The 121,797-nt window shown below is 31.8% G+C and overlaps 6 protein-coding genes and 3 long non-coding RNA genes across 25 annotated transcripts; 5 read left to right on the top strand and 4 right to left on the bottom strand.

Moving 5' to 3' along the window:
• Nucleotides 1-2,441: 2,441 nt before the first annotated feature.
• On the bottom strand, nucleotides 2,442-6,229 carry LOC8289575. Of its 11 annotated transcripts, none has more exons than XR_007217232.1 (7): nucleotides 5,450-5,807; nucleotides 5,255-5,321; nucleotides 4,535-5,124; nucleotides 4,323-4,440; nucleotides 4,192-4,247; nucleotides 4,047-4,082; nucleotides 2,442-3,168 (listed from the first exon to the last, which is right to left on the bottom strand). It is a non-coding gene; the product is annotated as an uncharacterized LOC8289575 (long non-coding RNA). The 11 variants fall into 11 exon arrangements; XR_007217231.1 differs by having other exon boundaries at nucleotides 2,443-3,923; XR_007217227.1 differs by having other exon boundaries at nucleotides 2,445-3,923; nucleotides 4,047-4,103; nucleotides 5,450-5,806.
• Nucleotides 6,230-16,772: 10,543 nt separating this feature from the next.
• Nucleotides 16,773-22,266, bottom strand: LOC125371044. 5 transcript variants are annotated; one of them, XR_007217218.1, is made up of 7 exons: nucleotides 22,182-22,266; nucleotides 21,987-22,053; nucleotides 21,700-21,827; nucleotides 21,357-21,537; nucleotides 21,045-21,162; nucleotides 19,705-20,944; nucleotides 16,773-19,432 (listed from the first exon to the last, which is right to left on the bottom strand). It is a non-coding gene; the product is annotated as an uncharacterized LOC125371044 (long non-coding RNA). The 5 variants fall into 5 exon arrangements; XR_007217220.1 differs by having other exon boundaries at nucleotides 16,774-19,432; nucleotides 21,357-21,827; nucleotides 21,969-22,053; XR_007217219.1 differs by having other exon boundaries at nucleotides 16,774-19,432; nucleotides 21,045-21,148; nucleotides 21,357-21,827.
• A 20,782-nt stretch (nucleotides 22,267-43,048) lies between these two features.
• On the top strand, nucleotides 43,049-44,952 carry LOC8289576 (E3 ubiquitin-protein ligase RMA3). Its single transcript, XM_002527553.4, has 2 exons — nucleotides 43,049-43,237; nucleotides 43,925-44,952. The coding sequence occupies exon 2, from the start codon at nucleotides 43,936-43,938 to the stop codon at nucleotides 44,731-44,733; it is 798 nt and encodes a 265-aa protein (XP_002527599.1). The 5' UTR covers nucleotides 43,049-43,237; nucleotides 43,925-43,935; the 3' UTR covers nucleotides 44,734-44,952.
• Nucleotides 44,953-54,835: 9,883 nt separating this feature from the next.
• Nucleotides 54,836-56,809, top strand: LOC8289577 (expansin-A12). The gene is made up of 3 exons (XM_025158863.2): nucleotides 54,836-55,132; nucleotides 55,781-56,090; nucleotides 56,186-56,809. The coding sequence occupies exons 1-3, from the start codon at nucleotides 54,973-54,975 to the stop codon at nucleotides 56,496-56,498; spliced, it is 783 nt and encodes a 260-aa protein (XP_025014631.2). The 5' UTR covers nucleotides 54,836-54,972; the 3' UTR covers nucleotides 56,499-56,809.
• A 1,676-nt stretch (nucleotides 56,810-58,485) lies between these two features.
• On the top strand, nucleotides 58,486-61,606 carry LOC8289578 (pentatricopeptide repeat-containing protein At4g21705, mitochondrial). 2 transcript variants are annotated; one of them, XM_002527555.4, is made up of 2 exons: nucleotides 58,486-58,860; nucleotides 59,919-61,606. In XM_002527555.4, the coding sequence occupies exons 1-2, from the start codon at nucleotides 58,597-58,599 to the stop codon at nucleotides 61,161-61,163; spliced, it is 1,509 nt and encodes a 502-aa protein (XP_002527601.2). In that variant the 5' UTR covers nucleotides 58,486-58,596; the 3' UTR covers nucleotides 61,164-61,606. The 2 variants fall into 2 exon arrangements, with proteins under 2 accessions (XP_002527601.2, XP_015579915.2); XM_015724429.3 differs by having other exon boundaries at nucleotides 58,722-58,860; nucleotides 59,914-61,606.
• Nucleotides 61,607-62,327: 721 nt separating this feature from the next.
• Nucleotides 62,328-65,252, top strand: LOC8289579 (RNA-binding protein 25). Of its 2 annotated transcripts, XM_048379570.1 has the most exons (9): nucleotides 62,328-62,545; nucleotides 62,663-63,011; nucleotides 63,222-63,267; nucleotides 63,438-63,487; nucleotides 63,635-63,676; nucleotides 63,881-63,994; nucleotides 64,586-64,664; nucleotides 64,770-64,841; nucleotides 64,931-65,252. In XM_048379570.1, the coding sequence occupies exons 1-9, from the start codon at nucleotides 62,479-62,481 to the stop codon at nucleotides 64,976-64,978; spliced, it is 867 nt and encodes a 288-aa protein (XP_048235527.1). In that variant the 5' UTR covers nucleotides 62,328-62,478; the 3' UTR covers nucleotides 64,979-65,252. The 2 variants fall into 2 exon arrangements, with proteins under 2 accessions (XP_048235527.1, XP_002527602.1); XM_002527556.4 differs by having other exon boundaries at nucleotides 62,334-63,011.
• Nucleotides 65,253-78,588: 13,336 nt separating this feature from the next.
• LOC125371063 lies at nucleotides 78,589-83,848 on the bottom strand. Its single transcript, XR_007217268.1, has 3 exons — nucleotides 83,174-83,848; nucleotides 82,119-82,535; nucleotides 78,589-80,180 (listed from the first exon to the last, which is right to left on the bottom strand). It is a non-coding gene; the product is annotated as an uncharacterized LOC125371063 (long non-coding RNA).
• A 1,466-nt stretch (nucleotides 83,849-85,314) lies between these two features.
• LOC8289583 (gibberellin 20 oxidase 2) lies at nucleotides 85,315-87,128 on the top strand. The gene is made up of 3 exons (XM_002527560.3): nucleotides 85,315-85,910; nucleotides 86,138-86,462; nucleotides 86,694-87,128. Exons 1-3 carry the CDS (start codon nucleotides 85,369-85,371, stop codon nucleotides 86,967-86,969), a joined length of 1,143 nt encoding a protein of 380 aa, XP_002527606.2. The 5' UTR covers nucleotides 85,315-85,368; the 3' UTR covers nucleotides 86,970-87,128.
• Nucleotides 87,129-90,611: 3,483 nt separating this feature from the next.
• On the bottom strand, nucleotides 90,612-115,261 carry LOC8289584 (putative disease resistance protein RGA4). The gene is made up of 4 exons (XM_048379727.1): nucleotides 115,068-115,261; nucleotides 91,614-92,143; nucleotides 91,188-91,541; nucleotides 90,612-91,102 (listed from the first exon to the last, which is right to left on the bottom strand). Exons 1-4 carry the CDS (start codon nucleotides 115,259-115,261, stop codon nucleotides 90,612-90,614), a joined length of 1,569 nt encoding a protein of 522 aa, XP_048235684.1.
• Between the last annotated feature and the right edge of the window lie 6,536 nt (nucleotides 115,262-121,797).

Raw genomic sequence — 121,797 nt, 5'->3', positions numbered from 1 at the left:
CAAACTGATTTTAGGACAGTAATTGTAATGGTAGTAAGTATTGGAATTAGCTCTGCATTAAAAGAATAAGAATAAATTAATAGTTGAGATATTTTAAAATGTTCAAGATAAAAAATAACAAAATATTAATTATTCTCATTAGAATTTAAATAGGTTGGAGATTATTATTCTTAGTTATAAAACAAAAAAGTTAAGAAAAAAATCAAATACTGCATAAAAATTAAAGGGAAAAAGTTTATTTTTTCTTAATTACCAATAAACAAATTTATTTTTTTTGTATTTTTGTTAAGAAATGGAAACAATTAAAAAATACTAATTTATATATTTTTGACAAATTTAATTCTTACTAATAAGTTTAGTGGTTAAATTGAACTTCTTATTAGATCAAATTAAACTTTAAATAAGTATAAGGATCAAATTGAACTTTCATTTAATCAATTAAGCTCTTTGACTGGTAAACTGGTGAAAAGAATGATGGAAGGGGTCGATGGTTAATTGAACCAAATATAAAAGCGTATTAGTTCATTTCTGAAAAAATAAAATTGGATTTGTACATTTATCCAAATCTAAAGAGGTATTAGTAATTAACCCTAACTATTTTATGATAATCAGCAATGACATTTCTATTCATATTCCGATTACCTGTGAGACCCAACTCTATACGAATAGATAGGTACTAAAGGACTAACTCTGTGAATTTAATATTATAAAAGACGATACTAAACTCACTGCTAAAAAATAATGACAACCATAACATGAATATATTTACTGAATCATGACATTAAAAAATTATCATAAGGAATCTAATATTTCAATATTACTTAGGGGTATACACAGCCGGAGATGACAAAAATAATAATAAAGTTTATTGGCGAAACTTCCACTAAAGCTGAAGTTGAAGAAGGAGAAATAAGGATAATGCTCTATAGGGATCTACTAACAGAACATCAAGATAGATATGACGGAGAGATTTGTAGTATAGAGCACTGAACTGGAAGTGAGTACTTGGTACTGGGAAGACATAAGGAAACTATCCAATGAGACTATCTCTGATTTTGAGACTTCGTATAAAGTGGCGAAGATGACCACTAAACCAACAGAGGGACTAGATGCACTAAGGAGGCTAGGCAGCTTAGGCCAGGGCACTTTATAAACCTTCCTTATTCGTACCTAATTTTCGAAACCTATTACTTGACCCGGCATCTTGGGTGGCGATTCCACTTTTTCGATTATCAAATAAATATTGTGGTCTTTTTAGGTCCCTCGACCGAATGACTCATTTCGAAACGAGCCTAGAAATTCTTTGACAACATGACGAGGATGCCAATCACTTGGGGCTGGGCCTGAAAACCTACTAATGCTCATAAACTATATCATAGTATGATAAAGCAATTCATCAATTTCTTATATATATGAAATTAAATTATGTAATATTAAATTCATCAATTGGATGAATCACTAATTAAATTAATGTAGTGATACTCATCAATCTTTATAGGACTAGAATTGCATATGAAATTATAATAAAGTTAGGATTGAATTAAGATTAAAAATTATATTCAATTAAATAATTAAATTAACTAAAGGTATTTTAGTTCTTTTAAAAAAAAATTCTTCTCTTTTACTATATATGTGTGAGCACAATAGGTTTTTAGGCTCGGCCCTAGTTGATTTACGACCTCATCGTTTTGTCGAGGAACAGTTCTTAGTACTAGGTCCATTTTGAAATAAGTCATATGGTTAAGAGACCTAAAGGACCACAATGATCATGTGAATTGGAGTCGACACCCTAAACATCGAGACAAATTGGAGAGTAAGAATGGCAGCTTTATACCCCTTGCGGAGAACCTAAAATTCTCCCTCCCCAATGTCAAAGATTGTGGGGGCTCAGGGTATGAATAAGGAATGCATGAGGCATATGCCTAGGCATCCGCTAGAGTAAATGAATGTTTGCTAGCCTAACAAAATTACCTTAATCTAGTCACTTCTACTTATTTAAGCACGAACCTTTTTATCTTATATAATATGTGAGGTCAACAAACAATTCTAACTTGGAAAAAGGTACATTGGTACCCGAAACGAGTCATAGAATGAGGTACTTTAGTACTTTAGATACTATCTAGGTGTGGGATTCATAATCTTAGCATTTTAAAGTGAATACATATATAAGGCGTGGGAAGCTTTCATTGGTAAGCTTTCATTGGTAAGCTTTGTTCATTTTATGTTTGGCATTGTGGGGTGATTGAAAAATCCTAAGCTAATTTTATTATTCTCTTAGACATGTATAGTGTAAATCTAAAAGCAATAAAATAAAACGTTTATAGAAAGGAGAGGAGAAAAGAGAATTCTAGAAAGGGATTAAGGAGACCGGAGCAATCAAGGGGAATTAATTACAACCACCGCCAAAACAATCAAATAAAGAATTAACTAATAAATTAACTAAACTAATCCTAAAAGTCCAAAGCTATAGAAGGAGGTATATTAGCACTCAAAACTAGTCCTGACGGAAGGTACTTTGATAACTCAGATTTTTTATCTTTCACATGCAAGGTGGCCAAATTTGAATCCAATTTTATTACATAAATTTCGTGGTAAATTAGCATTTTAAAGTGAGTGTAGATATGAACTGCGAGAAGCTTACTTTGGTAAGTTTTATTCATTTTATGTTAGGCATGCTAAATGATCGCTCATAAATCCTAAGTTGATTTCAGTCCCTTAAATGTGGTGAAAATCTAAAAACAATAAAATAAAACATACATAGAAAGGGGGAGGAGAAAAGAGAAATCCAAAAAGGGATTAAGGAGATCGGGGCAATTAAGGGGGAATTAATTACAACCATAGCTTAAAAGCCTCAAAAAGTCAAATAAGAAATTAACTGATTAATTAACTAAATTAATCCTAAAAGTCCAATAAAGACCACTTAGGATATCAAAACTGGGTAATTAGAACCTGTCACTATGAAAAGAATTAGATTAGTAAACAAAATTAGCAAATAAAAGTGCAAATAAACAAATATACTATAGAATAAAGAGAGATTAAAAGCAAATTAAGAATAATATTAAATATATAAAACAATAGTAAAACTTCGAAATATGAGATAATAGAAAATAAACTTATCTTTAGAGGAAACACGACCTGTTAAATTAGAACTTGCACTGCCATAGAAAGCTAAACCAACACAAAAAATAAAGTGTTTCATTCGGTGACCATTAAAAAATCAAGTAATATACTTTAATATCTTGATCATTATATTAATTGCCATCTTCGGTTCAATAATGCCCTCCTCATCCTCAAGATTATATCCAGCTGAATAAAATGAAAATGAATTTCCTAATATTACAGAGAACCAAATGAACTGCAAATATTATACTGTAAAGGAAGTGCTGATTCCCGTGTAGGTGATGGATGACAGGCAGCCCAATAATTGGGGTACTGATATTTGTGGAGGTCTAACAAAGGAACCAGTGTAAACATGACCCGCATTTTGATCCTATTTGATTATAGTACTATCTGAAGTATTGGAGTACTGAAATACCCATGAAGAAAGAGAAGCCAAGTATGAACTTTTGTCCTGAAACTGTTCAGGAGGTTACAGAACATAAAGAGAAACCAAGGCCAGCAGAAGCTGTCTAAATATGGTCTAGATGAAATAGATAGCTGCAACAATTGGTAGATAGATATATAGAGGCAAGTACCGCAAAAACCATAAAAAGGAAGATAAAACTTTGACCTCATCTGATCTTTGTGGAGGAATAAAGGAAGCAAAGCGCTCTATTCTTAAAATTTGAAACTTGGATCAGCAAATTCTTAAAATTCGAAACTCCTTCAGTTCTGTAACCTGAACTTTTACCAATCACATCATTATCCTTCTAAGAACTCGGAAAAACACCAGAAGAATCTCTAGAGGCAAGCACGATCTCAATCTGTGGAAACATATACCACTTCTAGACTTCTTAATGACAGAAGATCAACCCAAGTGACAGTAATACCATAGCAAGTAACAAAGCAAACAACAAGATCTAAGATTGAAATTACACTAGCCATACCTCTTCAGAATGCTCAGGGGTGAAAAGAGAAGGAACCTATTTACCAGAGAAAGAAGTCTACAATATGTAACAGAAGGGATTATTCCACATTGGTGATGTAAAAAATTTCACTATAGAAAAGAATAAGTATTACAAAAATTGACACCTTGAAAAGCTGTCCCTGTTATGTTCTCTTACTATATGGTTCATCGAGGAGAAAACCTGTAAATGACAATAATCAGCATTGCAATTAGCCAAGAAATAAAATCAGGATAAACCTAGTAGAACACAACTCACAGAATTAATCACTCGAACAGCAGTGAATGACAATTGAATAAGATCATCTTTATTGGAAATGCTATTTCCCAGAACAACTTCCTGCAAGCCCTCCAATGTACAAACTGCATGAAATGGTCTACAACAAACCAAAACAAAAATCACTTGTAGAACAACTTATCCCACAACCCACAAGTTTATCAAGAAGTTCAACATGAGCAAATTTTGCTTACTTTTTACAGTTACACTCCCCAAAGCATCATTTTCTTTTTACAGTTAAACTCTCCAAAGCAACTTCATAAAAAACCCATCAATGTTCATATTGAAAACATCCCCCATACGTTCTCACCTGGTTCCATATCCAAATCAATCTCACCTCCTCTAACTCCCCTTCTTCCTTCTCAACAACATCAACAATCTTTTTTGAATAGATTGCATTTCCCTTGCAGCTTGGCAATGGACTCCGCTGCATCTCGGTCACCTAGACTATATGACTTTCCTTTTGCAATACTTCTAGAGCTCCAAGTTGCTCCTGAGATGTTCGAGTTTACGGATTTCATGCATTAGAGTAACAGGTGCAGTTGATGATGTATTGCCTTAACATAGTTTTCCTTGCTCTGTCGCAGCGGTTTATCTCCTTGTTCTCAAGTTTTCATAATAATGCATCAGCGTAGGAGAGAGAGACAGTTCTTTACCGATGGACGTGGTGTTGATTCCAATGTGCTAGAAGCCGTTGGTCCTCTTGCAGTTTTTTCTGCAACTCATCCACTTGAGATTGTGCAAAATCTCTCTGGCGCCTCAGTTCTTTAATTTCTCTCTTTATCTACACCCAACAAAATGATGAGGCAACTAAGCTGCTGAAAACTTAACATAACAGCACGAGAAAGAATAGGGAAAGAAAAAGAAAAAAAGGAAAACTAAAATCAAGTATCTACAATTTCGATAAGCAGTACCAGGTCCAGATTAAGCAATCGTCTCAAATAAAGAAATCAACCAACCATAATTCAATCGCAAGGAAATCTAAGAAGGGAAAGGAAGAAACAGAAGATAAATCACTTGGTAAGTTTAATCCTTTCCAGTATACATAAGGAAAGATCATGAGCTTCGATATTAAGGAAATAAATTCAATAAACAACAACAATACTCACAGAAATCTCAGGATAAGAACAATGCAGTATCCGAGAGAGAGAGAGAGAGGAGTTTTGAAAGAGAGAGAATGGCTTCTACTGATTTTGCAGGTATTTTCGAGGACGAAGAAGAAGAGATTTGTTTCTCTTCCTCTTTAATGAAAAAACAAACGGGCAACTTAGTGTTGTGCATTTGAATTTGTGAGCCGTAACGGCTAGTTTCTTTTTGTTTGCGTTTTTATTTGAATTACTTTTATTACCGATTCGCATATTCAGATCGACGGTCACAGTGGAATGGATTCCTTTGTCAAAGTTTTGAAAAAAACGGCAGTTTTGGTTTCTGGTAAGTTAATTAATTTCTGCAACCATAATAAAGGAGGAAGGTTAAAAAAGGAATTTTGCACATATGCCCTCTACGTACGACGTATCGTTTCTTCAACGGTTGCTCATATTTGGTAATTCTTGTGCTAAACTGCTCATCAAATGTGGCTTTGTTGAATAATTTGTAGGATAATTTATGTGCACAGCCAATCCTCCCCACTTAGAAAAGGAAAAGTTAAAAAAGCTAAGCACAGAAAACAAACAAATAGGTAAAATTTCAACGTTCAAGCTTAAAATTTGAGAACATGAACTTACAAGGCGTTCTGAAATTACTTTTTCAGCATCAGACTGCACATCCATCTCAACAGCAACAATTGCTGTGCAATCATCAGCATCATCATGCCCAGTAGACCCGCACCGAAGTTGTATATCACGACACTCCTTGAGAAGAACTGTGACCTGCAAAATCATAGTCAGCATTAAAAGAATAGTACTGGCAAGCAAAATAAAGAATGAACTATAATGATAGTTTTATCAAAAGGAAATATGTACACATGCCTTGACACACAGCCAACATCTAAGATGGTTATAGAGCTTTTAGAATAATAAATGCACACGCTAGCATATATGTAGAATAATAAAATTTAAGAAAGAAGTATATTTCATGTAATACTTCAAATCGACAATTTTGGTGATTTCTTTTTCTTTTCCTAGTCACAATAATTTTTCCAAGTCAACACATCAATGTTATATAAAATTAGTCTCATGCTGGTGTCCTCAAGGGGCGGTACGGGGTGGGCTGAAGGATAATGAAAAAAAAAAAAATTAGTTCAACTGTGACTTTGTTGAACTCTGAAGCTATTTTATTTATTGTATCATTTTTCTTTTATATAGTAAATATCCGAATTGAAAAAAAAATCAATCAAGTTTCAATTTTTTTTTTTGCAAACTAATTCTATATTTCTTTTAGAAGCAATGGGAACAGCTAGGATAAGAATAGCAAACTCGAGTTCGATTAAAAATTATCTGAAAATTTCTTTTAAAATTTTTAAAAAAATTATCTTTGTTATATAAATTCATTCTATATCCAAACAGGAATCAACATATATATTATTCGAATTTAATAAAAATATATAACAATTAAAAAAATTATATAGATATTTCAATAGGTAGCAGTTACCTTACCCGTTAAATATCCATTTATATAAATATTCGAATAAATGGGTACTTTATATTATCCTTAATACTCTAATTTATGTTATATTTTTAAAATATATCTTCTACTAATTAATACAATTGCATTGCTTAATCTTATTAATTTTTTATTAATTATTAGAAGATTATCTAAATCTTAATACATTTGTATATAAATACAAGTTAATTACTCTTACTCAGATTTTGACAAATTTACAATTTTAATCTTGTTCTCTAAAAGTAAACTAATTGTTTGATAGAGTCTCTTATCCCTTAGAGTTCTCTCATCTCTTATATCTCTTATCTCTTTTCCTTTTTAATATTTATCATCTTCATATATAGATAAGTCTTATATCTCTTAGCTTGTAGCTATATAGCTATTGACTCTGTAATCCTATAAATATTCTGATGTGTAACTTAATTCATATCACTCCAATAGAACTATTTTCAAGTCTAAACATGGTATTAAATCCTTACAACTAAAGATTATTGATGCTTCTTCCACTCCACAATAAACTTTAGCTTTGCCATTAAATTTTCATCCTGAAATTACTTTGCTTTGAAGACACAATTTCTTCCACTCATCAATTATCTTGATATAAATTCTCTTAATGATGGTTCACACAGCCCTACCACAACAATTCCTTCAACTACAAATCCTAATGCACCTACTGTTAGTCCAACCTATATTCGATGGTTTAAAAGAGATCAATTAACTCTAGTACCTCTTTAATGTTTGCTTTGATTAATTTTAAATCTTTTGTCAATCTCTTCTTATGAGTCAATCTGTCAAAGAGCTGCTTTATTTGGTCCTTATATTGTAAATTTAATTTGATATAATAAAAAAGTTTAATTCAGCCCTTAAATTTATTGTAACTATTAAACTGTTTCAAGATAATTAAATTAATATTTTTAAATTGCTCTATTTTCTAGCATATTCATTTTAAAAAAACCATAGAGAGGTCTTTGTTATTTATTATTATTAGAAAAACATCATAAATAAGTCATAATGTTTACTTTTTCAATAACTAATACACATGATCAAAACAATTTATGCAACTAAATTCAATGATAAGAATTAGTTCAAACTTGATTTAATATTATTAGATAATTTAAATAATTTATCCAAATTAATGAATTTAATACCAAAATAATCTTTTCAACATATCGGGGTTCTTTAAACTGATTTTAGGACGGTAATGGTAATGGTAGTAAGTATTGGAATTAGCTCTGCATTAAAAGAATAAGAATAAATTGATAGTTGAGATATTTTAAAATGTTCAAGATAAAAAAATAACAAAAAATTAATTATTCTCATTAGAATTTAAATAGGTTGGAGATTATTATTCTTAGTTATAAAAAGTTAAGAAAAAATTAAATACTGCATAGAAATTTTAAAGGGAAAAAGTTTATTTTTTCTTAATTACCAATAAACAAAATTATTTTTTTGTATAAAAAAGTCATGCTAAGAAAATGGGAACAATTAAAAAATACTAATTTACATATTTTCGACAAATTTAATTCTTACTAATATGTTTAGCGGCTAAATTGAACTTCTTAATTAGATCAAATTAAACTTATAATAAGTATAAAGACTAAATTGAACTTTCATTTTATCAATTAAGCTCTTTGAGTGGTAGACTGGTGAGAAAAATGATGGAATGGGTCGATGGTTAATAGAACCAAATATAAAAGGAGTATTAGTTCATTTCCGAAAAATAAAATTGGACATGTAAATTTATTCAAATCTAAAGAGGTATTAGTAATTAACCCTAACTATTTTATGATAATCGTGAATGACATTCCTATTCATATTCAGATTACCTGTGGACCCAACCCTATACGGATAGATAGGTACTAAAGGACTAACTCTGTGAATTTAATATTATAAAAGACGATACTAAACTTACTACTAAAACATAATGACAACCATACACTAATAAATAACATGAAAATATTTACTGAATCGTGACATTCAAAAATTATCATAAGGAATCTAATATTTAAATATTACTTAGGGGTATAAATGGAGCATGAAATAATAATAAAGTTTGTTGGAGTAACTTTGAAGAAGGAGAAATGAGGATAATGCTTTGTAGGGATCTACTAATGTGAACAACAAGATATATCTTAAAAATGTTAAAAATAAAGGGGTGAGTACAAAACTTAATGAGATGATAAAGGGCAATATATAAGGAAGTTAATATCATATCTCGTACTATAAATACGGTCTGAAAACTCTAACCAACTAGATAAATGTTAGTGATACAGTTGATAATTCTTACCTAGCAACCCAAAGCACAAATCTCATCATGCGGTAATGCCCTCGAAGGGGCGCGGTATACACCCAATGCGTGCATACTAAAATATCATCTGTTTCTATTCTGAATCAATACTTTACACCAAGTGTGATTCTACAGTGCGTAAATGCGTGTACACCACTCATCCAAGCTGTATAAACTCTAATTTATATAAATACAAAATCCAAATTACCATTTATCTGTTCTTGAGTTCTTAGAAAATATTCCAATTGTTTTAATCGAATTATATGTTGTTATAGCTTATCCACTCACTTGAATTGTAACGGAGAAAAAACTCCTAGCAGACTAGTGGATCACTAGGATCCACAACAGACTCTGAATCTTTACCTAAAATAAGATAATATTCCAAATAAGGACTTGAATTGAAGTACAAACGATTCAAAAAATGAGAAAATATAAGATGCAAATGCAAATGACTTCCTATAATTTCTACAGAAAATCGGGTAGCATCTTCCATAAAATCGGATTAATTCCCTAATAAAACGAGTCCAAAACCTGCAAATAATATGTTTATATCCATCCAAAAACCACTCAGACCTCCAAACTACATAATACACCAATTAAACCATATCCCTATACAATCAACATATGCCCCACCGAGTTTTGCACATAAATTATAATAATATCTAGATTTAAATAAATTAATACAACACCTCAATTCCAAATAATTAAATTCTTGATATCCAAGTAATCTTTCACCACACTATACAAAAATCTTAGCATTTAAATAATTTAATACGCTTATAAACACATTGATAATCCAAAAATATTCAATAATTCAACAACAATCTCAATTTAATTCCAATATCAAATTGAAGTTAGGAGCAAAGTTTAATGGTGGTTTGGTGAGGACTCATTATTCCATGTTTTTAAGGATTGTCCATGGTCTCGTGCAGTTTGGTATGCTATGCTTTGGTAATGCCAAAAATCGCTTTGTTAATGGAAAGGGAGATCATGGAGATTTCATCAAATTTAATCTTCCTCAAACAGGGCGAACTAGTGTTCATTGGAAAGCACCGATCCAAGGACATTACAAGATCAACATTGATGCTTTGGTGAAGCAGGAATTAAAGTTAACCAGATTGGATGTAATCATCTGAGATTATGTTTGGAAATGTTATTGCCTTGTTCAAAAAAAATAATGAAGTTTTGGATGTTGAGATGGCGGGAGGCTATGGCAATTCTGTATGGTTGATCCACCGCTTGGGAATGTGACATTAGAAGTATGATCGCTCAAAGTGACTCTGCTGCTATTATTTTGATGTAATAAAATAATTTTTATCATAATGAAAAAATACAAATTTTAAGGTAATTAATCAAAGTGGATGTCTTTAATTGAAATAATCTAACTAACTCTATGTAACAAAATTTAAAATAATAGATTATTTCAGTTAGTAGATTATTTTAAATTTTGTTACATGGAGTTAGTTATCCACATGATTAACATCATTCCACGTATTAGTAGCTATAGTAGTCCTCCATTCATTGGCAGTATTTCTTTATTGCTTTTAAGCCTCAATGAAATTCTCTTATTCATTAACTGGTATAGCTGGAAATCATAAAATTTCACTATCTGCTTCAACTGGAAATTCATCCGAATGAAACTTTTGTCGGAGAAAGTTGTCCAATCCTGCACATGCCAACACTAGCTCTGCTTGCCCGCTATATATGGAAATGGAGGAACTGTTTTAAAAATTTTAAAGCGTGATTTAAAAATACCAAATGATCTCTCTACTCTATTTCTCAAAGAAGCATGAAAATGCATTTTCAGGATGACGACGACCTTGACTTTGGAAATCTTGAAGATGATGATAGCGAACACCTCGAAAAGGAGCTAAAAACTGAAGTCGATTTGGGAATCCACAATACACCAAAACATTATTTACCTAACATAAATATAATAAAAAAAAATATGATAAGAAAACAAAAAATATATATAAAAAATGAAAATAAATTGAAATTGCAATAAGTAGATTAAAAGTACATTGTGGTACTTTAAATCTATTACTCCTTGATAGACATCATTTAACACTTTTGAATCATATGCAAATCCTTTCCACCCACTAAGCACATATTTGAATTCCAAATAAAAAATACAAGCTGCTAAAATATTTTGCAAAGTTATTCCATAACGATTGCGATAGCTACTAATCCTCGACTCAAAGACATTATTAAACAAATGGACATATGCAAAAGTTGCTCAATAATGGGAAGTCATCCAAAGTGGATCTTCTTGACCTGTAGAAATTCGATGGTTCTGATGATCCTTAGGCTTTCTTGAATGCTTACTAATTTGGTACCTGCACTAATATGACCAAGCAGCAGATAATCCAATACTTTTTAGTGTCTACTTGATCGGCATTGTTGCCTGTTGGTACTAGCAGTTGAATGAAAAACTAAGAGACAATTGGAAAGATATGACTGAGAGATTTGTAGGCCAATATGGGTACAGAGCACTACTAAAGTGGAAGTGAGTACTTGGGACTGGGCAGCCACAAGGAAACTATCCAATGAGACCATCTCTGATTTTGAGATTTTGCATAAAGTGGCGAAGATGACCACTAAACCAATAAAGGGACCAGATGCACTAAGGAGGCTAGGTAGCCTAGGCCAGGGCACTTCATAAACCTTCCTTATTCGTACTTAATTTTCAAAACCTATTACTTGACCCCACATCTTAGGTGGCGATTCCACTTCTTCGATTGTCAAATGAATATTGTGGTCTTCTAGTTTCCTTGACCGAACAACTTATTTCAAAACGAGCCTAAAAATTCTCTAACAACGTGACGAGGATGCGAATCACTTGGGGTTGGCCCTAAAAACCTACTAATGCTCATAAACTCATAGGTCTATGATAAACTAATTCATCAATTTCTTATATATATGAAATTAAATTCATCAATTGGATGAATCACTAATTAAATTAATATAGTGATACTCATCAATCTTTTGTAGGACTAGAATTGCATATGAAATTATAATAAAATTAGGATTGAATTAAGATTAAAAATTATATTCAAATAAATAATTAGATTAACTAAAGGTATTTTAGTTCTTTTAAAAAAAATTTCTTCTCTTTTACTATATAAGAATGTGTGAGCACAATAGGTTTTTAGGCTCGGCCCTAGTTGATTTACGACCTCATCGTTGTGTCGAGGAACCATTCTTAGTACTAGGTCCATTTTGAAATAAGTCATATGGTTAAGAGACCTAAAGGACCACAATGATCATGTGAAGTGGAGTCACCACCCTAAACATCGAGACAAATTGAAGAGTAAGAATGGTAGCTTTATACCCCTCGCGGAGAGCCTAAAATTCTCCCTCCCCAATATCAAAGATTATGGGGGCTCAGGGTATGATAAGGAATGCATGAGGCACATGCCTAGGCATCCGCTAGAGTAAATGAATGTTTGCTAGCCTAACAAGATTACCTTAATCTAGTCACTTCTACTTATTTAAGCACAAACTTTTTATCTTATATAATATGTGAGGTCAACAAACAATTCTAACTTGGAAAAAGGTACATTAGTACCCGAAACGAGTCATAGAATAAGGTACTTTAGTACTTTAGATACTATCTAGGTGTGGGATTCATAATCTTAGCATTTTAAAGTGAATACATATATAAGGCGCAGGAAGCTTTCATTGGTAAGCTTTGTTCATTTTATGTTTGGCATTGTGGGGTGATTGAAAAATCCTAAGCTAATTTTATTATTCTCTTAGACATGTGTAGTGTAAATCTAAAAGCAATAAAATAAAACATTTATAGAAAGGAGAGGAGAAAAGAGAATTCTAGAAAGGGATTAAGGAGACTGGAGCGATCAAGGGGAATTAATTACAACCACCGCCAAAACAATCAAATAAAGAATTAACTAATAAATTAACTAAACTAATCCTAAAAGTCCAAAGCTATAGAAGGAGGTATATTAGCACTCAAAACTAGTCCTGACGGAAGGTACTTTGGTAACTCAGATTTTTTATCTTTCACATGCAAGGTGGCCAAACTTGAATCCAATTTTATTACCTAAATTTAAGTAGTAAATTAGCATTTTAAAGTGAATGCAGATATGAGGTGCCAGAAGCTTACTTTGATAAGCTTTATTCATTTTATGTTAGGCATGCTGAATGATCGCTCATAAATCCTAAATTGATTTTACTCCCGTAAATATATGTTGTGAAAATCTAAAAACAATAAAATAAAACATACATAGAAGGGGGGAGGAGAAAAGAGAAATCCAGAAAGGGATTAAGGAGATCGGAGCAATTAAGGGGGAATTAATTACAACCATAGCTTAAAAGCCTCAAAAAATCAAATAAGGAATTAACTAATTAATTAACTAAATTAATCCTAAAAGTCCATAAAAGACCGCTTAGGATATCAAAACTGGGTAATTAGAACCTGTCACTATGAAAAGAATTAGATTAATAAACAAAATTAACAAATAAAAATGCAAATAAACAAATAAACTATAGAATAAACAGAAATTAAAAGCAAATTAAGAATAATATTAAATATATAAAACAATAGTAAAACTACGGAAGATGCTAACAGAAAATAAACTTATCTTGGGAGGCAACACGAAATGTTAATTTAGTACTTGCACTCTGACATAGAAAGCTAAACCAACACAAAAATAAAGTGTTTCACTTGGTAACCATTAAAAAACCAAGTAATGTACTTTGATTGCCATCTATTCACTTTTCACACAATCTTTTTTTTTTAAAAAGAGCCTCTTTTTTCTTTGTCTAATTATCATAATAATTTACTATTTTGATTAAGCAATTGATAGACTCGTCTCAAATAAAGAGATGTATATATCCATTTATATAAATATTTGAATAATTAAATAGGTACTTGATAACTCGGTCAAGGATTGAGCTATCAATAAGATCTTTAAAGGTTGATTCAATCTCCAGAGTACCTATAAAGATGGTTAGAAAGCGACAGACGGGATTGTCCACCCACTTACTCCGATAATTAAGTCAGTAATTTGTGAAAGGGTGGCTTAAGTATATTAAAGGTGTAAAGTAGCATGTATATGAAAATATGGTTCTTTATATAGATGTTTGATAGTCTATTTGAGTAAAAAACTCTGCAGATATAGGTCGGCTTAGATATAATAAGATTTATTCTCTTTGTTGTCTCAAGAGTTTTAGATTGGGTTAGACTCTCTAACTAGAGTCCGTCCATGACACGATCTCTTAGACTTTCTGTTGTTGTGGATACAAACTTGGTCAACTTCGTCTTTCTCGGGCATAACAGGTTGGCCTATAATGCTCTGATATACTCGTTTATAATAATTAAATTTTAAAATATACTAACAGAAAAACTAAATCTAAACTACATAATTTTAAATGGGATCGAGTACTAGATTCAAGTAAGCTATACTTATATTCATTTAAATAATTATGGTAGGGAGCAGGTATACGAGGGCTCATATCCAAAATCGACACGAGTATATTAGAATCCAATTTCAAACTCTTCCCAAATTCTTTTCAATTACCTAAACTCGTTCTATTAGAGTTCGGTCGAATCGGATATACAAAAATATCCACCCAACTAATATTGCTAAATAAGATTTGATATTTAATACCGTTTTTAAAAATGGTACAAGTTTCATCATATATTTATTGGAACTTAGATTTTTTTTTTGCAATTACCTTTAGAATGCATCCAAAAGAAAATGCAAGATACCAATTGTTACATATAATTGTTGGCATGTGATTCTATTTAAGTTCTTACATTAATAATCAAAATATAACAACCTAGCATATATCAACTTAATTAAAGTTTTCAGTGCGAGTGTTCTTTCTCTATTTGTAACTCAAAAAGAACCTAGCATTTTTAGCATAATGTAGGCCTATTTTCTAAAATTTGGTAAAATGATTTATATTATCCTTAATACTCTAATTTATATTGTACTTTTAAAATATATTTTCTACTAATTAATACAATTGTATTGCTTAATCTTATTAATTTTATATTAATTATTAATAACAAATTCTTCTGTCAGAAGTTTATCTAAATCTTAATATATTTGTATATAAATACAAGTTAATTACTCTTACTCATATTTGGACAAATTTACAATTCTAATCTTGTCCCTTATCTCTTAGAGTTCTCTCATCTCTTATATCTCTTATCTCTTATCCTTTTTAATATTTATCATCTTCATACATAGATAAGTCTTATATCTCTTAGCTTGTAGCTGTATAGCTATTGGCTCTGTAATCCTATAAATATTCTGATTTGTAACTTAATTCATATCACTCCAATAGAACATTCAAGTCTAAACATGGTATCAAAGCCAACTAAAGATTATTGATGCTTCTTCCACTCCACAATAAACTTTAGCTTTGCCATTAAATTTTCATCCTGAAATTACTTTGCTTTGAAGACACAATTTCTTCCACTCATTAATCATCATGATATGAATCCTCTTAATGATGGTTCACATGCTCCTACCATATCAATTCCTTCAACTTCAAATCCCAATGCACCTGCTTAATCTAGTCTATATTCGATGGTTTAAAAGAGATCAATTAACTCTAGTACCTCTTTAATGTTTGCTTTGGTTAATTTTAAATCTTTTGTCAATCTCTTTTTATCAGTCAATCTATCAAAGAGATGCTTTATTTGGTCCTTATATTATAAATTTAATTTGATACAATAAAAAAGGTTCATTCAGCCCTTAAATTTATTAAAACTATTAAACTCTTCTTTCAAGATAATTAAATTAATATTTTTAAATTGCTCTAATTTCTAGCATATTCTTTTTAAAAAGAACCATAGAGATGTCTTTTTTATTTCTTATTTTTAGAAAAAATCATAAATAAGTCATAATGTTTTAGATTTTTAATAACTAATATAATCAGAATAATTTATGCAACTAAATTCAAAGATAAGAATTAGTTCAAACTTGATTTAATATTGGATAATGAAAATAATTTATCCAAAATAATCTTTTCATATCATAATGGGGGTTTTTCAAACTGATTTTAGGACGATAATTGTAATGGTAGTAAGTATTGGAATTAGCTCTGCATGAAAAGAATAAGAATAAATTGATAGTTGAGATATTTTAAAATGTTCAAGATAAAAAATAACAAAATATTAATTATTCTCATTAGAATTTAAATAGGTTGGAGATTATTATTCTTAGTTATAAAACAAAAAGTTAAGAAAAAAAATCAAATACTGCATAAAAATTAAAGGGAAAAAGTTTATTTTTTTCTTAATTACCAATAAACAAATTTATTTTTTTGTATAAAAAAGTCATGTTAAGAAATGGAAACAATTAAAAAATACTAATTTACATATTTTCGACAAATTTAATTCTTACTAATAAGTTTAGTGGTTAAATTGAACTTCTTACTAGATCAAATTAAACTTATAATAAGTATAAGGACCAAATTGAACTTTCATTTAATCAATTAAGCTCTTTGACTGGTAAACTAGTGAAAAAAATGATGGAAGGGGTCGATGGTTAATTGAACCAAATATAAAAGCGTATTAGTTCATTTCTGAAAAAATAAAATTGGATTTGTACATTTATCCAAATCTAAAGAGGTATTAGTAATTAACCCTAACTATTTTATGATAATCAGCAATGACATTCCTATTCATATTCCGATTACCTGTGAGACCCAACTCTATACGAATAGATAGGTACTAAAGGACTAACTCTGTGAATTTAATATTATAAAAGACGATACTAAACTCACTGCTAAAAAATAATGACAACCATAACATGAATATATTTACTGAATCATGACATTCAAAAATTATCATAAGGAATCTAATATTTCAATATTACTTAGGGGTATACACAGTCGGAGATGACAAAAATAATAATAAAGTTTGTTGGCGAAACTTCCACTAAAGCTGAAGTTGAAGAAGGAGAAATAAGGATAATGCTCTATAGGGATCTACTAACAGAACATCAAGATAGATATGACGGAGAGATTTGTAGTATAGAGCACTGAACTGGAAGTGAGTACTTGGTACTGGGAAGCCACAAGGAAACTATCCAGTGAGACCATCTCTGATTTTGAGATTTCGTATAAAGTGGCGAAGATGACCACTAAACCAATAGAGGGACTAGATGCACTAAGGAGGCTAGGCAGCCTAGGCCAGGGCACTTCATAAACCTCCTTATTCGTACCTAATTTTCGAAACCTATTACTTGACCCGGCATCTTGGGTGGCGATTCCACTTTTTCGATTATCAAATAAATATTGTGGTCTTTTTAGGTTCTTCGACTGAATGACTCATTTCGAAACGAGCCTAGAAATTCTTTGACAATATGACGAGGATGCCAATCACTTGGGGCTGGGCCTGAAAACCTACTAATGCTCATAAACTATATCATAGTATGATAAAGTAATTCATCAATTTCTTATATATATGAAATTAAATTATGTAATATTAATTTCATCAATTGGATGAATCACTAATTAAATTAATGTAGTGATACTCATCAATCTTTATAGGACTAGAATTGCATATTAAATTATAATAAAATTAGAATTGAATTAAGATTAAAAATTATATTCAATTAAATAATTAGATTAACTAAAGGTATTTTAGTTCTTTTAAAAAAAATTTCTTCTCTTTTACTATATAAGAATGTGTGAGCACAATAGGTTTTTAGGCTCGGCCCTAGTTGATTTACAACCTCATCATTGTGTCGAGGAATTGTTCTTAGTACTAGTCCATTTTGAAATAAGTCATATGATTAAGAGACCTAAAGGACCACAATGATCATGTGAATTGGAGTCGACACCCTAAACATCGAGACAAATTGGAGAGTAAGAATGGCAGCTTTATACCCCTTGCAGAGAACCTAAAAATTCTCCCTCCCCAATATCAAAGATTGTGAGGGCTCAGGGTATGAATAAGGAATGCATGAGGCACATGCCTAGGCATCCGCTAGAGTAAATGAATGTTTGCTAGCCTAACAAAATTACCTTAATCTAGTCACTTCTACTTATTTAAGCACGAACCTTTTTATCTTATATAATATGTGAGGACAACAAACGATTCTAACTTGGAAAAAGGTACATTTGGTACCCGAAACCAGTCCTAGAATGAGGTACTTTGGTACTTTAGATACTATCTAGGTGTAGGATTCAGAATCTTAGCATTTTAAAGTGAATACATAAGGCGTGGGAAGCTTACATTGGTAAGCTTTGTTCATTTTATGTTGGGCATGTGGGGTGATTGAAAAATCCTAAGTTGATTTTATTCTATTAGACATGTGTAGTGTAAATCTAAAAGCAATAAAATAAAACATTTATACAAAGGGGGAGCAGAAAAGAGAATTCTAGAAAGGGATTAAGGAGACCGGAGCGATCAAGAGAAATTAATTACAACTGCGACCAAAACAATCGAATAAAGAATTAACTAATTAATTAACTAAACTAATCCTAAAAGTCCAAAGAAGAGTGCTATAGATGGAGGTATATTAGCACTCAAAACTAGTCCTGACGGAAGGTACTTTAGTAACTCAGATTTTTTATCTTTCACATGCAAGGTGGCCAAATTTGAATCCAATTTTATTACATAAATTTAATTGGTAAATTAGCATTTTAAAGTGAGTGTAGATATGAAATGCCAGAAGCTTACTTTGGTAAGTTTTATTTATTTTATGTTAGGCATGCTAAATGATCGCTCATAAATCCTAAATTGATTTTAGTCCCTTAAACATGTGTGGTGAAAATCTAAAAACAATAAAATAAAACATACATAGAAAGGGGGGAGGAGAAAAGAGAAATCCAGAAAGGGATTAAGGAGATCGGGGCAATTAAGGGGGAATTAATTACAACCATAGCTTAAAAGCCTCAAAAAGTCAAATAAGAAATTAACTAATTAATTAACTAAATTAATCCTAAAAGTCCATAAAAGACCGCTTAGGATATCAAAACTGGGTAATTAGAACCTGTCACTATGAAAAGAATTAGATTAGTAAACAAAATTAGCAAATAAAAGTTCAAATAAACAAATAAACAAATATACAATAGAATAAAGAGAAATTAAAAGCAAATTAAGAATAATATTAAATATATAAAACAATAGTAAAACTACGAAATATGAGATAACAGAAAATAAACTTATCTTTGGAGGAAACACGACTTGTTAATTTAGTACTTGCACTGCCGTAGAAAGCTAAACCAACACAAAAATAAAGTGTTTCATTCAGTGACCATTAAAAAATCAAGTAATATACTTTAATATCTTGATCATTATATTAATTGCCATCTATTCACTTTTCACACAATCCTTTTTAAAAAAAGAGCCTCTCTTTTTTTTTCTAATTATCATAATAATTTACTGTTTTGATTAAGCAATTGATAGACTCGTCTCAAATAAAGAGATGTATATAAGGAATGCGTACATTCATTAGATGACTGGACAACAATTAAGCTGTTGAAACTCACCTGCTGAACTTTTTAAGTCTTTCTCCTTTGAAGGGTCAGGAGGCTGTGGTTCTGCTCAGTTCGTGCATTCCTGCCGAGAGAGTGCTGCAATATATGAGTGAGCTTGGAGTCCCGATAGGGTATATTTAATTTAAGCATTCATTGGATATTAACAACTGCAAGCAATGTGTCAGTTCGTGTAAGTTCGCAGGCTAAAAAGAGAGAAGAAAACATTCAGGATAGAGAAATTGCAGGCTCATCTCCAAGATGCATTGCCAAATGCTGCTGTAACCAATTCAAGCGCCTAAGCTCAGCTTATTATGTGAATAACAAATAAAACTGCGTCCTACTGATGACGGATACAAAGCATACATCCCATAGTTCATTAATCTGCTATCTTTGCTCTCTAAAAGTTTTCTGCCAGGAAACTTGTTGCCCTCCTCATCCTCAAGATTATATCCAGCTGAAGAAAATGAAAAGGAATTTCCTAATATTACAGAGAACCAAATGAACCGCAAATATTATACTGTAAAGGAAGTGCTGATTCCCGTGTAGGTGATGGATGACAGGCAGCCTAATAATTGGGGGTACTGATATTTGTGGAGGTCTAACAAAGGAACCAGTGTAAACATGACCCGCATTTTGATCCTATTTGATTATAGTACTATCTGAAGTATTGGAGTACTGAAATGCCCATGAAGAAAGAGAAGCCAAGTATGAACTTTATCCTGAAACTGTTCAGGAGGTTACAGAACATAAAGAGAAACCAAGGACAGCAGAAGCTGTCTAAATATGGTCTAGATGAAATAGATAGCTGCTACAATTGGTAGAGGTATAGATGCAATAAAGGAAGCAAAGCCGATCTATTCTTAAAATTTGAAATTGGATCAGCATATTCTTAAAATCCGAAACTCCTTCAGTTCTGTAACCTGAACTTTTACCAATCACATCATTATCCTTCTAAGAACTCAAAAAAAACACCAGAAGAATCTCTAGAGGCAAGCACGATCTCAATCTGTGGAAACATATACCACTTCTAGACTTCTTAATGACAGAAAATCAACCCAAGTGACAGTAATACCATAGCAAGTAACAAAGCAAACAACAAGATCTAAGATTGAAATTACACTAGCCATACCTCTTCAGAATGCTCAGGGGTGAAAAGAGAAGGAACCTATTTACCAGAGAAAGAAGTCTACAATATGTAACAGAAGGGATGACGAGTGAAACCTTGAAAAGCTGTCCCTGTTATGTTCTCGTACTATATGGTTCATCGAGGAGAAAACGTGTAAATGACAATAATCAGCATTGCAATTAACCAAGAAATAAAATCAGGATAAACCTCGTAGAACACAACTCACAGAATTAATCACTCGAACTGCAGTGAATGACAATTGAATAAGATCATCTTTATTGGAAATGCTATTTCCCAGAACAACATCCTGCAAGCCCTCCAATTTACAAACTGCATCAAATGATCTATAACAAATCAAAACAAAAATCACTTGTAGAACAACTTATCCCACAACCCACAACTTCATCAAGAAGTTCAACATGAGCAAATTTTGCTTACTTTCTACAGTTACACTCTCCAAAGCATCATTTTCTTTTTTTACAGTTACACTATCCAAAGCAACTTCATAAAAAACCCATCAATGTTCATATATTCTCACCTGGTTCCATATCCAAATCAATCTCACCTCCTCTAACTCCCCTTCTTCCTTCTCAACAACATCAACAATCTTTTTTGAATAGGTTGCATTTCCCTTGCAGCTTGGCAATGGACTCCGCTGCATCTCGATCACCTAGACTATGACTTTCCTTTTGCAATACTTCTAGAGCTCCAAGTTGCTCCTGAGATGTTCGAGTTTACGGATTTCATGCATCAGAGTAAAAGGTGCAGTTGATGATAATAGCCTTAACATAGTTTTCCTTGCTCTGTCGCAGCGGTTTATCTCCTTGTTCTCAAGTTTTCATAATAATGCATCAGCGTAGGAGAGAGAGACAGTTCTTTACCGATGGACGTGGTGTTGATTCCAATGTGCTTGAAGCCGTTGGTCCTCTTGAAGTTTTTTCTGCAACTCATCCACTTGAGATTGTGCAAAATCTCTCTGGCGCCTGAGTTCTTTAATTTCTCTCTTCATCTACACCCAACAAAATGATGAGGTACACATTCATTAGATGACTGTAAAATTCAACTAAGCTGCTGAAAACTTAACAAAACAGCACGAGAAAGAATAGGGAAAGAAAAAGAGAAAAAGGAAAACTAAAAATCAAGTATCTACAATTTCGATAAGCAGTACCAGGTCCAGATTAAGCAATCGTCTCAAATAAAGAAATCAACCAACCATAATTCAATCGCAAGGAAATCTAAGAAGGGAAAGGAAGAAACAGAAGATAAATCACTTGGTAAGTTTAATCTTTTCCAGTATACATAAGGAAAGATCATGAGCTTCGATATTAAGGAAATAAATTCAATAAACAACAACAATACTCACAGAAATCTCAGGATAAGAACAATGCAGTATTCGAGAGAGAGAGAGAGGAGTGTTGAAAGAGAGAGAATGGCTTCGACTGATTTTGCAGGTATTTTCGAGGACGAAGAAGAAGAGATTTGTTTCTCTTCCTCTTTAATGAAAAAACAAACGGGCAACTTAGTGTTGTGCATTTGAATTTGTGAGCCGTAACGGCTAGTTTCTTTTTGTTTGCGTTTTTATTTGAATTACTTTTATTACCGATTCGCATATTCAGATCGACGGTCACAGTGGAATGGATTCCTTTGTCAAAGTTTTGAAAAAAACGGCAGTTTTGGTTTCTGGTAAGTTAATTAATTTCTGCAACCATAATAAAGGAGGAAGGTTAAAAAAGGAATTTTGCACATATGCCCTCTACGTACGACGTATCGTTTCTTCAACGGTTGCTCATATTTGGTAATTCTTGTGCTAAACTGCTCATCAAATGTGGCTTTGTTGAATAATTTGTAGGATAATTTATGTGCACAGCCAATCCTCCCCACTTAGAAATGGAAAAGATAAAAAGCTAAGCACAGAAAACAAACAAATAGGTAAAATTTCAATGTCCAAGCTTAAAATTTGAGAACGTAAACTTACAAGGCGTTCTGAAATTACTTTTTCAGCATCAGACTGCACATCCATCTCAACAGCAACAGTTGCTGTGCAATCATCAGCATCATCATGCCCAGTAGACCCGCACCGAAGTTGTATATCACGACACTCCTTGAGAAGAACTGTGACCTGCAAAATCATAGTCAGCATTAAAAGAATGGTACTGGCAGGCAAAATAAAGAATGAACTATAACGATAGTTTAACAAAAGGAAATATGTACAAATGCCTTGACACACAGCCAACATCTAATGCACACGCTAGCATATATGTAGAATAATAAAATTTAAGAAAGAGAGATCTTTTTTATAAAAAAAAAGAAAAGAAGATGAGCAGTTAATAATTTCTTTTTTTTTTTGAATCGACAAGGACATAATCGTAAGAAAAAAGTAATGGGGCTTTTAGAGAAATCAAAGCAATTTAGCATAAACGCTTAATAGCAACAAGAAAAATACTATACTTATAATTAGTGTCATAAATAAGGGCACGTATATTTCATGTAATACTTCAAATCGACAATTTTGGTGATTTCTTTTTCTTTTCCTAGTCACAATAATTTTTCCAAGTCAACAAATCAATGTTATATAAAATTAGTCTCATGCTGGTGTCCTCAAGGGGCGGTAGGGGGTGGGCTGAAGGATAATGAAAACCAAAAATCATATCAAGGAAATTGGAAGTGATTAAGCAAGATAAGCCACTAAAATTGAATAAACAAAATGAAAGAAAAAGGCCCCTAATATCCATGCCTGTTTCTGAAGATCCACAATCTCCTTCTGAGCCATAGAGTTCTCACGTTCACTCCTCAAATTCGCCTAGAAACCAAAACATGCAAGTTAACATCAGCAAGGAATAACTATAAGACATGAAGATGTATAACCGACTGGAATTGACATAAACCTTTAGTTCTTGGATTGCTTTCTGTAGATTTTCCTGTTCAGATATTGAATGCTGCAACTTTTGGTTGATGACAGAGTGTGATTCTGCCATTCTACTATATTCCGCTATATAGTCAACAAGTTTGTCAGTATAAATACACATCCCACAGAAGAACCACATACATTCAGTACAATAATAGTTTTTCAACATTAAAACTTGCATGCGACTATATGATGTACACAGCAGATACAAAAAGTGGACTAGGTTTATTCATGTAAATGAAAAAGGAGCAAATACAAACATTATATCTTGTTGCTTTTATCATTTCCTCCATTATTGCGGATGAGGAATAATAGACAAACACTACATGGAAAAAGGGAATGAAAAAAAAAAAACGCACACGCACACATATATATATGTGGAGAGAGAGAGAGAGAGAGAGATGATAAGTCATCTACAGTAGAAGTAACAACATCTTTAAGATAAATTCGCCACCGTAGCAAAACAGGCTTACATCTTTAAGAATGTAAGATCACTTGATCGACTCCATATCTTTCACTAACCAACGCAAGATAGAATGCTGAACAATTAAAAGAATTGTCCCTCCTAGGCCTCTCCAAAGCAATCCACTGCCATTTGCATCTATATCAATGACTTAGAGAATTAAAACCCTGCAAAAGTCCCAATGATGATAACCACTTGCCAATAGCAAGTTTTAAGCTACGCTATCATATCAAAACTCGAGATTTAACCAAGGCATCTATGAATCTTTATCCCGGCAAAAAAAACAGCAGTCTTCTAAGATGATCCCTATCTACAATGAACCAAAGCCAAAGTTCTTTAACTGTAATTTCAGATTTTTCTGTTAAGGAGGCCCCAAGATTTCTGCCAGCAATGATGCTTTTAAGCTCCTTTTTGGGCAACTTCAAAAACAGCAGAATCCCCACTCTACTGCCATCTCACCATCCCTTCACAAGTTCATCAGTTCTCCACCTTCGCCACAACATAAGTTGTCACCATCCCTTCACAAGTTCACCAGATGTCCATCTTAAGCCACAAAACAAGTTATCAAAAGAAGCACCAGTTCTAATGAAGACCATATATACCAGGGAAACAAGAAGATCATTGATGCAGTCCTTTCCACAGCCAACCTTTAAGAATAGTCAAACCTTCATATGGTAGAATTCTCTCGAAACACTAAAAGCACGCAACAATAACCTTCAAATGGAGAAACATACACTAACAATTAAAAACTTGAACAATTATCTTATATAATACTCCCTACCATATTCCTTCACCTGGATTTGCAGAAAATTAACCATATCGATATTCCTACCAAGAATTGTTGGAGGCCTATTTATCTTCGGACAGAGGGTCAATTTGCCTCCAAAACTTATGTCCAATGGTCAAACAGACTCAATTTAAACTTTTTTAGCAAATAGCCTCTTAAATTTATGTCTAAGGGTCAAATATATCCAATTTAAACTTTTATACCAAATAGTCCCCAGAACTTGTGTTCAAGAGTCAAATACACACAATTTAATTTTTTTTAAAAGCAAAATAATATTAGATTAATGTTTTAATTGAATTATAAAAATTAAAAATAATATTTATTTCATTCATTTACTGATACAATATACAATAACGCACTATACAAGAGTGTGTTTGATAAAATTTAAAATTCAAATTTAATTGACCCAAAAATAATGAGTTATGGGGCCATTTATTAAGAAAGTTGAAATTGAACGTATTTAATTCTTAGAAAATTGAATTTTAAAAATTTGACTTATTTAATACTTGTCATTTTGGATAAATTAAATCCAAAATCTAAAATATTTCAAATACACTCTTGTATAGCACGTCACCAGATATTATACCAGTAAATAAATAAAATAAATATTATTTTTAATTTTTATAATTTAATTAAAACCTAAATTTTAAAAAGAATTGAATTGGATATATTTAACTCTTGGACACAAGTTCATGGGACTATTTGCTGAAAAAGTTTAGATTGGTATATTTGATCATTGGACTTAAATTCAGGGGGCTATTTGCTGAAAAAGTTTAAATTTGATATATTTGAACCTTGGACATAAGTTCAAGGGCAAATTGACCCTTTGTCCATTTAACTTTTGAATAATTCAATCCATGAAAAGGCCCTTATATAAGCATCATAAGGTAACCCCCCCTCGAACAACTCTGAAGCAAACATTTAGCATTTCAAAAAACACAGCCCATCTAACCCATTATTCGTACATTATTGGCCTGATAAATAAGTATGAGATATTCAAATTCCCCTCATGGAGACACCCATCGCCTCAAATACTAAACATCTTGTTGGTCATCTTCTTTCCCTTATTATTTATTTAACCTTGGAATCCCCCAAGACAAATAGTATGCAGAGAAGCCCACCTTCTTTGAGACTATCCCGGTACCCGGACCATCATTAACATAAGAAACATAACTGGACCCATGGCGTGGTTAAAGAAGTGCCACCCATATTCCTAATTAATGAAAACAACTCATGATCACTTGATTAGCCAAAAAAAACCCTAGCGATCAGAAGCTAAGCAAGGAATTTCAACTACATTCTAATGAGAATGCAAAGAAACCCTGGCACAAGGATGATACTACACATATTATTAGAGGCATACAATACAAAAACTAATGAGCGTAAGCTACCAAGTTTAGACAAGAAAGAAGCATGATTCAAAAAATTAATTTAAATTTCCAACTAGGTGAACTCTCATAACTGCTTCAGCTTCCGCTGCTTTTATCATGTTAAGGTCCCCTCATTGGATATAGTCATTTCTAAGGAACAATCCAATTTCCATGTTATGTTCTCACACTTTTAAAGATGATGATGCATAGTCAATGTATATTTCAGACATTCAAAAAGAGAAATGAATTGATAGAGGACCAATTAATATTTACAAAAAAGTATATAAACAAATAAACAAGTGTAGATATTCAAATTTAAAACAATAAGTACCTCTTTCATCCATAATAATGCCAGCTTTCTCCTCTAGTTCATACAAAACCTAAGACAAAGAGATCCAGCGTGTTTAAGATCTCAAGTCTATACGTGCAGGTAATTCTAGTCACTTAGAACCAACTAAAAGGGACATCAAAGCAATCAATTGTCATTTTTTATTTGCAAGCTAATTCTATATTTCTTTTAGAAGCAATGGGAACAGCTAGGATAAGAATACCACACTCAAGCTCAATTAAAATTATCTGAATTTTTTTCAAATTTGTTTAAAAACTTATCTTTGTTATATGAATTCATTCTATATCCAAACAGGAATCAACATATATATTATTCGAACTTGATAAAAATATATAACAATTAAATAAATTATATGGATATTTAAATAGGTAGCAGTTACTTTACACGTTAAATATCCAATTATATAAATATTCGAATAATTAAATATGTACTTGATAACTCGGTCAATGATTGAGCTATCAATAAGATCTTTAAAGGTTGATTCAATCTCCAGAGTACCTGTAAAGATGGTTAAAAAGCGACGGACGGAATTGTCCAGCCACTTACTCCGATAATTAAATCAGTAATTTGTGAAAGGGTGGCTTAAGTATATTAAAGGTGTAAAGTAGCATGTATATGAAATTATGGTTCCTTATATAGATGTTCGATAGTCTATTTGAGTAAAAAACTCCAGAGATATAGGTCGGCTTAGATATAATAAGATTTATTCTCTTTGTTGTCTCAAGAGTTTTAGATTGGGTCAGACTCTCTAACTAGAGTCCGTCCATGACACGATCTCTTAGACTTTCTGCAGACTTTCTGTTGTTGTGGATACAAACTTAGTCAACTTCGTCTTTCTCGGGCATAACATGTTGGCCTATAATGCTCTGATATACTCGCTTATAATAATTAAATTTTAAAATATACTAACAAAAAAATAAATCTAAACTACATAATTTTAAATGGGATCGAGTACCAGATTCAAGTAAGCTATACTTATATTCATTTAAATAATTGTGGTAGGGAGCGGGTATACGAAGGTTCACATCCAAAATCGACACGAGTATATTAGAATTCAATTTCAAACTCATCCCAAATTCTTTTACAATTACCTAAACTCGTTCTATTAGAGTTCGGTCGAATCGGATATACAAAAATATCCACCCAACTAATATTGCTAAATAAGATTTGATATTTAATACCGTTTTTAAAAATGGTACAAGTTTCATCATTTATTTATTGGAACTTAGGTTTTTTTTTTTTACAATTACCTTTCAACCAACCCAAACTAGGGGAATCAAATGTTTTAAGTGTTTGGGTCATAGGCACATTGCTAGGGAATGTCCAAATAAAAAAGCTATGATTCTAAAGGATGGTGATATTGAGTCGAAGAGTGAGGGGGATAGTGATGATGATATGCCTTTTTTAGAAGATTGTAGTGATGTTGAATGTGCTAAGGGAGATAATCTTGTTGTTCAAAGAACATTGAGTTTGCAAAATAAACATGATGTCCATAGGGAGCAAAGGAGAAATTTGTTTCATACTCATTGTTTGATTTCTAACAAGTTGTGCAATATGATTGTCGATAGTGGAAGTTGTACCAATGTAGCAAGCACTTTGCTAGTGGAGAAATTGAAGTTGCCTACTACCAAGCATCCAAGACCATACAAGTTGCAATGGCTTAATGAAAGTGGAGTTGTAAAGGTAAATAAACAAGTTTTAGTTTCTTTTCAAATTGGTAGATATAAGGATGAGGTGTTGTGTGATATGTTGCCAATGTTGGCCAGACATATGTTGTTTGAGAGACCTTGGCAATATGATAGAAGGGCTAGTCATTGATGGATTAAAAAAATGTATACTTTAACAATGGATGGAAAAAAGTTTAACCTAGGACCATTAACTCCAAAACAGATTTTTGAAGACCAAATGCGCATCAAGCAGCAATATGAAGAAATGGGTTCTTCATTGGGAAATTCTTTGGGAAGGGAAACCTTTGAGAGTAAAGAAAAAGGTGAGATGAATGAACCTATAAATTCCAATTCTCTTAACCAAAATGGGAAACACATGGTGAGAGAAAACAAGGAAGGTTCAAATGGAAGAAAAATGAGTGTTTATGCAAAAATGAGTGATGTGAAGGAAGCTATGCTTTTGAGGCAACACATGCTTGTACTTATGTACAAGGAGATTTTGCATATTTCTAACTAAATAACCAATTGTTTGCCTAGTGTTGTTATTGATCTTTTGCAGGTTTATGAAGATTTATTTCCGGAAGAAATTCCAAATGGTTTGCCACCTAAAAGAGGCATTGAGCACCAAATTGATTTCATACCCGGAGAAAGCATTCCAAATAGACCAGCATATAGATGTAATCCGGAGGAGACCAAGGAAATCGAAAAGCAAGTGAGTGAGCTTATGGAGAAGGGTTATGTTCGTGAAAGCATGAGTCCATGTGCCGTACTCATCTTATTAGTGCCTAAGAAAGATGGAAATTGGAGGATGTGCGTTGATTATCGTGCCATCAACAAAATCACGGTGAAGTATAGACATCCCATTCCTAGGCTAGATGACATATTGGATGAATTGCATGGATCATATTTGTTTTCAAAAATTGATTTGAAATCTAGTTATCATCAAATTAGAATGAGAGAAGGTGATGAATGGAAAACAGGTTTTAAAACTAAACATATTTTATATGAGTGGTTAGTAATGCCTTTTGGTTTAACTAATGCACCAAGCACTTTCATGGGATTGATGAATCATGTTTTAAGAGCATTCATAGGCAAATTTTTTATTGTCTAATTTGATGATATCTTGGTTTATAGCAAAAATTTAGATGAGCATGTACAACATTTGACTTGTGTTTTTTATGTGCTTAGAGAAGAGAAGTTGTATGCTAATCTAAAGAAATGTTGTTTTTGTACTAATGAAATTCCTTTTCTTGGATATATTGTCAATGACAAGGGCATTCATGTTGATCAAGAAAAGGTAAAAGTAATTAGAGAATGGCCAACACCCACAAGTGTAAGTGATGTAAGAAGCTTTCATGGTTTAGCTAGCTTTTATAGAAGGTTCATTAAAAAAATTTCTACCATAGCTGCACCTTTAACTGAATGCATAAAAAAGAATGTTGGTTTTAAGTGGGGAATTGAACAAGATGAGGCTTTTAACTTGCTAAAAGACAAATTAAGTTATGCGCCCTTGTTATCTTTGCCAAATTTTACTAAACCTTTTGAGATTGAGTGTGATGCAAGTGGCATAGGTATTGGAGGAGTTTTGATATAAGAAGGCAAGCCTATAGCATTCTTTAGCGAAAAGCTAAGTAAAGCAAATCTAAACTACCCTACATATGACAAGGAATTCTATGCATTGGTGAGGGTTCTAAAAACATGGCAGCGTTACCTTGGTTACAAAGAATTCATAATTCACACTGATCATGAGTCCTTGAAGTATCTCAAAGGACAAGAAAAGCTCAACAAGAGACATGCAAAATGGGTGGAATTCATTGAATTCTTTCTGTACATCATTAAGTACAAGCAAAGGAAAGAAAATGTGGTGGCCGATGCATTGTCAAGAAGGTATGCCTTGATCTCTAAACTTGATGCAAAATTATTAGGATTTGAATACATCAAAGGTCTTTATTCTAATGATCCTGATTTTGCTAATGTTTATGGGGTATGTGAGAAAGGGGGTTTTGATAAGTTCTATAAGTTTGATGGTTTTCTTTTTAGGGAAAATAAATTGTGTGTGCCACAAAGTTCTTTGAGAGAGTTACTTGTGAGAGAGGCACATAGTGGAGGTTTAATGGGGCATTTTGAAATTAAGAAAACTTTGGATGTGTTGGGTGACTATTTCTTTTGGCCACACATGAAAAGGGATGTTAAGAGAATTTGTGAGAAATGCATTACTTGCAAACAAGCCAAATCCAAAGCAATGCCTCATGGTTTGTATATACCTCTTCCCATACCAAATGAACCTTAGGTAGACATTTCTATGGACTTTGTTTTAGGATTACCTAGGTCCAAGGGAGGGAAGATTCTATTTTTGTTGTTGTGGACAGGTTTAGCAAAATGGCACATTTCATTCCATGTCACAAAACGGATGATGCAACCCATATTGGCAATCTATTCTTCAAGAAGATTGTAAGGCTACATGGAGTGCCAAGGACCATTGTGAGTGATAGGGATGTTAAATTCCTAAGTCACTTTTGGAAGACTCTTTGGGAAAAATGGGGACAAAGCTTTTGTATTCTACAACTTGTCATCCGCAAACAGATGGACAAATGGAGGTGGTTAATAGGATACTTTCAACACTTTTGAGGGCTGTCATCCAAAGAAATCTGAAGAATTGGGAAGAATATTTGCCACATGTGGAATTTGCTTACAATAGGAGTGTGCATGGTTTAACAAATTGCTCACCCTTTGAAGTTGTGTATGGATTCAATCCATTGACTCCACTAGATTTGCTACTATTGCCATTGGACAAAGCTAATTTAGAGGGGAAACAAAAAGCTGAGTTCACCAAGAATTTGTATGAGAAGGTGCATGCAAACATTGAGAAAAAGACACTCCAATATGAAAAACAACACAATAAAGGGAGGAAGCAAGTCATTTTTGAGTCCGGATATTGGGTGTGTGTGCACTTGAGGAAGGAAAGATTTCCTAACCAAAGGAAATCAAAGCTTATGCCAAGAGGAGATGGTCCTTTTAGAGTGCTTCAACGCATCAACAACAATTCCTACAAGCTAGAACTTCCAAGTGAGTATGGCAATGTTAGTGCTACTTTCAATGTTAGTGACTTGTCTTTGTTCGATGTAGGTGATGAAGATGAAGAAGCTGATTTGCGGACAAATCCTTTTGAAGAAAGGGGGAATGATGTGAATCCAAGTTCAAAGCTTAAAGAGATCCAAGATCCATTAATAGTACAAGAAGGCTCAATCACAAGGTCCAAATCCAAGAAGATTCAAGAAGCCATATTGGGTTTAATTAGGGACATTTGGAAAGCCCAAGAATTTCAATCCAATAAGGCATTCATGGAGACCCAATGAATAATATTTTAACTTGTTTTTTTGTTAATAACAACCATATATAAGTTGATGGGATAATTAATACCAAGTAATGGCTACTAATGTGGGTAGTGGTTACTAAGGCCATTTAAGAGTAAAAGTAATCCTATGTGTTTGAGTCTATTTTAGTAGTGTGTGCATGGACTTGTACTCTATATGGGTAGTGGTTATTAAGAGCCACCATATACAAGTGAATGGGGTAATTAATACCAAGTAATGGCTACTGATGTGGGTAGTGGTTACTAAGGCCATTTAAGAGTAAAAGTAATTCTATGTGTGTGAGTCTATTTAGTAGTGTGTGCATAGACTTGCACTCTATATAAACAAGTCTTTTTCTTTCTTTGGAGGAGATTGAATTTGATATATGAATTATAACTTTGTTTGAGTTTTATTATGAGGAATTTTATCTTTAATTTCTTGCTTGGACTTTGTGACTTATCAAGCTTTATTATAGCTTGTGGTGTCAAAATCTAAATCTTTGTTTTTTTGTTATTTATCAAACTTTCTTGTTTGTGGCATAAGAGAAAATTCAAAGTCTATCTTAGTATCTTTATCCTTGTTGGTAAAGGGGTTAAGTAGCATCCATCTTCTTACTTCGATCTTTGAACGATCCAAATTTGTGGATTAAATTGGTAATTTCTAGTTTTCTTCTAATTCAACTTATCATGGTATTTTTGCTATTGGAGAGTTAATTGATGAAACCTACAATTCCTATCATAATGCCCATCTTTTCAACATGGCCTGTAAAAGCTATGGGTGCCAATCCCTTAGTTAACGGATCGGCTATCATTAGGTCAGTACCTATATGCTCAAATGACACTATGTATTTTTGCACCTCCTCTTTAACTAATAGATATTTCAAAACCATGTGCTTAGCACTCTTACAATATCTATCGTTCCTTGCAAAAAAAATAGCTACGGAATTATCACAAAATATTCTCAGCGGTCTTTCTATACTGTCGATAATACCTAACCCTGAGATAAAGTTCCGCAACCACAATGCTTGAACCGTGGCCTCAAAACATGCCACAAATTCTGCCTCCATAGTGGAAGTAGCAATGACAGACTGCTTCCCACTTCTCCATGAAATTGTTCCTCCTGCTAGTTGGGACAAATACCTAAATGTAGACTTTCTAGTGTCTACACAACCAGCATAATCTGAATCCGAATATCCAATCACTTCTAAGTAATTTGATCGCCTAAATGTGAGCATGTGATCCATAGTGCCTTGTAAATATCTAAGTACTTTCTTTGCAGCTTTCCAATGATCCAAACCAGGATTACTTTGATAACGGCCTAATATTCCAACAGCAAAACTAATGTCTGGTCTAGTGCATGTCTGAGCATACATAAGACTACCGACCACTAAAGCATAAGGAATGTTATCCATTTCTTTTCTTTCCAAATCATTCTTTGGACATTGCATTTCGCTAAATTTGTCCCCCTTCTGAATTGAAACCTTACTTGATGAGCAACTTTCCATTCTGAATCTCTCTAAAATTTTCATTATGTATCCTTTCTGAGACAATCCCAACAATCCTTGTGATCTATCATGAAATATTTCTATTCCAATCACATAGGATGTATCACCCATATCTTTCATTTTAAAATTACTAGAGAGATATTTCTATTACATCATGTAACATACCTAAGTCATTTGCTGCTAAGAGTATATCGTCAACATATAGTACTAACATCATGAACTTGCTCCCACTAACTTTGATATAGATACACCGATCAACAGTGTTCTCTATAAAACCGTATGACATAATAGTATCATTAAACTTAATGTATCATTGTCTAGAAGCTTGTTTCAAACCATATATTGACTTCTTTAACTTACACACCATACCTTCACTACCCGAAGAGATAAAACCCTCAGGTTGATCCATATACACTTCTTCTTCTAAGTCACCATTAAGAAAGGCGGTTTTCCCATCCATTTGATGAAGCTCTAGGATATAATGAGCCACCAAAGCCATAACAATTCTTAAAGAGTCTTTCTTTGATACCGGAGAGAAAATCTCTTTATAGTCAATGCCATTTTTCTAAGTATAACCTTTGGTGACAAGTCTGGCTTTATATCTTTCAATGTTGCCTTTAGGATCCCTTTTGGTCTTAAAGACCCATTTACATCCAACTTGCTTGGATCCTTTAGGTAACTGAATCAAATCCCAGACTTTATTGTCATCCATCGATTTTAACTCTTCTTTCATAGCACTTAACCACTTTTCAGAATTTTCACATTTTATGGCTTCCTTAAATGAAACTGGATCTTTATCAATGCTTAAGTCACATTCATGTTCAAGTGAATATACCACATAGTCATCCGAAATTGCCGGTCTTTTATCCCTTACAGACCTATGCAATACCCGTTCTTGTGGTATATTCTCCTCATTTATGACTTCAACATTTTCTATTGGTTCATTGAGAACATTCTCTACTGGTGAGTTTGGAATATTCCCTTGTTGTTCTTGTATGTTGTGTGACCATGACACAGCATAAGGAACGACAATTCTAGAAGAGATATCAAGTGTTGGAATCTTTTCTATTTGAATCTCTTGAATATTCACATTTTATGGTTTCTCACTCCCACTATTCTCCCCATTCTCAATGAACCTTGCATTACCATATTCAACTGTTCTTGTTGTATGGTTAGGATAATAAAATATGTAGCCTGTAGACTTTTCCGGGTATCCTATGAAACAACCACTAATGGTTCTTTCGTCAAGTTTCTTTTCATGAGGATTGTAAATCCTCACTTCTGCTTAACAACCCCATACATGCAAATGCCTTAAGCTAGGTTTCCTTCCTGTCCATATTTCATAAGGTGTTACGGGAACTGTCTTACTAGGAACCCTATTAAGCATATATACTGCCGTCTTTAATGCATGCATCCATAAAGATAAAGGTATATTACTATAACTCATCATGCTCCTAACCATATCCATAAGAGTACGGTTCCGCCTTTCACTTACACCATTTTGTTGTGGTGTACTGGGCATTGTATACTATGCATAAATACCCTGAATTTCAAGAAATTTTGCAAATGGACCAGAACATTGTCCACTTTCATCATGTTTTCTATAATACTCGCCACCCCTATCCGACCTCACAACTTTCACTTTTCTATCTAATTGCCTTTCAACCTCATCATTAAACACTTTTAACATGTCTAATGATTGAGAATTTTCATGCAATAAATAGAGATAACAATAACATGAATAATCGTCAATAAAAGTAATAAAATACTTTTCACAGCCCCAAGACGGAATATGAAATGGACCACAAATGTCAGTGTGTATTAACTCTAGCAATTTAGTATTTCTTGTGGCTAGATTCTTTAAGTATATGTTTGGTTTGTTTACCTTTGATACAATCCACACACACATCCCAATCACTAAAATCTAGTTGAGGTAAAATTTCACTTTTCATTAACCTCGCTAACCTTTCTCTAGATATGTGATATAATCTTTGATGCCATAAGAAAGCAGAATATTCATTATGTGCACTACGTTTACTACCAATATTATAATCAATATAAAACAAAGATTCAGTAAAATTAATATCAAGATTGACACGATATAAACCATCCATTAATGTACCACAACCATAATAGTATTGATGTTTATACATTGAAAAACAACCATTACCAATCTTAAAATGAAAATTACAATCATCCAACTTTGAAACAGAAATCAAATTTCCAGCACATCCAGGAACATAGAGACGCTTTTCAAGATCTAGACAACAACCGGTATATAGAATCAATATATACGTCCCTATTCCTTTTATTCGTGCCTTTATTTTGTTGCCTATATAAAGGAACTTTTCAGTTCCTTTTAAAGTCTGGATTGAAAGGAATCCCTGCATTATATGTGACACATGAGTAGTGGCACCAAAATCTAACCACCAAGTATTATTGGGCACTTCAATTAAATTTGATTCAAAGCATACAGAAATAAAATATTTACCTTTCTTTTCAAACCATGCCTTTCGTTTATGGCAATCCTTTTTGAAGTGTTCAGGTTTCTTGTAAAAGAAACAAATCTTCTCCTTCTGGATTTGACCTTCATTCACCTTTAGAGGAGTCTTACCCTTGCCTTTCTATTTTTTTCCTGGCTTCCCTTTGCTGCTGCTAGCCTCATTATGAACAGAAAGATGGATGGTGTGATCCTTCAACTTCCTTAATCTCCCTTCTTCCTGAATTAGCATAGCCTTGATTTCCTGTAAGTTCCACTTCTTCTTAAGTGTGTTGTAGTTTACTTAGAACTGTCCAAATTCAGGAGGAGGAGAGTTGATGATGAATTGTACGAGGAAGGACTCACTCACATCCATTTCCATTCCCTTAAGCTTGGCGGCTAAGTTAGTCACCGAGGTTACATGATCATGAATTAGTTTCGACCAATCGAATTTCTTTGTTGTCAACTCACTCATCAGAGTTTCCACAATAGACTTATCAGCAATGTCTGATTGTGAATACTCCTTGATTTTCTTTATAAAATCCTTAGCACAGTCTGTCTTGGGAATTGACGGCTTAACATTTTCTGCCATCGTCATTCTCGTCAAGTTCAATGCCAACCGGTTTGATCTTTCCCAAGCCTCATAAAGAGACTTTTCACTTTCAGAACTAGCCTCAGTAATTTCAGCAGGCTTTTCATCAGTAACCAGAGCTAGGTCTAAATCCATTATGCCTAGTTGGAACTGAATCTGCTCGTTCCAGTCGGCAAAGTTCAATCCATTGAACTTGATCAATCCATTCCCCAAGGCAAACATGTTGGTCATAGCTGCAAACAATAATACATTCTCACTTATTTAATATTTTGAGTTCTTTATATCGGATTCAAACATATAACAATAATCTACATATTTAAGTTCACCTTTGGGTGATTCTTAAATATATAACATTAAACTATAATAATTTAAACAGGAATAACTTTAACAAATAATCAAGCATATTCAAATAAACATGTATGTTATCTTTGGATATACACCCACATTTACCAAATATGTTAATAAATTCCTTTCATTTTTATTAATTATAATCAATGGTTCATCTTTGGATAACTTCCTAGATTTATAATTAATAATTTCAATTATTTCAATCATAAACTTTTATGTCATTATTTGATTATAAATAATTGAAATATATTTAAATTATTTAAGTAGTCTTTAAAAGTTAAGTCACTTTAGTGACTATAACTATTACTTAAACACAATATCATATTTTAAGAATCTTCATAAGTTTAATCACTTTAGTGATTATAACTTATCTTAAATTAATCAGATCGGTCATTTATATTTGATTAAACAATAATTTTTTATTAACGACAATTAAACCCAAAAACATATAAATTATCAAAATTTCTATAATTTAATTAAATTTTAATTAAATTGAATTTGAATAAAATTTAAACAATTATGTGGAAATTTGAATATTTTAATCTCATTCAAAATACTTTAAGATAATTTTTATTTTCTTTTATGAACTCTAATCTTAATGTAATTTAATTATAATTGATTAGGCTCTGATACCAATTGTTAGATTAAATTATACACTTATACACTTAATCTAATCCTTAACATGTTTCTAAAATTATAAGAAACATCTATAATTAGCCACAATATCACAATTACAAATTAAATCAACACAATTCTATTAGGATTCTAAATTCAGTAAAACAAACATAATATATCAAACATACTTTGATCCATGGCTTGTTTGATGTTAATTTCTTAAGCGTAATTGTTCTTCTCTCTAACCTTCTTGCTTTAAATAAGCCTATTTTCAATGGTGCAAAGCTTATCTTTTCTTTTATGGTGATTTCTTTCCTTTTTTTTTTTTTAAGCAATTCACAAAGAAAAAAAATATGCTGAGCCAAAAAAAATAGGAGAGAAATCACCATAAAAGAAAAGCTAAGCTTTGCATCATTGAAAAGAGATTTATTTAAAGCAAGAAGGTTAGAGAGAAGAACAATTACGCTTAAGGAATTAACATCAAGCAAGCCATGGATCAAGGTATATTTCATATATTATATTTGTGTTACTGAATCTAGAATCCTAATAAAATTGTGTTGATTTAATTCGTAATTGTGATATTGTGGCTAATTATAGATATTTCTTATAATTTTAAAAACATGTTAAGGATTAGATTAAGGGTATAATTTAATCTAACACAAACTGCACACCTTGGCAGATGATGGAGCAATTATCGTGGATCCAAAAGCGATCCTGGATACAAGATGGGTCAAGAAAGGATCAAGCTTTGTAGAGGAAAATCTTGTCAAATAGAAGAGACTAGCTGCAGAAGACGTCACTTAGGAAAATGCACGAGAATTTAAGCACAATTTTTTTAATGTGAACCTTCAAGAAAAAGGGGGAGGTATTGATAAGCCAAGAAGATGTACCCATCAAGAATCCCAAGTTCATTGATTAATCTTGCTTAAGCCATAAATGAACACAGTCCATGTGAACAGTAATCTTGTTTGAGCCACATGAACAATTGTTGTTGTTTTTTTCAATAATAATAGGTCAAGTTGTTAGCTAGTAATTTGCATTCTGCTATTTGAATAATTGTTGGCTAATTTGTTGCCACTAGTTGTTGAGGTCCTTCAGTTAAGAGTTATCCGCTCCAAAATAGGAAAAGTTGTTGAGTTATTTTTTGTATTTAAACTCGGTCAATTGACCATAGCAAATTATTAAATTAATTAAAAAAAGATATCAAAGTTTATTCTCACCTAAAGCAGAACTTTATCGTCAAGAAAACTGTAAAGCTATGACTGGGATTTATCAGATGCAGAGCAAGAAAAAGTGAAAAGAAATGATGGTTAAACATTTGTGTGTGTCGTGCAACTTACTGACACATATTGGATTTGGACTTATTATAATTGTATAAGACAAGCATCAATCAATTTATTAAAATTAATTAATCATAACATCTGCTGTATATATTCCAGCTTTAAAAACATATATTATATTACTAATTGAATTAGAAACCACATGAAAGAAAAAGAATATTTGTGCTAAAGAAATTTAAGAGCATACCATTGCAGCAGGATTCGAGGGTGCTTCAATTCCTGCACACAGGTAAATGTACAATACATATTAATTAGTCCAATAAATTAAAAGTTCTTTTATGAATATCACACAAAATAATACAATCATATAATAATTTTGTAATTGTTTAAATAGTATTGTGCAATAGTGAGATTAAAAAAAAAAACCATATTGTTGCTGTTTTACTTTCTTTTTTTTTTTTCAACGAGGGACGATATATTTAAAAAAAAATCTGTTGAATTCATTTATTAATTATTTAAAAATTTTGATTGGATACTTTTTAATTTTTATAATTTAAGTTTATAAAAAATTATGATTAAATACAATCTAACTTTTAAAGAGTTTTTAAAAATTAAAATTAAATATTCATAATTTTTAAAATTTATCAAAATATTTAAAAGTTCTAATTAAATCCATCTCTAGACAAAAATGTAAAAATAATTTCAAAACCGAATGAGTGGAAGTATAATTATCCTGCCAATTACTTAGCAGAAGAAATTCTCGTAAAGCTGCTGGAACCAGTCCTGTTCAATTCCAGGACCGATATTTGAAGCTTCTACTTGCCTGACATGTCTTCCAAAAGAGTTGGGCATATCAAAATGAGAGTGCCTTCGTTGTTGCCGAATAAAAATTAATTTTTGGTAGGAAATATGTAAAAAGATATTTGATTAATTAAAAAAATTAGCCCATTGCCCATTGCTTTTAAGTGATACTGATATATTCTGTGGAGGTCGTTATTTAGCCCATTGCCTGCTTCTTTATTGGTTCTAGGCTTCTAGCCATCTTTTGCATTAGGTTTCTTGATACAGCATTATGGTTTAGGACAAAAGGGTTAATCCACCTCTCAAACTTATCTTTAAGTCGAAGAGTCAAAATATATTTAATTGAGATTTTTAATAAATAATTTTTAAATTTATTAAATATATTTAATTTAAATTCTTTCAGTAAATAGCTCATTAAATTTGTATTCAATGATCAAATACACCAAATTTAAATTTTTTTAAAAATAAAATAAAATAACATTAACTTTTAAAATTTTAAAAAATTATAAAAATTAAAAATAAAATCTATTTTATTAATTTACTGATACAATATCTGGTTACGCGCTATATAAAAACGCATTTGAAAATTTAAAAATTTAAATTTAATTGACCTAAAAATAATAAGTATCAAATAAGTCATATTTCAACTTTCTAAGAATTAAATAAGTTAAATTTTAACTTTTTAAATAAATAGGCCATAATTTGTCATTTTAAGTTAATTAAATCTGAATTTTAAATTTTACTAAACACGCACTTATACAGCACTTCACTAGATATTGTATCAATAAATTAATGAACTAAATATTATTTTTAAATTAGATGTATTTCACTATTGAACACTAGTTCGATAGGTTATTTGCTGAAAAATAATTAAATTAGTTATATTTAACCATTGTGCATAAATTTAGAAATTATTTATTAAAAAATTTAAATTGGATGTATTTAACTATTATACATAAGTTTAGAGAGCAAACCAACCCCTTTATCCTTATAGTTTCTCTAATAGCTTCTTTTAGATATAACATCGAGTCATTGGGTCAGTCTAGTTCTTTATTGCTATCAGACTTGTAGTTACAGTAGATTTAATGTTCAAACTGTAAATTAATTTGAAATCGGATTAGTCAAATTCTAATATTAACATAAATTATTTTGAAACTAGACTAATCAAATCTAGTATTAGCTTTTAATTAAATTTAATTTACGAATCAATTTAGAATTTTAATAGATAATAATCAGTTAAGGTCCAACCCTATATTAAGCTTAAATTGATTTTCAACCAGTAATTTAATATGAATCATTTTAATTTTTTTAAGAAATTAAATAAAAAAATAATTTTAAAAAATAAATTTTAGATTTATTTTTAAATTTAATTGACATATATAGAAAATATGAAATACACAATATACAATAATTTTTAATTTTTTAATATTCATTCCCCTTCATGATTTCTTCTTCTTCCTAGTTTCTTCCAAAACAACCTTATAATAATAAATAATATTTATCAATAAAGAAAATATTACAAATTATTAGATGATTATTTAAATGCACCCAGGTCTCACGTTTCCTACTATGATTCCGAACGTTCTTGGAAGGCTAATTGCAGTTGGCGACGCTTCTAGAATCACAAAGAATTGCTGCGGGACCCATCTGACTATCAATCGCAACCGTTAGAAGTCAACCTTGGCTTTCTCATCACGGCCTTATCTTATGCCACGTTGAACGTGAACGTGAGTGTCGGTTCATTGCTTCTTTTGGGGTGCTCACGTGGCAAAAAAGGAGTATAATATTATATTTAAAAAATGTTAATTTCTTAATCTTTTCTTGAACAATTCTTTTTAAATTTCTCTTAATTAATTTACTTAATCCTAATCGTCTAGTCAGCAGATGCAAAAATATAAAATCCAGCAGCCCTATTCTTATTCTTCATCGCCAAGTTACTTCCTTAGTTTATGTCAAGTAATAATCTTCTGGATGGTCACACTGAGTCTATTTTTTATTTTAAATCTTTGTATATATTATATAATAGAATATAGTTTTATTAAAATGTCTATAATATATATTAATATTATTATAGCCCAAACTCTTACTTGATTAGCGGATTCATTTCTTATATGTCAAGTGATAATCTTCTGGATGGTCATCCTAAATTTCTATATAATAATAATAATGAAATAGATTATAATATGTCAAATATAGAATGAGAGAAGCAATTTTTTCTTTTTAGGAAGAGAAGCAAAGAATTATACATATATTTATTTATTTATTTTTTATTTTTAAAACTAATTTCAATTATTATAATTCTCAAACTCATTATTTATATTTATTTTAAACCATTTAAATAATTATTTATTTTTAGTAATATGCCAAGTTTTATGTAATTTGCCAGTCATACTTGTTTGGGGAATGTCATGTTGTAAACTCTTAATTAGAAAAAATATATAAATAATTAATTCATTATTAACAATATGGTATGAAATTGAAAGAATATTTTATTTTGGAAAGTATGATGTATTTATTTTCTTTCTGAAATTAATTAAACAACAACTGGGTCTGAATTCACTATAACTAAGACACATCTCATTCTTTTAAATCTACAGCACATTATTACTTTCTTAGTCATGGAGTGACTAAGAACTTATACTACATACTGCATTTGGATGCTCTGGTAGATCATATTATAATTATGTTTTTCCTTCCTTTTTATTTTAGGAGAAATCTTTATTTAATTTAAGTTATATTTTTATTTATATACTAATTTAATAAAATAATTGATATATATATATTTATTTTTATAATATATATATATATATCTGACAGGTTCAATCAATTATTACATAAAACATAATTATTACATAAAACATCATTCTAATTTTTTTGACATGTGTACTTAACTTTTAACATATAGAATTTTTATTTTGATATGCGTACTTATTTTGACATATATAATTCAAATTTATACGTAATTTTATAAATTTTCTATTAATTTATTAATTAATAAGTTATATTCTTAATTGAATACTTATTTTAATCTTAAGAAATAACATATTAATAATAAGTTAATTTTCTAGTTAGATAATGATTATTCTAAAAAATTAGCATTATTTATTATATTTTAATATTATATTAACTAATAATTTACTTTTCTAATGAGAGAATAATTCTAATTATAGAAATTAATATTTTCATTTTATGTTTACTAATAACTTATATAATAATTATTAATTATAGAAAATAACAATATCAATTATATTGACAATATTAATTCATATAATATTAAGATTAATAAATAAATATTTTAAAATATTTAGAGATAATAATTAATTTTTATTATTTTTTAAAATATTATAAATTAATGTTAAATAGTAAAATAATATATTAAATTATATTTATAAATTTAATTTTATAATTAAAATAAAATAATAATAATAATTATTGAACGCATGAATAAACTAGTTGATTATAATTTTAAATACCAAACTAAATTAGATTTATTCTAAATTTCTAATGAAGAAATCTGTGCCCTCTAGAAGAAAATCCCTAAATAAAAATGTAAAATTTTTAGTTAAAATGACGCGTCATCACTTTTAGTAATAAAATTGATAACAATAATCTCTCCAATCCAAGACGTTAAAATTAGCAAACGCGGATCAATCGATTTTCTATGGGCCGCCCCACCGATTTATTATATAAACAGTAAACTGTTTGCTTTTTGTGCTATTTTTCATTTAATTTATTTATCTTCTTTTCTCTAATCTCTAAGTTCTCTCTCTTCCCCCCAAAAAAAGAAACCTTTCAAACCCCCCACCGAATTCAAGAAATTTAAGAACTGGGTTTTCAGTTAGATTCCCCATTGATAAACACATACCCTCTTTTTCTCTTGATCTGATTCAATCTTATTATTTACAGGTACAACTCTTTTCTTTGTGTTTCTAATATTAGACAACGTCTTTTTCTTGGGCGTTCTATTTTTAATTTAATTAATAGGATCAATTTTAAATTTTGGGTTTTGATTTGTATGATAATATTGATTGATATTAAGCTGTAGTGGATTTCTTGAATCATTCTTTTCTTACGTGATTTCGTTTGTGCATTTTGTAAATTTGTTTTGTTGCGCCTTGGGAAGCAAAGGAGAAATCTTTGGGATCATCTCTATATAGATGATGATATATTAAAAAAATCAGTGAAGATGGATTTTAGTGCTGATTGTTCATTGTTTCTTTGAAAGTTGTGATTTTTGTTAGTCTCGTCTATTATTGGTGGGTGCAGGAATCTGCGCCTTAACCTATCTATTTGATTAGCTTGAAGTGAATCTGTGTGTATAATCTTAATGCTATTTTATTATGATTATTTGTGCTTATTTAGATGCTTTGTGCTTAGCATATGATACCTGTCTCTTGTGGATATTGAACATTTGAAGTTTGTTTGATGGAAATGTATCTTCCTCATTAGGAAAATAAAAGAGGCACAGACAAAGATAGAACAGAAACTAAGAAATATATGTTTCTATGCTTTGTGCTTAACATCTTTAATATGGTTTGTGGTTGTATTCTTTATTTCCAACCAAATACTGAGTAATTTTAAAATTTGGTACAGAACTAATAGCTATGGAGCCACGATTCTTTGAGCATGACATGCACTTTGATGCTGAAGAAGATTTGACAGTCAAGCAGAAATGGAAATCTGTCTCGGCGGCAACAGGCCTTTCAGAGGATGATGATGACTGTTTTAGCTGCAACATATGCTTAGACTCAGCAAATGACCCTGTTGTTACTCTCTGTGGTCACTTGTACTGCTGGCCGTGTATTTATAAGTGGCTGCAGGTCAAACGAACTTCTTCAGATGTTGATGAACAGCAGCAGCAGCCTAGCTGCCCTGTTTGCAAGGCTAACATTTCTTCTAATTCCATGGTTCCCCTTTATGGTCGTGGTACATCCCAAAGTAATTCAGAAACAAAGAAGGGCTCGGTAGATGCAGCCATACCTCGGAGGCCTCCTCCCGCAATGAATACATCAATCACTAATACTTCTCAGCTAAGTCAGCAGCTTCATCCAAACTTCTTTCAGTCACATTCACAGTCACAACCGCAGTCCTTTCATCACCAACGATATTTCACTGATCGTTATGGAGGTTATGGGGCGTTGGCCTCGACCAATCTTGGCGCTGCAGCAATGACACAAATTTTCAGTCCTATGATCGGGATGTTCGGGGAGCTGATATTTTCGAGAACTTTTGGGACTTCGAACACAAGTTTGTTTGCTTACTCTTACCCAAATTCTAACTCTCTTATGGGAAGTTATAATAGTCCTAGGATGAGAAGGCAGGAGATGCAGCTTGAACAGTCTTTAAATAGGGTGACCATCTTTCTTCTTTGTTGCATCATTCTGTGCCTTCTCTTGTTTTAATAACATTAATTTTCAGCTTCTGTATATTTGTAAAAAGTGAGAAAATTAAGCACCGGACATACCCACAGGGACATAGACATTGTTAGAGGTTTTGCTGGAAACTCATCTCATTTGTGAGATTTCCGTTTGGTATCTCTATGTGTAAATAATAAACTCATTCATTAGTGGGAATTACCCCTTATTTCTATTGCAATAATAAAAAAAATGAATCGAATTAAATTATCGGTTTTTAATTTTTTTATAAATTCAGTTTATGTTCCTAGAAACTGAAAGTATATTAGTTTAGTTTGGTTTTAGATTTTAAAAATTCAGTTTAACTGAATAAATTGAAATGATATGCTTTTTATTATTTTATTAGTAAAAATATAAAATATATTATGAAACTTATAATGGATTTATATAACTTGATTTAGTTCAGTTTGTTATTCAGTTTGGTTTGATATATGTTTTGTATAGGATTTGACTAATTTAGTTGGAAGTTCATTTTGGTATGGATTCAGTTGGATTGATTTATATAAAATTTGGTATATTCACTAATTATAGGTCGCTACTGACCGAATGCATCTCCTCCACTTTTAAAACTTATTCAAGATTTTAGAGTGTTTTTTTAGCCATATTTTGAGTCCAATATTTGGTGGTCGAATTCTGTTTGGGTGCAAAGCTATGTTCGTAATCTACTGGTTGCATCTGTAGTTTTCAATTGTATTGGTCTGCTTGGGTCTTCATATAATATAAAACCTGGAATGGAAGCACGCAGGTTTGACGCCTTAGCGTCACCCTTGGTTTAGGCTCATGGTTTGTGGGTTGTTATCTTCTAGCTGCAGACAAGCCTTAACTACTTCCAGTGACGCCTATTCTTTAGTGTCTCCGAAAATTCAACTTTCAATAAAGGCCTGCAAGCGGATTACTCTTACCATTGACAATTCTTGGTCAAAACTTGAGGTAGTCCATTTTATTTATTTTTTAAATTATTCACTATCTTTTTATATTTAAAAATTATTTTTAGAATATTTAATATTCTTATTTCTTATTATTTTTTAGGTGAAAAAATATGTTTTATTTTTATTTCTGAGGTGAATGCACAAAATTAAAGAATAGGTAAATGATATTTAATTTTTTTTTTAATTTTTGTTTGAATGAATGAAAAAAATAAAATAATTTTTTTTAAAATATTTTGAGAAACAAATAAAATTATAAAAAGTAGTGTTGCAAATGGAGAAAAATAAGAAAAAGATAAATATAATATTATTTTTAAGGAAGATATTTAAGTCAATTTACTATTCAGTAACTTATAAAACTGGCTAGAGATATTATATTGAATATTTTTTAGCAGGTTCAAATACTTAATTGAATAAAAGAAATAGTTTAGACACCAAAATAGAAAAAACAGAAAAGTTAAGAAACTAAATTTATAATTTCTTCTATACTTAATTATATTAACCGACAAAATCACATATGTTGATCTATAAAAAAAATCAAATACTTAAAGTTTTTTTTTTAAGAGTCAAACTACATGCATATTTTATATATTTTTTTAGAAAAATTTCATATTAATTGAAAGCTTAATGCATCATGAATTATATGATAATGAGAATAATTATTTATCTAAATATTCTGTCACTATAAAGGTATAATACTCCATTCCAGAGGAACTATGGATAGAAAGAGTAGAATTTGAGATCTCCGTAGTTTCATATAAAGAAAAATAAAAGAAGCTTATTCTCTTATACAAAACAATTTTATGATGAAAAACAAGTATTAAAACTATTAAAATTGATTGCGCCGATCTAAATCATAACGATTGTACGAAAAGATTTAAGGAACCTAAAGTTTTATGGGTTCTTTACTTTACTCCTAAAAGTTTTGTTAAATTTAAGTGAAATGACTGCTTTAAGATAAAGGATTGCTACTAAAAGCTGAAGAAATAAGACTAATAAAATTAAAAGCTAAAGACACTTAACTGAGAAAATAATATTTATGAATACTAAAATAAATCTAAGTTAAGGGAATTAAAAAACTGAAAGAGAACATGAATACGTAAAAAGCTACAGTCTACAGAGAAAATATTACTAAATATTGTTGATTTGTCGATTTTATTTTTTGTCGAAATGATTGTTGGTCTTGATTCCGAAGTGAGTTCCTCAATTTATAAACTTCCACAACTTAGTGATCACGTCTTTGATAACTGCTTTAACCCACATTCTTAATGAAGCAATTTGTTGAGGCAATTAAGTACGTAAAACTATCTTTAGGAAAATGGTGCCATCAAAATTCTTACTTTTCCAAAAGTTAAACGTGAAGTTGTTATATAGAATGTGGTGCAATTGAATTTTCTAACTCTCTGCTGCATGACAATTCTTTCCTATATTTTCTCTTCTCTCTTCACTACCTTCAGCTTCTCAAACCAATTGACTCCTTATTCTCCATATTTTATACTTATTGATTCAATAAAGTCCTTAGATCAAGGTTCTTCATTGCACCGCTTTAGGTATTTAAAAATATTACTACACTGCATCAAATAATTGAGTCATTGCAATACATATTATAGACTCAACAACATCCTTGTATAATAACTCTTCACTGCACCACCTTGGATATTTGAGTCAGCAAAATAATTACTGCATCGTCTCAAGTTTCTAAGTTAGTAAAATGATTATTAGACTGTACTGCCTCAGCTAATTAAGTTAGTGCAATAAATAATGTTGACTCAACTATATTCATGCATAATGACTCTTCATTGCACCATTTTGGATATTTGAGTTAGCAAAATAATTATTGCACCGCCTCAAGTGTCTAAGTTAGTGCAATAATTATTATGTTATACTGCCTCCACTAGCTAAGTCAGTAAAATAATTATTGCACCACCTTAAGTATTTGAGTCAATAAAATAATCATTATACTGCACTGTCTCAACTATTTGAGTGTAATATGATTCCTTTATCATACAAATTGTAGAATCTTTAATTGAGATTTTCTCAATATTTTTAATTTTTCTTTTTTACAAATATTTATTAAAATTTTCTTTTCCTCATTAGAAATTCTCATAATAAATACAATGGGTTTTCATTAAAAATATATGCAATTCTGAAAATCTGCTTGAAATAATAAGTTTGGTCCAATAAAAAAAGAGTTAAAGAGTCAATTAGGCTAGCAAACATACATATATTTAATTCATTATATCAATATAATGTAAATAGATGTACTTAATGATGTTGGCCATTGATTGCTTAATCCAAATAGTCTTCTGCACATTCTACGCATCCTCATTAAGTAAATAATAACCAATATCGACATCTTGCTTACACATTCTACTACTTTGCTTCCTTTAAAAGAAAACGAAATATTTTATAATTATAAGAAGATTTTCTCACATGAGATATCATTTATTTCCTGCTATTCTGTGCATTCTATATGGGTGCCAATTTTTTTTTCTTTTTTTTCAAATTTATCATAATACGATTTTAATATAAATTCTTTGTCGGTGTTATTGTATTTCTTAAGTTTCTTTTTGTTATTAATTATGTTTAAGTAGCACTACAAATTTGATTAGGATAATTTGTTAAATTTTCTCTATCTTATTTAGTTAAGGTTGAATTCTTATACTTTAAATTGAAAAATAAAATAAAACATCACTAAATGTGTTCTGATTCATAAAAAAAAAAAAAAATTAAGGAGGAGAAGCGAATGTACGAAATTATTACAGTGAAAATTTACGATATAAATATAAGAAAACTAGTGGAATAAAAAGGAATGAAGAATATTTTTGAAAAAAGTAATTATAAAAATTTGGCTAGAATAAATTATTATTCCCTGCATTTAAAGAAAAAGAAATGGATTTTCTTTTCTAGAAATGTAAGGGTTAATTAATATTGATCTTGATACAAAGATATTTTGAGTTATCTTCTCCACAAATATATATAGATATCCTAATTTGATTATTTGAAGAGGTTTTCTAGAGACATAATATAACAAAATCATATTTGATTGGATTGCTACAATAAAATTATAGGACAAAGCAGATATTATCTTTGCATAAATCTTCAACTCTAGATTATATGATAAAAGAGTCTAATCTAATACAAACTTTATTTTGGAAAATTAACAAATCTATTTTCACACTATTTTAGAATTGATATTGGAGGAATAAAATTATTGTTGCAAATTTTTAGTTTAGAAGGATACTCATTTCATATGGAAGAATCATTTTTGCATTATCATTTTGGTACTACTATTATTTTCCTTGTTCTTCCAAATAAGGATAAGATTTGAACATATTGAAAAGGAATTAAATTTAAGAAAATAATGAAGTTGACAAGAAAAGGATAGGTTTGAACCCATGTTACTTGGTGTCATCTTCATTGTGCTGCGCTGTCTTTTTCCTCCCATACTTTTTTTAGCAAATGGGCTTAATTGTATGACGGCATTGCTTATGCACAGAAGCTAAGCAGCCTTTTTGACTATTGCAAGGATATGCCATATCTTGTAACTACTTATATGCTATACCTTTTATCCATATCCGGCAATCAAATTTAACCGGATAAATCTCGATCTTATCCACGTTTAAAATGATCCGATCTTGAAATTATTTAATCTTATATCGATACTAGAATTAGACTAACCGAAAGTCTTGCTAAAACTGATCCAAGATCAAAATAGTTAAAAGAATGAAATAGCTTAAATCAATAATAATTCCACGCATTCATTCTCAAACACTATCTGAATTAATCAACGCAAATATTTTATATTTTAAAATCAACATGATACAAAATATAATTATTTATTATAATAACAAATATTCTTTTGGCAATTAAGTATTATATAATTAAATAACTTTTATTGCTGATTTTTCTTAAAAATTAAATATTTTGATTTCACCTCCAAGTCTCCAACCTCTTAAAAAAAATAGGAAATTATACTTGGAGTAAAGCATTATTATTAAAGTCTACCCCATTTTTATAGTTATAATCTCTTAAAGCATCAACAATTATGATTACAATAATAAATAAGTCTCATTATTTTGAGATTATGAATAATAATTGCTTTTAAATATTTTAAAGTCACGCCTAAATCCTATATCACGTGATGGAAAGAAAGAAACTTATTCTTCTTTATTTTTGCACAATTAGTATCTATAAATCATCATTTACAAAAAAGAGTAGTAATTTTTTTTCTCACCTGAAATGACAGCAAAATTTTCGTTTTTTTTATCATGTTCATTTGTAAGCAGAGGGTGAGTGTAAGTTGTTGAATTAAATTACATCATTCTACCTCCAATATAAATTTTTATAATAAAACTACAAAGATGTCCACTTTATTGGAGGAAGACCAATCATAGAATGAGATTCTATGGTTGTAGCAGTTATGATGTAAATTAAAAAAAAAAGTGACTTTCTCTATCTCATGTGATATAAGTGTGATTTTAAAATATTTAAAGCGATTATTATTTGCGCTCTTAAAATAATGAGATTCTTACATTTAAGATTTTGAATGTTATTAGTATTATGGATTAATTGGACATTTTATAAAAATTGATGGGTTTAATCAGCCAAAATAAAATAAAAATTTAATTGGACTTTTTATAAAAGTTAATAAGTTTAATTGAGTTAAAAAAATAATAAAAATCTAATTAGACTTTTATAATAAATTTGAAAATATTTTTCTACCTTTTACCTTGTTTAGCACTCTATCTCCCGATTTTATAAGGCTACCACAGTAATATATCTCTCTTGTAGTTTAGCACGATGAATTATACATATTTTAACTAAAGTATTAACAATTTGGATAATTTGTTATGCAATATTATGTTTATTTATTATACTTCAGTAATAATATAATTAATAATAAAAAAGGATTTATTATAAACAAAAGTGTTAACCATCTTATTATTTATTTAGAGAATATGAACTAATGAGATTTTGATAAAAGTATTTGGGTTTTGGAATTGACCATTTTTTATCTATTTTTCTTACCGCAGTTGGTACTGATAATATTTTAAGATATTTAGATATAACAAGATAAATAGAGATGGTAAATTTTACTTTTATCCTTTTACCAATCTTAATCTATTTTTACTATATACGTATGAGTAATAAATAAGTAATAAATAGGTAATATATAAAAATAAATAGATTGTAAAAGAGTAGTAAGAAAATGATTCTTATTTATATCGGTTGGGTTAGATTGGATGTAGATATCTACTAATGAATCATCTTATCATTTTTTTTTAAATTATTTACAAAATCCTTCTTTTTAAAGTTTCAATAACACTTTTACCTTCAAACTGAATAAGTTAACAAAATATAATTTTCATTTGCAAAAAAAATACCTTTTTTCTAAAACATGAATAAATTTATAAAAAATAGTATTTTTTTTTCCAAAAAATGACACAACCATTTATTGGAAAATAAAAAATAGAAATTTGTTTATGCTCTTTTTTCTTTACTCATTTTTAAATTTAAAAAATATATCCTATATTATCAATATAATTACATTTTTTTAGATAGTCTATATTTTTTTTGTTAATTAAAAAAATACACTTAAGATCTTGAAGCTTTAAAATTGCCACGGTAATATGTTTTAACCACTATTTGTCTTGGATGATTTTTATATTTCACTTATTTATTGAATTAAAATTATAAATAAATATCTTTTTAAATTAAAATATTAAAATGTAAAGCAATCGTGACACATATTTCAAAAAAAAGAAAAGAAAAAGAGAATGAATGAATCAATGAATGTTTGAACCATCATGCTTACTCTTTTTTGTCTCTCAATATTCATTATTTGAATTTTATTTATTTATTTTCCTTTTTAATAGAATCATTTGTTTGATTGATTAATAAATTTAGGGAGGGTTTGATTGATTATAAGTGATCTTCATCTTTCAATTCAAAAGCTTAAATTTTTCTTTTACTTTTAAAACTATGTTCATTTATAAAATTATAAACATCATTATTCTAAAAAAATTATATATTGTTAGTGATTAAATGTGTTTTCCTTTTATTAAGTATTACTTAAATTTGAAATTTTAGAGTTTTGAAATTAGTTTTAGTATTAATAAGACAAAACTCATTGGTGTTTACCACTTTTTTTTTCTTTTTTTTTTCTACTTTTGTTCTTACTATAATTTCAGTGCACTGTTGATTATCTTTTAAATTAACGATTCTTTTACTTGTTGCATAACTTTTAAAGAACAAAATTATAGTTATAGTAGCTTTTGAAAAGCCTATATCATACACTATAAAAAAAATAACAATTTAGAGATCATTTTTACCTACCACACTAAAGTGGTCACTATTAGCTACCACATAGCGACTATTTTGCTTCCACTTGGAGACCAAATTTTTTTTTCTAAAATTTGCAATCACATTGTAACCATATAATGATTACACTACTAGCGACCACCAGATGTGGTATGTAAGTTCTCTAAACTAGACCACATAGTGTGGCTTCTAATCTGGGCGCCAATCAATAGTGGAGAAAATAACGACCATTTTAGAGACCACGAAGTTAGAGACGATAAATTGTGATTGCTAAATTGGACGCCAATCAATAACGTGAGTTTTTATCTACCACATAGAGACCAACTTTGTGGTCTCCGAATTAGAGACCAACAATGTGCTCTCTATTTTAATTTTTAGAATTATATTTTAATAATAATAATGTAATAGACTAACTAAATTGAGAATAATAATAATTTAATAATTTAATAATAATAACATAGTAAATAATATAATTTATAATCATATTATTTAGATTAACTCTAATATATTTTATATTTTATTTATTATTATTATTATTTTTAAATTATTAATAAATTTTATTATTCATTAAGTATATTATTTATGTTTATTGATTTAATTTTTATTTATATTATTTGATTTTTATAATTATTTATATGAAATATTATATATAATTATAAAATTAATAAATTTAAATAATGAAAATTAAAAATAATATATAAATAATAAATAAATATTTAAATTAAAATAATAATACACTTAAAGTAATAATGTAAATTAAAATAATAATTAAATAATATCATTAATCATGTGATAGCCTAGCCTAGAGAAGCAGTACGATGAGGGTGGGAAGTGGATGCGAGGGTAAGGATAGGATGCCTAAATAAAGAGCGACTTCTCACAGGTTTCTAGGATAACAATACTATAAGGTATGAGGGTACATGAATGAATTGAATTGAACATTAAAATAAGATGAGGAATGGTTGATAGGATAAACATAAGGAGTTGAAACTAATCACATGAAACGCTTTTTGGTTGTTTAGTTGTGGAGTTATAGGAACTCCAAAGTTCAACGTACTTGATTCGAGGAAATTTCAGGATGGGTGGCCTCTTAGAAAGTTTTCAAATCCGCCAAGGGAAGAGAAACGTAAGGCCAGTCGAGGTCAAAGCGGACAATATCTCATGTGATCCGATTCCGGGTCACTGTATAATAGCTAATTGGTTTCTAAATGGTTTCTCACGTCAGTGCATTAGCGACCAATTAGAGACCAGGTAGAGACCACTTTCGGGCTAGCTGATTAGCAACCACCATATGTGGTCTCTAAAGTGGTAGCTAAAGGTCTCTAAACTGCTTTTTCTTTTGTAGTGATATAACTAAGGGTGAGCAAAAAAATCGAAAAAATCAAACTGATTGGAATTGAATATCATTGGCTTCAACCAATACAAATTAAATTATAAAAATATTTAATAAATAAAATATATAAAATTTAAATTTCAATATAAAACTTAAAAAGTTTCAGTTTGACAATATTTATATTCCTAAATAAATCTTCTTAAAGCTCACATACAAGAATTAAGACATATACAGTATTAAATTGTCTCAATTATAATAAAATAATAATTTTATATGAGTAAAATATCAATTTATTGAAATACATAAAATTTCTACAAAATTTATTTTCACTTCAGTGAATTTCCTTTTTCCTACTCTATTAATACTTTCTCTCACAATGAATAAAGATAAAATTAAAAAAGAAATAATTAATACTCCATTAGTTGCTTAAAACAATACTTGATTTAAAATTAAAATTTTTTTTAAACGACACTTATTTCAGAATGGAAGAAGTAATATACTATAATTTGTAGAAGAAATGAATAGTTAAGTAGTTTAATTAAATTCATCAAAATTTAGTTTAATAATAAATAAAACAATATGAAAATAAAAGATATTTATTATACAATGTTTTTTAATAGGGTTTATCATGTTTGTCATTCATAAAAAAATAAATAAAAATAATTTTTCTTTATTAAAAATAATTAAGTTAACACTAATTGAATAAATAGATGGGTAAAGATTTATATGGATTATATAAATTGAGTATCCGTATGAACTTTAAATGGGTCAATGTATAGATAAATGGATTATTTAAAATCCATCATCTTCATATTTAATCCAAACCATCCATTTGCCACCTGGAAGGATAAATTCTACATAAAAACCATCTAAGATTGAATTTTATTGATTATGTTCTATGATTACTTTACCTTTTTTCTTCATACTTCGCTTTCACTCTGTTATATACTATAAAAAAGCAAAATTATCATAGAATTTTCCCTTGTCATTGTCATGATGAGTAAGTTACATAAATACTTATCTCAAGCCCTTTAAGGAGACATGTCACGAAGTAAGAAGAGGTACGAAAATTCAACATCTATGGATAAGCTATAGATATAATTCAGGAACAGGTTACTGTAACAGTAATGCAACCAATATGAACAGATTCACAAGGTGAAAATATTAAAATGAGAAAATGGTCGATCGAGTGCATGCAGCATATATATCACCAATAGGAAAAAGAAAATGTTTGAATTTAGATGTGAAGGAGAAACCCATTATAGCTAGGGCAGAAACACCGACTGCTGACCTAAAAGCAGATAAAAAGCACACAGAAGCATCACATGCATTTGCTCAATCATGTCCTGTTTCTGTCACCATAAACCGTACATGATTTTAGTACTTTATAGAACGTGGAGAAAAAACGCGTTTTTTTATTTAAAATCTGAAGACCTATTTTATATAATCAAGTTTTTCGTTATAATTTCAACGAATTATTCTCACTGCTAGGACAATAACAGGGTTAGATCCAGAAGTTTTGTAATATAATCACCGACAACCGCGTACTAGGGTTGTATAAAATGGAGGTCACTTTGTTCATGGATATTCGTGTTAACATTGAGCTACTTTTCATTCTTTGATTGATTTGTTTTCTTTTTTGACATGAAAATGGGGCCTATCGTCGTCAATCTTCCTAGTGTTTTGTGTTTGTATTTTATGTACGTTTTAGGTACTTTTCCTGAGGGGATTGCTGGTCAAGGCAATGGCTGGACTAATGCTCATGCTACTTTCTATGGTGCCAATCAGAACCCCAGCACTCTTGGTAAGTGGCATTTGATAGAGGGAAAACAAATTAGTGAGGGTTTCCAATTTGGTGTTTTTTTCTTCACAGCTCTACTCTTGTTTTATATGTTCACGTTGTGTACATTGCATACTAGCAGCTATCTATTTCGCCGAGTTTATATAGAAAACAATTTGAATTTATATATAAATAATCAAATTTAAAAACTGAATTTGATTAAATATAATTACTTTAATTCTTATTTAATTTTTTTTATTATCGAATTATCATTATTTATATATAATTTAGATTACATAGAGATTATAATTTACTCTTATCATTGTTAAGGGGTTGAATGTATATGCATGCATACTGTCTCATTATTGGATATATTCCAGATTCCAGTCTCAAACACCAAATCATCAAATAAATTTCACTTAGTATCATGTAGTATTGTACATGAATCTGCATAGGTATAAACAATATACTTGTTGGCCTCATATTTTTAATAATCATGCAAAAGAATCATTGAAAAGCACAGGATAATTATATGAAATAATGATGTACAGCACATGGTTAGTTGCACTTTATAATCATGTTTTGATATGGCCTACTCTTTCTTTCTGTAAATAAAAAACAATTGGTACAAAATTACTTATCAACAATACTACAATCATATGTTGTTACCAGGAGGAGCTTGTGGATATGACAATACATTTCATGCTGGGTTTGGAGTGCACACAACAGCTCTGAGTGGCGCACTGTTTAGAAACGGAGAAGCTTGTGGGGCTTGCTACCAAGTAATATGCGACTACAAGGCTGACCCTAAGTGGTGTCTCCGGTGTGGCGTTGTGACTATAACCGCCACCAATTTCTGCCCTCCGAACAACAATGGAGGGTGGTGTGACCCTCCCCGCCATCACTTTGACATGTCCATGCCTGCTTTTCTTCGCATTGCAAGACAAGGCAATGAAGGCATAGTTCCTGTACTATACAGAAGGTAATCAGAATATGCATATAATGGGTTTCCCCTCTGTTTGATTCAAGAATTTGCAGAACTGACATTAACTTATGAGAATGTTTATGAATTTGAAGGGTGGCATGCAAAAGAAGAGGAGGGGTCCATTTCACCTTAAGAGGACAATCAAATTTCAATTTAGTAATGGTTACAAACGTTGGAGGGAGTGGCGATATCAGGGCTGCATGGGTTAGAGGGTCAAGAACAAGAACATGGGTAGCCATGCACAGGAACTGGGGTGCAAATTGGCAAAGCAATGTCGACCTACGAAGCCAGACGTTGTCGTTTAAGCTCACTTTGGTTGATGGAAAAACACTCCAATTCTTCAATGTTGTCCCTTCAACTTGGAGGTTTGGACAGACATTTTCTTCTCGAAATCAGTTCTCTTAATTTAATTAAAAAAGAGATCGATAATGATAATAATAATAGTAATAATAATAATAATAATAATAATAAAAATAAAATGATAATAATAATAGACAGTTAGATGTCCAAAGAACTGCCATTTTTGTAACGTTCAAGGACATATAGCTAACATTATTATAAGTAAACATCATGTTCTAAATTGATTAATGTTGTTTCTTATTATTTGTACACGCAAATAGTTCCAAAAAATTGGAGCTATATATTGCTGTCTTTGTATTTAATTTTGATTCAATTACAACAAAGTCTAATAAAGAAAATTATGAATTAACATTTTACTATTTTATAGTAAAGTTTTCTGGGTCCTTAATTGCCAATTGGCCTTTAGATTAATTTGTTTGTTTTCTTTTCTTTGTTTTTGCAATTGAGTGAAGGACCAATTCAGTGAGTTACAATTAACTAATGATTACATTCGTCTTCTTTTCCTTTTTATTTTTATTTTTTTATAGAAAATCCTAAACTCTTAATCATTGAAAAGAATAATTTATTTTCGACAAATGGTTAAAATAAAAATAATTGAATATAATCAAGAAGTATAAAAGTAAAAATATCACATAAACATTTAAAGTTGATTTCATATTCTTTTATTACATTAACAAGCTCTTTTAGTTTATTTAGTGACTATTTTTAATCACATTATTAGCTCATTAGTCTTTATGAACAAAAAAGTTTTTATTATTAACATTTCAGCTTTATAATTTCCACAATGTCTGCCGAAATAAATAATCAAATCCCAAATCCCACAAAACCTAATAAAAGAGAATTTACGAAATTTCAAAAGATAATAAATTAAAAAATATATTTGTATGAGAAATAACAAACGAATAAGAAATATTTTGAATATAACAGTCAATGAGTGGTAATATTCTGTAAAATATAGAGCCAATAAGTTTGAATAATTGAGAAAGATTTCAGAGTCAAAAGGTTTGAATATGACTTCAATTTTTAAAGAAAACGAACAGATTCTGCAGAAAATAAGTTTTCTTCTTTTTCCTGTACTGAAATGTCTTTTAAATTAATAATAAATTATGGTAAAGTCATCTCAAAGAACATCTGGTTTGCTATTGATCTAATTTTATCCAAAATAATCTTCAACTTTGGCTTTTATTTTTGACCTTTTCTTCTTCAATAAAATTCATAAATTAGAGAGTTTAATTCTACTTTCTTAGTTATACTCCATACAATACACTAATCATTGAAGGAATGACATGTAAAATAATTATAAATTTAAAATATAAACTATTAATCTCTTAATAACTGAGTATAAAATACCCCAAATACATATTCCTTATTCATTTATTGTATGTAATAGCTTCAGAAGTAACTCAGATTTAAAAGAAAATAAATGACAATTACAAAAACTTTTGTCATTGTCTTTTTTGTCCAATTTACACAGAAATTGGAAAAGGTGGCACTCTGATGTGTTGGGTATGAATCATCTAAATTCATATTCAATTTTTTATGTGTTTACAATAGGATTTTTTTCATTTAATCCAGTAAACTTCTAATTTTTAATAAAATTCTTAAATAATTTATACTTAAAAAATTTTAATTTTTAAAAGTTAAAAAGTTATTTAATATAGAACTAAACGTTAAATTAGATTTGTAAATACCAAACCTTCACTTAATAAATTATTATATTTTTTAAGAATAAAAGAAAAGGAATTAATTTAAATAATTAATGTTTAACAACTCTTATATATGTTCGGCCACAATATTACACGTCATTAAAGAATTTTATATGTCATCGATGTTCTAACGAGAGTAAATGTCTAACATATGGAAGTGTTTAAATGGATTGCTATTTGAATGTCATGGTTATATTTGGGCAACACAGAAACATTGGGTACTAATGTGACAAGACTATCAAACATTAGGGTCGATTTTGGACCTTTCCCCATTTTTAAAAATTTTAATTCCAAAATTGCAAGGACAAATTAGTGTAATTGGCTAAACCCCTTTAAAACCCTAATTTCCAAATACTCTTAGAATTCCAGGACTGAAAGCTAAGCCCTTTGAACAAGATTACCAATATTACCATTATTGCCATTCACATATTCTCCAAATGGCATCAACAAGATTCTTCACAATCTTGAAAAGAACTCAGAGCTTAACGGCAAATGCAATCTTGACAAGAAGATACTATAACAAAGCAAGAACGGCAAGCAATACCCTCTTTGCAAGAATTAGTCCTCTTGGTGAGCCGGATATCAGTTTGGTTCCAGTTCTTGATAACTGGGTTCAAGAGGGAAAGAAAATCAGAGGATTTGAACTCCAAAAAATCATCAGAGATCTCCGTTGCCACAGGCGGTACACTCAGGCTCTTCAGGTACATTTCTGTTTGGTTTCTGAGGATGTGTAGGGAAGAAAAGGGCAAATGGGTGGCCTCTTGTTTAAACTGACGTGGATGTTCTATTTGTGCTTTTCTTGCTCTTGTTCTTGTGGGAAAATTAAAGAAATAAAAAAGAAAAGAAAAAAGAAAAAACAGAGAAATGTTCTCCAAAAGAATTTATATGAGCTCTTACCTTGATGAGCCCAAATTACATTACAATTTAGATGATATGTGGAAGAGATGTATAGAGACTATTCCACCCTATAGCATTTTTGCTTGAAATGGCTACTGTTATTACTTAACCTGATACCTCATAATTAAGCCCAAGAATTTCTTAATGGACAATATTAATTTCCTAAAGCAACTTGTTAAACATAGCTCCTGTTATACGAAAAACAGCAATTTCAACCAACCATGTGATCTCCTTATATTAATTGTTCTACCTGCTGCTATTGTCAGTTTGTTAGTCGTGTATCATTGTATCAGACATAATTGGTCAAATACTTGTTGCCTGGTAGTTTGTGTTATGTTCTTTTAATTCTGAGACAAGGGAACTTAAGAAGGATTATTGCAAAGACGAACTTTGTTTATGTCCTCTGCAATAGTTCAGTTATTGAAGATATAAATCAACATTAGTGTGTCTATTTGTACATACGTAATTATCTGTACATATATGATGGACCTGTCCTGTGCTTCTTCTGTGAAACCCATCTCCTTGTTCTTTCAAGGTTTTGCTTGTTTGTTGTCTGATTATGGAGTGTCTCTTCTAGACTCCGCTACCTTGCCCTGTTCATCAGTACTCTCAAAATTAAGGCAATAGTAAAGCACCACTGTTTAGTGCAAAAGAAAAAAGAAAAAAAGAAAAGCACAGCTGTTAACCTGCAATAGAATCTCTAATAGTTTAATTTCACTCTTTTTCTTAACTGGAATCTACTGGATTTTTATTTATTGATTTATGTAATGACATAAATGTTAAAGATTTCTGGCATCCCTATAAAATCTAAATCAATAACCGGGTTTCTTGATAATTATTTGTTGGATTATGAATAGTGCAGGTTTCTGAATGGATGAATGGGAAGGGACAGAGTGCATTCTCACCAGCAGACCATGCTGTGCAATTGGATCTGATTGGTAGAGTTCGTGGGTTGGAATCTGCAGAGAGTTATTTCCAAAACTTGGTTAATCAAGATAGAAATGACAAAACCTATGGTGCTCTTCTAAATTGCTATGTCAGAGAAGGTCTTGTTGACAAATCGCTTTACCATATGCAGAAGATGAAGGAATTAGGTTTTGCTTCCTCTCCTCTCAACTACAATGACCTCATGTGCCTCTATACACGCACTGGCCAGCTAGAAAAAGTCACCGATGTGCTTTCTGAGATGAAGGAGAACGGCATCACCCCCGACCTTTTCAGTTACAGGATTTGCATGAGCTCTTGTGCAGCAAGATCTGATCTTAAGGGTGTGGAGGAAATTCTGGAAGAAATGGAGAATCAATCTCACATCTCCATTGATTGGGTTACTTATTCCACAGTAGCCAGTATCTATGTAAAAGCAAGTTTGAAAGAGAAGGCACTTATCTACCTGAAGAAATGTGAACAGAAGGTGAATAGAGATGCACTGGGATACAATCATTTGATTTCACTAAATGCAAGTCTAGGGATTAAAGATGAGGTGATGAGATTATGGGGCCTCGTGAAAACAAAGTGTAAGAAGCAAGTCAACAGAGATTATATAACTATGCTGGGTGCTTTAGTCAAGCTTGAGGAGCTTGAAGAAGCTGATAAATTGCTACAAGAGTGGGAATCATCTTGCCAATGTTATGATTTTCGAGTCCCAAATGTACTCCTTATTGGGTATTGTCAGCAGGGGTTGATTGAAAAGGCTGAGGCAATGCTAAAAGATATTGTGAAAAAACAGAAGAACCCAACTCCAAATAGTTGGGCTATTATTGCAGCAGGATATGTGAATAAGCAGAATATGGAAAAGGCTTTTAACTGCATGAAGGAAGCTCTGACTGTTCAAGCAGAAAATAAGGGATGGAGACCGAAAGCTAATTTGATCTCTAGCATATTGAGTTGGCTTGGTGAGAATGGAGATGTTGAAGATGTAGAAGCATTTGTAAACTTACTAGAGACTAAGGTCCCAAAAGATAGGGAAATATATCATACCCTAATCAAGGCATATATCAGAGGAGGGAAACAGGTGGATGGAGTTCTGGAGAACATGACGGCTAATAAAATAGATGAGGATGAGGAAACAAAGACAATTCTTAGCTTGAGATTAAAAGATGTTGAATGATTCAATGCTGCTGATTTTGATGGGTTAGTTTAGTTTTGTTCATTTTGGCAAATTGGCCTGAAGTTCGTTGCTCTATGCAGATTCTCATGTTAGAAAAGCTCTGTCTTTATGCAGTGTGCATTCCAGTGTCAACCAAGCAGTCAATGTATCTTCAGTTTTAGAATTGCTGCAATGGAACTCTTTGGTCATCTTTCAATTTGTATTTTGGCTACCACTGAAAACCTTAGCATCACTCATATGCACTTGTTCAGCTTCTTCACTCTCTGCATTCTGTTAGATCTGATTCTGTGGCAGTCACATTTTACTGAAGTTGTGAGCAGGATTCAACAGCTCTCTTCATTTTAAATTTGCCTCATTAGAGAAAAGTTAGGTAATGTGACAGTGTTGTAAAAATTAACTTGCTGTAAACTGCATTTTGAAAATTATTATTATTTTTGGCCCAATCATAGAATGTCTATTGGCATTCTGCTTTTAGCTATTTTAGCATTGATTATAGTAGTAAAGATGATGGATATAAATGCATTTGAATGTGAAAATCTGAAAGTGTTCACTACCATCTTAGCTGAAAGCTAATATAATATAATAGAATTTCTTTTGATTCAAATGTTTGGCACTAAATACTACAGGAAAATCTAGTAATTTAAAAGAATAAAACTCTTAAACATAAACAAACTTTGGATGCATGACATAAATTAAATCTAGTGTCAACACTATAATGATACTTTTACACCTATATTGGGTATTAAAATAAATGAAATTAAGAAGTAATCTAAACTAATATTTGTCAATCAGAAAATAATTTTGTCCGATACTTTGAGAATTAAAGAGTTCTCAGATTCGAATCTTTCCACCGCCATTCACCAATAATACTGAAGATAAATAAATAGATAGTAGCTCATGGTCTATTTCATATCTCGTGAGGAAGAATATCTAAATAAATATTTTTTTTATTAAATAAAAATCTAGAATAATATTGGATACAAAAATAAAAGAAATAAAAAATATAATGATGCATTTCATGTTGCGTGAATAAGAATACTTGAATAAATATTCTTTTTCTTTATTATAAAAAATGTAGGCCAATATTTGATATAAAAATAAAAGCAACAAAAGATAGAAATACAGGTTAGGTTGGATCCAATATTTGATTAGCATACAGAACTTCACTTTTATTTTGGGCAAGGCCCAAGTCTATTAATAATTTCCATATCCATATTCATTATCCACAGCTATCGGCCAAAGTCCAAGCAGACGGAACACAAAATCTAAACTCTGCCTGTCTGTGTTCGTGTTTGTGTTTCTGTCGAAGTGAAAAATGGGAAAAGATCGAAACGGTTCTGTAGTAGAGAAAGATGACATAGACGAAAACCAAAAACGCAAAGGTAAAACTAGAGATAATAATGTAGACACCGATTCAGATTCACGACATCGAAGCCGTATCAAACACAGAAGAGATGTAACTGATTCTGATTCTGACTCTGGGTCTGTTTCTGAATCAGAAGAAGAAGAAGAAATAGATAATAGAAAGCGCAACAAAGGGAAACGAAGATCGCGAAAACGACGCAGTAGAAGCTACGATTCAGACTCGAGCTCGGAGGAGAGTGAGAGTGAAAGTGAAAGCGAGAGCGAGAGCGAAGAGGAGAGGAGGAGGAGGAAGAGGAGAGAAAGAAGGAGAAGGAGAGAGAAGGAAGAGGAGAGAGAGAGGAAAAAGCGGAAGCGAGAGAAAGAAAAGAAGAGGAGGAAGAAAGAGAGGGAAGAAAAAAAGAAGAGAAAGAAGGAGAAAGGGAAAAAGGGAGCTGTTACTGATTCTTGGGGAAAGTATGGTGTTATTAGAGAGACTGATATGTGGTATGATTTCTTTTTTCCTTTTTTTTTTTTAAATTATCTTTTGGTGGTTTAAGATGATACATGCTTGATTGAATATTGTTTCTTGGTTTTTTTAAGTCTCATATGATAATCAAAATTGAATTGATGTTTAAGCTTGTCCAGGTTGAATTACAGTTGAAGTTGTAGAATGATCCCTGTTCTTGTTTTCTGCTATGTCTCTAAATTTTTCAGGAATAAACGGCCGGAGTTTACTGCATGGTTAGCAGAAGTGAAACAGGTATTCAATTTTATGTTCTACTATTCTATGCTAACACCAATGATATAAATTTTGCTGGTGGCACTAACTGCCTTCAGATATTTGTAGAGGATTTTGAAGATTTTAAGACTTCTGTGTCTATTTACTTATGCTGAGAGTTTACTCATGTTATGTAATATATTTCCTTGCAGGTGAACCTGGAAAGTCTGCCCAACTGGGAAGAGAAGCAAATGTTCAAAGAGTGAGTACATTAACTCCTTCTAGTTTCCTCATCAGAGAAGCGTATCTTGGAATATAGCTTAGTAGTAACTTCAGTGCGACTTTGCAAATGAACTTTTGGATCTTTCTCTAGCATTAGCATAATGTTTTATGGTCTATAATTGTGCAGATTTATGGAGGACCACAACACAGCAACATTTCCTTCTAAGAAGTAAGGCTGTTATGCGTTTTGTTTATTATTCTATTGCAAGAAGTTGCACTGCTCACTCTTGTAATATTTATTTTTTCTGGGTTGCATTTGTTTCTTTAATTTGAATGAATTACTGAGCCAGCTGCTATGGTGAAACTTTCCCTTGGCATTAATGCTTGTTTTATGTTGCTGATAAAGTAATTACTTTGGTTCTTGTGGTTGCAGGTACTATAACCTTGATGCTTATTACAAGCGTCAAATGGAAAAGGAAATGAAAAAGGGTTTCAAGAAGTTCCAAGAAACAGAACGTACTGTTTTCAATGACGAAGAACAACGTCGGTATGTTATAGTGCATGTCATGTCCTTTTAAGAATTGAAATCTATTGGGGATTGTAGCTCTTTTGCAGTTTTTGTTTTTCCCATTACATGTAAATGCAATGTGATTTAGCCATTATTGAACAAACGCTCAGTATCTCCATCTTTCATTGATGATCCTTATAACATTGTCGATGCTGATTCTTAGATAATAATGCACCTTCTGGTCATCCCTTTCTTCCCTTCCGTCAGCCTCACCTAATGTTTTGAATGTAAAAGAGATGTTAGTTTAAAGTCATTCAAGCGTAAGTGACATGCAGGTTTCATTCCCATTCTATAGTTGTATAATAAGGTGAAGGTTATCTTTGGAACTGCAAAATTGTTTATAACATTCCTTAACTTCTTTTCCTACATATTTGCATGATGGGACATCAATAACTATTTAATTTGACTGATTGTGCAATTGCATCTGAAAGAATCCTGAATATGCCATAAACTGACGCGAGAAGCAGAAAAGAATCATTAACATGTTCAAATTTTCGTTGCAACTTTATTGTGTTAAAACTGTTTATACTTTTATCTGGCATTTATTCAATTATTTCATTCATTTCTCAGGCAAGAACTGATGCGAGCACGAGAAAAGCAGAAGGAGCAAGAGGTGGAAGCTTTAAAGATCTCCATGCAGAGTGGAATGGTTAGCTTTCAGTTTTTCTCTTATGACTGGCATATATAACATTTCTAACCTATATGCATGATGTAAAATATGCTTCCTCATCTTTATCTGCCCCTGAATTTTCAGGCACAAGCAATGAAAGAGCAAACCCAGCTCAGGGAAGAGATGGCTTACCAGTACAAGCTTGGCAACTTCGAGGTGAAAATGACAAAATTGATTTTATTTTCAACATTTGATGAGATCTTAATCTAGCTGATTGCTGATGGAAAGCCAACTTATTTTTGTAGGCTGCTGCTGCTATTCAGAGAAGGCTGGACCCAGACATTCCGATGTGAGATAGACTTTGTTGCGGGGATTAACTAGTAACAGTAACTTTGCATTATGAGTCACATTCAGATCTCTTGCCGGCAAGAAACCTTTTAAGGCATCTCTACCTGTAGTCACAGCTTCTTGAGATAACCGCTGCTCAACTTTAGAGAAAAGAATGGATCCAGTGTTTCGGTGTTGGTGTTGCCAGTTTAGGCCGGTTTATTCCTTGTACTCAATTTTGCAGATTATAGGAATTTCATGTCCTTACGCACTTCTCTGCTAATATAAGTTGGGTTGTCATATTGATCTTGGAATGTTAGTGATCTTTCGTGTGCGCCTGGAATGTTAGTGATCTTTCGTGTGCGCCGATGTGCACTGTGCATCTCAACCCTTAGAAAATGTGATAAATTTCATATGCTTAATATATGTCTTCGTGGATCTTAAATCAACTAATAATATGAACAGGGAACCATATCCTTTGTTAGAATCCTCACCTCTTTTCCTTCATCTATTGTTGAATGTTAAGCTTATTATCATGAATGGCAGTAAATTATCATTTCCACAGGTGCGCATATAAAGCACAATTGTATCTATGGTACTGCCCTTGGAATTTATTAATGTCAATATTTTTCTTGAAGTTGTTTTGCACGATGACAGATGATTTTTGCAGTGCAATTTTGTCGGAGTTTTCTTTGCTAAAAATTGAGACAACAAAGGAGAGATGAAGATGGCAAGATAATTATGATTTAGAAAGTATCTAATCTTGCAGACGACTACTGTAAAATCTAAGGTGTCACTATTTCTCAATCCTTATTGCAAAAAATGTATGCACAAACCCCTCAACATATTTGTGTATTCAACAGCATCCCCAAGCAGAAATAGGCTATCCAAGTGAATGTATATCCAAAGATAAGAAGATATTGTAAGAAACAACTTCACTTATTTTCTTAAGTAATCTAAACATAGAAAAAATAAAAAAAATTTCTGTGAAACAAACGGAGCCTAAATTATAGTGGCAGAAGCCATGCCCGAACATAATAGTAACATATTTCTCCAAATTGATAAGGATGGAAAGCAACACGGGGTTAACCAAATTACTTAAAAAGCCTAACGTAAGGCGCAAACAAGGTCAAGTAAAGCTCATCAGGAAAGTATATTAATAGCTCTTGTCTGATACATGAGATCTTGGTGGCCAACTGAATGAAACTCTGCCATTCTCTTGTAAGTATTACTGAACTACAGAACTTCTTCCTGGCAATCAAGCTCCAAAATTTGAACTGCCTTGAAGTGATGAGACACAGTCGGGAACTTGGAATGGTCTCCCATTTTTGGCCTCTTGAACTACAGATTTAGACCATGCGCATTGACAATGAAAATTCTTTGACTAGACTCAGGATTAGAGGGGCCAATAGAACAACTAACCTCACAAGAAACAAGAACGTCCAAGTTAGGTGAATTCTCGAGCAACATAGGCAGCAGGAGGCCACTATGTTTATTACAAGGCAGAAACAATTTAATCAAAGTATGGAACGTAGGAAGTTCATGACCTTGCACAAGAGAGAGAACCTTCAGAATATCAGTAAGAAGTTTGAGAAGAGATCCTTGGGTCCAACAAAGCGACGTCAAGCGAATGAAGGTTTCCCAAAGGAATATCCATCTGTTACATGATCCTTGTACTTAATGGCTTTAAGTTTAGGGTCACCCACCACAATTTTGCGCTGAGAATACTCTGCCATTTCTAGCAAAATAGTAATGGAGATATGTGTGTTTCCTCGACCAATAGATGTGACGCCTATCACCAACTCTCTAGGTTGAGGTCCATCCAGCTCCCGTATCAGCACATTAAATGTTTGACAATAGCACGTACCAAACTAAGGGATCCTTCCTAATTATTCAGGTACAATTTTACTATTGCCTTGTAACTCATATAAATAGGTAGTGGCGGAGAAATTTCAGTGTCACAGGAATTGGAAACAAAGGTTACCTATGGAAGCTCTCTCGACGAGGGGAATCCGATCATACCACTATCATTGCTTGAGTCCTTATCGAAGATTTCTTTTCTCTTTTCCCAATTTTGACTAATTAATTATATAAATAGATGTTTGAGCAATTTCAAAAGAAAAAGAAAATTAAATACATAAGTATAGTAACACTATAATGCTATTGTATTTTCTAAAACAATAGATTTAGCACTATTTTTATTTACTAATATTGAATTTTATATATATATAAACTGGTTGTATCAGTTTTGTTCGGTTCAATCTAGTACAATTCGGTTCAAACTAATTTAATTGCAAATATAGTTTTTTAGTTAAATCCGATTAGATTGTCAGTTCCTAGTTGAATCGACCAATTTAGTCTGATTTTTAAAAATAATAATTGTACTAAAATTTTTTCTAAAATTTTATTATTCTCTTTTGTATATTTTATATTTCAAATAAAATATAAATTTCAAATCATTAGCCTCCACTCATTTTAAGTCCCGAGTGGCTAATAGTTCTCCTTTAAAAACTATTTAATGGTACCGCAATAAGGTATAATTATTTAATATACAACCTTATATTATTATTGTTTTTACATTTTGTTTATCATTGTACACACAGATTTAAAGCTTTTATAATTAATTATAATCAAAGTGAATGACTTAATATTTTTAGGCCTAATAGTATAAAAAATCTAAATCTTAGCAGTCGTTTGCAATTTTAGTCATTTTTTTTAAATTGTCAATTTAGCCATAATTTGTCCAAAAGAGTGCAATTTTAGTCAAATTGAGTTGTTGGTCAAAATTAAACCAGATAGATTAGAAAATAAGAATTCAAAATTAAGTAACGTATATAAATAATGTGGCATTAGGACACATCAAATTGAATATCTCATTTCCTATTTGACATCTATGTCATTGTTTGGATTGTTTAGACCATTAGATTTTATTTTTATTTAACAAATAAAATTAGAAGGTAAGGTATTTCAAATAAAAGTTCCAAATCATTAAATCAAATAATGCAACTTAAGCTATAATTAGTCTATATGAAAATTTAAAAAAAAAACCAATTTCTTTTCAATAATTTCATCTTTCCTTAAAATTAAAAGACTATCTAAAATATATACATACATACTTATAATACATGTATGAAACAATAAGTTTAGTTATGAAATCAAGAGAAAATAAAAATAAGGAAGACACAAAATATAATAAAATAATTAAAATAATAATAAAGAAATATAGGTGTTAGAAGGAAGTAGAAGAATCTTCTCTGAAAATGTAATTACACCTTGAAGACCCATAGGTTATGGATCCTATTGAGATGGAAATATCTTAATGCATTGAACGGTGTGTTTTGATTGTAATAGTAAAACACATCGTTTTGATTGATCGGCTATGTCAGCAAGTCATTTTGCTGATCTGGCTTGCTTTATTTTTTAACTTAATGAACTCCTTTTTAGTGTAAAGACAACTAATCCCTCACAACCAACCTGAGGAACAACAAGCCCAATCCTATCATGCTCAACAATTGGAAGCAAACTAGACGGAGCAGAAGCAAGTACATGACAGCCAACAAGCACAGAAGATGCAAGACTAGCTAAATGATTAGTAGCCTGATTGGCTTCCCAATACACATGCCTTAAAGACACGTTCCAATCGTCTCAACAACTGATGAATGGCACAGACAAGGGACTAAAACTTATTATACTCAACATAAGGCTGCTGCATAACCTCCACGGCGCATCTGCTATCCACTTCGACTTCGAGACAACAAATACCACTACTCCAAGCAATTCTCAACCCCTGATACAATCCCCATAACTACGCTTCAGTGACCGAGCACTTCCCAATATTCATTACAAACCCCTCACCCAGTTGCCACATCCATCCCTCACAATGCCTCCTGCTCGTGCATCCCCCGTCGAAACACATAAGGCTCCATCAGTATTCAACTTCTACCTGGTTCTTATGGAGGGCTCCAGGTAATTAAGATTTCCTTCATTATTCCACCAGTCTTAAGCGCATTAAAGGCATTAAGACGATTAAGAAACTCCTCAATCCTTACAAAGATATCCTTTGAAAGGCTTCTTCTTCTAATCATTTCATGCTTAAACAAGTATTCATTCCTCTAGGCCCATATTCGCCAAATAGCCACCCAAACAGAGAATTCCAACGATACCTGTGCTGAATTAACCATTAGCCAAGTTTTTAATAACCCAGTCCTTCAAACCAAGATAAAAAAAACTCATGGTGCATAAACGAAGGAACAACATTTGACCAGAATTGCTTTGCATAAACACAATCTCTTAACACATGAACCAGAGATTCCACTATAGCACCACATCTGTCACAAATAGGATTAGAAATCAATTGCCTTCTTTGAAGCTCCTCTTTTGTCAACAACTTCTCATTCATAACTAACCATAAAAACGTTTTCACACGCTAGGGGCCATTCCATTTCCAAATTAGCTTCTAGAACTGTTGCTTTTCCATTTGATTCTCATGCTAACTTCACCGGAAAGAAACCCGAAGGAGAGAAAGCCCAAAGAATTCCATCATTACCATTACTTTCCCCAGAGGTTTTCATAGTAGCAATACAAAGAATAATATTATTTGAGAGAAGATGAGAAAACATTTTCTACGCTCAAGTTCCATCCTCTTTCACCATAATCAGACACCCGATTTTCTATTTGATTCCATGAAACCATCGAAGTTGAGAAACAAATCAAAGGCTGATATTCCTTTAGCCAGTTATCAAGCCAAAACCTAATCACTTTCCATTACCAATTGCCCACCTCACGCCTTTTAACAACATATTCCAAATTCCCCCGAATGATTTCCAAATATGAGAGCCATTTCTAACTGGAAAAGAAGCACTTGGGACTGTCAAATGAGATCCATACTTTGTTCGTAACACTTGAACCCACAATTTTCTCCTGATTGGTTAACACACCCCAACCTAATTCTGCAATCAAAAACTCATTTAAAGGCTTCATTAACTTGAGGTCGAGTCCTCCGTTCTCTTTTGATTGACAAATATTGCTCCATCGAACCAGAATCATTTTTTATTTTTCTTGATTCCCGCCCCAAACAAACTGCACAGTATGCATCTCAATCTTATCACAAACTGAACTCAGGAGCTGAGTTGTTTGCATAGTGAAAATTGGTACTGCTTGAAGCACTGATTGAGCCAGTGTTACCCTCCGAGCGAAGGATAATGAACTAGCATTCCATCTTGATAGTTTGCTCTCAACTTTATCAATGATGGGTTGATATCTGGTCTTATTGACTCGGGAGGTCAATAGAGGAACTCCCAGATATCGACTCAATTCATTTGTTATTATGAAGCCCAAGTACTTGTACTTTACTTGTCCCTAATTGGCACATTTTTTGAAAGATAGATTTATGTCTTAGCTTTACCAACCTTTTCCCAAAACAACCTTTTCCCAAAACAATGATAAAAATGGTCCATAACCGAACTAATAACTTGAGCTTGCCCCATCGTAGCCTCCGCCAACAAGAGTAAGTCATCTACAAAGAATAGGTGGGTTAGATCCACCCCCTACCGATTTAATTTACTGGCTTCCAAAGCTCTTCCCGCTTAGCCAACTCGATACTATGAGCTAGTCTTTCCATACATAACACGAAGATGTAAGGTGACAAAGGATCACCTTGCCTAATCCCACGATATGGCTTAAAGCTTCTTGTTACTTCACTGTTCCAAGCAATTTGCATGGAAAAGTTAGTGATGCAATCCATAATCATTCTAATCATATCATTTGGTAAGCCAATGTCCAACAACGTTTCGTGAATAAACTTCTAATCCAATCTATCATATGCTTTTTCTAAATCAACCTTGATGGCCATAAAATCCCTTATCCCTTTTTCTTCATCAAATTGTCCATTATTTCTTGGGCAATGACAATATTATCCGTGATGTGTCTCCCTGAAACGAGGCTTGTTTGAGTCGGACCTACCAATTTAGTAAAAGATTCTTCAATCGATTTATAATTACCTTGGTAATAGCTTTATACATAATCGTACAAAGGCTTATAGGATGGAAGAGTTTCATACAATCAGCACTCTTAGTTTTGGGTATAAAAAACGAAAGGGTTTTATTCAAATATGGATGCACATTCTGTCCATTAAACACACCTTTAATGTTTGAGCAAACTGAACCCTTATGCGTATCCCACTAGCCCCGATAGAACAAAGCATGTAAGCCATTAATATCAGGAGCTTTTAAAGGTCCCATCCTGAAAAAAGCATTCCTTATTCCTAAGTCATCCACGTTACGTCGAAGCATACTCACCTCCTCATTACTAAGCGACAGAAACAACCCTTGATCTTATAATTAGAGTATGTAATCGGATCCATTGAGTAAAGCTTAGCGAAATAATCCGTAGCATGCTCCTTAATGCTTTCTTGATCATGAAGCCAAAACCCATTCGAATCCTTTAGTATCTCAACCCTATTTTTCTTTCGTCTCTAGATCGTCTTTCAATGAAAGTATTTTGTGTTACAGTCACCGTAAGCTACCCACTCCTTCCTGGCCTTTCGAAACCAAAGTAGCTCCTCATGCGTCATTACCTCATCTAGCTCTTTTCTCAGTCTGACTTCCAACTCCTCTAGGTTGCTCAACTCATGAGAACCCGCTTTTTCTGGAAAATATTCCCATATACATCACAGTTCCATTTTCTCACCTCAATAGTAAAATTATTTAAAGCTTCCAAATAATCAGTACCCGGAGTCCACACACTACTCACCAAGTTTTTGAAACTATCATGGTGAAGCCAAGATGACAGGAATCTGAAAGGCTTATGGTCACTGCTCTTTCGATGCCCATCATACTGAATAGGAATTGGTCTATGGTCCGATTATATTTTAGGAAGATCAGAGACCAATGCTTTCGTGTGTCTAATAAACCAATGATCATTGCATACTGTCGTATTTCCCAAATTCCTCCTCTAGCCCAAGTAAATCGAGTCCCCTTAAATTGTAAGTCACACATCTTATTCTCCATCATCCAGTTATTAAAAATCAAGCTTCAAAAATAAGATTTTACGAATGGATGCCATTGGACTACTATACACCACCGTAATAAAAGACTTGCGCCCTTGTCTCTCTTCAAGCATAATATGGACAAATGCTTATGACTTTCAAGCACCGTAATATTAACATCTTCATGCCATAACAACCAAATCCCACCTGAGAAACCCACTGCTTCAACACGGTGAGATCTCTCAAACCCACTATATTTAATAAACTTGTCTGCTTTGACACCACAAATTCTCGGTTCAAGCAAGGCCACCAGCCCAGGCTTATGATTATGCACAACAGTATTAAAGGTCCTTTAAAATTCAAGTGAAAGAGGCCCCTTTGGCAATTCCATATCACTGGGTTAAAATCCATAAAAAAGGTGATGAGAAGAAGAGAAACAAAGAAAGCTATCTTATGTTAGAAATAATGTTGAAATTAGTAAGCTTGCTACTTTGTCAAGTGAAAGTTATCGTGAGTCTATTATGAATGCTATTCTTTAGTTTAGTTGCTTAATTTTAGGAATGTAGTTGAGATGGTTGTGATTATGCCTAATTTTTAAATATTCATTCTCTGTAATTAAACTATGGTTGAAAACTTAATAAAGAATCACCTTTTACTTCAATATATGCAGTGATCATAACCTGTTTGTTAAAAGTTTTTTTTGTTTTTTTTTTTATTTACCTCTTTGTTGTTTACAAAGAGAAGCTTGTGCGAAAAACACTTTTACTTTATCATATGGTATCCGAGCTGCAAAGCTCTATGGCTAATAATACAGGAAACAATCCATCTATACCATCCATTCCTATCTTCAAAGGTAATGGGTATGATGCTTGGAGCACCAAAATGAAGACTCTCTTCATCTCTCAAGATTTGTGGGAGCTGATAGAGAAAGGGTACAATGAAGCTGGAAATTTAGTTGAAATTCTTAGAGATTATTGAAAGAAAGATGCAAAAGCTCTCTTCTTTATTCAACAAGCTGTAGATGAGACTATTTTTCCTCATATAGGGACAACCATAAAGTCAAAGGTAGCATGAGATTTGCTTCAGAAGCGTTATCAAGGTACTTACTGTGAAGCTGCAAACTCTTCAACAAAATTCTGAAAGCTCTTTTATGAACGATGGTGAATCTCCTAATGCTTATTCCACCAAACTATCAGATATTGTTAATCAAATGCAAAAGTATGGTGATGTATCTGAGCAAAAAGTTGTTGAAGACATTTTACAGAGCTTACCGAAGAAGTATGAGCATATTGTTATGTGTAATTTTACATACGTCTTTGAGTTGAATTTTAATGACTTTTGAATAAATAGTTAGTATTAATTAGGAGTTTATTTAAGTTATACTATTATTCTATTATTTTATTCACTTTTAATTTATTTAGAAATTTATATTTAATTTTAATAAGTTTTTCTTTTTTTATAAGAAAGATGAGAAAGGGATCCTAAACAGGCATGAAAAGCTATATCATGGCTAAATACGGCGGTGCTTGTGCCTGTGTTACTCATTGGAAGAAGGATCAAGAAGTATGACTTGACACACGGCTGTGCTAGAAGCTGTGTCTACCTCTGGATTCTAAAGAATATGACACACGGAAATCACACGGGCGTGCTCTAAAGTGTGCTTGCTTTTGCCCGAAATCGAAGAAGTTGTGAAAGTTCAACATGACATTACACACGGACGTGCGCTAAGCCGTACCGTAAGATGAAAGACGTGACATGGCCGTATGCCAAGTCGTGTCGAATAAAAGAGAGTCTTCTTTCACATGAAATTCAGAAATTTAGGGTAAAATAAGATTTCCTTTGAGTCTTGGCTATAAAAGAGGGGACAAATAACTATTTTAAAATGATAACTATCATAGTTATAATGTTTTTGAAGACTCATTCAAAGAGATCAAAAAGATTTGTGCAAAGATTCAAGAGTTTGAATTAACTATTTCTTTTTCTTCTTTGATTTCTTTAATGATATTTATGTGTATTGCCGTAATCATGTGCAGCTAAACTCTTCTTAGGGTTTAGATTTGTGTAGCTAGTCTATTACTGGTTTGGATCTTTATTTTCTTTAAATGAATAAATTTTCAATCAATTTTATGAGTTGCTTTTACTTGTTCTTGTATTTAATTTTAGGCTTGATTAAATACATATTTTTGGGTAAATTAGAGACAACGAAAGTTGTATAATTTATCAACTCATAGACTTGTAAAACTTAGGAACCTCGATCAAGAAAGTAGACGAATCTTTTAGGGAGCAATAACTTACTAAGGAGCTTAATGAACCCTAGTTAATTGACATGGCCATAAAAATAGACTGTAACTAACTTTGGAATTCTTAGATGAGCTCGAAAGACACTCTAAGTAATTTGAGTAATTTACCATTGAATAAAGTTAATGATTTGAATTGTGAAAAGATCTATAATCCAAGTAATAGTTAGTGAAACAAATCCAGGCTTTAGTTTTTAATTATTAGAATTTTAAAAGGAATTATTTTAGCTTTAAGTCTTCTTTTCCTGTTAATTATTCATCTAATTATAAATATTCGATTTTGTCAGATTGTGGAAATACAATTAGGCCTGGTACTTGGTATCAATCTCCTCGTGGAAACGATACTCATAACACTCTTTACTACTTGTTCCGATCCGTGCACTTGCGGAATTTGCCTAACATATATAGTGGTTGCCATAGAAGAGGCAAATGATTTAAGTGAGTTGACTGTTGATGAGTTGTTGGGATCTTTGCAATCTCACGAAGACTGGTTAAAGAGGTATGATGATCAAGGTGTAGTGGAACATGCATTTTACACTAAGTTGTAGTTGTCCAAATGCAATTCCAGTAACAACAGCGAGTTCAGTGGCAGAGGTAGTGCACATTCTAGTGGTCGAAATTAAAATCAAAATGAGGATGGGAAATTTAGATCAACCTCGCAAATTTCATTGCTATTACTGTAATAAACCTAGCCATATTAAAAAATATTTCAGGTTGAAGGAAAGCATGCTAAGTTCGCTGAATAAGATCCAGAAGCAAATGATGAAAGTAAAAGCTTATTCCTTCCTTGCTATTCAACTACGATATCTTCTCTGAATGTTTGGTTTATGGACAGCAGCTGCAGCAATCACATGACAACAAATTTAGAGGCTTTTATCGGGTTGGATAAGTCATTTCATACCACAATCAAGATGGGAGATGGAGTGGTTCATGAAGCACATGACAAAGGTGATGTTAAGATCCATTCAAGTGATAAGAGTTGCCTTAAGGATGTTCTATATATGCCTCATTTAGACTCGGACTTGTTAAGTGTTTGTCAATTCTTGAAGGAAGGATATTCTTTTATTTTTGAAGACTTTTCTTGTGTTGTATTTTCTGATTTAAGTATGAAGAAGTTATTGTTTCAAGTATCAATGGCAAAAACATCTTTCCTCTTCATCTTGGTGATGGCATCATGCTTTCAAGGTGTCTTTAGAAGATAAAAATTTGTTGTGGCACCACATGTATGGGCATCTAATTTTAGAAGTTCGAATTATTTATCTAACCAAGATTTAGTGGATGGATTGCCTAAAATTCAAGTTGTTGATGAAATATGTGAGAGCTATGTTTTTGGGAAGCAACACCGAGAGGCTTTTCATAAAGGAAAGGCGAGAAGAGCATGAAGACCTATTGAACTACTACATGCAGAAGTGTGTGAACCAATGCAGATTCCTTCTCTCAATAATAAGACTTACTTTATTGTGTTTATTGATGATTATAACAAGTCCACATGGGTCAATTTTGCTAAAGAAAAGTCAGAAGCGCTACCAATTTTCAAAAGGTTCAAAAGTTGTGTTGAAAAGCAAAGCGAGCATTCTTTGAAGATCCTAAGGACAGATCGTGGTGGTGAATTTCTTGTCACACGAACTTGATAATTTTGTGCATAATTTGAATTTTAAGACAATTGAGTTACACATCGCAACAAAATGACATAGCAGAGAGAAAGAATAGAAGTCTTGTTGAAGTTGCCAAAAGCTTGATTAAAGCGAAGGGTTTGCCCAAGTAGTTTTAGGCAGAAGCAATTCATACAGCTACCTACATTCTCAATTGAAGTCCAACAGTAACATTAAAGCATCAAACACCTTTTGAATCATGGTATGGATGGATACCAAAGGTATCTCATTCCAAAGTCTTTGGGTGTATTTCTTATGTTCATATCCCTTCACAAAAGTGGCACAAAGTTGATGATAATAGTGTCAAATGTGTATTTGTTGGCTATAGTGCCCAGACTAAAGGGTATCGGTTTTATAAGTCTTTGACTAATAAACTTATTATTAGTCGTGATGCTATATTTGATAAGAAAAGTGCATGGAAGTGATCTGATGAACAGAAAAGTGGCACAAGCATGTTGAATTTTTATCAGATATTGAAGCTAATGATGATTTTGAATCTCCCTCATAGTCACAAACTCCACCTAGTACCACATCTTTAGCAACTCCTCTAAGTTCTCACAGTTCCACACCTTCATCAAGCTCTTCATTAACTCTTCCACGAGAATGGCGTTCTCTAACTAAGATTTATGAGTAAATTGAGAGATGTCAATTTGCATCAATTCAAGAGCCAGATTGCTTTGAAGATGCAGCTCAAAATAAAGAGTGATGTGCAACCATGAAGAAATGAAAGCCTTGAAGAAACATGACACTTGGGAGCTGGTTGACTTACCAAATGGCAAGGAGAAGGTTGGGTCAAAGTGGGTTTACAAGCTCAAATTCAAACATGATGATTCGATACAAAAGTACAAGGCATAATTGTTGCTTGAGATTACATGCAGCAATAAGGTATTGATTTTAGAGAAGCTTATGCTCCCATAGCTAGATTTGACACTATTAGAACTATTTTGGCTATTGCTGCCCATTATAAATGGAATGTCTATCAACTTAATATAAAATCAGCTTTTTTTAAATGGTGTTTTGGATAAGGAAGTGTTTGTAGATCAACCAGCAGGTTATGAAGTTAAAGGGCAAAAAGACAAAGTTTATTGACTAGCAAAGACTTTATACGGTGTCAAGTAAGCACCGAAGGCCTAGTACTTGAGGATTGATGGACATTTCCAAAAGCTTGAACTCCAAAAGAGTTCTAGTGAACCAAATTTATATGTCAAAGCTAATGGGACTGCTGAGGTATTTATTATTTGTCTCTACGTAGATGATTTGATTTACACTAGTAATACTGTTGCTTTAATAGAGAATTCAAGAAATTGATGATTAATGAGTTTGAGATGATTGATTTGGGCTGAATGAGCTATCTTTTGGGGCTGGAAGTGAAGCAAAATGGTGTTGGAATTTTTCTTTCTCAAGAAAGATATGTAAAAAATCTACTTGAGAAATTTGAGATGCAGGATTGTAATTTAGTGATGACACTTGTCAGCACAAATTAGAGATTTTGTATGGAAGACGGGGTAGAGAAAATTGATGGTCACCTTTATCAAAGTTTGATTGGCAGCTGCTTGTATCTCATAAATAGTAGGCCATATATCACGCAAACAACTAGTTTATTGTCGCGATTCATGCAAAAACCAAGCATGATTCATTTTGGGGCTGCTAGAAGAATACTTAGATATTTGAAGGGAACTAGTTCTTATGGGCTTTGGTACTCTAATGCTAACAATCTTGAATTATATGGTTACTCTGATAATGATTGGGCAGGTTCACTTGATGATTGCAAAAGGACATTCGGCTATGTTTATAATCTTGGTACATGTGCTGTTTATTAGAGCTCAAAGAAGCAACCATCTATTACTTTATTAACATCAGAAACTGAATACATGGCTGTTACCTCAACTGCTTGTCAAGCAATATGGCTCTAGCGAATAACTCAATGATATGAAGCAAAAGCAAGAGGAGGGCACAACTTTTTCTGTGATAACCAGTCAACAATTACTATGACTAAAAATCTGGTGTACCACAACCGTTCAAGACATATTGAGACACGACTTCACTTTATAAGGGAACTAGTTGCTAAAGGAAGTATGAAGATTGCATATTGTAACACTAATGAGCGGTTGGCAGATTTATTCACGAAGGCACTTTCTTTAGCGAAGTTTGAATATATGAGGAATATGTTGGGTGTAGTAGATTTTAGCATTATGGGGGAGTGTTAGAAATAATACTGAATTTAGTAAGCTTGCTATCTTTCACTTTGTCAAGTAAACATTATCGTGAGTCTATTATGAATCCTAGTTTTTAGTTTAGTTGTAATTTTAGGAACGTAGTTGAGATGGTTGTGATTATGTCTAATCTTTTGATATTTAGTTCCTATCTTTTATGTATTTAAACTATGGTTGAAAGCTTAATAAAAAATCACCTTATAGTTCAATATTTGTAGTGCTCATATTTATTTATTTATTAACAGTTCTCTTTGTTTTTATTTACCTCTTTGTTGTTTATAGAGAGAAGCTTGTGAGATAAAAACTTTTACTTTATCATCTTAAACATCTTAAACATCAATAGCATCAATATGAGTATCATCATCCATATTGTCTTCCTCAGTCATTGAACAAAAGAGCAGTATGAAAGAATATAATCTGAGCAAAAAGGATTGATTTCATTTAACTGCTAAAAACTGTATAGGAGGTATGAATATATACAAGCAAAAAGGAAATTTTTGGCTGCCATCTCATAGTGCCACCGCTACGAAAGGATAGGAACCTCTAACTACTAGCTATTAAACAAATTAGCTAAAAATAAAACTACAAAACTACAAAACTGTAGATGCTAGAATATAAGTACAGTAAATAATAAAGAAATGAGAATAATAAATCTTTATATCCCCCCTCAAGTTGGAGGTTGATGAAGATCAATCAACCCTAACTTGGACAATAATGCATAGAATTGAGGACCTGCCAAAGCTTTTGCAAACATCAGCCAATTGGTTTTGAGGGGACATATAAAGAGGCTGCACAAAACCTTCTTATATTGATCATGAACCAGGTGATAGTCAATCTCTAAGTGCTTAGTTTGTTCATGGAAGACTGGATTATGAACTATGTGCATTATTGCTTGGTTGTCGCACTGGAGAGAGATGGGAAGCTGTAAGGAAATACTAAAGTCTTTAAGCAAATAGGATAGCCACTGAAGCTTACAAACTGTGCTGTTAAGACTACGGTATTCAGCCTCAATTAATGATCTTGATACAACAGTCTGCTTTTTTGTCTTCCATGAAATGAGCGCTGAATCGAGAAATACACAGTAACCAGTTAAAGATCTTCTAGTTTGTGTACATGAGGCCCAATCAACATTATAAAAAATCTTCTAGCTGAAGAGAGTTAGAACTAGAAAAGAACAATCCATTTGATGGACAACCTTTTAGATATCTAAAAAGGTAGGTGGCTGCATCCCAATGATCTTGGCAAGGTGAGTTTTACATGCTGACTTAGTTGAAGTACAACATACGTAATGTCAGGGCAAGACAAGTTGAGGTAGAGAAGTCTGCTCACCAATCTTTGATATTTATCAGGGTCAGACAGAGGAGTAGGAGTTTGAGAGAATTTGAACCCTTTTGGAAGAGATGTAGCAGTAGGTTTTGCTCCCAGAAGCCCTGCATCTTGAATTATATCAAGAGCGTATTTTGAGTTATGTAAATACCTGCTGCACTTCTTGCAATCTCAAGACCAAAAAATATCTAGCATTTTCCATATCTTTAATAGTAAATTGTTGATGCAAGAACTTCTTCACAAGATCAATTTCTATCTTTGAATTTTTAGTAAGCAGAACACCATCAATATAAACTAATAGGGCTAGAAAAGACTTATCTGAATGCTTGATGAATAGACAATGGTCATTTGCTAGTTGAACAAAGCCAAAAAGCTTTAATTCATTGCAAAATTCTTGATTCCATTGCCTTGATGCCTGTATGACGCCATACAAGGACTTTTGCAGCCTGTAAACCTAACCTGGAACAACCTTCTTATATCCTTATAGAGGTAGCAATTAGACTTCTTCTTCCAAACAACCATGTAAAAAGGCGTTTTTTATGTCCAATTGATGAAGAAGCCAGGTCTTTGCAGTTGTAACAACAATGAACAATCTTACAATAGTTAGTTTGGCCACTGGTGAAAAACTCTCATTGTAATCAACTCCTTCCACCTGGTTATAGCCCTTAGCTATTAACCGGCTTGATATCTGTCAATGCTTCCATCGGGATTTAATTTAAGTTTAAAGACCCACTTTGAGCCTATAGCTTTCTTTCCTGTAGGCAAAAATGTTAGTTCCCATGTTCTGTTCTATTCTATAGCACTAAGTTCTCTATCTATAGCTTTTACCCATTTGACATTAGTACAAGCCTGCTTATAAGAATTAGGTTCTTGCATAACAGATAAATTGGCCAAAAATGACATGCATTCACTGGTGTAATATGATTTGTGGAAAGGATAGATAGGTGGAATGTAAATTAGACTAACTTGTAGGTAGACTGAGAGAAGTTAGCTATAGAATGAGTGCTAGTTAAATTGGTGACAAAATCATTAAGCCAAGATGGTTGTTTTCTTTGTCTAGTATTATGCCTAGCAGAAACTAACTATTGAGAGCGAACTACTAGATCTATTTCATTATTTTCTTCAATTAATGGCATGGATGCAGCATGAAATGGTTCTGGTGATGTGTATATAGGTGAACTTGGTAAACTTGCACTAGATTCAGGTGATTGAAGTGGTGAAGGTATGGTAGTATTGTCTGTATTATCTAAAGTTGGTAAAGACAAAGGTGTTTCACAAGCATCATATCTTTTTTGTAATAGAAAAGAAAATATTTCTTCATAGAAAATCACATGCCTTAGAGATAAAAATCTGACAAGTGGATAAATCACACATTTTGATAAGCCTTTTGGTCTTCAATATAGCCTATGAAGATACATTTTCGGGCCCTGGGATCAAACTTGTCCTTTTGAGGATGTGTATTGGTTGCAAACCAAAGGCAGCGAAACACTTTAAGGTTAGCATAATCAGGCAATTTTTGATGTAATAGCTCATATGGGGTTTTCCACTGTAAGTTTGAGGTTGGTAATTTTTTTATGATGTGAGTGGCCATTAGGATAGAGTGTCCCCAAAATTTTTTGGTAAAGTGTGCTTAGAACATCAATGATCTGGCTATTTGTAGGAGATGTCTATGCTTTCTCTTTACTGTGCCATTTTGCTGAGGAGTGTAGATGCAGGTCTTTTGATGTAGAATGCCAATATCATGAAGTAATACTTGAAATGCAGAACCAGTGAATTCACTCCCATTATCTGTCCTAACTGATTTAACATTGGTTGCAAATTGTTTAGGGACCATTTTGAAAAATCTTCCAAGTAATGGGACTGTGCTATGTTTGAAATTCATCAAGAAGGTCTAGGTGGCCCTGCTATAGTCATCTACAACAGTAAGAACATAATAGGCACCTGAAACCGAAGGATACTTATATGGTGCCCATATGTCTATATGCAAGAATTCAAAGATTTTCTTGGAACGTGTTTCACTTATTGGAAATGGGAGCCTATGTTGTTTAGATAAATGACAAATATTACACACTAGTATTTCGAGTTCTAATGAATGACAAAAAGGCAAATATCGTTTAGCTTGACAAGAAGTATGACCTAACCTTCTATGCCAAATGTTAATAGCAGAAACTGAAACTTTATTAGCGAAGCATGGTTGGGTACAACCTTTTGAAATTGACCTTTTTTGAGTTTGGGCTGAAAGCACTTGCTCATTGTTACAAAAAACTTTCCTAGTTGAAAATAAAGAAGTCGGATCCAAGATATATAGATTTCCTAACAACTTTCCAGTAGCTATTATTCTCTCAGTCTGTTGGTCTTGCAATAAATAATGGGTTATGTAAAAAGAGAAATTTCTATTTGAGGTCCTTGCAAGCTTACTGATGGAAAGTAAATTAAATTTAGAAATTGGCAAATATAGAACATTAGTAAGGATCAATCCAGGTAGTAATTTTGCAGTTCCCATTTGATTAACAAATTGGACAGTTTCATCTAGTAAACAGATAGTCTTTTAACAAGAGTTGGTTTAATATTTTCAAGCAAACTTATATATGAACACATGTGATTTGAGGTCCCTAAATCAATTATCCAAGTTCCATCTTCTATTAAGCCTAATGTACTTAATGCAAAAGTAAGTGCGAAGCTAGGATAGTTACCTGCATAATCCAGTAGGTGTGTAAAGTTCACATGGCTAGCATCCGAATGTTTCCCTTTAATAATTTTCATAAGTTCTTATTGAAAAAGGCTGGTCAGTTGACTCGTGTCCTGAGTGTGAGCCTTTTTCTGTAGATGTGTCTTCTGCAAGATCAAGAGGTGAGTCTGCCATAATAACTGCTGCCCTGCTTCCTATCTTCTATCTTTGCTCTTTGAGCTCTTTGTACCATTTTGGAAATCCATGCAGCTTGAAGCATGTGTCCCTTATGTGACCATCCCCTATCACAGTAATCATAATGCTTGGACTCTCCCTTTTCTTCGCTTAGCTTTTCATATCCTCTCCTTCCTGTTCCAGTATATCCACCCTTTCTGTTTGCACTCTCGTATTGACCTCTACCTATACCTTCTCTTCTATAACCCTGTCGTTTAGCAAGCATTGCACTACTTTCAGAGTTATCACTAAAAACAACATGAACTTCCCTTTGTTTTTCAACTCTTTGAATCATCGAATAAGCCCTATACAATAGGAAGTGGTTCCATAACCAGTATTTGGTTTCTTACATTATCATAAGAAACATTAGGCCCCATAAGGAATTGCATCAAATGATTAAAATTAGTCATGTGCTGAACAAACTTAGCAGCATCACAAATGCATATAGGTTGTGGCATTAAACAAGCTAATTCATCCTATAGTTTCTTGAGCTTAGTATCCACTGTCATATTTCCCTGAGTTAAAGAACTGATTTCTCTCTGGATTTGATAAAGCAAAGGACCATTACACTCCCCAAATCTTTCTTACAGCTCTACCCATAAATCTCTAGCAGAGTTAGTATATAGAAAAGAATCGACAATATCTTTAGAGATGGACTTTAGAATCCAAGATGTAACCATACAGTTAACCCTATTCAATTGATCAAACGTTGGTGAATCCAGATTTGGTTTCTGTGTTTTCCATCAACAAAACCAAGTTTCAACTTAGCAGACAAAGCTATCCTCATGGATCTGCTCCATGCTAAGTAATTTTTTGCAGTAAGAGGCACTGTGACAAGTACCATACCTGGGTGATCTGAATGATTCAGATATATAGGATCATCAATATTTGCTGGAGGTTTGCTCTCTGGTAATATTACCGGTTCTAGACCCATTTTCTGTCTCTACGCTAGTAGGAGTCTCTTCTCTATCAGCCATAAAGAAAACAACAATCGTGTAGAGTGGGAAATATTAAAGAGTATCAGATTTCAGGCTTTGATACCATGAACAAAAGAGCAATATGAAAGAATAGAATCTGAGCAAAAATGACTGATTTCATTCAGCTGCTAAAAACTGTACAGGAGGTATGAATATATACAAGCAAAAAGGAATTTTTAGCTGCAAGTTCATAGTGCCACCACTACAAAAGGATAGAAACCTGTAACTACCAGCTATAAACAAATTAGCTAAAAAATAAAACTACAAAACTACAAAAACGTAAATGCTAGAATATAATTACAGTAAAGAATAAAGAAATGAGAATAATAAATCCTTACAGTTATGAAACCATGATCGCCCTCATCAGAATTAGAGTAGAGTACTCTCCCTGTGAAGCTTCATAATCCTCATCATTTGGGTCCGCGCTAGGAAGGCCATCATATTCCATATTGCCAATCTCAGGTGGCTTTTCCCCGATTAAAACAGGAGTTTGTTTGGGTTTAGGAGATATTATGGAAGAGAAGAGCTCGGGTCAAGAGGGCTTAAATTCACAATGGAATGCTTAGTAGCGTCAAGAATGGGTGAGGATTGAGCAGTTCGGTTCGGGTTTAGGCTTTTATCGCGTCAGGTGTTGTTGCATGGGGGTACTGACATGGTTTTGACGCGTGAAAGGTGGAGTTTGAGTTTAACTTAACGAACTTTGATGCTTAGTCATCCTTTTACATATGTTATAGCACACGAGATAAATAATAATTTGAGTTAGTATTGAATTACACGTTGAACTTTATAATCTGGACTTCTTAAATCTTTTCATTTTTGTGTCCTCCAATAAAACATTGTCTAATGACTCAAAATTTTTTAAATTTTTATGCGTTTTGGAAATTCTATCTAATATTTTAATTTTGGTAAACTTGGTCAAAATATAAATGTTTAGCAATTAGAGCCAATTGCCATAGCTAGTCAAATTATTGTCGTATATTTGAATTTGTTTGAGTCAGTATGCAAATAGTTTCTGTCATATATTTATCGCATCATATAATTTTATAATATATATTTACCACCTCGCTTAATTTTGATCAGTCTTGCTCAATTGATAATTGGTTATAATTGTCAAAGAATTTTAAATTTTGACTGTAAAGATTTGACTCTTTGAGTGATTATGGCATAAAAAGAATCCAAAGATAAAAAAATAACGCATTTTGTCAAAAAGAAACAAGAAAGAGAGAGAGAGAGAGAGAGAGAGAGAATGGAGGAAGGAAAATGAAGTGAGTGAAAGAAATTATGGAAAATGAAGAAAAAGAAAAGGTATTTAGATAATTTTTTACTAAAATAATTTAAATAATAATATAAGTAAAAAAATCGAAAGTATACATCAAATTTAATGTGATTAGAAGTTTATATACCTAATTATAACAAAAGAAACTTCAGATTCTATATTGTTAAGGATTTAAATATAAAGATATAAGTAAATTTTAGGGATGGTTACTTTACACTTATAATAAAAATATATTAAACTTTTAATTTGTAACTAAATAGTTAAATTTTGATTATAATAATAATAGTAATATAATTGTAAAAAATGACCAATTGGCTTAATTATTAACCTATTATATTAAAGAATAATATTTTATACATAATATATATACGTGTGTGTATAAAGGAAAGAACAAAATCTAAGGTATATATATACATATATATGCGTCTGTGTGTAAAGGAAAGAACAAAATCTAAGGTATTCATGCAATAAAAGGATATATAATCAATAGCAAAAGAGCTAACCAATTTTGGTTATGCATTTTTGGTAACAATTAGTGCTGTCATTCAGTGACAGAGACAATATAAGGCAGGACCAAGATACAAAAGGTAACTACTGCAATTATGGTAGCTTTAGTTGTTTGCTAATTCTTATTATCCTTTTATTGCACTAGTATGAGATTTTGTTCTTTGTTTAAAGTTTTTTTCCTTTTAAGATCAGTCTGATCCTTTTCCTGCAATCCTTTTTTCATGCTTTTTGCTGCTATAAATGGAGAATCTCTTTTGGTACAATGTCCTCAAGAAAATCTAATGGAATTGCCTGCTTCCAGTCTTCCTCCGAGTCCTCCAATGACTACAAAAGTGAAACCAGCTACTAGGGCTTTTCATTTTGATCCATCTTTCTTAAAAAAACAAGACGACATGCCAACTCAGTTCATTTGGGCAGAAGGCGATTTAATTAGCGCCACAGACGAGCTTAATGAGCCTTTAGTAGATCTAAATGGATTCTTGAAAGGTGATGAGGAAGAAACTGCCAGGGCTGCTAAGCTTGTTAGGTCTGCTTGCTTGAAATATGGCTTCTTTCAAGTCAGCAACCATGGAGTTGATGCAGACCTTATTCGAGCTGCATATCAAGAAATTGATACAATTTTTAAGCTCCCTTTCGATAAGAAGCTCAGCATTGGTAAAAAGCCTGGCAGTGTTTATGGGTATGCATTTGCCCATTCCGATCGGTTTTCTAGCAAGTTACCATGGAAGGAGACACTCTCTTGTGGGTACCATGCGGAAGATACAAAGCCAGTTGTTGCTGATTACTTCAAGCATGTCCTGGGGGAAGATTTTGAAAGAACAGGGTACATATCATATTGGTTTCTGAATTGTTCTATTAATATTTTACCCTTTCTTTCTATAGATGACATGCAATTACCTATTTGGAAACAAATTTTGGAAGAAACTGAATTTATTTTTAACTGATTTTGAGAATTTTTTGTAATGACTTAAAAAATATATGCCGAACTGAGCTAGCTGAAATTTTTGTGATCTTCTTTTTTGTTTTGTTTTGTTTTTTTTTTTGTTTTAGGGTGATTTATCAAAGATACTGTGAAGAAATGATGAAGCTATCTCTAGTAATTTTTGAGCTCTTGGCAATCAGCTTGGGAGTTGATCGTTTTCACTACCGGAAATATTTCGAAGATGGTGGAACCTCAATAATGAGGTGTAACTACTATCCCTCATGCAATAATCCAAGTCTCACACTTGGTACTGGTCCTCATTGCGACCCGACGTCTTTAACAATACTCCACCAGGATGATGTTGGTGGTCTCGATGTCTTTGCAGATCACAAATGGCGATCGGTCCGACCTCGTCCTAATGCCTTAGTCATTAATATTGGTGATACTTTCATGGTAATTAACTTTTCATAATATTCTTTTCACAACTAATACACGTTTAAAAAGGTTTAGTGGTCCTTTATATTATTATTTTATGATATATTTAAGAAATTCAAGTTAAGTCCTATTTCTTTATTATGTAAGTATAATACAATTTGTTAATTACATAGATAAATCTTTTCTAACTAGAAATTGTGCAATTTTTATTTCTAATATTTATAATGAGTTAATTATGATGTATTGTAGGCACTAACCAATGGGAAATACAAGAGTTGCCTGCATAGAGCTGTTGTGAATAAGGAGAGTGAAAGAAGATCAATCGCTTTTTTTGTGAACCCAAAAGAGGACAAAGTAGTGAAACCACCGGAAGATGATGTTGCTTGCAGGGAATTAGGGGAAAGGAAGTACCCAGATTTCACATGGTCAGATTTACTGAAGTTTACTCAAAACCATTATAGATCTGATGATGGTACTCTTCAAGCTTTTACTCATTGGTTTCTTTCTTCCAAACCATCTAATTAGCTTGTAGATGGTTTTGATTATTGCTTTATCCTTATCTGCAATGTCGTATTGGCTCTAGCCAGATGTTTCCCTTCTTAAATAAATAGTATCTCAAATGAAATCCAACTCAGTTGTTTAACAACTAATTATTGAGAGCTTAATGATAAATTTTTAGTATCATCTCCAATGTGTTAATGAACAACTTGATTCATCTATAGCTGTTTTAGTGAGACAGGAATCAAGAATTGTAAAAAATATTGTCGCCTATGAGCTGTAGAATTTGCTGAAAAATATCAACCCAGTTGCCAGTTTAGCCAATGTGGACCACGAAAAGCATCATCAGATTCTGTAGAATTTGCTGATGAACAATTTATGTAGCTGCTAAGCAAATTCTTAAGCAATCAGCAAATTTACGACTCATCCTGAAAGGGCTTTTGAGTTAATAAAATTTGGCATGCGCTTGAGCCCTTGAAAACAAGCACACCTCTTTCTCAGAACTAGCAACAGAAAATGAGATTCTACCAACTTTCAAGAAATTTGCGTTCTTCAAGGAACATTCTAACACTAACATTTCTGTTGTCTTCCCTCCAACTCCTTAAAATTCAAACAATGAAATAAAAATATTAATATCCTTACTCATTATTACTTATAATTTGTTGTATTTCTTCTTTTCTCCTTTTCTTATTCTTTGATCTTCTCTCTATATTTTATTAAATATTATTTTAGCACTAAAAGATAAAGATGTTGCATTAACTATTTAAAAAAAAGAAATTTGCTCATTTTTATTTCTATAAATTGTATTTTTAAAGAATCGAACATATGATCTATTTTTAATTAAAAAAATTATTAATTGAGCTATACTTTCTTTTCCTAAAGTTTAATTTTTAATCATTTCTTTTTTAATTTACATGTGAGTTATCTTTTTGCCCAAAGTTACAACTGTCTTCTAGTGCTTGAATTTATAACCTACAAGGATATTGACGGCAAATCGAGGATCACATTATAAAAAAAAAAATCATGTTAGTCAAATTATAATTATATTAGTCAAATTTCATTTCACAAGTGAAGCTGGAAGTTCAAGACAACTGGATATGGATGACTTTTGGCCTTTGCTCTCGTTAGAAAACAAGCATATAAATAATTTGATTTTTCCTTCTGGAGATCCTTAAGAAAGACCCTGATGTTCCTAGTTCCTTGTCAGGCAAGACCTAAAGAATGTCATATATCTGATTCAAGATTTTTAGCAGCATTTTCAAGACAAACATAGAATTCTGAGTCAAATACTTCACACTTCCGGCTCATCGCTTCCGAGGACGTAGGCACATTGCCGAACCTCGTCAATTTCTTATTTTCTTATTTTTCTTGCTTGTTTATTCATATTCCTGTTATTATTAGCCTTATTTCTCAACACCTTCCATCCCAACTATAGCGACAGTTGAAATTTGACTGCTCTTACTCAGTAATAAGTTTACTGTGTTCTTTTCTTCATGCTCTCGGCTCTGCAACTTCATTTCATCATATAAGAACTAGACGGTGCGCGTTGAGCTTTTTTGTTGTTGCCCTCTCCAACAACAAAGTTAAATTGTTTTTTTCAATCCTTAATATTAGTCAAGGTGTCATTAAATTCTTTAATTTTGTGAGCAAAATCATGGCGTCGGCTCCACTTGTCCAACAAAAGCAAAAAGAGCGGAAGTGGGAAAGTGCCTTCTTCTTATCAACAACTTGTGATTTTAAAAGTACGGTTCTTCACTCGTCCAATACATCATCCATGCAATAGGATACATCTTTGAGCTCGTCTAACCACCGTTTGACATTGGTATCCTTGAGCTGTCTTTCTTTTGCATCAGCAAGAACACCATGGATCGCCTCTAGATTACTAAAGCTTTACGACTTCTTTCTCGACACCCGCAACAAGGCTCGCCTCTTGTTTAATTTTGGGAACAATAAGTTGCTCTAACACAACGGAAACTAGAGCATCAGCCATACTGAAAAATGGTAAATGATGGATTGATAGAAGAGAAAGAAGTTGCTTAGGAAAAATATGAGAATGGTTCTTTGAGGCTAAGATTATGAATCAATAATTTACAATCGATAATTTGTAGGAGTGTGGGTAGACCCACCACTTCACTTTCACTTAGCCCCGGGCCAAGTTAGTGGGGTGACCCTGTCGGGCTCTTCCCCATAAAAAAAAAAAAAACTGTAAATGAAATTTTTCTATACGACTCGAATCATTCTCAGATGCCCAAAAAGGCATCCTTTCCTTGTTTGTTAAGTTGGTTCACGCTGGCTAACATTTAGATCCGACTCTACCCAAATTTTTCTGATTCATCTCGGTATTAATTAGCCGGTTAAATATTCAGGAGTCAAAAAATCATTAATGTGAAGAGTTTTCTGAAATTATTTGATTTCTTAAATCTTAATATGTTACTTACTTAACATTTTTATTTATTCTCTAATAATATTATTAGTTTTCTTTTGTTAAAGTCTCCTTTCCCATTAATTATTCAATGAGTCCACTCTGCTTTTCTTCTTAGGCTAATGATATAATCTCTTGATATAACGACGACAAATTTTTAGATATATTCAGTCTACTACGTTATAAATAGATTAAATCAATTGCATACTAATATGTGATTTTATTTATTAATTATAATATTTTTATTCATTGGATTTTAATCATGAGTTTAGGATTATTACTCTATTAATTTTTTTATATTTTTTATTATTGCATAAAAATTAAGAAATTATTAATTAGAGTACAATCTAAGAGAAAAATGATTAAGCTATTCTTTCTTATATAGAAACACTTAAAATAGAATGCATTAATTATCTCTTACTTTTTAATAAGGATAGAATTGAAAGAAAGAATTACAATTTATTGAAGTTCTAAAATCACAAATATTTTTTTAAAACAGGCTTAATTACTAATTAAATCCTAAATTTTATATTTTTAACAATTTTATCAAATTATTCTAAAATTTTAAAATAAATACATATATATTTACAATTTATTTTTAAAAACACTTTTCGATAGTAATTTTAGAAATATCATAATGAGAAAAATGACGTGGCAAGTCAACTATACTTAATAACATAAAAGTTAATGAGTTAATAAAAAATTTATTGTATTTAGATGTAAATGTGTGAAAGAATGCACATAAATGAAATTTTTAATAGTCATATTTTAAGTTTAAGATAAATTATTTTTATTGATTCGTAATTATTATTTTTAGTAAGCATAATCAACTTCTCACATCATCGTTTTTATTGTGAAATTTTAAGAATTGTCATCGAAAAGTATTTTTGAAAAAAATTTTAAAAATAAGTATTTATTTTAAAATTTTGAAATAATTAGATAAAATTGTTAAAAGATATAAAGTTTAGGATTCAATTTGTAATTAGACCTTTTAGATTTATTTTTTTAAAAAGGTCATTTGAAATGGAATAGAGAAAATAATTTTTAAAATATTTGTTTAAAAAGATATTATATATATAATGTCATTATATATTTCTAGATAATTATAAAATTTTCATCGTACTAATTTAGTGATATATTTATTGTTTATATGTCACTAATAAGTTAGATTTTTATTTTCCATATATAGAAGAGAGTTTCTTTTTTTTTAAAAAAAAAAAAAGGAGAGAGCTTGTATTAGAAAATGATCAACCACTGTCGAAAGGGAGCCTCATTACATAACCACAATCAATTTTCTGCACAACTTCAAAAAAAGAATGGCCAGCTAAATTGTGCAAGTACTTTTCACCAATCCTCTCCATGTCATCTACATGTGTTTGCCTAAGATAACCTTGAGCCATCCACAGCTGAATCAAGTTATCTCCTTTAATCTCATGGTCCTTTGGCAAGATAGCACAATAAGAGAAGCATGGTTTCAATTCTAAAACCAAGTCATAATAGCTCAACCATAAAGAAGCAAAACCACTTTGAGTTTCTCTGTTTTTTTCCCATAACCCTTCTAGTTCCCACACCTCACTATTCAATACACTCTGCCACTCTTGCCGTGAATCCTTAAAGCACAAAAGATTTCCTAGAGTTTTTGCAGCAAGAGGTAAACCATCACATTTCTTTAAAATTTCCCTACCTATTGCTTCTAATTGTACTCTCATCATTGTTCTTTTCAAAGAATGCAATTTCACTAAAAATTGACCAACATTCCTCCAGGAATAAATTTCCTAGTTTAAATAGGTGATCTCTAGTGCAACCCATGTTTATTGCTATACTTTCATCTCGTGTGGTCACCAAAATACTACTTCCTAGTGAAGCAGACATGAAAGAATCTCTCATTTGCTCCCACTTGCTAGGACCATCTTCCCACACATCATCCAAGATAAGTAAAAACCTTTTCCCCTTGAGTAATTTTCTTATGTGTTGCATTATAGCTTCAAATTCAACAAGAACTGAAGCAGCATTAATAAGAATTTCAAGAATTGCTTTCGCAATCTTAATCTCATCAAAGGGTTTTGAGACAGAAACCCATATTCTACTCTCAAAGTTCTTTTCTACCTCACTGTCATTATATACTAGCTTGGCTAAAGTAGTTTTTCCCAGTCCTCCCAACCTACTATAGAGACTACCTGGAGGTTTGACTTATTAACACTCACTACCCACTAACATTTTTATAACAGTATTTTTCTCCTCCTGTCTACCCTTTACTTCAGCTGCATCAATAGCAGAGTTAACTACAAGTGGTTTGATTTGCCCATTCCCCCTGTAAGTTAAATCAAAATCACACCTCTTTCTTTCTTTGGCAATGTCATCCAGTCGTTGATTTAGTTTCTTAATCTCGCGAGCAATCTTATATCGCTGGCCAGTTTCACAACAAGAAAAGCAAGAGATTGGAAAGATTGAACATACTTGTTTGAGAGTGGGGAGCTGAAGGAATTGTGTCTTGAACCAACTGCAAACAGATTCTTGACCTTCTTCAATCTGTTCTTTGAGAATCTCAATGTTCCAGGCGTCAAGAACATCATCGATGCTATAGGACAATTCCTTCAGGTTATCTAACCAGTGTCTGATAGCGTGGTTTACGAATTGTCGTCTCTCTGCTTCAACCAGTACACCTTGGATGGATTGGAGATTGCTTCCAAGTTTTTCTGCTTCTTCCTCTACACCATTACAAGCTTCACTTGTTGTTCCATTAAGTCGGCTAGCTGATTTAAAGCCGCGGCCACAAGTGCTTCAGCCATTTTAGTCAAATGTACGTAGCAAATGGTTTGATCAAAGGAGAAATTGAGATGTATTCGGATGCCTGTTAGAAGATAATGCTTGCATGCATATTTATAGAGCATGCATGAGGATGTACAGAAATCTCAACTTGCATTAATAAATCAAGCATTTTTAATTGTCATAACCAAATTAATCCTAACTAAAAAGAATCAATGAATAAACTTAGTTGGTTGAGACGTGTGAACTTGAAATTTAACTTTTATTTCCATATAAACTTGCAAAAACATCATCCAAAACCTCATCAGAATGCTCTTCTAGCCAAACCTTTTGAAAACATACCAAAATGTATACCGTACAAAATAATATTCACTAATTATTATCGTTGTTGTTTTAATATTAAAATACAAATATATTGGTTGTTAATTAATAAGGAAAAGGTAAATTTGAATCTGATTTTGTGAATTGTTAATTAATTGAAATCAAAAATTTACCCAAAGAATACCCTTTTATAAATTGTGACTTTATTTTCAAATCTCATGCGTAAGTAAATTAACTTTCACCAAATATGTTAATTTCAGCACATTAATTTAATTTACAAGTTAAGTTCATGAACCTTTAATTTGTGGGTTTTTCTTTCACATTTTTGGGCAGTATAATAATATTTTGCGGTTGAGATGTCTAAATCTTGTTTCTGGTTTTCGTGCCACAAAATGTTGAAAATAAAAAATAAAACCTTTTTAGTGTAAATTGTAATTCAAGTTTTACTTCCGTGTAATAAATATATAAAGGGTGTGTGGTTAAGGCCACTCATGAAAATGTTAAGGCCAGAGTTTTATATTACCAATACAGTACTTAAGCTTTTAAAATATATTTTTTAATTTTTTTTTCTGATTTATTATTATTTCTTATGATATGTTATGTATTATTATTTTAAATTAATTAAGAAAAAAACTACATGATTACTTTTTAATGAAAAATTAGTTAAAATACCTTATATCATTTTTTACTTAATTTATTATCTTCTACTTAATTTAATAAAAATTTAACTATTTATTTATAAAAGATATGAAGTTTAGATAAAATATTAAATATATAGCATTCATTTATTGAGTAGATTATAAATATATTAGGTTTTTAATCCAAATATATTATTTTTATAATTCTCAGTGTTTAATAAATTAAATAGAAGAATACAAGATAGTTGTCCAAGACATTTTTCTAACAATTAAAAAATATTCATTTATTTTCTTAATGAATTCTTTATAGAAACAATTGACAATTTATAAAAATTAAAAAGCAAATTAAAGATTGTAAGATACAAACATAGAATTTTAAAGATTTAGGTGCCAAACTAGTAATGTAAAATTCTGACTTTAACAATTTTCTATCCGGCCTTAATCATACTCATACACGAATTAAAATCAGAATTTCTACACTTTTATACATGTAATGCGTATATATAACTTAAATTAGCTAAAAATAATTAATCTAGTTTTTTCCTTATGTATTCCCAAGATTTATGGAAAAAGTTAATGCTAATGCTCAATAATGAAATTTTTTGTCTATACTTAATGTATGTTTTTATCTATATGTTAAATTGATAAATAATTGACACATATATTTATTAATTTTAAATGATAAAGTATGTATCAATCATTAATACCAAAGTGTAAAAATACTTATGCATATTTGTCGCTCTCTTATTAATATATCAAATCTATATAAGAATATCCGGTCCAAGAAAAATAAAAATTGATAGAGAGGCTGGGTAAAAAGGCTGGTTTCTATACCAATTAAGCATACCAAGCGAGATCTCTCCTTACATATATAATTTTCTTTTATATATAAATTTGTTGGGGTAAAACATTAGAAACAGTGCTGCATTATGCATATATGATCGTGGCGAACCATAATAAGTTCTTCAATTTTCATGTTCATAACTATAAGTACCCATCGGTTAAAAGGCAACACAGTCTATGCATATTCAGATACAGTTTACTTAATGTTATAAGAGTATTGCAGCAGTAAAACATTTGAATTCTGCAATAGGCATCTCCTACTGATTATCATGTTATTTCAATAAGGATTTGCATGATTTCTTCTAGTGCTTGAATTTATAAGCTACAAGGATATTGATGGCAAATTGAGGATCACATTATAAAAAAAAATTCCTGTTAATCGTTATATTAGTCAAATTTCATTTCACAAATGAAGCTGAAAATTCAAGACAACTGGATATGGAAGAGTTTTGGCCTTTGTTCTTATTAGAAAACGAGTATATAAATAATTTGATTTTTTCTTTGTTCCTAGTTCCTTGTTAGGCAAGATCTAAAGCATGTCATCTATCTGATTCAAGATTTTTAGCAACATCTTCAAGACAAACATAGAATTCTGAGTTAAATACTTCACACTTCTGGCAAGAGTTAACATAGTTAAGAAACATGTACGAGTAATTAACCTGTATTAGCTTTTGACGAGAATTGCACGGAGCCTTTTTTTTTTTTTAATATCGAAAAGCCACACAAAACTAGTTCTGGAAAATCTCTACACAGGATAAAAGCATTAGCTGAACTGTGTACAACAATAGCTTGTACGTACTTTCTAAAAGGGGACATACGTAATATATGTTTGTAACAATGTAATAAGATCATCATACTCGAAAGCTACAAAAATTCCATGGCCATGTTTTCACCTTTACATCCACACATCTTTCTATAAGTGTCTGCAAGTGAAGTGCCCATTGTTTTAGTCCACCTTAAGATTTTGGCCATGTTTTCTGCATCGCAAGCCAAGACACATTACATATATAGTTTTGGGATTTTGTTTTATGTGTAAAATGTGTGAAGTTTATGCGAGTTATTTACCCCATTCTTTTTAACATAAATAAAGGATTTAGACGTTAGATGGTTGTTATTTTCTCTTCCATTAAGTGTTTTCTTTTTTCCTTCACTATAATTTGTTTATTTGGATTGCAGTGGGGAGAAAAAAAAAGAAAGAAAAGGAAATTTATCTCATTTTCAATGTTTGAATATTAAAAGTAAGGCCGTGTTTCAACCCGGCCAAGTCAAAGAGTCAAGGGTTAAAATTCAACTTACATCAAAACAGAGTCGAACCGATATTTTTTAAACAAATATTAAATATTTTATAAAATACATAAAATTAATAGCTTTTATAATATAAATTATAGATATATTAAATTATACCAAATTTAATAGAATTTATTTACATTATAATAAAATTAATATATCTAATGTAGCATATTTTAAGAATCTAATCGATTTTTCAGATTTAAAATAATTTCTCTTAAAAATATTAAATATCATAATTGATAAATTTGTACAATTACATTAATAATAAATTAAATTATCTATTATTTAAAATTAAAATTCTGCAAAATATGTTTTGCAACAAAACATCAACAACGTTAGTTTGGTTTATTGGTCAAGCTCTTTTATTTTAATTTGATGGTTAAATGTTTGAATCTCAGTTTGTAATATTTAATTTTTTTTGTTAGAGTTGACCTATTTTACCGTGATCGGGTCACCGGTTGATCTGGCTGGATCATTAATTTTAAGACGGGTTGATGTAAAAATAAATTTTAAGACAGACTAAATCGGAACATGCTCTGATTTATAGTTCAACCGGTTGGAACGGGGTGGATTTAATAATTATCGTTGAAAGAGAGAAAAATAAATAAATAAGTCAGATTTTTCAATTTCTCTTAAAGTTTACTTTTTATTTTTTCTCATTTTTGGAGAAAATCAAGGATATTAGAAAATAATAAATTTAATAGACTTTAATTTTTAACTATTTTTATAATAAAAAGAAAAAGCCATTTAGTATGAGAAAGAAACCCCATAAGAAGGGTATATTTATAAGTATTAGAAAACAACTATGTAATGCGAGGATATTTATCAATCGTAGAAAATAACCCCAAGATTTTGGTATATTTGTGAGTACAAGAAAACAACCCCTTGAATGGGTTAATTTTATAATATGAGAAAATAACCCCGTAAAAGTGGTATATTTGTCAATATAAGAAAATATTCCAGTAAAATGTGTGTATTTATGAATCTGAGAAAACAATCCCATAAAAATAGTGTAATTGCGAGTCTAAGAAAACAACGTCATAGAAGGGGTAAATTTTTAAATATGAGAAAGCAATCCCGTAAGAGAGGTATATTTGTTAATATAAGAAAATAACCTTGTAAAACATGTATATTTATGAATTTGAGAAAATAACCCCATAACAGTGCTAATAATTTAATATGAGAAAACGACCTATAAAAGTGGTATATTTATCAATATAACAAAATAATCCCGTAAAACTTGTATATTTATAAATCTGAGAAAACTATTCCGTAAAAGTAGTGTAATTGTGAGTCTAAGAAAACAGCCTCGTAGAAGGGGGTAAAACTTTTAATATGAGAAAACAACCCCGTAATACGGGGATATTTATAAATATTAAAAAACAACCCCGTAATATGGAGATATTTATCAATCGGAGAAAATAATCCTGTAATTTTGGTATATTTGTTAATATGTGAAAACAACCCCTAAAATGGGCTAATTTTATAATACGAGAAAATAACCCCGTAAAAGGGGTATATTTATCAATATAAGAAAATATCTTCGTAAAACGTGTATATTTATGAATTTGAGAAAACAACCACATAGTGGTGCTAATAATTTATTATGAGAAAATGGTCCCGTAAAAGTGTTATATTTATCAATATAAGAAAATAATCCGTAAAACGTGTATATTTATGAATATGAGAAAACAACTCTCTAAAAGTAGTGTAATTGGGAGTCGTAGAAAACAGTCTCGTAGAAAGAGTAAATATTTTAGTATGAGAAAATAACCTCGTAAGAGGGGTATATTTATAAGTATTAGAAAACAACCACGTAATGAGAGGATATTTATCAATCGGAGAAAATAACCCCATAATTTTAGTATATTTGTGAGTATGAGAAAACAACCCCGTAAAAGTGGTATATTTGTCAATATAAGAAAATAATCCAGTAAAACATGTGTATTTATGAATCTGAGAAAATAATCCCGTAAAAGTAGTGTAATTGCGAGTCTAAGAAAATAACGTCATAGAAGGGGTAAATTTTTAAATATGATAAAGCAACCCCGTAAGAGAGGTATATTTATCAATATAAGAAATAACCTCGTAAAATATGTATATTTATAAATTTGAAAAAACAACCCCATAATAGTGCTAATAATTTATTATGAGAAAACAACCCCTAAAAGTCATATATTTATCAATATAAGAAAATAATTCCGTAAAACGTGTATATTTATGAATCTGAGAAAACTATCCCATAAAAATAGTGTAATTGCGAGTCTAAGAAAACAGCCTCGTAGAAGGGGTAAATTTTTTAATATGAGAAAACAACCCCGAAATACGGGGATATTTATCAATCGAAGAAAATAACCCCGTAATTATAGTATATTTGTGAGTATGAGAAAACAACCCTTTAAATGGGTAAATTTTATAATATGAGAAAACAACCCCTCAAAAGGGGTACATTTGTCGATATAAGAAAGTAATCCTGTAAAACGTATACATATGAATATGAGAAAACAACCCCATAATGGTGCTAATAATTTAATATAAGAAAACGACCCCCTAAAAGTAGTATATTTATCAATATAAGAAAATAATCCCATAAAACGTGTATATTTATAAATCTGAGAAAACAACCCCGTAAAAGTAGTGTAATTGTAAGTCTGAGAAAACTGCCTCATAGAAGGGGTAAATTTTTTAATATGAGAAAATAATCCCGTAAGAGGTGTACATTTATAAATATTAGAAAACAAACTTGTAATACATGGATATTTATCAATCGAATAAAGTAATCCTGTAATTTTGGTATATTTGTTAGTATGAGAAAACAACTTCGTAAAAGTGACATATTTGTTAATATAAGAAAATAACTCCGTAAAACGTGTATATTTATGAATAAGAGAAAACAACACCGTAAAAGTAGTGTAATTACGAGTCGAATAAACTGCCTCGTAATATGAGAATATTTATCAATTGGAGAAGATAACCCCGTAAAACGTGTACATTTATGAGTTTGAAAAAACAACCCCATAATAGTGCTAATAATTTAATATGAGAAAACGAACCGTAAAAGTGGTACATTTATCAATATAAGAAAATAACCCAGTAAAACGTGTATATTTAAGATATGATAAAATAACCCCGTAAAAGTAGTGTAATTGCGAGTTTGAGAAAACAGTCTTCCAGAAAGGGTAAATTTCTTAATATGAGAAAACAGCCTCGTAGAATGGATCAAATTTTTAATATGAGAAAACAGCCCTGTAATACAAGGATATTTATCAATCGGAGAAAATAACCCCGTCATTTTGGCATATTTGTCAGTATGAGAAAATAACCCCTTAAATGGGTTAATTTTATAATATGAGAAAACAACCTCGTAAAAGGGGTATATTTGTCAATATAAGAAAATAACCCCATAAAGTGGTATATTTATCAATATGAGAAAACAACCCTGTAAAAGTGGTATATTTTTTAATATAAGAAAATAATTCCGTAAAACGTGTGTATTTATGAATCTCAGAAAACAACCCCGTAAAAGTTGTGTAATTGAGAGGCTAAGAAAACAGGCTCGTAGAATGGGTAAATTTTTTAATATCAGAAAACAGCCTCGTAGAAGGGGTACATTTTTTAATATTAGAACAATCCCGTAAGAGGGGTATATTTATAAATATTATAAAATAACACCGTAATATGGGGATATTTATCAACAAGAGAAAATAAGCCCATAATTTTGGTATATTTGTGGGTATAAGAAAACAACCCCTTAAATGGGTTAATTTTATAACATAAGAAAATAACCTCGTAAAACCTGTATATTTATGAATCTGAGAAAACAACCCTGTAAGAGGGGTATATTTATAAATATTTGAAAACAACCCTATAATACGGGGATATCTATCAATCGGAGAAAGTAACACCGTAATATTGGTATATTTGTAAGTATGAGAGAACAACCCCTTAAATGGGTTAATTTTATAATATGAGAAAACAACCCCATAAAAAATGTATATTTGTCAATATAAGAAAATAATACCGTAAAACGTGTATATTTATAATTTTGAAAAAACAACAATGTATAACGTGTATATTTATGAATCTGAGAAAACAACCTTGTGAAAGTGGTATACTTATCAATATAATAACTTAACCCCGTAGAACGTGTATATTTATGAATATAAGAAAACAACTCCGTTAAAGTAGTGTAATTGTAAGTTTAAGTAAACAACGTCGTAGAAGGGATAAATTATTTAATATGAGAAAACAACCCCGTAATACGGGGATATTTATCAATCGGAGAAAATAACCCCGTAATATTAGTATATTTGTCAGTATGAGAAAACAACCCCTTAAATGGGTTAATTTTATAATATCAGAAAACAACCCCATAAAAAAGATATATTTGTCAATATAAGAAAATAACACCGTAAAATGTGTATATTTATGAATCTCAGAAAACAACCTTGTAAAAGTGGTATATTTATCAATATAATAAAATAACCCCGTAAAAAATATATATTTATGAATCTGAGAAAATAACTCCGTAAAAGTAGTGTAATTGCGAGTCTAAGTAAACAACGTCGTAGAAGGGATAAATTTTAAAATATGAGAAACCAACTCCGTAAGAGGGGTATATTTATAAAAATTACAAAAGCCTCGTAAAACGAGGATATTTATCAATCAAAGAAAATAACGCCGTAATTGTGGTATATTTGTGAGTATGAGAAAACAACCCCTTAGATGTGTTAATTTTTTAATATGAGAAAACAACCCTGTAAAAGTGGTATATTTGTCAATATAAGAAAATAATTTCGTAAAAACGTGTGTATTTATGAATCTGAGGAAACAACCCGATAAAACTAATGTAATTAAGAGTCTAAGAAAACAGTCTCATAGAAATGGTAAATTTTTTTAATATGAGAAAAGAACCTCGTACGAGGGGTAATATTTAGAAATATTAGAAAACAACCACGTAATACAGGAATATTTATCAATCGAAGAAACTAACCCTGTAATTTTGGTATATTTATGAGTATGAGAAAACAACCCCTTAAATGGGTTAATTTTATAATATGAGAAAACAACCCTGTAAAAGTGGTATATTTGTCAATATAAAAAAATAATCCCGTAAAATGTCTGTATTTATGAATATGAGAAAACAACCCCGTAAAAATTATGTAATTGAGAGGCTAAGAGAACAGCCTCGTAGAAGGGATAAATTCTTTAATTTGAGAAAACAGCCTCGTAGAAAGGGGTAAATTTTTTATTATGAGAAAATAGCCTCGTAGAAATGGGTAAATTTTTTATTATGAGAACAACCCCATAAGAGGGGTATATTTATAAATATTAGAAAACAACACCGTAATATGGCAAATTTATCAATCAGAGAAAATAACCCTATAATTTTGGTATATCTGTGAGTATAAGAAAACAACCTCTTAAATGGGTTAATTTTATAATATCAGAAAACAACCCCATAAGAAGTATATTTATCCATTTAAGAAAATAACACTGTAAAATTTGTATATTTATGAATTTTAGAAAACAGCCCCATAATATTGCTAATAATTTAATATGAAAAAACGACTCCGTAAAAGTCGTATATTTATCAATATAAGAAAATAACCCTGTAAAACGTGTATATTTATGAATATGAGAAAACGATTCCATAAAAGTAATGTAATTGTGAGTCTCAAAAAATAGTCTCGTAGAACGGGTAAATTTTTTTAATATGAGAAAACGGCCTTGTAAAAGGGGTATATTTATAAATATTAAAAAATAACTCCATAATACGGGGATATTTATCAACCAAAGAAAATAACTCTGTAATTTCGGTATATTTGTGGGTATGAGAAAACAACCCCTTAAATGGGTTAATTTTATAATATGAGAAAACAACCCCGTAAAAGTAGTATATTTTTCAATATAAGAAAATAATTCCATAAAACGTGTGTATTTATGAATCTGAGAAAACAATCCGGTAAAAGTAGTGCAATTAAGAGTATAAGAAAACAGCCTCGTAGAAAGGGTAAAGTTTTTAATATGAGAAATCAACCCCGTATGAGGGGTATATTTATAAATATTAGAACAAAACTACGTAATACGTGAATATTTATCAATCGGAGAGAATAACCCCATAATTTTGGTATATTTATGAGTATGAGAAAACAACCCCTTAAATGGGTTAATTTTATAATATGAGAAAACAACCCCGTAAAAGTGATATATTTGTCAATATAAGAAAATAATCCCGTAGAACGTGTGTATTTATAAATCTTAGAAAACAACTCCGTAAAAGTAGTGTAATTGCGAGTCTAACAAAACAGCCTCGTAGAACGGGTAAATTTTTTAATATGAGAAAACAACCTCGTTGAATGGGTAAATTTTTTAATATGAGAACAACTACGTAAGAGGGGTATATTTATAAATATTAGAAGAAAAACCCCATAATATGGAGATATTTATCAATCGGAGAAAATAACCCCGTAATTATGGTATATTTTTTAGTATGAGAAAACAACCCCTAAATTGGGTTAATTTTATAATATGAGAAACAACCCCGTAAAATGGGTATATTTGTTAATATAAGAAAATAACTCCGTAAAACGTGTATACTTATGAATTTGAGAAAATAAGCTCATAATAGTGCTAATAATTTAATATAAGAAAACGATCTCGTAAACGTGGTATTCTTATCAATATAAGAAAATAACCCCATAAAACATGTATAATTATGAATATGAGAAAATAGCCCCGTAAATATAGTGTAATTTGGAGTATGAGAAAACAACCTCGTAGAAGAGATAAATTTTTTAATATGAAAAAACAGCATCGTCGAAGAGGTAAATTTTTTAATATGAGAAAATAACCCCATAATATGTGGATATTTATGAATCAGAGTAAATAACCCCGTAATATTGGTATACTTGTGAGTATGAGAAAACAACCCCATAAAAGAGGTATATTTGTCAACATAAGAAAATATCCCCGTATACGTGTATATTTATGAATTTGAGAAAACAACCATGTAAAGCGTGTATATATATGAATCTGAGAAAACAACCCCGTAAATGTGGTATATTTATCAATATAAGATAATAGCCCCATAGAACATGTATATTTATGAATATGAGAAAACAACTTCGAAAAAGTAGTGTAATTGCGAGTCAAAACAGCCTCGTAAAAGGGGTAAATTCTTAAATATGAGAAAACAACTCCGTCATAGGGGTATATTTATAAATATTAGAAAAAATCCCGTAAAATTGGGATATTTATCAATCAGAGAAAATAACCCCGTAATTGTGGTATATTTGTGAGTATGAGAAAACAACCCCTTAAATGGGTTAATTTTGTAATAGATGAGAAAACAATCCCGTAAAAGTAGTATATTTTTCACTATAAGAAAATAATCCCGTAAAACGTGTATTTATGAATTTAAGAAAATATTCCGGTAAAAGTAGTGTAATTAAGAGTATAAGAAAACCGACTCGTAGAAAGGGTATATTTTTAAATATGAGAAAACAACCCCGTATGAGGGGTATATTTATAAATATTAGAAAACAACCACGTAATACGGGAATATTTATCAATCGGAAAAAATAACCCCGTAATTTTGTTATATTTGTGAGTATGAGAAAACAACCCCTTAAATGGGTTAATTTTATAATATGAGAAAACAACCATGTGAAAGTGGTAAATTTGTCCACATAAAAAAATAATCCCGTAAAACGTGTGTATTTATGAATCTAAGAAAACAACCCCATAAAAGTTGTGTAATTGAGAGGCTAAGAAAACAGTATCATAGAATGGGTAAATTTTTTAATATGAGAACAACCCCGTAAGAAGGGTATATTTATAAATATTAGAAAACAACACCGTAATATGGGTGTCACGACCCCACTCGTGGGCCCGTGACCGGCACTAGGGAATGGGTAGGCTTAAGGCCACCGAAACCCGTAGTAAGCCTGACACTCACTGATTTAAACAAATCTCATCTCAAATTAATATTATTAAAGCCACAATTTATCTTAATAGTTACACTTTACAAAATTACTTCGGTCTATCAGAAAAACTAGGCGAGACCCAAGCTCGGAAAATTTACAAATCAAACATCTACTATTACTACCGCGAGAATCTAAGATTTACCAATTTACATACCAAATCAAATACATCACCCGATGATGAAGGAGTCAGTTACTTGAATAAGAGTCGCGTGAGAACTAAAGGTCACGAATCCGAAAAAAAAACATAAATGGAGACCGGTCTCAAGAGTGAGTTAAAATCAAATAATCTAGAGACTATTGCTTCTTCCTCGGAAAACATAGATTATTCAAATCGATATCAAACCATACTATAATCATACCCTACTATTTCCTTCACATAAAATATTAATCATTCGAATCAAAATGTCAACCATGCACGTAAATACAATCCATATTATAATCATACCATAATAAATTAATAAATAAATAAATAAATAATATATTTTTACTTTTACGGGACGAGTGGCTCGGTAGAACCCTAAACCCCAAAATCTAGTAGCCATTCGGCTCTCTTAATCCAATAAGACTGGCGCCCAGAGAGCAAGCTCGATCAGGGTCCTTACCTCCAGCCTGAACACTTGAATTCCAAATAAGCCGGCGCCCAGAGAGCATCGCTCGATCAGGGACCTTAACTCCGGCAATCAACTGAACTCAGCCCAGAGAGCAATGCTCGATCAGGGCAAACAAATCCATAATAACCTTATGTCCATAATCATTACTGGTGCGCACGCGGTCCTGATGTAACCCATCAGGCGGCATGTTCTACAAGCCACATTTCCCAATTCGCAATCATCACATTTAATAAATATCATTGTTTAATGAAATCATTCAACACATATCGAAATAAAGATTAATAATTTAGGATAAGGCTACGTGCAATTCGGTGTATTGAATAATAATATTTATATTATTATAACGTTACTAATAATAATATTTATATTATTTTCAATAATTAATAGTCCAGTTGAAATTATTTACGCTATGATACTAATAACCATATTATGCATAAACTTTCAAAATAGCATATTAAATCGGACTTAGCAATAGTGCAATGATTAAATGACTTTAACTCACAGGATTGGGCGACCTCCTAGCTCTGCTCCGGTGCCTCGGTTGGAGCGAGCCGAACAAACGGACAATCTAGTCATGGAAAATAATTTATCAAAACGATGAAACAATCGATCATTAATCCTAGGTCTAGACTCCTAGGACTGACTGTCTAAGAATCTCGACTCGGGAGAATTCTATCGAAAATCCGGCAGAACCTCCCCTACAACACGAACATTACCCCCCGTAAAAACGGGTTCAGGACCTGCCAGAAGAACACTTCAAATATCCAACAATTTAAACAACGAGAGTCGGGTCCCCAAACTTCACTATTTCCCGACTCCGCCACACAGCACAAAAACACGACTATGGCAGGCAAATTGACAAACAATTATTTTTGACTCACAAATATCATCAAATACTCAATATAACCCAATAGACACAAAATTAAAATCAAAGGATTTCTAAAATTAACGGGCCAGAGAAAATTACCGAGACGCTCGGTCGCTCGGTCGACTAGCCTCCAGCCGCCAGAGTCCGATCGACGATCCGAACACACCATCGGACTCACAACGACGCTACCGATGACGATCCCTCGCCCGATTTTCCGATCCGACACCCGATCATCCGGAGAGATTTACGGACGATCTCGACCGTCGATTTGTAAACGAAGCCCGATCGCCACAAAACCGGTGCCAATGCGAAGCTTGAAATGCAGAAGAGTCGGGATACGCCCTCCGATCGTCCATCCTCCGGCCGGATCTCGCCGAAAAAACCCAAAAACCTCGGGCTGCCTCCACTTCACGGAACTCTCTCCTCCCGGCCACTAAACTCACGCCGGCCGCCAAAAGGAAGCTCTCCAAGGGGAGCTGATCGCCATCGAGATCGGCCGCGGAACGGCCTTCAAAGCCGCCGCCACACGCGTGATTCCCGCCACACGCTACTGAGTCGCTGCTGCCGCTGGCCAAGACGCCCGCACCCCCGGAGCTCGCCACCGACGCCTGCGAAAGATCCTCTCTCTATTTCCTACGACTCTCTCTCTCTCCCCGATTCCATTTCTTTCAATATCGACATTGGGCCCCCGAACTTTTCCTTATTACAATTTGGTCCCTCGACTTCCTTAATTACTTACAATTTCATCCTGCAGAATTCCAATTTAACTCCCAAACTTCTTTTAGCCTTTCAATTAAGCCCTTAACTAATTAATTTGGGCCAAATTAGAATTATTGAAAATACACAATTATAAAAATACCCCTGACCGATATATTTATTTACGAAAATACCAAACTCACAAATTTCCATTAAAACCCCATAAAAATAAAATTATACTTTTAATCCTTATTCCAAAATAAATTTCCAATTTAAAATTTAATACTACTAATCAATTATAATACCAATTTTATCAAAATTCTTTTATAAACATCCTTTACAATTCTACCATAATTTTTCCAATATATAATTTTATTTATATATATATATATATACATTTGGAAAAATTTGGAATAACCAAATAAAAATATAATTTATTCCTCAAATAATTTATTTAATTAACTCCTTAAAAAAAATCAAACTAATTGGATATGGAAAATAACTCATTTATTTGATTAACATGAACATTCAAAATTTGTATTTAAATCATTCCAATTAAACCGAATAAAAATAAAGCTAAAATTAACTTAAATAAAAAATCACTATTAAATATATAAAAAAAAAATTCCGGGTGTTACAATGGGGATATAATCAATCAGAGAAAAATAATGCTGTAATTTTAGTAGATTTGGGAGTATAAGAAAACAACCCGCTAAATGGGTTAATTTTATAATGTAAAAAAGTAACCCGTAAAACTTGTATATTTATGAATTTGAGAAAAAAACCACATAATAGTAGTATATTTATCAATAGAAGAAAATAACGGTCTCGTAGAAGAGGTATATTTTTTAATACGAGAAAACAACACCGTAATACAAGGGTATTTATCAAGCGGAGAAAATAACACCGTAATTATGGTATATTTGTGAGTATGAGAAAACAACCACTTAAATGAGTTAATTTTATAATATAAAAAGACAACCCTGTAAAAGTACTGTAATTGCGAGTCTCAAAAAACGTGTATATTTATGAATCGGAGAAAATAACTATGTAATTTTGATATATTTGTGAGTATGAGAAAATGCCCCTTCTTACTTTATGATATCGGGGAATTTTTTATCTTGGTCCGGTAACTCCATAAAGGGCTGGTTGGTGGGGGTAGAGCCTCTAGCGCCAATGTTGATGAATCTTAAGGTTTTCAAGGAATAAGTGAAAAGTTAATTGGTAATTGTCCTACTAGTTTTAAGAGAGAATTCAAATATTAATGCTAAGGAGAAACATACCCAAAAGAAACTCAGGGGGCAATCTTCTACTAATAATGATAGAATTTCTAGAAATAATATAGGGGTTACTAGTGTGGTTAAACCTCAAGCCTTCTAGGCCGAGAAAAGATATGTATCGCTACAGGAAAAGGAGGATGTTAAGGTGGCAATCCCAAATGGCTGTAATAATGACAGGCCATATTTACTTCACTGGATCTTTGTCAATCAACCTAATATGCATAATGTAAAAAGTCAAGGTTTGATTATAGGGGGAGGCCTGGGGGGCAATCCTACAATAGTTGCTCAATGTACAAATCCATTAAGCCAATACTTTCACCCGCAAAGACAATTACAAGTACATGTAGAGGCTGTAAGAGATGTAGGGCAAGAGTTGTATGTCTTGGCTTAAGACAAATAGGCCGACCAAATTTTCACAAGTCTTACCCAAATCCTATAGACATTGATAATCCTACCCTAGATGTTATAGGATTTCTAACCATTCTACTTTAGAACACACTGTTAGATTTACTATTCAATGTGGTGAATTAGCTAATTTAGTTATTAATTTTAAGATGAGGCTTTTTCCTAAATATTTAACAGGATCAATTGGTAGCAACTTTGGAAAAAAAAAAACTCATATTTACATGGTAGAAGATGAAAAGGCATATCCAACTCCTTAGGGTTAGGCACAAAAAGTCTAATGGTAAACACCTGAATAAATATTATCCCACCATAGGGGGAAATGGATGAGAAGCAAGAAAATAAAAAGTGCAGGGTCATTAAAGTAGCCACTAGTAGTTAGTAGGATTTATGTGTTTTCTATGTTTTCTTCTGCATTTTCTGCGTTATATGTGTTTGTTAGGACGTCTTATTTTATATGAAGCCAAATATATGGCTAGTACTATGGTATTTTATTTTGAAAAAAAAGGCTTGATTTTAATGAGAGTAGGCCTCATAGTCACTTTTGAATCTTAGGTAATATTTGTATTATTTTATTTCTAATTCTTAGAAAGTACTATGTGGCAGAAAAACACAAATCTTCAAAGTAAAATGCAGATAAGTGCAAGCAAATATATGACTGCATGACGCGAAATGTCTAGAGTGAGTAGTGTGCAAAGTGTTGAGTGGAGTAGCTGCATGAGATATGATGTGGTTGTAGTGCATCAATGTGATATTATGAAATGGTATGGTTACATATAGGCTTTACAGCCACATCTCATTTAATCATTCAAAGCCGACCATATCAAATCTAAATACATAAAAATACATAGTCATATCATAAAAGTAATAGCCAAATATAATATGTCAAAGTCACATCAGAATATTTAAAATAAAAATAAAGTCGGTGCCTAGTGAGAGTAGCACTTATAAGTGAAGTCACAACAAGAACATTCATAAGATGTAATTAAAGAACTTGAGCAAAATAAAATTGAAGATTACAAGAAAGATACATATGCAGCAGCTACATCACTGGCAGGTTGGCTTAGGAGAGCAGAACTCGGAGTTCCTGGAGTCCATAATAACAGTTATACACCAAATAGAGTAAGTTAAAAGGTTCACATTTCCGTTCCTATTTTTATAGATTTTATGGCATTTGAATATACCAATAAATGACAAAAAGTTTATAAATTAATGATAAAATGCAAATATGACAAAATTAGTCCATTAACATTTTATTTTAAATTAACATAATTAATAAATACATGTAATGGAGGAAATAAAGTATACAATGGTTTACATGTGTTTTAGCTAATAAAAATGAGTCTTTCAGTCAATAAATTTGTGGGATAAAGTTATATCTCATTTTCATTTTCTTGACTTAAGTGGGTTACAAGACAAACAAATGTGTACATAACAGTCTACTTCTTGCTGTGGAGTTTGCATATGAAATGTTCATAAAAGAAAGTGCATTTCCAGATAAAGTTAAATTGCTATGTTGTAAAGTGTTTCAGGCATTATATGCCGAAGCAATTATGTTGATGATGATTTTATTTGATTTTGAAGGCCAAGTTAACATTTGCATCTTAGATATTTCAAATCCTAAAAGAAATTGTTAGGTTGTTATCCTAAAAAATTAGTTTTAGGATATTAATTAGAATATATGCCTTTAACATGTGAAGTCATAAAATAATAGTTTTGAATTGAGATTGTAAACTCTGAAGTGAGCATTCTTAATATTATTTCCAATTTGAGGCTCTAGAGCCTCGAATTGATCGATATTTGAAGCTCTAGAGCCTCAAATTCATTAGTATTTGAAGCTTTATATGGGAAGAACTTAAAAATTATCATAAAATTAAAGTTCTCACCTAGCAAGAGTTTTAAAATAGCACATTTTAATTTATATAAGAACTTAAATTCACATCATAAGTTATCAATACTCGTGGTTCAAAGATTTGCAATCTCAAAGACACAATAGTGCCATAAATTTTAAGTAAAATAAATGTCAATTTTTCATTGCTCAACAAATACATATTTTTACATATTTAAATTCAACATCACCATAAATTTACAAAATATAAAATAAAAAGTAATTTTAGGACGTAAAGTGGATATCTTACTCTTTTTTTTTAATAGATAATAAAAAATTTTGATTTATCAATAAAAGAGGAAGAAATGTGTCAAAAACCTCCCAAAAATATTTTTGATATTTTTTATAGGTTTTGAGCCAAAGAGGATAATAACTCGTAAGACTGCCTTTGATTTTCAGAAATGGTTGTTGAATCACAATGGGTAATGATTGTTATAGGAGTGAAGCTTGTTACCGCCAATGGAAAGGCCACTAAAATTATTGTTGTCTGTGTGTAAAGAGAGGTCTAGTGAGTTGTTGTAGCAAGGAAGAAGGCTAGTGTGTTGCAGCGAGCAGCACGACTGTCACGGCGACTATTGTTGTTGCTCCTACAGCGAGCGAGCGAGCGAGCAAGGAGACAACGCTGCTGTTGGTGCTGGTGGCATTGATGTTGATGTTGCTTCAACGGGCAAGCCGGGCATTGTCTGCTAGGATTAGACGAGTGAGATGTAGCTTGTTGTTGCTGGTGAAGTGCATGACACCGCCAATGATAAAGAAAGAGAGATGGGTATTGTTGAGTTTTGGAGGTGGAGTTTTTTAGAGAGTTACTGGATAGTGTTATGTTGTAACTGAAATTTAAAAAAAAAAAGAACAGAAAAGAAAAAAAGGGATTTGGAGAGCTTGTGGATTTTAAGGAGAAAAATAAGCAAGTTTGGGCTTACAGTTTATATATGTCGCATGCACTGTCTTCTTTCAGCCCAATAAAAGAAGGAAACATATCATTTACACACAAACATACTACAAGACAACAATTCTTGAACAAAAGGATTCACATTTCAAAACAAAAAAAAAATTCATTTTATAGATTTTTCATTTTTTGGATTAAATAATTTCTACTATTGGGCAAATAATAAAAGGATTATCTTACCCACTACAATTTCCAAATGCTATGAGAACTAACCAATTGGTGGAGTGACAGAAGTTTTCAGAATTCAAGCAAGTCTAACTACAAAGCACAGACCTGAAGTTTCTTAGCATAATCTTTCACTTGCAATTTTTTCATTGTCTTGTAACTCATATTTCAATGCACTCTATCTCCTCTCATATTCATTCTTCTTATTTCATTCCTCAATCCACTGATAATATCAACCAATCACCAAGTGAACTCATCATCTTTCCACTTGAAGTATTTCCATTTTCCTTCTCTTTGCAAACTCTAATTCTATATACCAGATGCCTGAACAAAAAAAATTTGATATCAGATTACAAACCTAAATATTTACTTGATGCTTAGGACATGAGAATAACCTCCTTTCTGGATTTAAATCAGTCTAAGTCACCTACTATCGGAACTTTCCGAGGAATTGGACCACACTTATACTTCTTTCCTTCCCCTCATAGTTGAATTTAGAACCATTAATTAATTGATTACATAATTACTGATCTATGTTGATAGAGATGATAAGGTTTGAATGACTATAGTTTAACCCCACAGCTGTCATTAAAAGAGAAACTAAAATAAACCTTGAAAAATAGCCTTCAGTTACAAATGTTCTGGTCATTGAGTCCACAATATTGAAATGGCCACACTACAGTTGAAGGAAAGCAACAAATAGCATAATGTTTTATAATAAAGATCAGAATGAGGAGTAAACATTAAAACAAAATAACTTCACCATACTAAAAATGATTAGACATGAGTTTAATTACAATCTCATATCTAATAAATAAATTTATCAATCAAAGCATTAACTCGATAAAAAATCTTCTAAGAATCTTGAAAAAATATAACTTGGCATTTTCTTGATACCCTTGGAAACTTAACTAGCTCCTTAAGAACGTAGCCTTCCTCATGATGATTAGAGATGAATGAGGTCTTAATTGTTTCAAGAACTGTTGCATAATTCATGAAATACATAACCATTTTCATATCTGTTGTAGTTCCTTCAAATGTTGAAAACTCAAGCCACTTCAAGGATGAAAATAGAAAAGGTGCCACATTTTGCTCATCAAATATAGGAATATCCTCGCGTGAGAAACGTTACCCTGCTCGCAGAAACAAAATTAATTAATTAGTTTATTATCATTGGAGAATTATAACAAAAAAGAATAAGTAGATACAAGCAACCTAAACAGTTGGATTCAATTAATAAATAAAACATAAAATAAAAGAAAGCAGTAATATGATTTATAGTGTTTCACATCTGAAACTTACTCTATGGAGGATGAATACTTCCACAATTGGTATGCGTCTTAGTATCTTAGGCAAACAGCCACAGTTGTTGATAAACGGTTTCCTCCAAATAAGTCAAATTTTTAAAATAAGGAAAATCTAGAGAAGATGGAAACAAGAAAGCCGGAGAAGAAATGTATCTCAGACACTCAACTTAAACAGATAAGCCAAACAATAACGAATAAATAAATAAATTCATAAAATAAAACTTACGCTAATTGTATGTTCAGACAAGGTTAAAGCTTTAACCTTAGAGATTTGTCTTAGAAGCCCAAACAAGTGATTCCCATAATCATTGAACTCGTTGATTTGATTGTCGCACTGATCAACATCAACAATTGCTTTAACTATTGAGGACATGTTATTAAGTTGATATACATCAGAGACATAATCTGTGAGCACAAGATGTTCGAGTTTTTGGAGCATCAATAACAACCATGTAACGATGATCATTGGGGTCCAAATTGTCACCAAATTTGCAAATTTTCAAACTTTTTAGTGATGCCGATTGCACACGCAATTACCACCAAAATGATAATTCTTCGAAAGTCGAGGGACTAACTGCCGATAGGAAAAGAAAAGAAAGAAAAGAAAGAGAGAGGGAGTGGTCGTCGGGGAAGAAGGAAGAGGGAGAGAGGGAGAGAGCTGTTGTCCATCGAGTCAAGGCGCGGCATGTGGCGAAGAGCCGACCAAGCAGCTAGCCCAACAAAGTGTGTCAGCATCAAGGAAAAAAAAGGAAGAGAGGAGGCGCAGGCTATCAACGCCGTGTGAGGCGTTTCCGGCGGTTTTGGCGGCCAAGTCTGGTGGCGATCGACTCCCCTCGGCCTGAGTTGGTAGTTGCGGTGGAGAGAGAAAAGTGGGTGGCAGCCGCATTTTCTGGCTTTTTCGGGGAGCTTTGGCTGATCGAAGGACATATCTGGACTCCCCTCAGCTCAAGCTTTCCAATGGCACCGGTTTCGTGGCAATCAGACTCCGTTTGAAAATCGACGGTCGAGATCGTCCGTAAATCACTCCGGATGATCGGGGGTTCGGTCGAAAGATTAGAAGCGGGGATTGTCATCAGTGCAGCGTTTCGAGTCCGTTGGCGCATTCTGATCGTCGATCGCACTCCGGCGGCCGAAGGCGAGTCGACCGAGCAATCAAGCGTCTCGGTAATTCCCTGGCCCATTGATTTTAGAATTTATTGGTAAAATTTGTGTATTTATTAAATTGTGTTGAGCATTAGAAAATATTGTGAGTTAAAATAATTATTTGTCGGACTATCTGCCTTTAGTCGTGATTTGTGATGTGTGACGGAGTTGGGAAAAATAGTGAAGTTCTAGAGGCCCGACTCTCGTTAAAATAAATTGTTGAATATTTAAAATGTTTTCTGGCAGGTCCTGGACCCATTTTACGGGGGTAAATGTCAGTATTTTAGGGAAGGTTCTGCCGAATTTTTGATAGAATTTACCCAAGTCGAGATTTTTTAGACAGTCAGTCCTAGGAATCTAGACCTAGGGTTAAGTGTCAAATATTTCAACGTTATTGATTAATTATTTTTCGTAATTAAATAATCCGTCAGTTCGGCTTGCTCCACCCGAGGCATCGGAGCAGAGCTAGGAGGTCGTCAGATCTGTGAGTTAAAGTCATATATATATTCACCTGTCATGCTAAGATTTTATGTGATAGTTTTGATTAACTAATTTAATATTTTAATTATTTAATTAATCACAATTCGTATATGTTTCATTTACTATATTGTAGTTTGGTATTGTCGTGTTGACTCGGGATGGGACGACTATAGAACATGCTATCGATGAGATGTACCGGTATGAATCAGAGACAGAAAATAAAGGGGTAAAGGTTTGTAAATTTTAAAAAGGTAAATTAGGAATTGCTCTGGTCGAGTATTGCTCTATGGGCTGAGTAGAGTGAGTGTGCCGGAGTAAAGGTCCTTGGTCGAGCATTGCTCTCTGGGCGCTGGCTTATTTGGAAGCCTAAGTGACCAGACTGGAGTTAAGGATCCTGGTCGAACTTCGCTCTTTGGGCGCCAGTCTTATTGGAGTAAGAGAGCTGAAATGTTAAGAGTGTTAGTGATAATTAAGTGACTGAACTAGATTTAAGGACCCTAGTCGAGCTTCGCTCTCTGGGCGCTAGTTATGTTAGAATGGGAGAGAGTCGAGATGTTTAGTGTTGGGACTAGGGTTCTGCTAAGGTACTCCATCCCGTAGTATGTGAAATTTATTTTTATTTTAAGCATGGCATGACTTGTTTATTTTTGCATGACTTAATATTTATTTCAAATTAAATAAATGTGTTATTGAAGTGTTTGTAATTATTTTTGGATATATGATTTTAACTCACTCTCGAGACTGACAGTCTCAATTTTACTGTTTTTCAGATCTGTGATTGTTAGTCTTCTCGGGGCTCTTATCTAGCAACCCGACTCCTTCATCATCGGGTGATGTAATTGATTTGGTATGTTTGACTTGTAAAATTTTAGATTCTCTACAGTAGAAATAATAGACTTATCAGTTGTAATTTTATGTAGTTTCGGGTCTTGCCTAATTCTGCTGGCAGACCGAATTAAATATGTAGAATTTAATGGTTAAGATAAATCGTGACATCAATGATATTAGATGAGATTTAATTAAGTTAGTGAGTGGCCAGGCTTACTACGGGATTCGGTGACCTTACGCCTACCCATTTCTTAATGCCGGTCATAGGCCTACAAATCGGGTCGTGACAATTTTATACTATATACTATTAAGTATATGATATATTCGAAATATATTAATAATATACATAGATAATACCTTTTGGATACTTAAGAAAATTGGTATATATATATATATATATATATATATATAAATAATATTTATAATATAATCAAAATATATTATATTTTTATTAATTATGGGATCTGAATTACATCAAAATTTATATATTTCAAGTTTTTTCTCAATAACTATTAAGGTGAATAAAAATAGGCACTATGTTCGCGATTTATATAAAAAATATAAAATATATTTTTAATTTTAAATAAAAAATAATAAATTTAAATATTATATATCTACAATATACTTATTGTATATTTAATATATACTATTTAATGTATATCTTAAATTTATGTTGCCATCCTAATGTATTTTGTTGTAATACATTCATGGAACTTGAATTAATTTAGCAAAATCATTTATTCAAAACTCCTTCAGTAAATTCAAATGTGGTTTGTATATAAGTACCCAAATCAATTAATCAATTGGAGTAAAGGTAGGCAGACCATATTCTTTCGGAAAACTTTATGTGTAGGCAGAGACCTAAAGGTAAATGGAACGTATCATTAAACCAAAACAAATTCGTCATCACCCGTGAAATAAAACTCCCAAGTCTTTACTTAGAAAAGAAAACAAAATGCTTAAATATGATAATAAAATAGACCATTCCTTAAATCAATGACCCAATCTTTGCATGTAGAAAAATCATGTAATGTAGATGGCACCAACTTGTACCAGATTCTCTTTCCAATGAACACTTCAATTGCAAAACTCCCAACTCAAACAGCACATTCAACCTCCTCTCTGAAGGAAGGATCTCTTCTTCATTACAATAATCTTTTAAGCACACGCCTCTCTTCTCGAGTATGAGTATCAAATGCAAATTTAACAAATATGTAAGGGCAGATATTGAACAAATAAATACGTAAACAGTATACTGCTAGAAGGAATTACACAATAATTAAGCTCTAAAACATTATTAAGAAGTTTGATCGCAGCACAGAAGGTCCCACCAGTTGCAATGAGATCCTCTATAACCAAAGCATCCTCTCCTGCTTGTACAGGACCTACATGCATTTCCACTTTGTCTGTTCCATATTTCAATGAGTACTCTTCCATATACACCCACCTTCAATTCAATGGTTTTTAGATAACAACCGATTGAGTTGTTGTTTACTTGTACTAATAACAAATATTTAAAAATAAAATAAAATAAAATCTTTGTAGAGAGAGAAACATGTGTTAATAATTTCTTAGAATACATAGAGAAACTGGAATCGCACTCAACTTAGAAACTGAGAAATTTTGCCGGCTTGTTTCTTCTCTTTCGCCATGCACAGGTGGTGATTAGGTAGGCAAAAGGATTTTGAAACATCAAAATCCAAGTTTCAAGAAGGCTAGAAAACTGGTGTTACATATGCTGATTTTGTAGGAGCTTATCAAGCAAAATTGGAACTTCAAGGATTTGTTTGATGAGATTAATTAATGCTATTGGAAGGTAGAGAGGAGAACGGAAAGAGTGAGGAAGGAGACACGTTATTTTTGGCTTTTTAGCTTATAAATATTAGATAATTGATTTTAGAGTAATTTTGTAAATTTTTGGGAGTGGATGTATAAAAGTTAGTTGACTTAATTATTTTAGGTATTTGTATAGAAATTCTTATGAAATAAAAACTGTTTATAACGATGCATGTTCATATGATAAAAGAACCCTGTAATACGGGATATTTATCAGTCGGAGAAAATAACCCCGTAATTATGGCATATTTATGAGTATGAGAAAACAACTTCCTAAATAGGTTATGTAACACCCGGAATTTTTTTTTATATATTTAATAGTGAAGTTTGGGACCCGACTCCCGTTGTTTAAATTGTTGGATATTTGAAGTGTTCTTCTGGCAGGTCCTGGACCCGTTTTTACGGGGGGTAATGTTCGTGTTGTAGGGGAGGTTCTGCTGGATTTTCGGTAGAATTCTCCCGAGTCGAGATTCTTAGACAGTCAGTCCTAGGAGTCTAGACCTAGGATTAATGATCGATTGTCTCAGCGTATTGATAAATTATTTTCCGTGATTAGATGATCTGTCTGTCCGGCTCGCTCCAACTGAGGCACCGGAGCAGAGCTAGGAGGTCGCCCAATCCTGTGAGTTAAAGTCATTTAATCCTTGCGCTATTGCTAGTCTGATTTTAATACGCTATTTAGAATTTGTGCTTAATATGATTATTAGTATCGCAAAATAAATGATTTCACTTGATTATTAATATTTGAAATAATATAAATATTATTATTAGTATGTTATAATAAGATAAACGTTATTATTTTTCTCCTCACAAATTGCACGTTGTTTTACCTTAAATCTTTAATCTTTATTTCGATATGTGTTGGTTGAGTTCATCAGATAATGATATTTATTATATGTGATGATTGCGAATTGGGAAATGTGGCTTGTAGAACATGGCGCCTGATGGGTTACATCAGGACCGCGTGCGCACCGGTAATGATTATGGACATAAGGTTATTATGGATTTGTTTGCCCTGATCGAGCATTGCTCTCTGGGCTGAGTTCAGTTGATTGCCGAAGGTAAGGTCCCTGGTCGAGCATTGCTCTCGGGGCGCCAGTCTTAATGGATTAAGAGAGCCGAATGGCTACTAGATTTCTTATTTGGATACTTAAGTGACCAGACTGGAGGTAAGGTCCCTGGTCGAGCATTGCTCTCGGGCGCTACCTTAATGGATTAAGAGAGCCGAATGGCTACTAGATTTCTTATTTGGATACTTAAGTGACCAGATCGGAGGTAAGGTCCCTGGTCGAGCATTGCTCTCGGGGCAATTTTATTGGATTAAGAGAGCCGAATGGCTACTAGATTTCTTATTTGGATACTTAAGTGACCGGAGGTAAGGTCCCCGGTCGAGCATTGCTCCCGGGCGCCCGATCTTATTGGATTAAGAGAGCCGAATGGCTACTAGATTTTGGGGTTTAGGGTTCTACCGAGCCACTCGTCCCGTAAAAGTAAAAATATATTTTTATTTATTCATTTATTAATTTATTGTGGTATGATTATAATATGGATTGTATTTACGTGCATGGTTGATATTTTGATTCGAATGATTAATATTTTATGTGAAGGAAATAGTAGGGTATGATTATAGTATGCTTTGATATACTGATTTGAATAATCTATGTTTTCTGAGAAGAAGCAATAGTCTCTAGATTATTTGATTTTAACTCATTCTCGAGACTGACAGTCTCATTTTTATGTTTTTTTTCAGATTCGTGACTGTTAGTTCTCCCGCGACTCTTATTCAGTAACCCGACTCCTTCATCATCGGGTGATGTATTTGATTTGGTATGTAAATTGGTAAATCTTAGATTCTCCGCAGTAGTAATAGTAAATGTATCAGTTGTAAATTTTCTGAGCTTCGGGTCTCGCCTAGTTTTTCTAGTAGACCGAAGTAATTTTGTAAAGTGTAACTATTAAGATAAACTGTGGCTTTAATAATATTAATTTGAGATGAGATTTGTTAAATCAGTGAGTGTCAGGCTTACTACGGGTTTCGGTGGCCTTAAGCCTACCCATTCCCTAGTGTCGGTCACGGGCCCACGGGTGGGGTCGTGACAGGTTAATTTTATAACATAGGAAAACATCCCCGTAAAAGGAGTATAGTGTCAATATAAGAAAATAACTTCGTAAAACGTGTATATTTATGAATTTGAGAAAATAACTCCATAATAATGCTAATAATTTAATCTAAGAAAACAACCCCGTAAAAGTATTGTAATGTCGAGTCTGAGAAAACAACCTCGTAGAAAAGGAAAAAATTTTAAATATGAGAAAACAATCCCATAAGAGGGGTATATTTGTAAATATTAGAAAATAATCCCGTAATATGAGGATATTTATCAATCAGAGAAAATAACCTCATAATTGTGGTATATTTGTGAGTATGAGAAAACAATCCTTTAAATGGGTTAATTTTATAATATGAAAAAATAACCCTGTGAAAGGGGTATATTTATCAATATAAGAAAATAACCCCGTAAAATGTGTATATTTATGAATTTGAATAAAACACCATAATACATTTAATATCTGAAAATGACCCCGTAAAAATAGTATATTTATCAATATAAAAAAATAACCCCGTAAAACATGTATATTTATGAATATGAGAAAACAACTCTGTAAAAATAGTTTAATTGCGAGTTTAAGAAAATAACGTCGTAGAAGAGGTAAATTTTTAAATATGAGAAAACAACCCCGTAAAACATATATATTTATGAATTTGAAAACCAACCCAATAATAGTGCTAACAATTTAATATGAGAAAACGACGTCGTAAAAGTGGTATACTTATCAATATAACAAAATTACCCCGTAAACGTGTATATTTATGAGTCGGAGAAAACAACTCCGTAACAGTAGTGTAATTACGAGTCTAAGAAAATAGCGTCATAGAAAGGGTAAATTTTTAAATATGAGAAAACAACCCTGTAAGAGGGGTATATTTATAAATATTAGAAAATAACTCTGTAATACGGGGATATTTATAAATCCGAGAAAATAACCCCGTAATTGTGGTATATTTGTGAGTACGAGAAAACAACCCCTTAAAGGGTTGATATTATAATATAAGAAAATAACCCCGTAAAAGTGGTATATTCGTCAATATAGGAAAATAATCCCGTAAAACGTGTGTATTTATAAATTTAATAAAACAATCCCGTAAAAGTAGTGTAATTGCGAGTCTAAGAAAACAACCTCGTAGAAGGGATAAATTTTTTAATATGAGAACAACCCCGTAAGAGGGGTATATTTATAAATATTAGAAAACAACCCCGTAATATGAAAATATTTATCAATCGGAGAAAATAACCCCGTAAATTTAGTATATTTGTGAGTATGAAAAAATAACCCCATGAATGTGTTAATTTTATATGAGAAAACAACCCCGTAAAAGGGGTATATTTATTAATATAAGAAAATAATTCCGTAAAATATGTATATTTATGAATTTGAGAAAACAGTTCTATAATACCGCTAATAATTTAATATAAGAAAAAGACCCCGTAAAAGTGGTATATCTATCAATATAAGAAAATAACTCTGTAAAACATGTATATTTATGAATCGGAGAAAACAACCCTGTGAAAGTATTGAAATTGTGAGTCTGAGAAAACATCCTCGTAGAAGGGGTAAATTTTTAAATATGAGAAAACAACCCTGTAAGAGGGGTATATTTATAGATATTAGACAACAACCCTGTAATATGAGGATATTTATTAATTAGAGAAAATAACTCTGTAATTGTGGTATACTTGTGAGTATGAGAAAATAATCCCTTAAATGAGTTAATTTTATAATATAAAAAAATAACCCTGTAAAAGGGGTGTATTTGTAAATATAAAAAAATAACTTCGTAAAACGTGTATGTTTATGAATTTGAGAAAACAACCCCATAATAGAGCTAATAATTTAATATGAGAAAACGATCCCGTAATACGGGATATTTATCAATCGGAGAAAACAACCCTGTGATTTTGATATATTTGTGAGTATGAAAAAATAACCTCTTAAGTGGGTTAATTTTATAATATGAGAAAATAACCCAGTAAAAGGGGTACATTTATAAATATTATAAAATAACTCCATAATATGGAGATATTTATCAATCGGAGAAAATAACCCCGTAATTGTGGTATATTTGTGAGTATGAGAAAATAACTCCTTAAATGGTTTAATTTTATAATATGAGAAAATAATCCCGTAAAAGGGGTATATTTGTCAATATAAGAAAATAACTTCGTAAAACTTGTATATTTATGAATTTGAGAAAACAACCCATAAAATGTTTATATTTATGAATCTGAGAACATGACCCCGTAAAAGTATTGTAATTTTGAGTAGGAGAAAACAGCTTCGTAGAAGGGGTAAATTTTTAAATATGAGAAAACAACCTCATAAAAGGGGTATATTTATAAATATTAGAAAAAAATCTCGTAATACGGGGATATTTATCAATCCGAGAAAATAACCCCGTAATTGTGATATATTTGTGAGTATGAGAAAATAACCCCTTAAGTAGGTTAATTTTATAATATGAGAAAACAACCCCATAAAAAGTGATATATTTGTCAATATACGAATATAATCCCGTAAAATATGTGTATTTATGAATATGAGGAAAAAACCCCGTAAAAGTAGTGTAATTGTGAGTCTAAGAAAACAGCCTCGTAGAATGGGGAAATTTTTAAATATGAGAAAACAACCCCATAAGAGGGGTAAATTTGTCAAAATTAGAAAATAACCCCGTAAAATGAGTATATTTATGAATTTGAAAAAATAATCGAGTAATAGTGCTAATAATTTAATATGAGAAAACGACGCCGTAAAAGTTGTATATTTATCAAAATAAGAAAATAACTAATAAAATGTGTATATTTATGAATCTAAGAAAACAACTCCGTTAAAGGTAGTCTAATTGCGAGTCTAAGAAAACAGCTACGTAGAAGGGGTAAATTTTTAAATATGAGAAAACAACCCCGTAAGAGGGGTATATTTTTAAATATTAGAAAATAACTCCGTAATACGGGGATATTTATCAATCGGAGAAAATAACTCCGTAATTGTTCTATATTAGTGAGTATGAGAAAACAATCACTTAAATAGGTTAATTTTATAATATGAGAAAACAACCCCGTAAAAGGGGTATATTTATCAATATAAGAAAAAAAACTCGTAAAATGTGTATATTTATGAATTTGAGAAAACAACTTTGTAAAACGTTTATATTTATGAATCTGAGAAAACTACCCAATAAAAGTATTGTAATTGAATCTCGGAAAACAACCTCATATAAGGAGTAAATTTTTAAATATGAGAAAACAACACTGCAAGAGGGATATATTTATAAATATTAGAAAATAACCCCGTAATATGGAGATATTTATCAATCCGAGAAAATAACCCCGTAATTGTAGTATATTTGTAAGTACGAGAAAACAACTCCTTAAATTGGATAATTTTATAATATGAGAAAACAACCCCGTAAATGTGATATATTTGGCAATATAGAAAAATAATTCCGTAAAACGTGTGTATTTATGAATCTGTAAAAACAGTCCCGTAAAAGTAGTATAATTGCGAGTCTAAGAAAACAGCCTCGTAGAATGGTTAAATTTTTAAATATGAGAAAATAACCTTATAAAAGGAGTATATTTATAAATATTAGAAAATAACCCCATAATACGGGTATATTTATCAATTAGAAAAAATAACCCTGTAATTGTGGTATATTTGGGAGTATGAGAAAACAACCCCTGAGATGGGTTAATTTTATAATATGAAAAAATAACCACATAAAAGGGGTATATTTGTCAGTATAAGAAAATTACTTCTTCAAACGTGTATATTTATGGATTTGAAAAAACAACCTCGTAAAACATTTATATTTATGAATCTGAGAAAACGACCCAGTAAAAGTATTTTAATTACGAGTCTGAGAAAACAACGTCGTAGAAGGGTTAAATTTAAATATGGAAAAATAATCCCGTAAGAGGAGTATATTTATAAATATTAAAAAACAACCCCGTAATATAGGGATATTTATCAATCAGAGAAAATAACCCCGTAATTTTGGTATATTTGTGAGTATGAGA

The sequence above is a fragment of the Ricinus communis genome, chromosome 9, assembly GCF_019578655.1.
Source record: "Ricinus communis isolate WT05 ecotype wild-type chromosome 9, ASM1957865v1, whole genome shotgun sequence".
Taxonomy (NCBI): domain Eukaryota; kingdom Viridiplantae; phylum Streptophyta; class Magnoliopsida; order Malpighiales; family Euphorbiaceae; genus Ricinus; species Ricinus communis.
This window is presented reverse-complemented; position numbering and strand designations above follow the sequence as displayed.

Bases quoted from the DNA above. Each gene is read 5' to 3' on its own strand.
- LOC8289576 (XM_002527553.4), top strand. From the start codon at position 43,936: ATGGAGCCACGATTCTTTGAGCATGACATGCACTTTGATGCTGAAGAA.
- LOC8289577 (XM_025158863.2), top strand. From the start codon at position 54,973: ATGAAAATGGGGCCTATCGTCGTCAATCTTCCTAGTGTTTTGTGTTTG. The intron at 55,133-55,780 runs GTAAGTGGCATT...TGTTGTTACCAG, and splicing joins TCAGAACCCCAGCACTCTTG to GAGGAGCTTGTGGATATGAC. The intron at 56,091-56,185 runs GTAATCAGAATA...ATGAATTTGAAG, and splicing joins GTTCCTGTACTATACAGAAG to GGTGGCATGCAAAAGAAGAG.
- LOC8289578 (XM_002527555.4), top strand. From the start codon at position 58,597: ATGGCATCAACAAGATTCTTCACAATCTTGAAAAGAACTCAGAGCTTA. The intron at 58,861-59,918 runs GTACATTTCTGT...TGAATAGTGCAG, and splicing joins GGTACACTCAGGCTCTTCAG to GTTTCTGAATGGATGAATGG.
- LOC8289579 (XM_002527556.4), top strand. From the start codon at position 62,479: ATGGGAAAAGATCGAAACGGTTCTGTAGTAGAGAAAGATGACATAGAC. The intron at 63,012-63,221 runs GTATGATTTCTT...TAAATTTTTCAG, and splicing joins ATTAGAGAGACTGATATGTG to GAATAAACGGCCGGAGTTTA. The intron at 64,665-64,769 runs GTTAGCTTTCAG...CTGAATTTTCAG, and splicing joins TCTCCATGCAGAGTGGAATG to GCACAAGCAATGAAAGAGCA.
- LOC8289583 (XM_002527560.3), top strand. From the start codon at position 85,369: ATGGAATTGCCTGCTTCCAGTCTTCCTCCGAGTCCTCCAATGACTACA. The intron at 85,911-86,137 runs GTACATATCATA...TTTTTGTTTTAG, and splicing joins GAAGATTTTGAAAGAACAGG to GGTGATTTATCAAAGATACT. The intron at 86,463-86,693 runs GTAATTAACTTT...GATGTATTGTAG, and splicing joins ATATTGGTGATACTTTCATG to GCACTAACCAATGGGAAATA.
- LOC8289584 (XM_048379727.1), bottom strand. From the start codon at position 115,261: ATGGAAGAGTACTCATTGAAATATGGAACAGACAAAGTGGAAATGCAT. The intron at 92,144-115,067 runs GTATTTATTTGT...AAATGGCTGAAG, and splicing joins TCTAGCAGTATACTGTTTAC to CACTTGTGGCCGCGGCTTTA. The intron at 91,103-91,187 runs GTATAGCAATAA...GTCAATTTTTAG, and splicing joins GGTGACCACACGAGATGAAA to TGAAATTGCATTCTTTGAAA.